The 144,179-nt window shown below is 34.5% G+C and overlaps 2 protein-coding genes across 6 annotated transcripts in view; one reads left to right on the forward strand and one right to left on the reverse strand.

Moving 5' to 3' along the window:
* The first annotated feature begins 136,646 nt into the window (after positions 1–136,646).
* LOC139844042 (uncharacterized) lies at positions 136,647–143,009 on the forward strand. Of its 5 annotated transcripts, none has more exons than XM_071834245.1 (8): positions 136,647–136,837; positions 138,944–139,384; positions 140,516–140,681; positions 140,761–141,055; positions 141,394–141,478; positions 141,608–141,698; positions 141,870–141,949; positions 142,366–143,009. In XM_071834245.1, the coding sequence occupies exons 1-8, from the start codon at positions 136,742–136,744 to the stop codon at positions 142,744–142,746; spliced, it is 1,635 nt and encodes a 544-aa protein (XP_071690346.1). In that variant the 5' UTR covers positions 136,647–136,741; the 3' UTR covers positions 142,747–143,009. The 5 variants fall into 5 exon arrangements, with proteins under 5 accessions (XP_071690346.1, XP_071690347.1, XP_071690348.1 ...); XM_071834246.1 differs by lacking the exon at positions 136,647–136,837 and adding an exon at positions 137,799–137,843; XM_071834247.1 differs by lacking the exon at positions 136,647–136,837 and adding an exon at positions 138,215–138,247.
* An 886-nt stretch (positions 143,010–143,895) lies between these two features.
* The window catches only part of LOC139841911 (uncharacterized), a 401-nt gene continuing 117 nt past the window's right edge, over positions 143,896–144,179 (reverse strand). Inside the window, exons 1-2 of the mRNA XM_071832098.1 lie at positions 144,000–144,179; positions 143,896–143,916 (exon numbers count right to left, since the gene is read on the reverse strand). The exon at positions 144,000–144,179 is cut by the window's right edge and continues 117 nt beyond it. Of these exons, the coding sequence (XP_071688199.1) occupies positions 143,896–143,916; positions 144,000–144,179 (201 nt within the window). The remainder of the gene's footprint in view (positions 143,917–143,999) is intronic.

The raw sequence follows: 144,179 nt of genomic DNA on the forward strand, positions 1-144,179 counted from the left end.
ATTTTAATTTGTTTTAATATATATATATATATACATTATTACTTAGGTACATATATAATAACTTTTATTAACTATTTATTATTTATACATTTTATATGTAATATAATATTATAATTTACATAGAACTCATATATAATTATATATAACTTCATTTTAAATTACACTTAATTATTTTGTATCTTATTTTATATATTTAATTATATTTTATTATTTTCAAATATCATATATGCTATTATTTATATTCACATGTATACCTACATATATACATATCTATTTACCGACACATGTTCGTGAATCGTCGGAAATAGTAAAAGGTAAAATGATTTCATAAAATAGGTCAAAATTTTTGGAGACTCTATATTACAGACTTTGCTTATCTTGTCGAATTCATATAAAGATTAAGTTTAAATTTGGTCAGAAATTTCTGGGTCGTCACACCTAGACTTAGACTTTTTGTGTGTGCTTATTTGTTACGGGACTTGTAGGATTACGGGTCGGTTTGGGTGTAGTTAGTGCCTTAGAGAATAGGTGAACTAGCTATGTATTGATTATGTTGTTACTAATCGTGTTGTTTTGTGTTGAACATCTAGCGAGATGGTTGTTGTATCCATGAGCTCGGCATGACGTGTGAGCGTAATAATGCTCGCGACCATTATTATGGTTGCAAGCCAAGTCAAGTAAGTGATGTACCACAAGTATTGAACTAGATGGGATGTGCGAACGGTGGCGTATTTATTTTATTGTGAATATTTTTCGCGATGGTGTATATAATTTATTCGTGTTGCGTTCCTAACCGAATTCATTTCTTAGAATGAATACGAGGAACGGACATGATAATGGTGATCAAGGCGAGGACTCCGAGTTCACAGCTAAGGTAGAGGCCATCTTCGAATGTCAAAAAGCGGAGTTTCTAGAGGACGTTAAAAAGATGTTCTTAGATACGATTGACGAGCAAGTAGTCAATCTAGTTAAGGAACAAGTTAAATTTGTTCTTCGCGAGGATAATGCGGGAAGGCGAGACTTCTACTACAAAAACTTCAAGGATGCTCAACCTCCCACTTTTGAGGGTGAACGAGACCCACTCAAGAGTGCTCGATGGATCTCTGATATGGAGGGGGCCTATCGTACTAGCGAGTGCCCTCTCGATAAGAAGACAAGGTATGGTAGTAGTAGTATGCTAAGGGGTGACGCCAAGTTGTGGTGGGATACGAAAATTCAACTCTATGGTGAGGAACAATGTATGGAGTTCACATGGGACTAGTTCAAAGTAGAATTTTTCAAGGAATACCGAACTTCAGAGGATCTTTCTAAGCTTAAGGACGAGTTGCGTGCTTTGAGGCAAGGGTCAATGGATTTAAACACCCTCAAATCCGTTTTCTTATCGAAGACCCAATTTTGCCCGGAGTATGTCGGGAATGACCACATGTTGAAGGAAGACTTTTATCGAACCTTGAATGATCATTACCAAGAGAAGATTATTAGGAACTCGGTGAAAACTTTTGATGAGTTGTTTGGCATGGCGAAGGGTTTTGAGACGCTTGTCTTGAGAAAGAGTGGTTCCGATGATAGTAAGCGAAAGTCTGAAACTATGATGTTTTCGAACAAGAAAAGTAAAAGTGCTACCGAAGGTGTCGGAAGCGTGAAGGTGAGTGGCGTGGGTGGTTCTAAATTCGCGTGTTATAATTGTGGGCAAACGGGACATAAGTCTCGTGATTGTCCGTCGGGTAAGGTCACATGTTTTAAGTGCCGGAAGGATGGTCACCGAAGTTCGGAGTGTCCCGAGTTGAGTTGATGATGAGGTGCGAGATCCTCGCGACGTGGGATTAAGGTACTATTCGATTTCGGTACCTATTTTATTTTGTTATATGTGTGATGTTGGGTAATCAGAGGGTTTACCATGGGATGTAATGACTAGCTAGGTAGAGTTAGTCCGTTGAGGTTTGATTAGCCATGTCGGGTTAATCAATTGTTGTTAGGTGTTGACCGAGGCGGGTTGACATAGTGTATTTGACTTAACCAAGTCGGGTTAATCAATTAGATGTTAGGGGTTTGATCAAGGTGGGTTGACCTAGTGTATTGACTAACCAAGTTGGGTTAATCAATTGTGGTTAGGTGTAGACCGAGGCGGGTTGACATAGTGTGTTTGACTTAACCGAGTCAGGTTAATCAAAAAGATGTTAAGTGTTGACCGAGGTGGGTTAACTGGGTGAATTTGACTAACCGGGTCAGGTTAATCAATTAGATGTTAAGTGTTGACCGAGTCGGGTTGACCAAGGGTGTTTGACTTAATCGAGTCGGGTTAATCAACTGTTGTTAGGGGTTTGACCAAGTAGGGTTGACCTAGTGAATTTGACTTAACCGAGTCAGGTTAATCAATTGTCGTTAGAGGTTGACCGAGGTAGGTTGACCGGGTGAACTTTACTAACCAGGTTGGGTTAATCATTTTGGTATTGGAGGCTTAGCCAAGTCGGGTGTAACCGTGATATGATTAGAGGGTTACTTGTATTGCTCTCCTTTATGTGCTAGCGTAGAAAAGATATGCTGATCGAGAAGGCGTTTTACGTTGACCATGTATGTGTGATGTCGTGCGAGGTGTATATAAAATAGCTTTATATTTTACAAGGAAATACTATTAAATACGATACAATTTTACACAAGATATTTATTTATTTATAGAATGGATATACTTAAACCTTGCTACAACACTTATAGGCAGTGTACCTAATCGTACAGTAGTGTAGTTTTTAGTAAGTCCGGTTCGGTCCACAGGGAATCTTTTAAACAAAGCTTAACGCTATATTAGTTTTATTTTATACAAATACAAATATATATATAAGTAATATTACTATTATAAAGGGGGGTTTTTACCGTTTAATGACCGATTTGTCAATTTTAATTCTTTAGTCGCAGTTAAAACCAAATGTAAAATATTAAATAAAAGACTTAATTTAAAGCGTAAAGTAAATAACGATAATGAAATTGCGAATAATAAAAGTGCGATAAAATAAACTTGCGATAATTAAAAAGTACGATAATTAAAAGTGCAATTAAATACAATAACAATAAATAAAAATGCGATAATTAGAAGTGCAATTAAATATAAAATAAAGGAAATTAAATATGAAATAAAAGAATTATGCTTATTTAAACTTCCGTAATCATGATGTTTGACGTGTTGATTTTAGTTTTATGCCCATGGGTGAATTGTTCTTTATCCTGGATTATTTAATATGTCCATACGGATTTGTCCATAATAGTCCATCAGTCATAAATATAAAGAGCGAAAGCCTTCGTCAAATTATTCTTATTCCCGAAGTCAAATATTCCAACTAATTGGGGATTCGAATTGTAACAAGGTTTTAATACTTTGTTTAATGAATACACCAGGTTATCGACTGCGTGTAAACCAAGGTTTTACTACTTTGTTAACAATTACACCAATTACCCTTGAATGTAATTCACCCCTGTTTCAACAAGTCTATTAACTATTAATCCAGTTCCGTGTCCGGTAAAATGAATAACTATAGGTATTTATAGATATCCCGCCCACCGTACCCAGTCAAGCGTATGTGGTTATATATAAATACGTCGAATTATAAGTTTGTATATTAAATTAACAAGGTATTGTTTAGTTAATATAAAACCCATTAATAGCCCATAGTCTAATTTCCACAAGTGTCGTTCTTTTATCCAAACCCCAATTATGGTACAAAGCCCAATTACCCAATTTTAGTAATTAGCCCAACATCGTGATTACTTTGTTTTAAATAAGCATAATAATAACTTAGCTACGAGACATTAAATTAAAAAGGTTGAACATAACTTACAATGATTAAAAATAGCGTAGCGTTACACGGACAGAATTTCGACTTACACCCTTACAACATTCGCTAACATACCCTTATTATTAGGATTTAAAATTAAAATTAAAATTAAAATATAAATTATATAAATATTTACGTATAGATAGATGGATGGATATATATGTTTTTTTTAAAATGATCAGAATTCGTTTGCTTTTATAGGGAGTTTCAGTTTTTTGGGGCTCCGCTACTTGCGGCCCTTTCCTTCTTCAAACTCCGCGAGTCGCGGAGATCGTTTTTACAGCTCACCCACATTTGGCTCTTTGTTTGCCGACGATTTATTTTATAAATATAATATATATATAATTAATATAATTAATTATATATTATATTATATTTATATACATAATTAACTTGTAATTTTTAGTCCGTTGCGTCGAGCGTTGAGAGTTGACTCTGGTCCCGGTTCTGGATTTTCGAACGTCCTTGCGTACTATTTTATATCTTGTACTTTGCGTTTTGAATCTTGTACTCTTGTAATTTCGAGACGTTTCTTATCAATAATTGGAACCTCTTTGATTGTATTTTGTATTTTTGAGCTTTTTGGTCGTTTGCGTCTTCAATTCGTCGAATCTGTCTTTTGTCTTCACCTTTTAATATTTAAACGAATATCACTTGTAAATAGAACAATTGCAACTAAAAGCTTGTCTTTCTTGGGGAATAATGCTATGAAATATATGTTCGTTTTTAGCATTATCAAATATTCCCACACTTGAGCGTTGCTTGTCCTCAAGCAATATAGTCTTGAAATACAAGAATCACTTCTTTATTCTTCACACTTTGTACATCAGTGATTTCTTTACGGCGGTATAAACAATGGTAGTAACGATATAGTTTACAGTCCCACATGACTATAAAATTTAGATCCATTAAGGAAATTGGATCTTCATGAAAACATTTGATCTTTTGAAAATTAAATCTAGTTTTTACCCTAGATAAGTTTTCCGGAATAACCCTTCACCGGTGTTTGCAAATTATTTTTGTGGGTTTGGTGGGTTTCAGATTTGAAAATTTTAGCTCAAAACTTGCGGTTTTGTGTCACCCACTTGCTAACCTTGTATTAGGAAAGCAACACGTCCAGTTTACTTGTCCCGTATATTACCTTTCAGTAAACTACCGTCCGGTTGTAAAGGAAAGCGTTGAACAAGCAACTGTTAAGGCAATGTCCCCTGACATGCTTTTAATTATGGTCTATAACATGTCGGACGCAATTACTATCCTTTGTAGGAGCAATAGTAAAGCTCACCCTTTTAATTTGTCGGTCTGGCACAAGGTCCTGTCTTCAACCATGCTATGCAACCACCGTTCTTACGGTTGACACCCGATTTGGTTCAGATGACCTAATGAATTCCAGATTAATTCCTAGGATTTTACGTTCAATGGTAATGAACGCATTGAAAATGGGTTTTCAGAAAACAAATCGGTTTGTAATTTTGATCAAAATATTTTCTCGTTCAAGCTCGAGTTTAGATATCATTGAATTCCATGAGTTTATAATTCTCAATCTTTAAGGTCAATCTCTAGGATTGAGTAATATCAGTCTTAAAAGCTGATTTTTAATCTTTAAGGAGATTATCCTTTCTGGGGATCTGATTCATTAGTCTTATCCAGCTAATTTGCACGGTGCCCCCCCATTTTACGAGATAAATCCTTCTCATGGTTAGGATAAATCTGACCACTTGGCGACCCTGTTTAATGCTGAGGTCCGTGGATTTCCTGCTGATTTTAGTGATGACTTTTCTAGGTTTTTCGTCAACCTACAGCTGGTCTGGACGACAACTTCATGACCTAAATTAAGAAGCGCGTTTCTTTTTCGGAAGACTTTACTTCCTTTTAATGATGGAATTGATTCATCGTGTAGATCCATCTCTTCTTTTCTTTCATCGGGTAAAATAGTTTAGTTTAGTCCAAAGCAAAAGTATCTTCAGTTATTTGTTACAGAAATATGTGACATATGTTTAAGATAACTTGGTAATTTTTCCCACACTTGGCTTTTATTTTCCTTTTTATTGTCCTCTATTCCATTTTAAATGAATTTTAACATTTTGGTTTGTTTCTCAATTTATGTCCTTTCTGAGGTAACAATAATTTCGGTGTTAACACCTAGTTTTATCGTTCATAAATATGTATAAACATGATTTTGAGTTCATTTAATTGAAAATTTTTGAAAATTTTTACTAGAATTAGGTAGTCAGTATATAAGACTAGGGTTGTTCTTTATCATCAGAGAGCACTAGATTCTAATACAACTACTACGTTACTAGTATTTTTAATGGTAACCAAGTGTTTAAGATAAAAATTTTAAAAATCCGAAAGAATTTAACCCCTTCCCACACTTAAGATCTTGCAATGCCCTCATTTGCAAGAAATCAGTAACAATTTAAATTATTGAGGGTGATTAGCGTAAAAATGATTAAATTTTACCAAAGTTTCCAAACATATTGGCGTTTGGTTGCTGAATGATAAATGGTGCATATCATTTGTTCATTTCGTCTGTTGTTACATCACATTTATTTGTCATCTTGTCGTCAAAATTAGTAGCTTTTGCTGAACTTAATGTCAGTCTTTGAAAATGCGCTGTTTTACCCTGTTTTGTACAATTTACAATATACATACATACAAATATAAACATGCATGGGAATTTGAAATGGGACTTAATATCCCACTTTCAAATCCTAAATGTGAAATATTAGTACACAATAATAATAAAAATGATAAAGATTACATAAGTATATTCAATAACATAAGTTTAAACATGAATAAGTAAAAAGATAAAAACATAAAAATCATATAAATAACCAAATGGAACTAAATCAGTCTGGATATGGGTCCCAGTTCATCTTGTCAGGTGGGTTCCATTGTTGGTTATAGGTGTTCTGATAGGCTTGGTTATAGTCATACCGGTTAAAGGGTGGTCGGATATCGGGGCTATGTGGCAAAAAATGAGCAGGTCGAGTAGGTACATAGTTATTTGGTACCTGATATGATAGCTGGCTCATGATTTGGTGCTGATGAACTAACCAGCTATCGTGTTGGCGTCGCCTATAATCCTCGTATACTCGCTCGGAGTTCCACTGCTCATACATACTATGTCTGGCAGCGTTTGTCATTGCTTCCTCATCTATACGAACGTGGACGTCAAGAATAGCATCTCAAAAGACATCCCTAATGTCTTCCGCCTCCTCCATTTCCTCGTCTGAGCCTCTCTCTACCTGAGGATGAGATCCCTCATAGGGTACTGCCTGGTTACGTCTACTTTTTAATACCTTAGCACCCACATAAACTTTCAATCCTAAGGGCTCAACCTGTTCTCTACAAAGCTGTAATGGACCTCCTTGGTTCCTATCAACACCTAAATACTCTCCAATGAGAGTAACAAAAATACCTCCTCCTATTATACTCCCGTCCTGCATTTCCTCTACCATTTTAGATAAATAAAAAGCAACACAGTAAGGGATATTGACAAAGCTTCTAGGATCCCGAATACACTTTAGGTAGAATAAATCATGTAAGGTAATTTTTTCTTTATTATGACCTCTCTGTGTAATCGAGTTAGCCAAAAATCTATGAATAATACGAAGCTCGGCTCTGTCAATATGTGTATAGGAGTGTCCTCCTGCTCGTGTAAAAACATCAAAATGTGACATACGCCTCCAAATGGCGTCAGCGTCAAAGTTACTATCTACCCTTTCACCATAATGAATCAAATTTGTACAATCGGGTAATAGCAACTCACCAGGAGTATATATCTGTAAGGCCCTGGCCATGTCCAGCATGGACATTCTGTACATCCTACCGCCAAGGATAAACCTAAGAAATCTTCTATCATCTATCCTAACTATATTTGTATCAAGTGATACAATACTCATCAACTCAACACACCATTCCTTATATACAGGTCTACGAATGGTGAAAAGTCGTTCCCAATCTGTAAAAGAAGAACTGCCATACCTTTGAACTAAAAGCTGTCTAACACGGTCAGCTAGATGGACCGTTTCCAAAGAGGCCCAATCGATTACCCTTGGCACCTCTACATTTTTTGTTACCAATTTGAATTTGTTCCTTTGATATGTCTCGTAATCTCTCCATCTCCTATCAAATCTCAGATTAGGATGCAGAGTGTGCTCAGGAATCGTTGGGAATTCTACTGGCGGCCTCATTGGGAATACTATGAATTCATCAACAAACTGTACCGGATCATAATAAGGTATGTGCTGATCAGGCTGTTGTTGTGGTTCTTGTTATGGTTCTTGTTCGTGTTGCATTTCTGGTTCTGGTTCTGGTGCTGGTGCTGGTCATCTAGATGATGATGCTCCTGAACCTCCAGTATCGGCTTTCTGCAAAACACATTAAACACAAAATTTGTGCATCCAAATATGCATTAGTGTTAGAAAAATAACAACTTAAAACAATCACTATAACATGTTAAATCAAAATTAAACTTATACACATTTTCACAATTTTTCACAATTCTATACTTTTCAAATAAGCACATATGAAAATGTATACAAAGTTCATAAGCTTTTAACTCAAATAACATGTCAAAATATTCATTACTAATAATTAAACAAGTCTCAAATGGCAAATATATCAAATTAATCAAGTTCATGAATTTTGGACTTAAAAAGTCCACTTTAATCTCCAAAAATCATGTTTAGGATCAATGTTTGGATCATTTAACTATCTAAACATGTTACACTACTCAATTTAGCAATAATTCATGACAAAAATCGGCCATAACCTGTTTATATCAAAAAGCCCCAAATTGCTCAAGAACACAAACCCTAGATTTCTAAAAATTTTGAAGTTTTTGGCTTCAAATCATGTTAAATAGCATCAATCTAGGTTATACATGCATAAAATACTAACAATTTAACACTAATTACACTAGAAATTAACAAAATTGCATTAGGTAAAAAATTGGTAATTATCACAAAAACTAGGAATTTATAGAGTTTAGGGGTGTAATTTTTACCATTTTGCTGAAGAATGAGAATCTAGGCATGATTAGAGCAAGAAAAATGACGAATTACGGTGAAAAATGACGAATTTTAGAGAGGATTTTTGGGTTGGTTCGTGTTTGTGTGTGTGTTTTGTGGATGAAGAACAGAACAGGCTGCTGTATGTATCAGGCCTGCATTTGGTCCCCATGCGATCGCATGGGTTCCAAGTGCAAACCCCATGCGATCGCATGGGGTGCCGGCTACAGTACTTTCAGTTTTTTTTTTTTTTTTTAAACAACCTTATACTTTATAAAACATATAATTAATTAAATTCTAAAAATTTTGTTTTCCTTTAGGAGCGAGGGCGTTTCGGATCGTTGTCCTAGTCTGTCCCTCGACAAAATTTTAAAATTTCTCAAATCAAAGCGCGGTTTTTTAAAAGTAAAGATTTTTGGGTTTTTTAATGTTTTTGGCATACTTTAATTCAATAAGATTAAAAATAATGATAATAAAAGTTCTCGTCCCTCCCTCGGGTAAAGCAATTTCGGTTCAATGACCTAGTCTTCAACTTACGACGAATTTTAAAAATCATATTTTTAACTTAATGAGATAAAGTAAATTTTTGTTTTTAAATTCACACCAAACTTAAAATAAAAATACATAAAATTCAAAATTAATATTAAAAATTCACACCAAACTTAAAATTTGAAATGCATAAAATTAAAAATTCTTATTTTAAAAATTAAAAATTCACACCAAACTTAATTTAAAAAATTCATATTATAAAATCACACCAAACTTATATTATATTTTTCAAATATTTACAATTTTAAATATATTGTTTTTACAAAGTTTACAATATTAATTTAAGATTTATATATTAATTTTAAAAACATGGTAAAAATAAAATTAAAAATCTATTTGGCTTTTATCCCACTTTAATCAATCAAATATTATCAAAAATATGCGCCCCTCTTTTCGGTAAAGTAATTTCGGTTCCAAGACCTAATTTAACTCATGACGAATTTTTGAAATATTTTGGGTTGATTGATTAAAGATATTTATACCTTAAGAATAAACGTTAAATTTCGCAGTGATGTAATAAATTTTTGTATGATATCAATAATTTCGGTCGCCAAACCTAATTTTATTCAATACCAATTTAATACTTTATAGCGAACAAATTAGCGTTTATTATCAAAAGGTTAAAAATAAATAAAAACTGTACAGACTTACCTGTGAGATAGTATTCTTAGTTATATGATCTATCCCATTCATAAGATAGTCGGTTTAATTGGTTTTCCATAGCTACATAGGCGTAACCTCGAGCATTCAGGGTTTTTTCTTCTAAACATATGAACGGTCCGTCTCTGCATAAAGTAACAAATTCGGTGTTTGAATAGGTTTGATTATTTGAATATTTACCTCCATGTGACCATTTTCCGCATTTGTGACATCTTTCTAGGTGTCGTGCTCTTCTTTTCGCTGCGGATTTTGATTTTCCTTTACCAAATTGTAACTTATTATCTTCGCATCTGGATTCTTTTCTTACTCCGTCCAATCTTTCTCTGATTACTGATACTATTTCACTCGGAAGTGTGTCATTATTACGTTTAGTGATCAAAGCGTGTAGCATTAGACCATGGTTTAGTTCACAGGCATTCTTCATTTCGTAAAAACCTAAAAAAAATAAAAATTCAGAATGGGGAGAGAAGACTAGTTCTTTAGGGTCTGCTAGGGAAAGACCATTCGGGTTCCATTTTCGAGAACTACACGAAAACAGACAATCTAACTCTAACAGAAATACATATTATCCTTTAAAGACTTGATTCTCCCCACACTTAGTTAGCTGTGGTATCGAAATTGTGATTAACTTCATTGTCGAATTCCATTGGACTATCTATGTAGTGTTTAACTCTGTGACCATTAACTTTAAATTCAATCCCATTTGAATTTATTAATTCTATCGTTCCGTATGGGAAAACTCTTTTGACTATGAATGGTCCAGACCATCTTGATTTCAATTTTCCAGGAAATAGCTTGAATCGTGAATTGAAAAGAAGAACTCTGTCTCCTTCTTTAAATTCTTTTAAACTTCTGATTCTTTTATCATGCCATTTCTTCGTTCTTTCTTTATAGATTAACAAATTATCGTATGCTTCATGTCTCAATTCTTCTAATTCGTTTAGTTGACTTAATCGTAGACGTCCAGCTTCATGTATATCAAGATTACATGTCTTCAAAGCCCAAAATGCTTTATGTTCAATTTCTACTGGAAGATGACATGCTTTTCCATAAACAAGTCTAAAAGGTGTGGTTCCAATTGGAGTTTTGTAGGCTGTTCTAAAAGCCCAGAGTGCATCCTCCAATTTAATAGACCATTCCTTCGGATTTGATCCTATGGTTTTCTCTAGAATACGTATTAAAGCTCGGTTGGTATTTTCAACTTGTCCACTTGTTTGTGGATGATATGCGGTGGAGATTTTATGAGTTACTCCATATCTTTTAAGAACTTTCTCAAGTTGATTATTACAAAAATGAGTACCCCGATCACTTATTAAAGCTTTCGGTGTTCCAAACCTTGCAAAAAGACGTTTTAAAAAGTTGACTACAACTCGTGCATCGTTAGTTGGGAGAGCTTGTGCTTCCGCCCATTTAGATACATAATCAATGGCAACGAGAATATAGAGATTATTATGAGATTTTGGAAATGGACCCATAAAGTCAATACCCCAAATATCAAATACTTCACATACTTGGATAACATTTTGTGGCATTTCATCACGTTGACTTATTTTCCCATCCCTTTGACAAGCATCACAGGATTTGCAAAGAAGGTGTGCGTCTTTGTAAATTGTAGGCTAATAGAATCCAGCTTCATAAACTTTTCTTGCTGTTAGTTGAGGCCCATAATGCCCTCCTGTTGGTCCTGTGTGACAATGGTTTAAAATTTTACTAGCTTCATCTCCAAATACACATTGGCGTATTATTCCATCGGGACAACTTTTAAACAGATGTGGATCTTTCCAGAAATAGTATTTTATATCACTGAAGAATTTCTTTCGTTTTTAGTACGATAATCCTTTTTCAAGGAATCCACATACTAAATAGTTTGCATAGTCTGCAAACCGTGGAATTTCATTATAATCTATCTTCAATAGATATTCATCAGGAAAGTTGTCTTGTATGGCCGATTCATTTAGAACTTCTAATTCGGGATTTTCAAGACGAGAAAGATGATCAGCGGCGAGATTTTCTGCTCCTCTTTTATCTCGAATTTCAATATCGAACTCTTGTAAGAGTAAGATCCAACGGATTAATCTTGGTTTGGCATCTTGTTTCGAAAATAGGTATCTAAGAGCAGAATGGTCGGTATAGACCACCGTTTTTGCTAGAACGAGATATGAACGAAATTTGTTAAAAGCAAAGACAATAGCAAGGAGTTCTTTTTCAGTAGTTGTGTAATTTGTTTGTGCTCCTTGTAACGTCTTACTAGCATAATATATAGGTTGAAATCGTTTTTCAATCCTTTGTCCTAAAACGGCTCCCATTGCAAAATCACTTGCATCGCACATTAGTTCAAATGGTAGATTCCAATTTGGTGTTATCATGATCGGCGCATTAGTGAGTTTCTCTTTAAGAATATTAAAAGATTTGATACATTCATCTGAAAAGATGAATGGAGCATCCTTTTCTAGGAGTTTATTCATAGGAGTGGCAATTTTAGAAAAATCTTTTATGAAACGTCGGTAAAAACCGGCATGCCCTAGAAAACTCCTAACTCCTCTAACATTGGTGGGATGTGGAAGTTTAGCAATTACATCTACTTTAGCTCTATCCACTTCAATTCCTTCCTTCGAAATTTTATGACCAAGAACGATGCCTTCTTTAACCATGATATGGCATTTCTCCCAATTAAGAACTAGATTTGATTGTTCGCATCTAATAAGCATTCGTTCAAGATTAGCTAGACATGTTTCAAATGTATCACCGAAGACTGAAAAGTCATCCATGAAAACTTCCATGCATTCTTCTATCATGTCGTGAAAAATTGCCATCATGCACCTTTGAAAGGTTGCAGGGGCGTTGTAAAGTCCAAATGGCATGTGTTTGTAAGCAAAAGTACCAAAAGGGCACGTGAATGTGGTTTTCTCTTGATCTTCGGGTGCTATTGGAATTTGAAAATATCCGGAAAATCCATCTAGAAAACAATAGTAACTATTTCCGGCTAGCCTTTCCAACATTTGATCAATGAAAGGTAAGGGAAAGTGATCTTTTCTGGTGGCGTCATTTAATTTTCTATAATCAATACATACACGCCATTCTGTTACAGTCCTAGTAGGAATAAGCTCATTTTTTTTATTTGTAATGACAGTCATGCCACCCTTCTTAGGTACGCATTGAACTGGGCTTACCCATGGACTATCAGAAATTGGATAAATTAGACCTGCATCTAGTAGTTTAATAATTTCTTTTTTAACTACATCTTGCATATTAGGATTTAGTCTTCGTTGGTGTTGCACATACGTTTTATGACCTTCTTCCATAAGGATTTTATGTGTGCAATACGAAGGACTTATTCCTTTAATATCATGAATCTTCCATGCAATGGCTGGTTTATGAGCTTTCAACACATAAATGAGTTGTGATTTCTCATTTTCAGTAAGAGAAGACGATATTATTACAGGTAATTCAGATTCACCATGTAAATAAGCGTATTCCAAATGGTTTGGAAGTGGCTTTAACTCTAATTTCGGAGGTTCTTCTATCGATGATTTATATCGATAACTGTCTTCTTCTTTTAGCATTTGAATTTCTTCTGTTGTTGGTTCATATCCATTAGCTATAAGTGTAGCTAACATTTCAGCTTCATCAATTTGTTCAGTTCCTTCTCCTAAAGAACATTCTCCTGTTCCTTGTAATTCTGGAAATTCTTCTAACAATTCTGCATGTGCATCTATAGTTTGAATATAATAACATGTATCATCTGCAGATTGTGGTTGTTGCATTGCTCTATCAACTGAAAAGGTAACACTCTCGTCCTCTATACTTAGGGTCAGTTTCTTACCAAACACGTCTATCGTTACTTTAGCCGTGTTTAAGAATGGTCTTCCTAATATGAAAGGAACTTGAGAATCTTCTTCCATGTCCAGAACAACAAAATCTACTGGAAATACTAAAGTACCAACTTTAACTAGCATGTTCTCCATTATCCCTCTAGGATATTTTATTGATCTATCTGCTAGTTGTATGCTTATTCTTGTTGGTTTCAATTCTCCAAGGTCTAGTTTAGCGTATAGTGAATACGGCATTAAATTTATACTAGCACCTAAGTCTGCTAATGCTTCTATTGAACTAAGACTACCCAGAAAACATGGAATTGTGAAACTTCCTGGATCAGATAATTTTTCTGGTATCTTATTCAACAGCACTGCTGAACAATTAGCGTTCATAGTAACAGCCGAGAGTTCTTCCATTTTCTTTCTATTCGTGATCAGATCTTTCAAGAATTTAGCATATCTAGGCATTTCTGAAATCACATCAATAAAAGGAAGATTTACATTTATCTGTTTAAACATATCCAAGAATTTGGATTGCCCGGCTTCAAGTTTCTCTTTCTTCATTTTACTCGGGTAAGGAAGTGGTGGTTGGTATGGTTTAACATAAGGTTTAGCCTTAACTGTGTTATCTTCATTAACCTTTTCAACTACCGGTTCTTTTTCCTTATCTTGATTAGGTTGTGGTTCTTGTGGAGTAGGAATAGCTTCATCAGAAGTTACAGGTATTTCAGGTGGTTTAAGTGTTGTACCACTTCTTGTGGTAATGGCTTTAGCTGTTTCATTCCGGGGGTTAGCATTTGTATCACTAGGTAGACTTCCCGGTTTTCTTTCACCTATTAACCTTGCTAGGTTACTTACTTCTTGTTCCAGATTTTGAATAGAAGCTTGTTGATTTCTAAATGCTTGAGCATTTTGTTCATTGGTTTGTTTTTGAGATGTGAAAAACTGCGTTTGAGTTTCAACTAGCTTCGTCATCATATCTTCTAAATTCGGCTTTTTATCATCGGGTTGTGGTGGTTTGTTTTGAAAATTAGGTCTTTACTGATTGTAAGTATTGTTGGATACTTGTTGATTGCTAGGACCTTGTTGGTTGTTGTATGGAATATTTCGGTTATAATTCTGATTTTGATTGTAAATCGGTCTTGGCGGTTGATAATTATTCTGATAATTATTTCCAGGCCTTTGGTTTATGTACGAAATATTCTCTCTTTGTTCCATTGTTAGTTCAATACTGAGATAATCTTTTGTCAAATGTGGTCCTCCACACTGCTCACAACTAATTCGTATTGAGTGAATATCCTTAGTCATCTTTTCCATTCGTCTCTCCACAGCATCTATCTTTGCGGAAATGGAATCTAAGTCATGGCTAGAATCGACTCTAGCTGCTTTAGATGATCTAACGATATCTTTTTCTTGGTGCCACTCATGTGAGTAGGAAGCAGTGTTATCAATAATTTTATAAGCATCAGTTTCGGTTTTCTTTATAATGGAACCACCAGCTGCTATATCTATGTCTTTTCTTGTAGTGATGTCGCATCCTTGGTAGAATATTTGTACTATTTGACAGGTGTCTAAACCATGTTGTGGACATCCTCTTAATAACTTTCCAAATCTTGTCCACGCCTCATATAGAGTTTCATTTGGCTTCTGTGTGAACGTAACAATTTCTCCTTGAAGTCTTACGGCTTTAGATGCCGGAAAGAATTGTTTAAGAAATTTTTCAACTAAAACGTCCCATGTATCAATTGCCCCTTCAGGTAACGATTCCAACCAATCTTTGGCTTCTCCCTTTAAAGTCCAGGGAAATAACATGAGATATATCTGTTCATCATCCACTTCTCTTATTTTAAATAGAATGCAGATCCTATTAAAGGTACGAAGATGTTCATTTGGATCTTCCTTCGGCGCACCACTAAATTGGCATTGATTAGTCACCATGTGTAGAATTTGTCCTTTGATTTCATAATCTGGCGCATTAATTTCTGGATGAGTAATTGCGTGACCTTGGCCAGTGCGTTTAGCTCTCTTTCGGTCTTCCATACTTAAAGGTTCCAGATTCTCCATAATTGAATTTGTTGAATCGGAATCACTAGAGGATTCTGATTTAATGGTTCGTTCCTCAACAATCCCTGTTTGAATGATTAGTGGTTCCAGAGGAAAATTTAATGGTTCAGGATCTATGAATCATCCCTGAATATTCTCCGAATTCTCAATTGTGAGGTCGGGTTCAAAAAATGGATTATCGGAAATTTGAACTGGAGTACTTGGTCGACTGGATGACGATTCTAAAGAAAAATCAACGGCGGTAATATTTGCTAAATGTCTTGATCTAGTTACAGGTGGTGAACGTCTTGCTCGGTGCATTCACTGAATATCCTATTAGTTTTTTAAAAGGAAAGAAAAATTATATAAGTTATCCAATCAATAGACTTTTCTGATTTTGCCAACGTTTCGAATAGCCAAAAGATGCAGCAGAGGGGCAGGATTCGTTTGGTCTCAATATAATTGAGGACTGTTTGGCTCCAATAACCCGGTCCACGTACAAATCCAACTATTACTACGAACCAGAAAATTTTGATGTCTATCAATTTAACCACCTAAAATAAATTTTGGTAATTTTAAGAAATTTAGATAAGAAGTAGAATAAAAATCTACGTCCTAAAACTAGAATAGCGAGAAATAAGAAAGAAAAAGAGCGTGTCGGAAAAAGATCGAAAAATAAAAATAAGAAAGAAAAAGAGTGACTTATAGAACTTAAAAACACTAGACTAACCCAACCTTATTACTATCACTAACTTAAAATTATAATCGCAAATTGAGATTACTAATTGGAATGATAATTGATACATAGGTAAAAGGTGTCTAAAAATATTAAAGCTTACAAGTAAAACTATATCCCAAATGGAAATAACTTAAAAAGGTACTAAAACTTAAAAAGGCGTCGCAAAATTCTAAAGCACCTAAATCTTAGTCTAAAGAAAAAGCACTTAAGGGATTTTACGGCAAAGCCTAAAAATCTAGAAGTAAAAAATAACTATGGCAAAAACTATATCTTAAAACTAAATACGAGCGAAAAATACAAATATTACGCTAAAACAATTAAAAAAGGACAAAATATAAAAATATACAAAAAGTTGTAAAAATTACAAAAAATATTATTTTTATATTATTTATTTTATTAAACTATTAATTTTATATTTTAATTAAACTAATTTAACTTTAAAATACAATTTAATTTAAAAACTTAAACTAATTATAATAATAATTAAGTAATTAGGGTTTAATAATAATAATAATAATTATCCGTAATAAATGCTGATTAGGGTTTCTGTCGGTGTCAGGGTGGCTCCGCGAGTCGCGGTATTCAAAGCTGCAAACTCCGCGAGTCGCGGGGTTCCAATTTTCAGATGACAGGTTGAATAAAATTCGACGCGTTTTTTTTTTATATTCTGTTTTATATTTTCTGTTTAAATAAAATTATTTATATAATAAAAACTTATATTTAAAAACTAAAATAAAAATTGAAATAAAAATCATAAAACTAGATTTATATATATATATATATATATATATATATATATATATATATATATATATATATATATATATATATATATATATATATATATATATATATATATTCTGGTTTTTTTGATTTTATATTTTAAATAAACACAAAATATTTAAATAAAACTTATATTTTTATAAAATAAAAATAAAGAAACTTTATAAAACTTAAATATTTAATAAATTCTTAAAAATATTTATATTTTTGTTTTTCTTTTCTATGTTTCCAATATTTAAAACTTATTTTTACAAAAACGTATTTTTATAAAAGTAAACTAAAAATAAAAATATTTTATTTATTTATTTTATATTTAGCGTTGCGCTTTCGGCGTTTAAGATTCCCCGGCAGCGGCGCCAAAAATATACTTGATGTCGTGCGAGGTGTATATAAAATAGCTTTATATTTTACAAGGAAATACTATTAAATACGATACAATTTTACAAAAGATACTTATTTATTTATAGAATGGATATACTAAAACCTTGCTACAACACTTATAGGCAGTGTACCTAATCGTACAGTAGTGTAGTTTTTAGTAAGTCCGGTTCGGTCCACAGGGAATCTTTTAAACAAAGCTTAACGCTATATTAGTTTTATTTTATAAAAATACAAATATATATATAAGTAATATTACTATTATAAAGGGGGGTTTTTACCGTTTAATGACCGGTTTGTCGATTTTAATTCTTTAGTCGCAGTTAAAACCAAATGTAAAATATTAAATAAAAGACTTAATTTAAAGCGTAAAGTAAATAACGATAATGAAATTGCGAATAATAAAAGTGCGATAAAATAAACTTGCGATAATTAAAAAGTACGATAATTAAAAGTGCAATTAAATACAATAACAATAAATAAAAATGCGATAATTAGAAGTGCAATTAAATATAAAATAAAGGAAATTAAATATGAAATAAAAGAATTATGCTTATTTAAACTTCCGTAATCATGATGTTTGACGTGTTGATTTTAGTTTTATGCTCATGGGTTAATTGTTCTTTGTCCTGGATTATTTAATATGTCCATACGGATTTGTCTATAATAGTCCATCAGTCATAAATATAAAGAGCGAAAGCCTTCGTCAAATTATTCTTATTCTCGAAGTCAAATATTCCAACTAATTGGGGATTCGAATTGTAACAAGGTTTTAATACTTTGTTTAATGAATACATCAGGTTATCGACTGCGTGTAAACTAAGGTTTTACTACTTTGTTAACAATTACACCAATTACCCTTGAATGTAATTCACCCCTGTTTCAACAAGTCTATTAACTATTAATCCAGTTCCGTGTCCGGTAAAATGAATAACTATTGGTATTTATAGATATCCCGCCCACCGTACCCAATCAAGCGTATATGGTTATATATAAATACGTCGAATTATAAGTTTGTATATTAAATTAACAAGGTATTGTTTAGTTAATATAAAACCCATTAATAGCCCATAGTCTAATTTCCACAAGTGTCATTCTTTTATCCAAACCCCAATTATGGTACAAAGCCCAATTACTCAATTTTAGTAATTAGCCCAACATCATGATTACTTCGTTTTAAATAAGCATAAGAATAACTTAGCTACGAGACATTAAATTAAAAAGGTTGAACATAACTTACAATGATTAAAAATAGCGTAGCGTTACACGGACAGAATTTCGACTTACACCCTTACAACATTCGCTAACATACCCTTATTATTAGGATTTAAAATTAAAATTAAAATTAAAATATAAATTATATATATATTTACGTATAGATAGATGGATGGATATATATGTTTTTTTAAAATGATCAGAATTCGTTTGCTTTTATAGGGAGTTTCAGTTTTTTGGGGCTCCGCGACTTGCGACCCTTTCCTTCTTCAAACTCCGCGAGTCGCGGAGATCGTTTTTACAGCTCACCCACATTTGGCTCTTTGTTTGCCGACGATTTATTTTATAAATATAATATATATATATAATTAATATAATTAATTATATATTATATTATATTTATATACATAATTAACTTGTAATTTTTAGTCCGTTGCGTCGAGCGTTGAGAGTTGACTCTGGTCCCGGTTCCGGATTTTTGAACGTCCTTGCGTACTATTTTATATCTTGTACTTTGCGTTTTGAATCTTGTACTCTTGTAATTTCGAGACGTTTCTTATCAATAATTGGAACCTCTTTGATTGTATTTTGTATTTTTGAGCTTTTTGGTCGTTTGCGTCTTCAATTCGTCGAATCTGTCTTTTGTCTTCACCTTTTAATATTTAAACGAATATCACTTGTAAATAGAACAATTGCAACTAAAAGCTTGTCTTTCTTGGGGAATAATGCTATGAAATATATGTTCGTTTTTAGCATTATCAATGTGCACGAGTAGAGTCACGGTTGTTGACTATCTTTGATTGTATGTAAGTAACCGTGTTAACGGTTGAGACGGTACGAGTTAGGATGTAAGTCTTGGTGTTCCAAGCATCTCCTTGAGTTAAAAGGTAAATAGGCTAGTTGTGTGGCCTAGGTGGATAGTGACTCGCGAGTGTCACTAAAAAGTTGTGGGCGTTGAGCCGTAATGTTCGTTGGAATTGTGTGACTTCGAGTAGTCAAGTGACATATGACACCGAGGATGGACCCCAAAAGGGTCGAGCTATTGAGACTCGGTGGTAGTATTGGGAGTTGCATAACACTGCGTCAGGTGCCTCCGTATACCTGCTAGTGGAATGCTTCACTCCGGTGGTGTGATTACTTTGTACTTGGGTACCGGTGAGAAACCCAAAGGTACGATAATGGTCTATTGTGATGATTTGCGGGCATTAACGTTTGACCAATTCGAAAAGGTCGAGATTCGAGTACCTTGTGGTAAGTCCGCGAAAGATTTTTGGAGTATGACCAACGTTAGTACCGGTCATGTGTGTTGTAGAATGTCGATATTTCGTGAGATATTATCATCCTGACGGTAATAGTGTGGGGTTAAAGCCCTAAGTGGGGGAGTAAGTACCCGGAGGGTGCGATAGTGCCTCGGTTTGGTAGGCGTATTTGAGTGCTTTGTCGGAAGTCGTCCCGTTTTGTGAGCAAACTGGGGATGCAGAGTGTCGTTTACGACTGTCTCATGTAGAGACATGTTAGTGTAGAGTGCGTTCGAGAATGAACTCTCTAGAGTTTTGGCGGTTGGCATTAGAACTCTAAGTCGTGAGTTGGAGTGCGCCAAGGAAAACCCTGAAGGATAGTTGTACAATGGGAACGTTGCATGGTGGTAAAGGGTGATCAATAGGATGTAAGGGTGGCATCAAGGGGGTGTAGAGTTGAGTAAAAACTCGAAAACAATCGTGGAAGGCATACTTTTTGGCTGTATTGGGGATAAGATCACGAGGACGTGATCCGATTTAAGTCAGGGAGAGTTGTAACACCCTGTCTTCATTTCCAGTTAATTGGGACGCCGTCCAGCAAAGAAGGATTGGACGTCGTCCAATATTTGGGATGCCGTCCAGATGTACTGACGGGTCATCTGTTTTACTTAGTTTTAAAAAGGGGCATTTTGGTTAAATCACATGGGTGTCGGTTTGGAGCCCTCAAAACTGATCTAGATCCATTTGTGGATCACATTTCACCCACACAAACACTCTCATCCATTTCTAGAGAGAGAGAAGGAGTTTAGAGAGAGAGAACTTGATTTGGAGAAGAAGGAGTTGGATTCTCACCAAAGCTCGGGTTTTAAATTTGTTCATCTCGCTCCTAGCTACGTTTTGGTTGTTGTGGTAAGTTCTAACTCCGAATTTCATTGTTTGATTTGATATTCAAAGTTAGGGTTTGAACTTAACTTGTTGATAAACCCATTTAGACTCATGAAGTGAGTTTACTAATGCTAGTAATCGGATTTTATAGTGTCATTGGTGGATTTTGGGTTGGTTGATGTTTTGGTCAAGTTCAAGACTTGCAAAATGAGTTAATCACTAGGTTTAGTGATTTTGGATGTGTTGAAACACACTTGGGTGTATTTTGGTTGATTAATTTTGAAATGGGTCAAAATTAGGGTTTGGTGTCAAATTGGGCACAATAAGTGTTTAACACTTGAGATTTGAGTAAAACATGGTGTTAGAACATAATCGCTACTTAATTGTGATTATGAGTGTTTTGGGCGAGTTTTGACTTGGTAAGAGGGAAGTATGTGCAAACGGGTCGAATTTGCACTTATGGTGTTTTGGTCATAAGCTAGAGTGTTTAGCTTATTTGTTGTGAATTATCTAGGTGATTCACGTTGGACGATTAGGAGCTCAAGCCGGAGTTGCCTTTCTTGCAATCGAGGTGAGTGGAATATTTATACATGTATGTATGTGGTTTATTTACTCATACGAGATGTGGGCCTTAGGTGCCACATCGTGAGTGTTGGGCTTTATGTCACAAGATGGTGACTTATTGAGGTTATGGGTGAAGAGAACTACGGTCGATAGTGTCTCATTAGTTGACTCACAAGTCGGTGACACCTCATGGTGGTTCACGAGGCGGTTGAAATGTCCCGTTCTTATTGATTAAAAACGTTCCATATTAATTGATTTCGTTGCGAGGTTTTGACTTCTATATGAGACGTTTTTCAAAGACTGCATTCATTTTTAAAACAAACCATAACCTTTATTTCATAAATAAAGGTTTAAAAAGCTTTACGTAGATTATCAAATAATGATAATCTAAAATATCCTGTTTACACACGACCATTACATAATGGTTTACAATACAAATATGTTACATCGAAATCAGTTTCTTGAATGCAGTTTTTACACAATATCATACAAACATGGACTCCAAATCTTGTCCTTATTTTAGTATGCAACAGCAGAAGCTCTTAGTATTCACCTGAGAATAAACATGCTTTAAACGTCAACAAAAATTTTGGTGAGTTATAGGTTTAACCTATATATATCAAATCGTAACAATAGACCACAATATTTCATATTTCAATACACATCCCATACATAGAGATAAAAATCATTCATATGGTGAACACCTGGTAACCGACATTAACGAGATGCATATATAAGAATATCCCCATCATTCCAGGACACCCTTCGGATATGATATAAATTTCGAAGTACTAAAGCATCCGGTACTTTGGATGGGGTTTGTTGGGCCCAATAGATCTATCTTTAGGATTCGCGTCAATTAGGGTGTCTGTTCCCTAATTCTTAGATTACCAGACTTAATAAAAAGGGGCATATTCGATTTCGATAATTTAACCATAGAATGTAGTTTCACGTACTTGTGTCTATTTTGTAAATTATTTATAAAACCTGCATGTATTCTCATCCCAAAAATATTAGATTTTAAAAGTAGGACTATAACTCACTTTCACAGATTTTTACTTCGTCGGGAAGTAAGACTTGGCCACTGTTGATTCACGAACCTATAACAATATATACATATATATCAAAGTATGTTCAAAATATATTTACAACACTTTTAATATATTTTGATGTTTTAAGTTTATTAAGTCAGCTGTCCTGGTTAGTAACCTACAACTAGTTGTCCACAGTTAGATGTACAGAAATAAATCGATAAATATTATCTTGAATCAATCCACGACCCAGTGTATACGTATCTCAGTATTGATCACAACTCAAACTATATATATTTTGGAATCAACCTCAACCCTGTATAGCTAACTCCAACATTCACATATAGAGTGTCTATGGTTGTTCCGAAATATATATAGATGTGTCGACATGATAGGTCGAAACATTGTATACGTGTCTATGGTATCTCAAGATTACATAATATACAATACAAGTTGATTAAGTTATGGTTGGAATAGATTTGTTACCAATTTTCACGTAGCTAAAATGAGAAAAAATTATCCAATCATGTTTTACCCATAACTTCTTCATTTTAAATCCGTTTTGAGTGAATCAAATTGCTATGGTATCATATTGAACTCTATTTTATGAACCTAAACAGAAAAAGTATAGGTTTATAGTCGGAAAAATAAGTTACAAGTCGTTTTTGTAAAGGTTGTCATTTCAGTCGAAAGAATGACGTCTAGATGACCATTTTAGAAAACATACTTCCACTTTGAGTTTAACCATAATTTTTGGATATAGTTTCATGTTCATAATAAAAATAATTTTCCCAGAATAACAACTTTTAAATCAAAGTTTATCATAGTTTTTAATTAACTAACCCAAAACAGCCCGCGGTGTTACTACGACGGCGTAAATCCGATTTTACGGTGTTTTTCGTGTTTCCAGGTTTTAAATCATTAAGTTAGCATATCATATAGATATAGAACATGTGTTTAGTTGATTTTAAAAGTCAAGTTAGAAGGATTAACTTTTATTTGCGAACAAGTTTAGAATTAACTAAACTATGTTCTAGTGATTACAAGTTTAAACCTTCGAATAAGATAGCTTTATATGTATGAATCGAATGATGTTATGAACATCATTACTACCTCAAGTTCCTTGTATAAACCTACTAGAAATGAGAAAAATAGATCTAGCTTCAAAGGATCCTTGGATGGCTTGAAAGTTCTTGAAGCAGAATCATGACACGAAAACAATTTCAAGTAAGATTTCCACTCGAAATAAGATTGTTATAGTTATAGAAATTGAATTAAAGTTTGAATATGATTATTACCTTGTATTAGAAAGATAACCTACTGTAAGTAACAAAGGTTTCTTGATCTTGGATGATTACTTGGAATGGATTTACAAAACTTGGAAGTAAACTTGCAATCTTGGAAGTATTCTTGATTTTATGAAACTAGAACTTTTGGAATTTATGAAGAACACTTAGAACTTGAAGATAGAACTTGAGAGAGATCAATTAGATGAAGAAAATTGAAGAATGAAAGTGTTTGTAGGTGTTTTTGGTCGTTGGTGTATGGATTAGATATAAAGGATATGTAATTTTGTTTTCATGTAAATAAGTCATGAATGATTACTCATATTTTTGTAATTTTATGAGATATTTCATGCTAGTTGCCAAATGATGGTTCCCACATGTGTTAGGTGACTCACATGGGCTGCTAAGATCTGATCATTGGAGTGTATATACCAATAGTACATACATCTAAAAGCTGTGTATTGTACGAGTACGAATACGGGTGCATACGAGTAGAATTGTTGATGAAACTAAACGAGGATGTAATTGTAAGCATTTTTGTTAAGTAGAAGTATTTTGATAATTGTTTTGAAGTCTTTCAAAAGTGTATGAATACATATTAAAACACTACATGTATATACATTTTAACTGAGTCGTTAAGTCATCGTTAGTCGTTACATGTAAATGTTGTTTTGAAACCTTTAGGTTAACGATCTTGTTGAATGTTGTTAACCCATTGTTTATTATAACAAATGATATGTTAAATTGTTATATTATGATGATATTATGATATATAATATATCTTAGTATGATATATATACAGTTAAATGTCGTTACAACGATAATCATTACATATATGTCTCGTTTCGAAATCATTAAGTTAGTAGTCTTATTTTTACATAGGTATTTCATTGTTAATACTCTTAATAATATATTTACTTATCATTTAACATAATTAACCAAGTGTATCAATATCTTAATATGATTCATATGTACCTAGTAAGACGTTGTTATAACGATAATCGTTATATATATCGTTTTCGAGTTTCTTAAATTAATAGTCTCGTTTTTATGTATATAACTCATTGTTAAAATACCTAATGAGATACATACTTATAATAAAATCATGTTAACTATATATATAACCATATATATGTCATCGTATAGTTTTTACAAGTTTTAACGTTCGTGAATCACCGGTCAAATTGGGTGGTCAATTGTCTATATGAAACCTATTTCAATTAATCAAGTCTTAACAAGTTTGATTGCTTAACATGTTGGAAACACTTAATCATGTAAATAAAAATTTCATTTAATATATATATAAACATGGAAAAGTTCGGGTCACTACAGTACCTACCCGTTAAATAAATTTCGTCCCGAAATTTTAAGCAGTTGGAGGTGTTGACATATCTTCTGGAAATAAATGCGGGTATTTCTTCTTCATCTGATCTTCTCATTCCCAGGTGAACTCGGGTCCTCTACGAGCATTCCATCAAACCTTAACAATTGGTATCTTGTTTTGCTTAAGTCTTTTAACCTCACGATCCATTATTTCAACGGGTTCTTCGATAAGTTGAAGTTTTTCGTTGATTTGGATTTCATCTAATGGAATAGTGAGATCTTCTTTAGCAAAACATTTCTTCAAATTTGAGACGTGGAAAGTGTTATGTACAGCCGTGAGTTGTTGAGGTAACTCAAGTCGGTAAGCTACTGGTCCGACACGATCAATAATCTTGAATGGTCCAATATACCTTGGATTTAATTTCCCTCGTTTACCAAATCGAACAACGCCTTTCCAAGGTGCAACTTTAAGCATGACCATATCTCCAATTTCAAATTCTATATCTTTTCTTTTAATGTCAGCGTAGCTCTTTTGTCGACTTTGGGCGATTTTCAACCGTTGTTGAATTTGGATGATCTTCTCGGTAGTTTCTTGTATTATCTCCGGACCCGTAATCTGTCTATCCCCCACTTCACTCCAACAAATTGGAGACCTGCACTTTCTACCATAAAGTGCTTCAAACGGCGCCATCTCAATGCTTGAATGGTAGCTGTTGTTGTAGGAAAATTCTGCTAACGGTAGATGTCGATCCCAACTGTTTCCGAAATCAATAACACAAGCTCGTAGCATGTCTTCAAGCGTTTGTATTGTCCTTTTGCTCTGCCCATCAGTTTGTGGATGATAGGCAGTACTCATGTCTAGACGAGTTCCCAATGCTTGCTGTAATGTCTGCCAGAATCTTGAAATAAATCTGCCATCCCTATCAGAGATAATAGAGATTGGTATTCCATGTCTGGAGATGACTTCCTTCAAATACAGTCGTGCTAACTTCTCCATCTTGTCATCTTCTCTTATTGGCAGGAAGTGTGCTGACTTGGTGAGACGATCAACTATTACCCAAATAGTATCATAACCACTTGCAGTCCTTGGCAATTTAGTAATGAAATCCATGGTAATGTTTTCCCATTTCCATTCCGGGATTTCAGGTTTTTGTAGTAGACCTGATGGTTTTTGATGTTCAGCTTTGACCTTAGAACACGTCAAACATTCTCCTACATATTTAGCAATATCGGCTTTCATACCTGGCCACCAAAAATGTTTCTTAAGATCCTTGTACATCTTCCCCGTTCCAGGATGTATTGAGTATCTGGTTTTATGAGCTTCTCTAAGTACCATTTCTCTCATATCTCCAAATTTTGGTACCCAAATTCTTTCAGCCCTATACCGGGTTCCGTCTTCCCGAATATTAAGATGCTTCTCCGATCCTTTGGGTATTTCATCCTTTAAATTTCCCTCTTTTAAAACTCCTTGTTGCGCCTCCTTTATTTGAGTAGTAAGGTTAGTGTGAATCATTATATTCATAGATTTTACTCGAATGGGTTCTCTGTCCTTTCTGCTCAAGGCGTCGGCTACCACATTTGCCTTCCCTGGGTGGTAACGAATCTCAAAGTCGTAATCATTCAACAATTCAATCCACCTAGGCTGCCTCATATTCAGTTGTTTCTGCTTAAATATGTGTTGAAGACTTTTGTGGTCGGTATATATAATACTTTTGACCCCATATAAGTAGTGCCTCCAAGTCTTTAATGCAAAAACAACCGTGCCTAATTCCAAATCATGCGTCGTATAATTTTGCTCGTGAATCTTCAATTGTCTAGACGCATAAGCAATCACCTTCGTCCGTTGCATTAATACACAACCGAGACCTTGCTTTGATGCGTCACAATAAATCACAAAATCAACATTCCCTTCAGGCAATGACAATATAGGTGCCGTAGTTAGCTTTTTCTTCAATAATTGAAACGCCTTCTCTTGTTCATCCTTCCATTCAAATTTCTTCCCTTTATGCGTTAATGCAGTCAAGGGTTTTGCTATTTTGGAGAAATCTTGGATGAATCTTCTGTAGTAACCAGCCAATCCTAAAAATTGACGTATATGCTTCGGAGTTTTTGGGGTTTCCCACTTTTCAACGGTTTCGATCTTTGCCGGGTCCACCTGGATACCTTCTTTGTTCACTATGTGACCGAGGAATTGAACTTCTTCCAACCAAAATGCACACTTTGAAAACTTAACGTACAGTTTTTCTTTCCTCAATACTTCTAGCACTTTTCTCAAATGTTCTTCGTGCTCTTGATCATTCTTTGAGTAAATAAGTATGTCATCGATGAAAACAATGACAAACTTGTCAAGATATGGCCCACACACTCGGTTCATAAGGTCCATGAACACAGCTGGTGCGTTAGTCAATCCAAACGGCATAACCATAAACTCGTAATGACCATAACGCGTCCTAAAAGCAGTTTTTGGAATATCATCCTCCTTTACTCGCATTTGATGATATCCAGAACGTAAATCGATCTTCGAATAAACCGACGAGCCTTGTAGTTGATCAAATAAGTCGTCAATTCTCGGCAGTGGATAACGGTTTTTGATAGTAAGTTTGTTCAACTCTCTGTAGTCAATACACAACCTAAATGTACCATCCTTCTTCTTGACAAACAAAACAGGAGCTCCCCATGGTGATGTGCTTGGTTGAATGAAACCACGTTCTAATAGTTCTTGCAGTTGGCTTTGCAGTTCTTTCATCTCGCTGGGTGCGAGTCTATAAGGAGCACGAGCTATTGGTGCAGCTCCTGGTACAAGATCTATTTGAAATTCAACAGATCGATGTGGAGGTAGTCCCGGTAATTCTTTCGGAAATACATCGGGAAATTCTTTTGCGACGGGAACATCATTGATGCTCTTTTCTTCAGTTTGTACTTTATCGACGGGTGCTAGAACAGCATAGCAACCTTTTCTTATTAGTTTTTGTGCCCTCAAATTACTAATAAGATGTAGCTTCATGTTGCCCTTTTCTCCGTACACCATTAAGGGTTCTCCTTATTCTCGTACAATGCGAATTACAATTTTATAACATACTATCTCTGCTTTCACCTTCTTCAGCCAGTCCATGCCAACTATTACATCAAAACTCCCTAACTCTACTGGTATCAAATCAATCTTAAATATTTCGCTACCCAGTTTAATTTCTCGATTCCGGCATATATTATCTGCTGAAATTAATTTACCGTTTGCTAATTCGAGTAAAAATTTACTATCCAATGGCGTCAATGGACAACTTAATTTAGCACAAAAATCTCTACTCATATAGCTTCTATCCGCACCCGAATCAAATAACACGTAAGCAGATTTATTGTCAATAAGAAACGTACCCGTAACAAGCTCCGGGTCTTCCTGTGCCTCTGTCGCATTAATATTGAAAACTCTTCCGCGGCCTTGTCCACTCGTGTTCTCCTGGTTCGGGCAATTTCTAATAATGTGGCCCGATTTTCCACATTTATAACAAACTACATTGGCATAACTTGCTCCGACACTACTTGCACCGCCATTACTCGTTCCGACACCATTTGTTCCTTTCGTTCTGTTAACCCCTAGTCCGTAGACCTCACACTTCGCCGCGCTATGACCATTTTTTTTACACTTGTTGCAAAATTTGGTGCCGAACCCCGAGTGATACTTTTCACACCATTTCTTTTACACTTGTTGCAAAATTTGGTGCAGAATCCCGAGTGATACTTATATTTTTGTTTTTATTTTTATATTTTCGAATATTTAAAACATATTTTTATAAAAACAAATTTTAATAAAAGTAAACTAAAAATCTTTTTTTTTCAAAATATTTAGCGTTGCGCTTTCGGCGTTTAAGAGTTCCCCGGCAGCGGCGCCAAAAATACTTGATGTGTTTTTAGGTATATATAAAATAGCTTTATATTTCAGCAGGAAATACTATTAAATACGATACAATTTTACACAAGATATTTATTTATTTAGAGAATGGATATACTTAAACCTTGCTAAAACACTTATAGGCAGTGTACCTAATCGTACAGTAGTGTAGTTTTTAGTAAGTCCGGTTCGTTCCACAGGGAAAATCTTTAAACAAAGCTTAACGCTATATTAGTTTACTTTTATAAAAATACAAATATATATATAAGTAATATTATTATTATAAAGGGGGGTTTTTACCGTTTAATGACCGGTTTGTCGATTTTAAAACTTTAGTCGCAGTTAAAACCAAATGTAAAATAATAAATAAATACAAGACTTAATTTAAAGCGTAAAGTAAATAACGATAATGAAATTGCGAATAATAAAAGTGCGATAAAATAAACTTGCGATAATTAAAAGTACGATAATTAAAAGTGCAATTAAATATAATAACAATAAATAAAAATGCTATAATTAGAAGTGCAGTTAAATATAAAATAAAGGAAATAAAATATGAAATAAAAGAATTATGCTTATTTAAACTTCCGTAATCATGATGTTTGACGTGTTGATTTTAGTTTTATGCCCATGGGTTAATTGTCCTTTGTCCTGGATTATTTAATATGTCCATACGGATTTGTTCATAATAGTCCATCAATCATAAATATAAAGAGCGAAAGCCTTCATCAAATTATTCTTATTCTCGAAGTCAAATATTCCAACTAATTGGGGATTCGAATTGTAACAAGGTTTTAATACTTTGTTTAATGAATACACCAGGTTATCGACTGCGTGTAAACCAAGGTTTTACTACTTTGTTAACAATTACACCAATTACCCTTGAATGTAATTCACCCCTGTTTCAACAAGTCTATTAACTATTAATCCAGTTCCGTATCCGGTAAAATGAATAATTATTGGTATTTATAGATATCCCGCCCACCGTACCCAGTCAAGCGTATGTGGTTATATATAAATACGTCGAATTATAAGTTTGTATATTAAATTAACAAGGTATTGTTTAGTTAATATAAAACCCATTAATAGCCCATAGTCTAATTTCCACAAGTGTCGTTCTTTTATCCAAACCCCAATTATGGTACAAAGCCCAATTACCCAATTTTAGTAATTAGTCCAACATCATGATTACTTCGGTATAAATAAGCATAATAATAACTTAGCTACGAGACATTAAATTAAAAAGGTTGAACATAACTTACAATGATTAAAAATAGCGTAGCGTTACACGAACAGAATTTCGACTTACACCCTTACAACATTCGCTAACATACCCTTATTATTAGGATTAAAATTAAAATTAAAATTAAAATATAAATATTACGTATATAGATAGAGAGATGGATATATATTATGTGTTTTTTTGCAATCAAACTGCGTTTGCTTTTATAGGGAATTGAGTCCAGGTGAACTCCGCGACTCGCGGCATTTTTTGCTCTTCAAACTCCGTGACTCGTGGAGTTTGAAATTCCAGCTCACTCCAAATTGGATCTTAGTCTGCCGACGGTTTATTATATAATATAATATATATATAATTTATATAATTAATTATATATTATATTATATTTATATGCATAGTTAACTTGTAATTTTTAGTCCGTTGCGTCGAGCGTTGATAGTTGATTCTGGTCCCGGTTCTGGATTTTCGAACGTCCTTGCGTACAATTTAATATCTTGTACTTTGCGTTTTGAATCTTGTACTCTTGTAATTTCGAGACGTTTCTTATCAATAATTGGAACCTCTTTGATTGTCTTTTGTACTTTTGCGCTTTTTGGTCGTTTGCGTCTTCAATTCGTCGAATCTGTCTTTTGTCTTCACCTTTTATTATTTAAACGAATATCACTTGTAAATAGAACAATTGCAACTAAAAGCTTGTCTTTTTTGAGGAATAATGCTATGAAATATATGTTCGTTTTTAGCATTATCAAATATTCCCACACTTGAGCGTTGCTTGTCCTCAAGAAATATCGTCTTGAAATACTAGAATCACTTCTTTATTCTTCACACTTTGTACATCAGTGATTTCTATACGGCGGTATAAACAATGGTAGTAACGATGTGGTTTACAGTCCCACATGACTATAAAATTTAGATCCATTAAGGAAATTGGATCTTTATGAAAACATTTGATCTTTTGAAAATTAAATCTAGTTTTTACCCTAGATAAGTTTTCCGGAATAACCCTTCACCGGTTTTTGCAAAATATTTTTGTGGGTTTGGTGGGTTTCTGATTTGAAAATTTTAGCTCAAAACTTATGGTTTTGTGTCACCCACTTGCTAACCTTGTATTTGGAAAGCAACACGTTCAATTTACTTGTCCCGTATATTACCTTTCGGTAAACTACCGTCCGGTTGTAAAGGAAAGTGTTGAACAAGCAACTGTTAAGGCAATGTCCCCTGACATGCTTTTAATTATGGTCTATAACGTTTCAGACGCAATTACTATCCTTGGTAGGAGCAATAGTAAAGCTCACCATTATAATTTATAGGTTTGGCACAAGGTCCTGTCTTTGACCACTATGCAACCACCGTTCTTACGGTTGACACCCGATTTGGTTCAGGTGACCTAATGAATTCCAGGTGAATTCCTAGGATTTTACGTTCAATGGTAATGAACGCATTGAAAATGGGTTTTTAGAAAACAAATCGGTTTGTAATTTTGATCAAAATATTTTCTCGTTCAAGCTCGAGTTTAGATATCATTGAATTCTATGAGTTTGTAATTCTCAATCTTTAAGGTCAATCTCAAGGATTGAGTAATATCAGGCTTAAAAGCTGATTTTTGATCTTTTAAGGAGATTATCCTTTCTGGGGATCTGATTCATTAGTCTTATCCAGCTAATTTGCATGGTGCCCCCCATTGTACGAGATAAATCCTTCTCATGGTTAGGATAAATCTGACCACTTGGCGACCCTGTTTAATGCTGAGGTCCGTGGATTTCCTGCTGATTTTAGTGATGACTTTTCTAGGTTTTTCGTCAACCTACAACTGGTCTGGACGACAACTTCCTGACCTAAATCAAGAAGCGCGTTTCTTTTTCGTAAGACTTTACTTCCTTTTAATGATGGAATTGATTCATCGTGTAGATCCATCTTTCTTACAGTAAATCAGGTAAAAAAATTTTAGTTTAGTCCAAAGCAAAAGTATTTTCAGTTATTTGTACAAAAATATGTGACATATGTTTTGAATAACTTGGAGAATTTTCCCACACTTGGCTTTTATTTTCCTTTTTATTGTCCTCTATTCCATTTTAAATGAATTTTAACATTTTGGTTTGTTTCTCAATTTATGTCCTTTTCAAGGTAACAATAATTTCGGTGTTAACACCTAGTTTTATCGTTCATAAATATGTATAAACATGATTTTGAGTTCATTTAGTTGAAAATTTTGAAAAATTTTACTAGAATAGGGTAGTCAGTATATAAGACTAGGGCTGTTCTTTATTATCAGAGAGCACTAGATTCTAATACAACTACTACTTTACTAGTATTTTTAATGGTAACCAAGTGTATAAAGTAAAAATTTTAAAATCCGAAAGAATTTAACCCCTTCCCACACTTAAGATCTTGCAATGCCCTCATTTGCAAGAAATCAGTAACAATTTAAATTATTGAGGGTGATTTGTGTGAAAATGATTAAATTTTACCAAAGTTTCCAAACATATTTGTGTTTGCTTGCTGAATGATAAATGGTGCATATCATTTGTTCATTCCGTCTTGTTGTTATTTCACATATATTTTGCATCTTGTCGTCAAAATTAGTTGCTTTTGCTGAACTTAATGCCAGTCTTTGAAAATGCGTTGTTTTACCCTGTTGTGTACATAAGATAAACTGCAAACATATATACATATTTTTGAAGTTTGGTATATTACCCCACATTCAAAAATTATTAAAATCTAAGAATAAAAGTTAGAAATTATAAAAACTATTACAATATTAACATAAGTATTAAATGTATCAACATTACAAATAACAAAATAAAAAAAACTAAGTAGACTAGGGATGATACTGATACCAATAGGGGTTCCATGCATAACCATAGGTGCTATAAAATGCTTCGGCTGGGTTATACGTAGGATACGGTGGTTGAATCTCTATAGACCAGGGAGGGAATATGGGCTTTGGAGTAGGAATATAGTTTCTACCTATATGTCGGCAATAAGCTATGATTTGGTTTTGATGAACTTGCCAATCTTCAAATGCTCTCTGTCTAGCATTTTCGTACTCCTGTGAAGCTATAAACCTTTGCATTTCTTGCATTTCATTTCCCCCTCCTACATTACCTTGCTGTTGGTTTCTCTCAACCTGTGGATGTCTACCATGGTATTGTAATGCGGCGTTATTTCGCCTCTTTAAAACTTTCGCACCATGGTATACATTTAAACCTATTGTATCGCGGGGTTCTGGTTCTTCGACTAATAATCCCCCCCGACTTATATCCACACCGAGATATTCAGCAATCAAAGTAATAAATATACCACCTCCTATTATGCTATGCGGTCTCATCCCCCTAACCGTAGCTGATAAATAATAACCCACACAATAAGGTATACTTACAGCGCTTTGTGGGTCTCGAATACACATATGGTAAAACAAATCCTGTTCATTTACCTTTTCCTTGTTCTTACCTCTTTGTGTAATCAAATTAGCTAAAAACCTATGAATTACTCTTAATTCAGCTCTATCTATATCCAAATAAGAGTAATTTCCCCCTTTGAATCGGTGATGGCTTGTCATTTGACTCCATACACCATGTGTATCAAAATTTTCATCTATCTTTCTACCATTTAGTATCAACCCTCTACAATCGGCAGATGCTAACTCCTCAGGCGTATATATACGTAAAGCCTGAGCCATGTCTAGTAAAGACATGTGGCGCATCGAACCTCCTAACAAAAATCTAATAAATGATCGATCGGTTAAACTAGCTACCCGATCATTTAATTCTATACTACACAACAATTCTTCACACCATACTTTATATACAGGTCTACGCATGGTGAATAAACGTACCCAGTCGTTAAAAGTAGAATTACCATACCTCTGTGCAAGTAATTCCCTAATTGGCCCGGCCAATTCTACAGCTTCTAATGGTCCCCATTCTATGACCCTAGGTACCTCAACAACTTTAGAATGAAGAGTATGCAAACCCTTTGGTATTTTGGATAATCTATCCAAAGTCTGTCAAATCTCAGGTTCGGGTGCAAATCTTCCAAGTGCATATCAGAAAATGTCATGACTGGATGAGGTATATCTTGCTTGTAGTAGTTATCCACCTCCTGTTGTTCCGCATTCTCAGCAGGAGCATTCCGAGCTTGGGATGAAGATTCACCCCTTTCAGTCGTTTTTCTTGAGTAATTCCTTGATAGTATCCTTCTCAACATGATTTTAGTAAAAGATTTGATGATTTTGGGAGGTTTTTTTCGGGTTTATTTTCGCAGAATTTGTGGGTGGTAGTGTGGACTGATCTGTTCTGGCCCTTTTATTTTTTTCTGTATTTTTTGAACTCCGCGAGTCGCGGTGTTTTTCCCTTTCAAACTCCGCGAGTCGCGGAGTTTGTATATATATATATTTTTTTTTATAATCCTTAACTTGTAAAACAAATATAAAATAAATTTAAAATTTTGTTTTCCTTTGTTTTAGGACGAGGTCGTTTCGGATCGATGTCCTAGTCCGTCCTACGACAAAATTTTAAAATTTGTCTTTTTCAAGCGATTGTTTTAAAAGCTTAGATTTTTTTAGTTTTTTTTTTTTAATGTTTTTGGCATACTTTAATTCAATAAGATTAAAAATAATGATAATAAAAGTTCTCGTCCCTCCCTTGGGTAAAGCAATTTCGGTTCAAAGACCTAGTCTTCAACTTACGACGAATTTTTAAAAATCATATTTTTAACTTAATGAGATAAAGTAAATTTTTGTTTTTAAATTCACACAACTTAAATATAAAATTCAAAATTAATATTAAAAATTCACACCAAACTTAAAATTTGAAATGCATAAAATTAAAAATTCATATTTTAAAAATTAAAAATTCACACCAAACTTAATTTAAAAATTCATATTATAAATTCACACCAAACTTATATTAAAAATTCATATTATAAATTCACACCAAACTTATATTAATTTTTCAAATATTTACAATTTTAAATATATTGATTTTACAAAGTTTACAATATTAATTTAAGATTCATATATTAATTTTAAAAACATGGTAAAAATAAAATTAAAAATCTTTTTGGCTTTTTATCCCACTTTAATTAATCAAATATTATCAAAAATATGCGCCCCTCTTTTCGGTAAAGTAATTTCGGTTCCATGACCTAATTTAACTCATGACGAATTTTTGAAATATTTTGGGTTGATTGATTAAAGATATTTATACCTTAAGAATAAACGTTAAATTTCGCAGTGATGTAATAAATTTTTGAATGATATCAATAATTTCGGTCGCTAAACCTAATTTTATTCAATACCAATTTAATACTTTATAGCGAACAAATTAGCGTTTATTATCAAAAGGTTAAAAATAAAAAATAAAAATAAAAACTGTACAAACATACCTGTGAAATAGATTTCTTAGTTATATGATCTATCCCATTCATAAGATAGTCGGTTTAATTGGTTTTCCATAGCTACATAGGCGTAACCTCGAGCATTCAGTGTTTTTTCTTCTAAACATATGAACGGTCTGTCTCTGCATAAAGTAACAAATTCGGTGTTTGAATAGGTTTGATTATTTGAACATTTACCTCCATGTGACCATTTTCCGCATTTGTGACATCTTTCTAGGTGTTGTGCTCTTCTTTTCGCTGCGGATTTTGATTTTCCTTTACCAAATTGTAACTTATTATCTTCGCATCTGGATTCTTTTCTAACTCCGTCCAATCTTTCTCTGATTACTGATACTATTTCACTTGGAAGTGTGTCATTATTACGTTTAGTGATCAAAGCGTGTAGCATTAGACCATGATTTAGTTCACAGGCAGTCTTCATTTCCAAAAAAAATAAAAATTCAGAATGGGGGGAGAAGACTAGTTCTTTAGGGTCTGCTAGGGAAAGACCGTTCGGGTTCCATTTTCGAGAACTACACGAAAACAGACAATCTAACTCTAACAGAAATACATAAACCCCCTATACTTAGTTGAAATTGTGATTAACATTATTTTCAATTGAATCTTCAACAACTTGTATATCTTTGACTTTTTCTTCAATCCATTTGTTGATTTCCTCCGTAACTTTCACAAATTCAACTAACATTGCCTTTTCTTTTGACGATAAATTGGATATTAATCAGTTATATAACTTAAAGTTTCCTTTAATCTTAGCATCGTGAATCCGTTTATAAAGTTTCTTCGTTGAACTGTTAAAAATGGGTTCATCTAATTTCGTATCATCAACGGCATTCTTTGTGATTGGATCATCATTAAGTGTTTCTTCATCTTCCCCACACTTATGCGTTTTTATTGGTCTAACAGTTTTGGTTTGGGGAGATCTAAACTTTCGGTTCACAAAGGTGATCGATGTATCACCATCCCTAAGTGTCATTCTACCTTCTCTTACATCAATGAATGCCTCGGTGGTTGCTAAAAATGGGCGACCTAGAATTAGAGGAATATCAAGGTTTTCCTCCATATTAATCACTATGAAGTTTGCAACAAAGGTCAAACTTCCCACGTTAACAAGTAAATTATTTGCTATTCCAACCGGGTGTTTAATGGTTTGGTCAAATGATTGAACACCTATTTTGGTTGGTTTTAATTTACCCATGCCTAATCTTTTGTATAAGGAAAGAGGCATAATATTTGCACTTGCTCCTAAATCTGCGAGTCCATTATATACAGCATCATCATTAAGTAAGCAAGAAATGATAAATTCACCCGGGTCTCCTGCTTTAGTAAGTCGAGTTGGTTTGTAAACTTTTTTCGGGTGTTCTTTCCTTGGTTCTTTCATTTCTATTTGAATTTCTTGTTCACATTTTTCTTCGTTTCTTGGAATGGGAGGTTTGTATAGGAATTCTTCTTCATCACTCAAATTTGAATCCTCCCTATATTCCAATTTTGATTTTTCATATGTTGTTGATAACATATTTATGTTTTCATTTTGAAGGTTTTCTTGGGTGGTGAAATTATGATTAACTTCATTGTCAACTTCCATCGGACCATGTATGTAATGTTTAATCTGTGACCATTAACTTTAAATTCAATCCCATTTGAATTTATTAATTCTATCGTTCCGTATGGGAAAACTCTTTTGACTATGAATGGTCCAGACCATCTTGATTTCAATTTTCCAGGAAATAGCTTGAATCGTGAATTGAAAAGAAGAACTCTGTCTCCTTCTTTAAATTCTTTTGAACTTCTGATTCTTTTATCATGCCATTTCTTCGTTCTTTCTTTATAGATTAATGAATTTTCGTATGCTTCATGTCTTAATTCTTCTAATTCGTTTAGTTGACTTAATCGTAGACGTCCGGCTTCATGTAAATCAAGATTACATGTCTTCAAAGCCCAAAATGCTTTGTGTTCAATTTCTACTGGAAGATGACATGCTTTTCCATAAACAAGTCTAAAAGGTGTGGTTCCAATTGGAGTTTTGTAGGCTGTTCTAAAAGCCCAGAGTGCATCCTCCAATTTAATGGACCATTCCTTCGGATTTGATCCTACGGTTTTCTCTAGAATACGTTTTAAAGCTCGGTTGGTATTTTCAACTTGTCCACTTGTTTGTGGATGATATGCGGTGGAGATTTTATGAGTTACTCCATATCTTTTAAGAACTTTCTCAAGTTGATTATTACAGAAATGAGTACCTCGATCACTTATTAAAGCTTTCGGTGTTCCAAACCTTGCAAAAAGACGTTTTAAAAAGTTGACTACAACTCGTGCATCGTTAGTTGGGAGAGCTTGTGCTTCCACCCATTTAGATACATAATCAATGGCTATGAGTATATATAGATTATTATGAGATTTTAGAAATGGACCCATAAAGTCAATACCCCAAATGTCAAATACTTCACATACTTGGATGACATTTTGTGGCATTTCATCACGTTGACTTATTTTTCCGGCCCTTTGACAAGCATCACAGAATTTGCAAAGAAGGTGTGCGTCTTTGTAAATTGTAGGCCAATAGAATCCAGCATCATAAACTTTTCTTGCTGTTAGTTGAGGCCCATAATGCCCTCCTGTTGGTCCTGTGTGACAATGGTTTAAAATTTTACTAGCTTCATCTTCAAATACACATCGGCGTATTATTCCATCGGGACAACTTTTAAATAGATGTGAATCTTCCCAGAAATAGTGTTTTATATCACTGAAGAATTTTTTTCGTTTTTGGTACGATAATCCTTTTTCAAGGAATCCACAAACTAAGTAGTTTGCATAGTCTGAAAACCATGGAATTTCTTTATAATCTATCTTCAATAGATATTCATCAGGAAAGTTGTCTTGTATGGCCGATTCATTTAGAACTTCTAATTCGGGATTTTCAAGACGAGAAAGATGATCAGCGACGAGATTTTCTGCTCCTCTTTTATCTCGGATTTCAATATCGAACTCTTGTAAGAGTAAGATCCAACGGATTAATCTTGGTTTAGCATCTTGTTTTGAAAATAGGTATCTAAGAGCAGAGTGGTCGGTATAGACCACCGTTTTTGCTAAAACGAGATATGATCGAAATTTGTCAAAAGCAAAGACAATAGCAAGGAGTTCTTTTTCAGTAGTTGTATAGTTTGTTTGTGCTCCTTGTAACGTCTTACTAGCATAATATATAGGTTGAAATCATTTTTCAATCCTTTATCCTAAAACGGCTCCCATTGCAAAATCACTTGCATCGCACATTAGTTCAAATGGTAGATTCCAATTTGATGTTATCATGATCGGTACATTAGTGAGTTTCTCTTTAAGAATATTAAAAGATTTGATACACTCATCTGAAAAGATGAATGGAGTATCCTTTTCTAGGAGTTTATTCATAGGAGTGGCAATTTTAGAAAAATCTTTTATGAAACGTCGGTAAAAACCGGCATGCCCTAGAAAACTCCTAACTCCTCTAACATTGGTGGGATGTGGAAGTTTAGCAATTACATCTACTTTAGCTCTATCCACTTCAATTCCTTCTTTTGAAATTTTATGACCAAGAAAGATGCCTTCTTTAACCATAAAATGGCATTTCTCCCAATTAAGAACTAGATTTGATTGTTCGCATCTAATAAGCATTCGTTCCAGATTAACTAGACATGATTCAAATGTATCACCGAAGACTGAAAAGTCATCCATGAAAACTTCCATGCATTCTTCTATCATGTCGTGAAAAATCGCCATCATACACCTTTGAAAGGTTGCAGGGGCGTTACAAAGTTCAAATGGCATGCGTTTGTAAGCAAAAGTACCATAAGGGTACGTGAATGTGGTTTTCTCTTGATCTTCGGGTGCTATTGGAATTTGAAAATATCCGGAAAATCCATCTAGAAAACAATAGTAACTATTTCCGGCTAATCTTTCCAACATTTGATCAATGAAAGGTAAGGGAAAGTGATCTTTTCTGGTGGCGTCATTTAATTTTCTATAATCAATACATACACGCCATCCTGTTACAGTCCTAGTAGGAATAAGCTCATTTTTCTCATTTGTAATGACAGTCATGCCACCCTTCTTAGGCACGCATTGAACTGGGCTTACCCATGGACTATCAGAGATTGGATAAATTAGACCTGCATCTAGTAGTTTAATAATCTCTTTCTTAACTACATCTTGCATATTAGGATTTAGTCTTCGTTGGCGTTGCACATACGTTTTATGACCTTCTTCCATAAGGATTTTATGTGTGCAATACGAAGGACTTATTCCTTTAATATCATGAATCTTCCATGCAATGGCTGGTTTATGAGCTTTCAACACAGAAATGAGTTGTGATTTCTCATTTTCAGTAAGAGAAGACGATATTATTACAGGTAATTCAGATTCACCATGTAAATAAGCGTATTCCAAATGGTTTGGAAGTGGCTTTAACTCTAATTTCGGAGGTTCTTCTATCGATGATTTGTATCGATATCTGTCTTCCTCTTTTAGCATTTGAATTTCTTCAGTTGTTGGTTCATATCCATTAGCTATAAGTGTAGCTAACATTTCAACTTCATCAATTGGTTCATTACCTTCTCCTAAAGAACATTCTCCTGTTCCTTGTAATTCTGGAAATTCTTCTAATAATTCTGCATGTGCATCTATAGTTTGAATATAATAACATGTATCATCTGCAGATTGTGGTTGTTGCATTGCTCTATCAACTGAAAAGGTAACACTCTCGTCCTCTATACTTAGGGTCAATTTCTTACCGAACACGTCTATCATTGCTTTAGCCGTATTTAAGAATGGTCTTCCTAATATGAGAGGAACTTGAGAATCTTCTTCCAGTCCAGAACAACAAAATCTACTGGAAATACTAAAGTACCAACTTTAACTAGCATGTTCTCCATTATCCCTCTAGGATATTTTATTGATCTATCGGCTAGTTGTATGCTTATTCTGGTTGGTTTCAATTCTCCAAGGTCTAGTTTAGTGCATAGTGAATACGGCATTAGATTTATACTAGCACCTAAGTCTGCCAATGCTTCTATTGAACTAAGACTACCCAGAAAACATGGAATTGTGAAACTTCCTGGATCAGATAATTTTTCTGGTATCTTATTCAACAGCACTGCTGAACAATTAGCATTCATGGTGACAGCCGAGAGTTCTTCCATTTTCTTTCTATTTGAGATTAGATCTTTCAAGAATTTAGCATATCTAGGCATTTCTGAAATCACATCAATGAAAGGAAGATTTACATTTATCTGTTTAAACATATCCAAGAATTTGGATTGCCCGGCTTCAAGTTTCTCTTTCTTCATTTTACTCGGGTAAGGAAGTGGTGGTTGGTATGGTTTAACATAAGGTTTAGCCTTAACTGTGTTATCTTCATTAACCTTTTCAACTACCGGTTCTTTTTCCTTATCTTGATTAGGTTGTGGTTCTTGTAGAGTAGGAATAGCTTCATCAGACGTTACAGGTATTTCAGATGGTTTAAGTGTTGTACCACTTCTTGTGGTAATGGCTTTAGCTGTTTCATTCTGGGGGTTAGCATTTGTATCACTAGGTAGACTTCCCGGTTTTCTTTCACCTATTAACCTTGCTAGGTTACTTACTTCTTGTTCCAGATTTTGAATAGAAGCTTGTTGATTTCTAAATGCTTGAGCATTTTGTTCATTAGTTTGTTTCTGAGATGTGAAAAACTGCGTTTGAGTTTCAACTAGCTTCGTCATCATATCTTCTAAATTCGGCTTTTTATCATCGGTTTGTTGTGGTGGTTTGTTTTGAAAATTAGGTCTTTGATGATTGTAATTATTATTGGATACTTGTTGATTGCTAGGACCGTGTTGGTTGTTGTATGGAATATTTCGGTTATAGTTCTGGTTTTGATTGTAAATCGGTCTTGGCGGTTGATAATTATTCTGATAATTATTTCCAGGCCTTTGGTTTATGTATGAAATATTCTCTCTTTGTTCCATTGTTAATTCAATACTGAGACAATCTTTTGTCAAATGTGGTCCTCCACACTGCTCACAACTAATTCGTATTGAGTGAATATCCTTAGTCATCTTTTTCATTCGTCTCTCGACAGCATCTATTTTTGCGGAAATGGAATCTAAGTCATGGCTAGAATCGGCTCTAGCTGCTTTAGATGATCTAACGATATCTTTTTCTTGGTGCCACTCATGTGAGTGGGAAGCAGTGTTATCAATAATTTTGTAAGCATCAGTTTCGGTTTTCTTCATAATAGAACCACCAGCTGCTATATCTATGTCTTTTCTTGTAGTGATGTCGCATCCTTGGTAGAATATTTGTACTATTTGACAGGTGTCTAAACCATGTTGCGGATATCCTCTTAACAACTTTCCAAATCTAGTCCACGCCTCATATAGAGTTTCATTCGGATTTTGTGTAAACGTAAAAATTTCTCCTTGAAGTCTTACGGCTTTAGATGCAGGAAAGAATTGTTTAAGAAATTTTTCAACTAAAACGTCCCATGTATCAATCGCCCCTTCAGGTAACGATTCCAACCAATCTTTGGCTTCTCCCTTTAAAGTCCAGGGAAATAACATGAGATATATCTGTTCATCCTCCACTTCTCGGATTTTAAATAGTGTGCAGATCCTATTAAAGGTACGTAGATGTTCATTTGGATCTTCCTTCGGCGCACCACTAAATTGGCATTGATTAGTCACCATGTGTAGAATTTGTCCTTTGATTTCATAATCTGGCGCATTAATGTCTGGATGAGTAATTGCGTGACCTTGGCCAGTGCGTTTAGCTCTCATTCGGTCTTCCATACTTAATGGTTCTGTTACTTCCATAATTGAATTTGTTGAATCGGAATCACTAGAGGATTCTGATTTAATGGTTCGTTCCTCAACAATCTCTGTTTGAATGATTGGTGGTTCCGGAGGAAAGTTTAGTGGTTCAGGATCTACGAATCGTCCCTGAATATTCTCCGGATTCTCAATTGTGAGGTCGGGTTCAAAAAATGGATTATCGAAAATTTGAACTGGAGTACTTGGTCGACTGGATGACGATTCTAAAGAAAAATCAACGGCGGTAATATTTGCTAAATGTCTTGATCTAGTTACAGGTGGTGAACGTACAAAAGGTGGTGAACGTCTTGCTCAGTGCATTCACTGAATATCCTATTAGTTTTTAAAAGGAAAGAAAAATTATAATAAGTTATCCAATCAATAGACTTTTCTGATTTTGCCCACGTTTCGAATAGCCAAAAGATGCAGCAGAGGGGCAGGATTCGTTTGGTCTCAATATAATTGAGGACTGTTTGGCTCCAATAACCCGGTCCACGTACAAATCCAACTATTACTACGAACCAGAAAATTTTGATGTCTATCAATTTAACCACTTAAAATAAATTTTCGTAATTTTAAGAAATTTAGATGAGAAGTAGAATAAAAATCTATGTCCTAAAAACTAAAATAGCGAGAAATAAGAAAGAAAAAGAGCGTGTCGAAAAAGGTCGAAAAAGAAAAATGGTTGAAAAATAAAAGGTGACGGAAAAATAAAAGAAACTTATAAAAATTAAAAACACTTGACTAACCTAACCTTATTACTACAACTAACTTAAAATTATAATCGCAAATTGAGATTACTAATTGGAATGATAATTGATACATAGGTAAAAGTCGTCTAAAAATATTAAAGCTTACAGGAAAAACTAAATCCCAAATGGAAATAACTTAAAAAGAAACTAAAACTTAAAAAGGCGTCGCAAAATTCTAAAGTACCTAAATCTTAGTCTAAAGAAAAAGCACTTAAGGAATTCTACGGCAAAGCCTAAAAATCTAGAAGTAAAAATAACTATGGTAAAAACTGAGTTTAAAACTAAAAACTAGCGAAAAATACAAATATTACGCTAAAACAATTAAAAAAAGACAAAATATACAAATATACAAAAAGTTGTAAAAATTACAATTTTTATAAAAATATTATTTTTATATTATTTATTTTATAAAACTATTAATTTTATATTTTAATTAAACTAATTTAACTAAAATATATAAATTAAATAAAAAGAAACTTAAAATAAAACTAATTATAATAATAATAAGTAATTAGGGTTAATAATAATAATAATTAATAATTACTCCGTAATTAATGCTGATTAGGGTTCCTGTGTGGCGTGTCAGATTGTCTCCGCGAGTTGCGGTATTAGAAGCTGTAAACTCCGCGAGTCGCGGGGTTCCAAAATTCAAATGACAGGTTGTTTAAAATTCGACGTGTTTTTTTTTATGTTTTAAATAAAAACAAAATACTTAAATAAAACTTATATAAAAATAAAGAAACTTTATAAAACTTAAATATTTAACAAAATCTTAAAAATACTTATATTTTTGTTTTTCTTTTTATATTTTCGAATATTTAAAACGTATTTTTATAAAAACGAATTTTAATAAAAGTAAACTAAAAATCTTTTTTTTTCTAAATATTTAGCGTTGCGCTTTCGGCGTTTAAGAGTTCCCCGGCAGCGGCGCCAAAAATACTTGATGTGTTTTTAGGTGTATATAAAATAGCTTTATATTTCAGCAGGAAATACTATTAAATACGATACAATTTTACACAAGATATTTATTTATTTAGAGAATAGATATACTTAAACCTTGCTACAACACTTATAGGCAGTGTACCTAATCGTACAGTAGTGTAGTTTTTAGTAAGTCCGGTTTGTTCCACAGGGAAAATCTTTAAACAAAGCTTAACGCTATATTAGTTTACTTTTATAAAAATACAAATATATATATATATATATATAAGTAATATTATTATTATAAAGGGGGGTTTTTACCGTTTAATGACCGGTTTGTCGACTTTAAAACTTTAGTCGCAGTTAAAACCAAATGTAAAATAATAAATAAATACAAGACTTAATTTAAAGCGTAAAGTAAATAACGATAATGAAATTGCGAATAATAAAAGTGCGATAAAATAAACTTGCGATAATTAAAAAGTACGATAATTAAAAGTGCAATTAAATTTAATAACAATAAATAAAAGTGCTATAATTAGAAGTGCAGTTAAATATAAAATAAAGGAAATAAAATATGAAATAAAAGAATTATGCTTATTTAAACTTCCGTAATCATGATATTTGACGTGTTGATTTTAGTTTTATGCCCATGGGTTAATTGTCCTTTGTCTTGGATTATTTAATATGTCTATACGGATTTGTCCATAATAGTCCATCAGTCATAAATATAAAGAGCGAAAGCCTTCGTCAAATTATTCTTATTCCCGAAGTCAAATATTCCAACTAATTGGGGATTCGAATTGTAACAAGGTTTTAATACTTTGTTTAATGAATACACCAGGTTATCGACTGCGTGTAAACCAAGGTTTTACTACTTTGTTAACAATTACACCAATTACCCTTGAATGTAATTCACCCCTGTTTCAACAAGTCTATTAACTATTAATCTAGTTCCTATCCGGTAAAATGAATAATTATTGGTATTTATAGATATCCCGCCCACCGTACCCAGTCAAGCGTATGTGGTTATATATAAATACGTCGAATTATAAGTTTGTATATTAAATTAACAAGGTATTGTTTAGTTAATATAAAACCCATTAATAGCCCATAGTCTAATTTCCACAAGTGTCGTTCTTTTATCCAAACCCCAATTATGGTACAAAGCCCAATTACCCAATTTTAGTAATTAGCCCAACATCATGATTACTTCGGTATAAATAAGCATAATAATAACTTAGCTACGAGACATTAAATTAAAAAGGTTGAACATAACTTACAATGATTAAAAATAGCGTAGCGTTACACGGACAGAATTTCGACTTACACCCTTACAACATTCGCTAACATACCCTTATTATTAGGATTAAAATTAAAATTAAAATTAAAATATAAATATTACGTATATATATAGAGAGATGGATATATATTATGTGTTTTTTTTGCGATCAAACTGCGTTTGCTTTTATAGGGAATTGAGTCCAGGTGAACTCCGCGACTCGCGGCATTTTTGCTCTTCAAACTCCGCGACTCGCGGAGTTTGAAATTCCAGCTCACTCCAAATTGGATCTTAGTCTGCCGACGGTTTATTATATAATATAATATATATATATAATTTATATAATTAATTATATATTATATTATATTTATATGCATAGTTAACTTGTAATTTTTAGTCCGTTGCGTCGAGCGTTGAGAGTTGATTCTGGTCCCGGTTCTGGATTTTTGAACGTCCTTGCGTACAATTTAATATTTTGTACTTTGCGTTTTGAATCTTGTACTCTTGTAATTTCGAGACGTTTCTTATCAATAATTGGAACCTCTTTGATTGTCTTTTGTACTTTTGAGCTTTTTGGTCGTTTGTGTCTTCAATTCGTCGAATCTGTCTTTTGTCTTCACCTTTTATTATTTAAACGAATATCACTTGTAAATAGAATAATTGCAACTAAAAGCTTGTCTTTTTTGAGGAATAATGCTATGAAATATATGTTCGTTTTTAGCATTATCATCTTTCGTACGTGGTAATATCAAATCCTTGGGTTCGTAACCCTCTAAGTTCTGTCTTGAGCTTATTGACCTCGGTTCTGGGACGGTACTTCTCGTTCATCAAGTGCTTGAATGCTGACCACGGTAGTGCGTACGCATCATCTTGTCCCACTTGCTCTAGATAGGTATTCCACCATGTTAATGCAGAACCTGTGAAGGTATGCATAGCGTACTTCACTTTGTCCTCTTCAGTACACTTACTTATGGCAAACACCGATTCGACCTTCTCGGTCCACCGTTTCAATCCGATCGGTCCTTCGGTTCCATCAAATTCCAAAGTTTTGCAGGCAGTGAATTCTTTGTAGGTGCATCCTACTCGATTTCCTGTACTGCTAGATCCAAGGTTATTGTTGGTATGTAGCGCAGCCTGTACTGCGGCTATGTTTGAAGCTAGAAAAGTACGGAATTCCTCTTCATTCATATTCACGGTGTGTCGAGTAGTCGGTGCCATTTCCTTCAAAATAGTCAAATGGAACAAGTTAATCATACAGAATATTAAGAGTAGTTAATAGTATTTCGTAGCATAATATGAACTCATTTATAAAAGCTTTTTCTTCATATTAGCATTTTATAAGTTTAAATTCGGGTAGTACCTACCCGTTAAGTTCATACTTAGTAGCTAATATACAATTCAACTACTACAATTCTATATGAAAAACTGATTATAATAATATTTCGCGTTCAAACTTTTATACAATATTTTACAAACTTACAATACCGCTTATTTTACATAAAGCATGAAATATAGCACACAATAACTTTGATACAAGATAGTTGTGAAGATAATTCTAGCTAGTACACAAGTCGTTCAGCAAAGGCAATAAAGACACGTAATTCATACATCCAGAAACAAGTCATGCATTCTGGTTTTACTGGGACTACTTCCCATCCTTGGTCTTGTGGAACATAACCGTTATGGCCGTTGATAAGACAGCGTGTTGTAACGTCGTCAAAGGGACGAGGATTGCGTAATGACCAACAGTCTCGTAATAACCTAAAAACCTCATTTCTTACCCCAATTACCGACTCCGTCACTTGTGGGAACGTTTTGTTTTATAGTTGTAGCCCGATGTTCTTTTTCTCACTTTGGTGAGAAGCGAACATTACTAACCCGTAAGTATAGCATGCTTCTTTATGTTGCATGTTAGCCGCTTTTTCTAAATCATGAAGTCCTATATTCGGATACATTGAGTCAAAATAATTTCTTAACCCGTTGCGTAAAATAGCATTTGGGTTCCCCGCAATATATGCGTCAAAGTAAATACATTGTAACTTATGGGTTTCCCAATGTGATATCCCCCATCTTTCAAACGAAAGTCTCTTATAAACCAAGACATTCTTGGAATGTTCTTCGAATGTCTTACAAACTGATTTCACCGTAAATAGTTGTGCCGAAGAATTCTGACCGACTCTAGACAAGATTTCATCAATCATGTCTCCGGGTAGGTCTCTTAAAATATTGGGTTGTCTATCCATTTTGTGTTTTTATACTGTAAAATAGACAAGAGTTAGATTCATAAAAAAAATACTTATTAATACAAGTAATTTTTACATATATCATAAAGCATAAGCACACTATATTACATATATTACACCACACAAATACAACTATCTTATTCCGACTCGCTCGTTTCTTCTTCTTCGGTTTTGGTTCGTTTTGCCAAGTTTTTAGGGATATATGATGTTCCCCTAATACGAGCTGTCGTTTTCCACAACGGTTTAGAAAAACCTGGTGGTTTAGAGGTTCCCGGGTCATTGTTACAACTTAAGGGCTTCGGGGGTTGACGATACATATAAAGTTCATCGGGGTTGGAATTAGATTTCTCTATTTTTATGCCCTTTCCCTTATTATTTTCTTTTGCCTTTTTAAATTCAGTTGGGGTAATTTCTATAACATCATCGGAATCCGATTCATCGGATAATTGGTAATCCTCCCAATATTTTGCTTCCTTGGCGGAAACACCATTGACCATAATTAACCTTGGTCGGTTGGTTAAGGATTTTCTTTTACTTAACCATTTTATTATTTCCCCCACCGGTTCTATTTCCTCCTCCGGTTCCTCCTCTTCCGGTTCTGATTCTTCTTCCGGTTCTGATTCTTCTTCCGGTTCTTCTTCGGGAACTTGTGAATCAGTCCAATACATATTCGACACTTCGTTATTATTAGGTGAGTCAATGGGATTTGTGCTAGAGGTAGACATCTATCACACAATATCAAACATGTTAAGAGATTAATATATCACATAATATATACATGTTAATAATATATAGTTTCCAACAAAAATGTTAAGCAATCATTTTTAAAGAAAACACGGTCGAAGTCCAGATTCACTAATGCATCCTAACAAACTCGATAAGACACACTAATGCAAATTTTCTGGTTCTCTAAGACCAACGCTCGGATACCAACTGAAATGTCCCGTTCTTATTGATTAAAAACGTTCCATATTAATTGATTTCGTTGCGAGGTTTTGACCTCTATATGAGATGTTTTTCAAAGACTGCATTCATTTTTAAAACAAACCATAACCTTTATTTCATAAATAAAGGTTTAAAAAGCTTTACGTAGATTATAAAATAATAATAATCTAAAATATCCTGTTTACACACGACCATTACATAATGGTTTACAATACAAATATGTTACATCGAAATCAGTTTCTTGAATGCAGTTTTTACACAATATCATACAAACATGGACTCCAAATCTTGTCCTTATTTTAGTATGCAACAGCGGAAGCTCTTAGTATTCACCTGAGAATAAACATGCTTTAAACGTCAACAAAAATGTTGGTGAGTTATAGGTTTAACCTATATATATCAAATCGTAACAATAGACCACAAGATTTCATATTTCAATACACATCCCATACATAGAGATAAAAATCATTCATATGGTGAACACCTGGTAACCGACATTAACGAGATGCATATATAAGAATATCCCCATCATTCCAGGACACCCTTCGGATATGATATAAATTTCAAAGTACTAAAGCATCCGGTACTTTGGATGGGGTTTGTTAGGCCCAATAGATCTATCTTTAGGATTCGCGTCAATTAGGGTGTCTGTTCCCTAATTCTTAGATTACCAGACTTAATAAAAAGGGGCATATTCGATTTCGATAATTCAACCATATAATGTAGTTTCACGTACTTGTGTCTATTTTGTAAATTATTTATAAAACCTGCATGTATTCTCATCCCAAAAATATTAGATTTTAAAAGTGGGACTATAACTCACTTTCACAGATTTTTACTTCGTCGGAAAGTAAGACTTGGCCACTGGTTGATTCACGAACCTATAACAATATATACATATATATCCAAGTATGTTCAAAATATATTTACAACACTTTTAATATATTTTGATGTTTTAAGTTTATTAAGTCAATTGTCCTCGTTAGTAACCTACAACTAGTTGTCCACAGTTAGATGTACAGAAATAAATCGATAAATATTATCTTGAATCAATCCACGACCCAGTGTATACGTATCTCAGTATTGATCACAACTCAAACTATATATATTTTGGAATCAACCTCAACCCTGTATAGCTAACTCCAACATTCACATATAGAGTGTCTATGGTTATTCTGAAATATATATAGATGTGTCGACATGATAGGTCGAAACATTGTATACGTGTCTATGGTATCTCAAGATTACATAATATACAATACAAGTTGATTAAGTTATGGTTGGAATAGATTTGTTACCAATTTTCACGTAGCTAAAATGAGAAAAATTATCCAATCTTGTTTTACCCATAACTTCTTCATTTTAAATCCGTTTTGAGTGAATAAAATTGCTATGGTTTCATATTGAACTCTATTTTATGAATCTAAACAGAAAATTTATAGGTTTATAGTCGGAAAAATAAGTTACAAGTCATTTTTGTAAAGGTTGTCATTTCAGTCGAAAGAACGACGTCTAGATGACCATTTTAGAAAACATACTTCCACTTTGAGTTTAACCATAATTTTTGGATATAGTTTCATGTTCATAATAAAAATCATTTTCCCAGAATAACAACTTTTAAATCAAAGTTTAACATTGTTTTTAATTAACTAACCCAAAACAGCCCGCGGTGTTACTACGACGGCGTAAATCCGATTTTACGGTGTTTTTCGTGTTTCCAGGTTTTAAATCATTAAGTTAGCATATCATATAGATATAGAACATGTGTTTAGTTTATTTTAAAAGTCAAGTTAGAAGGATTAACTTTTATTTGCGAACAAGTTTAGAATTAACTAAACTATGTTCTAGTGATTACAAGTTTAAACCTTCGAATAAGATAGCTTTATATGTATGAATCGAATGATGTTATGAACATCATTACTACCTCAAGTTCCTTGGATAAACCTACTGGAAATGAGAAAAATAGATCTAGCTTCAAAGGATCCTTGGATGGCTTGAAAGTTCTTGAAGCAGAATCATGACACGAAAACAATTTCAAGTAAGATTTTCACTCGAAATAAGATTGTTATAGTTATAGAAATTGAATTAAAGTTTGAATATGATTATTACCTTGTATTAGAAAGATAACCTACTGTAAGTAACAAAGGTTTCTTGATCTTGGATGATTACTTGGAATGGATTTAGAAAACTTGGAAGTAAACTTGCAATCTTGGAAGTATTTTTGATTTTATGAAACTAGAACTTTTGGAATTTATGAAGAACACTTAGAACTTGAAGATAGAACTTGAGAGAGATCAATTAGATGAAGAAAATTGAAGAATGAAAGTGTTTGTAGGTGTTTTTGGTCGTTGGTGTATGGATTAGATATAAAGGATATGTAATTTTGTTTTCATGTAAATAAGTCATGAATGATTACTCATATTTTTGTAATTTTATGAGATATTTCATGCTAGTTGCCAAATGATGGTTCATACATGTGTTAGGTGACTCACATGGGCTGCTAAGAGCTGATCATTGGAGTGTATATACCAATAGTACATACATCTAAAAGCTGTGTATTTTACGAGTACGAATACGGGTGCATACGAGTAGAATTGTTGATGAAACTGAACGAGGATGTAATTGTAAGCATTTTTGTTAAGTAGAAGTATTTTGATAAGTGTCTTGAAGTCTTTTAAAAGTGTATGAATACATATTAAAACACTACATGTATATACATTTTAACTGAGTCGTTAAGTCATCGTTAGTCGTTACATGTAAATGTTGTTTCGAAACCTTTAGGTTAACGATCTTGTTGAATGTTGTTAACCCATTGTTTATTATAACAAATGAGATGTTAAATTGTTATATTATCATGATATTATGATATATAATATATCTTAGTATGATATATATACAGTTAAATGTCGTTACAACGATAATCGTTACATATATGTCTCGTTTCGAAATCATTAAGTTAGTAGTCTTATTTTTACATATGTATTTCATTGTTAATACACTTAATAATATATTTACTTATCATTTAACATAATTAACCAAGTGTATCAATATCTTAATATGATTCATATGTACCTAGTAAGACGTTGTTATAACGATAATCGTTATATATATCGTTTTCGAGTTTCTTAAATTAATAGTCTCATTTTTATGTATATAACTCATTGTTAAAATACCTAATGAGATACATACTTATAATAAAATCATGTTAACTATATATATAACCATATATATGTCATCGTATAGTTTTTACAAGTTTTAACGTTCGTGAATCACCGGTCAAATTGGGTGGTCAATTGTCTATATGAAACCTATTTCAATTAATCAAGTCTTAACAAGTTTGATTGCTTAACATGTTGGAAACACTTAATCATGTAAATAACAATTTCATTTAATATATATATAAACATGGAAAAGTTCGGGTCACTACAGCGGTGACCCCCTTTAGTATTTTGTTAGGTAACTCACAAGTCGGTGATACCTCATGATGGTTCACGAGGCGGTGACCCCCTTTAGTATTTTTTTAGGTGACTCACAAGTCGGTGACACCTCATGGTGGTTCATGAGGTGGTGACCCCCTTTAGTATTTTGTTAGGTGACTCACAAGTCGGTGACACCTCATGGTGGTTCATGAGGCGGTGACCCTTAGTAGTTGGTTGGTGATTCACAAGTCGGTGGTACCTTAAGTCGGGGAAGTGATTCACGAGTCGGTGACACTTCATGGTGTTCACAACTTGGTGACACTTATTGTTGGTGCTTCACAAGTCGGTGATGTCACATGGCATTCACAAGTCGGTGACCCATAGTTATTGGTGGGTAGTTCACTAGTCGGTGACACCCTTTGGTGTTTCACAAGTCGGTGACATCATACGAGTGAGACTCCACGTTATTGGTCGTCTACGAGTCGGTAGTGCCTTAGCGGGGAATGGTTTGTTATGTTTATGCATTGTATGGATCTAGTATATTATTTGTGTTGAGGTTTATACTAACGCTGTTGAATGTTGTATGCGGGGATGCTAGATTGCTTATACGTTTTCATACGTGTTGTGTTTGGGTATGTGCGTAGGTAAACTGCATATGTATATGTATAAGTATTGCATTCACTAAGCATTTAGCTTACCCTCTCATTGTTTACATTTTTAGGTGCGAAGGCGGATTTGGCAAGGGTATGCTCGGGATTAGATGATTTCCCTTTTGATGTTTGCTTGGATTATATTTTGGATTCGGCCTAGGATCTGGGTAGTTTATTCCCAAACATCATGCTCGTAGTTGTTTGGACTTAAACTCTTTCGGGGTCGAAAATTGTATTTTGTACGAAATTCGTAAAACAGATCGTTGTGGGCCCGGTGTTGTAAAACTCGTTTTTATTATGGAAATCTCTTTGTTTTAATTATTATAACATGTTTTCGGGAGACGTGTTTTCCGTTCGTGTGTAATGGGCATTAGGGACAGCAGCTGGAAGACCATTTGGACGCCGTCCAGATTGCTTGGACGCCGTCCTGGCCTTCACAACTGGACGTCGTCCAGATAACTGGACGTCGTCCAGATGAACTGAGATTTACTGTACAGTAAAAAAAAATATTGTTATGTTTTCGGTTGGATAACAGGTTGGGTCTTTACAGTTAAGTATTTTTGTATGGTTTTTCTAAACTTACATATTTTGGTAGGTTTCCTTTATAGGAAATCATTTTTAAATAAAGAATGCAAGGTTATTTATTAAATTCATTTAGAGTTATGATTAAGCTGTGGGACCAAGATAACGATGGTCGTCAAATGTACTTTAACGGTTCATTAAAGTTGGTATCAGAGCCTTGGTTGTAGGGAATTAGGCTGCATTGATATCGTTACCCGAGTCAATAGGGTGCATTAGTGAGTCTAGTCTACAGCCCGACCTATTGCATATTATTATATGTGATTATTTGTACTCCATGGTATGAATATAGTTATCATACGTACATCTCTGTTATGCTCTAAATCCAGGAGGAACTCCCATTCCGATTTAAATGTATTCTCCGACTCATGCGAGTTGATCTTTATAAGAACACCTCGGTTTGAGAAACCGAGGGATGTCATTCTTGACTTCTGAAATTTTCAACATTTCTATGTCAGCTATTATGTTTATGGATATAATGTTTGAGTTATATTACGCGAGATGTCATTCTTGACTTCTAAATGCTCGGCATTTCAATGTCAGCTATTATGTTTAGGTATATAACATTCTTGTTATATTACGTGCCTTGGTGCCGTTGCCTTTGTGCTTTGGGTTGCGAACAGGAAATGTCATTCTTGACATTTAAAGATTCTTGATACTTCAAAGACATTTTATGTCATCGTTACTCTTATTCATTACTTTTGATGTTTTTGTCTCTTTGTGCTATCCTTATCACACTGTTTAAGAAATCGTTCTAGAGAAAATTGTGTTGAAATTCGAGGTTGACCACGTGTCCTGACCTTATGTAGTGCTATTGGAATGAAACTATGAATTAGTGAAATATAATGGCGTCAGGCCAACGTGATTATATTACGTTAATTCATATAGAAATTCCAATATTGTGACATGAGGAATAGAAAGCGAGTCAAAGAAAATTTTTACACCACTCATTCAGAAATTCCAATGTTATTACATGAGTAAGGAAAATACTCATTTTCTTAATTGTTGAGATACGGTAAGCTCGTTTTAACCAAAATACCTATCTCATGCTTTATCCTTCATACCTCACTTGTTAGCGACAACTTCGCACGTGAACAGTTTTGGCCCAAGGACTTGTATCCTAATAATAGTCAAAACAATATTTAACTCATTACTTTTCATGACCTCGTAACATTTGTGGGTCAAATGTCGCACGACGATTCAAGCCCTCCACTCAATCTTCTACGATCTTACTTCAACTCGTAACCTCTGAAATACGAATACTCAGTTTATCATCAGAATTTTTACACATTGGTTTAAATTGTGCGGTCCCGATGAGATTTATGGATGAATGGAAGTAATAAGGTTTTCTGTCACGTATGCAATTTATAGAATCACATATATATACGTATAAAATCAAATAAATAAATAAATTTACCTTAACGTATTTTGGTTAGTGCGTACTAAATTATACCTTCAAATTTTTTTATTTTTTATTTTTAAAACCACTCCTTTATTGAGTTGTTTAATTAAGTCAAATTTTTTTATGTAAAATGGTACACGTTGTACATACCTCTAAGTTTACTAAGAACTTCATTCTGTTTATGTTGACACATCATACGTTTAAAGGTTTTTCAAAACATCTTTGGTTGATTATATTAAAGATTTTCGTATTAATCTACAAAGGGTATGGATCACACTTCTTCTCATCCTCCGTATAGGGAAGAAACTTACCATTAAGATCCTTGTTAAAAACTCTTACGCCACTTTGGATGACGGTTTTATAAAATTGTTGGGAAGTCTTTGCGCTCATAAAATTTTCTCTCTTATGGTTGGACATGACCGAAACGCGGACCGATAGATCAGTTTTCTGAGGTACGTTCAGTGGTCACCCTATTCTCAGAAAAGGCACTGGGTGGGTTTTTACCCCAACTGTTGTTATAGTTGGTATCACAAATAGATATTACACTAGACCATCTGAGAAGTTCTACTCTTGATATTCACGGCTAACCGCAACACCCTCGTAAACATCAATCCTATGATTCAATACTTTGAGGTGCACAGAATCATTTTTGGAGATTCATCTCACCTGGAGTCGCCTATTCTTTATAGTCCACGATTCACGTTTCTTTTCATCCGCATATAAATTGAAGAATAAGGATGAATCCTAGATTGCCTCACTCATTGTGCAAGGAAGTTCACTCTCGTTGAACAATCACACCTTTCGTACGTTTTTCCTTTCGAAAATGTAATGAAGATATACTTTGAAATCTATGATCCTCGTCATCCCCTTTAAAGGAATTGCCTTAACCATCTATACCACTGATATGACTACTCTATATATTTCTTCCTTTGATTGGTTGCAACTATATCTCATTCGTCCTAGTTCGTCCCCTTGGGGAGCTCCTGTTTTTGTTTGTTGAGAAGAAATATGATTTGTTCCGATTGTGTATTGATTATCGCAAGTTGAACAAGCTTATTATTAAGAATCGTTATCCTCTTCCTATAATTGATGATCTGTTTGATCAGATCCAAGGTTGTTCCGTTTATTCTAAGATCGACCTTCGTTTTGGTTATCACCAATAGCGCGTTAAAGAAACTGATATTCCGAAAACCACTTTCCGAACCCGTTATGGTCACTACAAATTTCTAGTTATGCTGTTCGGATTGACTAACACACCTGCAGTGTTCATGAACTTCATGAACCGTGTGTGTAGGCCTTATCTGGACAAGTTCGTTATTGTTTTCATCGATGATACTCTTATCTATTCCAAGAGTGATCAAGAGCACGAAGAGCATTTGAAGTTAGTGCTCGATTCGTTAAGAAAAGAAGAGCTATATGCTAAGTTTTCAAAGTGTGCATTTTTGCTTAATGGAGTTCAATTCCTTGGACACGTTGTTAGTAAACAGGGAATTCAAGTTGATCCTGCCAAGATTAAGGCCATTGAGAAGTGGGAAATTCCGAAAACTCCTACTCAGGTTCGTCAATTTCTAGGTTTGGCAGGCTATTATAGAAGATTCATTCAAGATTTTTCACGAGTAGCAAAACCTCTAACTGCTTTAACGCATAAGGGGAAGAAGTACGAGTGGAAGAGTGAACAAGAGTCTGCTTTTCAAACTCTGAAGAAGAAGTTAACTTTTGCTCTGTTATTAGAACTACCTGAGGGTAATGACAATTTTGTTGTCTACTGTGATGCTTTGCGTCAGGGCTTTGGTTGCGTTTTGATGCAACGAACGAAAGTCATTGCTTACGCGTCACGTCAGTTGAAGATGCATGAAAAGAATTATACAACCCATGATTTAGAATTGGGAGCTATTCTGTTTACGCTCAAGAGTTGGAGACATTATCTATATGGGGTCAAAAGTACAGTGTACACTGATCACAAAAGTCTTCAACATATCCTTGATCAAAAACAGTTAAATATGAGACATCGAACATGAATTGAGTTATTGAACGATTATGATTCTGAACTACTTTATCATCTGGGAAGGGCCAATGTTGTGGCTGATGCTTTGAGTCGAAAAGAGAGTTGAACCTCGTAGGTTTCGAGCCTTGAATATGACCATTCGAACAAACCTCGCAAGGCAGATTCTTGCGGCACAACAAGAAACCCTGAAGGAGGAGAATGTTATGAGTGAATATATGAACGGCTTGAGTAAACAATTGGAGGTACGGGCAGATGGTACTCGGTATTTTGTGGGGCGTCTTTGGTGTAGTGACCCGAACTTTTCCATGTTTATATATATTAAATGAAATTGTTATTTACATGATTAAGTGTTTCCAACATGTTAAGCAATCAAACTTGTTAAGACTTGATTAATTGAAATAGGTTTTATATAGACAATTGAACACCCAAGGTGACCGGTGATTCACGAACGTTAAAACTTGTAAAAACTATATGATGTCATATATATGGATACCGTTTGCCCTTTAGCAGTGGAACTAATTCCACAAGAAATCGTGTAGGATGCTCCTACAAAGAATTCACTGCCTGCAAACCTTTGGAATTTGATGGAACTGAAGGACCAATTGGATTGAAATGGTGGACCGAGAAAGTCAAATCGGTGTTTTCCATAAGTAAGTGTACTGAAGAGGATAAAGTTAAGTACGCTACGCATACCTTCACAGGTACTGCGTTAACGTGGTGGAACACCTATCTTGAACAGGTAGGACAAAATGCTGCTTACGCACTACCATGGTCGGCATTCAAGCAATTGATGAACGAGCAGTACCATCCTAGAAACGAAGTCAATAAGCTCAAGGTAGAGCTTAGAGAGTTACGAACACAAGGGTTCGACATTACCACATATGAACGACGATTCACAGAGTGGTGCCTATTATGTCCAGGAACGTTCGAAGATGAAGAAGAGAAGATCGACGCGTTTATAAAAGGGTTATCAGTAAGGATTCAAGAAGATGTGAGTTCACACGAGGCCGCTTCCATACAAAAGGCAAGTCAAATGGCTCATAAACTCATAAATCAGATTGAGGGAAGAATTAAAGAGCAGGCGGCCGAAGAAGCCAACACGAAACAACTCAAGAGAAAGTGGGAAGAAACCAGTGACAAGGGTCACCAATACAACAACAACAATTACAACCACAACCGCAACAACAATCGCAACAATAACCGCAATCCCAACAATAACTACAACAAACGTCCCAACAACAACAACAACTACAACAACCGTTTCAACAATAATAACAATCCCAACAACAACCTCAATAACAACGGCAACAAAAACCAAAAATGCCAAAGGTGTGAAGAGTACCACCAGAATGGGTTCTGCACGATATTTTACACCAAGTGTAAAAGAACTGGCCATGGTGCAAAAAAGTGTGAGGTCTACGGACCAAAGTTTAACAGAACTAAAGGAACAAATAGTGGCGAAACAAGTAATGCCGCCTTTTTTTATTATGGATGTGGAAAACAGGGCCACACTAGAAGTAATTTCCTAAATCAGGGGAATACTAATGAGCAGGGTCGTGGAAGAGTTTTCAATATTAATACAGCAGAAGCACAGGAAGACCCGGAGCTTGTTACGGGTACGTTTCTTATTGATAATAAATCTGCTTATATTTTATTTGACTCGGGTGCAGATAGAAGCTATATGAGTAGAGATTTTTGTGCTAAGTTAAGTTGCCCATTGATGCCTTTGGATAGTAAATTTTTACTCGAATTAGCAAACGGTAAATTAATTTCAGCAAATAATATATGTCGGGATAGAGAAATTAAACTGGGGGATGAAACGTTTAAAATTGATTTAATACCAGTTGAGTTAGGGAGTTTTGATGTAATAATTAATATGGACTGGTTGAAAAAGGTGAGAGCAGAGGTCGTTTGTTACAAAAATGTGATTCTCATTATGCGTGAAAAGGGAAAACCTTTAATGGTGTACGGAGAGAAGAACAATGCGAAATTAAATCTTATTAGTAGTTTGAAGGCGCAGAAACTAATAAGAAAAGGTTGTTACGTCATTCTAGCACACATCAAGGAAGTTAAACCTGAAGAAAAGAACATTAGTGATGTTCCTGTCGCAAAAGAATTTCCCGATGTATTTCCGAAAAAATTACCTGGATTACCCCCACATTTATCCGTTGAATTTCAAATAGACCTTGTACCAGGAGCTGCACCAATAGCTCGTGCTCCATACAGACTCGTACCCAGAGAACTGAAAGAATTACAAAGTCAGTTACAGAAACTTTTAGAGCGTGGTTTCATTCGACCAAGCACATCACCATGGGGAGCTCCTGTTTTGTTTGTCAAGAAGAAGGATGGTACATTTAGATTATGTATCAACTACCGAGAGTTGAACAAACTTACCATCAAGAACCGTTACCCACTACCGAGAATCGATGACTTATTTGATTAACTACAAGGCTCGTCAGTTTATTCGAAGATTGATTTACGTTCTGGGTATCATCAAATGCGGGTGAAGGAGGATGATATTCCAAAGACTGTTTTTAGGACGCGTTACGGTCATTATGAGTTTATGGTTATGCCATTTGGGTCGACTAACGCACCAGATGTGTTCATGGACCTCATGACCAGAGTGTGTGGACCATACCTTGACAAGTTTGTCATTGTTTTCATCGATGACATACTTATTTACTCAAAGAAAGACCAAGAGCATGAAGAACATTTGAGAAAAGTGCTAGAGTTATTAAGAAAAGAAAAACTGTACGCTAAGTTTTCAAAGTGTGCATTTTGGTTGGAAGAAGTTCAATTCCTCGGTTATATAGTGTACAAAGAAGGTATTCAAGTGGATCCAGCAAAGATTGAAACCGTTGAAAAGTGGGAAACCCCGAAAACTCCGAAACACATACGCCAATTTTTAGGGCTAGCTGGTTATTACAGGAGATTCATCCAAGATTTTTCCAAAATAGCAAAACCCTTGACTGCATTAACGCATAAAGGGAGGAAATTTGAATGGAAGGATGAACAAGAAAAAGCGTTTCAATTGTTGAAGAAAAAGTTAACTACGGCACCTATTTTGTCATTACCTGAAGGGAATGATGATTTTGTGATATATTGTGACGCCTCAAAGCAAGGTCTCGGTTGTGTATTAATGCAACGAACGAAAATAATTGCTTATGCGTCTAGACAATTGAAGATTCACGAGCAGAATTATACGCCGCATGATTTGGAATTAGGCGCGGTTGTTTTTGCATTAAAAACTTGGAGGCACTACTTATATGGGGTCAAAAGTATTATATATACTGACCACAAAAGTCTTCAACACATATTAAATCAGAAACAACTGAACATGATGTAGCGCAGATGGATTGAATTGTTGAATGATTACGACTTTGAGATTCGCTACCACCCAGGGAAGGAAAATGTGGTAGCCTACGCCTTGAGCAGAAAGAACAGAGAACCTATTCGAGTAAAAGCTATGAATATAATGATTCACGCTAACCTTACTACTCAAATAAAGGAGGCGCAACAAGGAGTTTTAAAAGAGGGAAACTTAAGGGATGAAATACCCAAAGGATCGGAGAAGCATCTTAATATTTGGGAAGACGGTACCCGGTATAGGGCTGAAAGAATTTGGGTACCAAAATTTGGAGATATGAGAGAAATGGTACTTAGAGAAGCTCATAAAACCAGATACTCAATACATCCTGGAACGCGAAAGATGTACAAGGATCTTAAGAAACATTTTTGGTGGCCAGGTATGAAAGCCGATGTTGCTAAATATGTAGGAGAATGTTTGACGTGTTCTAAGGTCAAAGCTGAGCATCAGAAACCATCAGGTCTACTTCAACAACCCGAAATCCCGAAATGGAAATAGGAAAACATTACCATGGATTTCATCACTAAATTGCCAAGGACTGCAAGTGGTTTTGATACTATTTGGGTAATAGTTAATCGTCTCAACAAATCAGCACACTTCCTGACAATAAGAGAAGATGACAAGATGGAGAAGTAAGCACGACTGTATTTGAAGGAAGTTGTCTCCAGACATGTAATACTAATCTCTATTATCTCTGATAGGGATGGCAGATTTATTTCAAGATTCTGGCAGACATTACAGCAAGCATTAGGAACTCGTCTAGACATGAGTACTGCCTATCATCCACAAACTGATGGGCAGAGCGAAAGGACGATACAAACACTTGAAGACATGCTACGAGCATGTGTTATTGATTTCAGAAACAGTTGGGATCGACACCTTCCGTTAGCAGAATTTTCCTACAATAACAGCTACCATTCAAGCATTGAGATGGCGTCGTTTGAAGCACTTTATGGTAGAAAGTGCAGGTCTCCGATTTGTTGGAGTGAAGTGGGGGATAGACATATTACGGGTCCGGAGGTAATACAAGAAACTACCGAGAAGATCATCCAAATTCAACAACGATTGAAAACCGCCCAAAGTCGACAAAAGAGCTACGCTGACATTAAAAGAAAAGATATAGAATTTGAAATTAGAGAGATGTTCATGCTTAAAGTTGCACCTTGGAAAGGCATTGTTCGATTTGGTAAACGAGGGAAATTAAATCCAATGTATATTGGACCATTCAAGATTATTGATCGTGTCGGACCAGTAGCTTACCGACTTGAGTTACCTCAACAACTCGCGGCTGTACATAACACTTTCCACGTCTCGAATTTGAAGAAATGTTTTGCTAAAGAAGATCTCATTATTCCGTTAGACGAAATTCAAATCAACGAAAAACTTCAATTCATCGAAGAACCCATCGAAATAATGGATCGTGAGGTTAAAAGACTTAAGCAAAACAAGATACCAATTGTTAAGGTTTGATGGAATGCTCGTAGAGGACCCGAGTTCACCTGGGAATTAGAAGATCAGATGAAGAAGAAGTACCCGCACTTATTTCCAGAAGATACGTCAACACCTCCAACTGCTTAAAATTTCGGGACGAAATTTATTTAACGGGTAGGTACTGTAGTGACCCGAACTTTTCCATGTTTATATATATTAAATTAAATTTTTATTTACATGATTACGTGTTTCCAACATGTTAAGCAATCAAACTTGTTAAGACTTGATTAATTGAAATAGGTTTTATATAGACAATTGAACACCCAAGTTAACTGGTGATTCACGAACGTTAAAACTTGTAAAAACTATATGATGTCATATATATGGATATATATATATAGTTACATGGTATTATTATAAGTAAACATATCATTAAGTTTATTAACAATGAACTACATATGTAAAAACAAGACTACTAACTTAATGATTTCGAAACGAGACATATATGTAACGATTATCGTTGTAACAACATTTAACTGTATATATATCATACTAAGATATATTAATATATCATAATATCATGATAATGTAATAATTTAACATCTCTTTAGATATAATAAATAATGGGTTAACAACATTAACAAGATCGTTAACCTAAAGGTTTCAAAACAACATTTACATGTAATGACTAACGATGATTTAACGACTCAGTTAAAATGTATATACATGTAGTATTTTAATATGTATTCATACACTTTTGAAAGACTTCAAGACACTTATCAAAATACTTCTACTTAACAAAAATTCTTACAATTACATCCTCGTTCAGTTTCATCAACAATTCTACTCGTATGCACCCGTATTCGTACTCGTACAATACACAGCTTTTAGATGTATGTACTATTGGTATATACACTCCAATGATCAGCTCTTAGCAGCCCATTTGAGTCACCTAACACATGTGGGAACCACCATTTGGCAACTATCATGAAATATCTCATAAAATTACAAAAACATTAGTAATCATTCATGACTTATTTACGTGTAAACAAAATTACACATCCTTTATATCTAATCCATATACCAATGACCAAAAACACCTACAAACACTTTCATTCTTCAATTTTCGTCATCTAATTGATCTCTCTCAAGTTCTATCTTCAAGTTCTAAGTGTTCTTCATAAATTCTATAAGTTCTAGTTTCATAAAATCAAGAATACTTCCAAGTTTGCTAGCTTACTTCCAATCTTGTAAAGTGATCATCCAACCTCAAGAAATCTTTCTTATTTACAGTAAGATATCTTTCTAATACAATATAATACTCATATTTAAACTTTGATTCAATTTCTATAACTATAACAATCTTATTTCGAGTGGAAATCTTACTTGAACTTGTTTTCGTGTCATGATTCTGCTTCAAGAACTTTCAAGCCATCCAAGGATCCTTTGAAGCTAGATATATTTTTTTCATTTCCAGTAGGTTTATCCACAAAATCTAAGGTAGTAATGATGTTCATAACATCATTCGATTCATATATATATAACTACCTTATTCGAAGGTTTAAACTTGAAATCACTAGAACATAGTTTAGTTAATTCTAAATTTGTTCGCAAATAAAAGTTAATCCTTCTAACTTGACTTTTAAAATCAACTAAACACATGTTCTATATCTATATGATATGCTAACTTAATGATTTAAAACCTGGAAACACGAAAAACACCGTAAAACCGGACATACGCCGTCGTAGTAACACCGCGGGTTGTTTTGGGTTTGATATTTAAAAACTATGATAAACTTTGATTTAAAAGTTGTTCTTCTGGGAAAATGATTTTTCTTATGAACATGAAACTATATAAAAAAATCATGGTTAAACTCAAAGTGGAAGTATGTTTTCCAAAATGGTCATCTAGACGTCGTTCTTTCTACTGAACTGACTACCTTTACAAAAATGACTTGTAACCTGTATTTATGACTATAAACATATGCTTTTTCTATTTAGATTCATAAACTTAAGTTCAATATGAAACCATAGCAATTTGATTCACTCAAAACGGATTTAAAACGAAGAAGTTATGGGTAAAACAAGATTGGATATTTTTTTATTGTTGTAGCTACGGGAAATATTGTAACAATTCTATACAAATCATATCCTAGCTAACTTATATTGTATTATACATGTATTTTAATATATTATGTAATCTTTGGATATCATAGAAACGTATGCAAATGTTTTGACATATCATATCGACCCATCTATATATATTATTTAGAACAACCATAGACACTCTATATGCAGTAATGTTGGAGTTAGCTATACAGGGTTGAGGTTGATTCCAAAAATATATATACTTTGAGTTATGATCTAGCCTGAGACGTGTATACACTGGGTCGTGGATTGATTCAAGATAATATATATCGATTTATTTCTGTACATCTAACTATGGACAACTAGTTGTAGGTTACTAACGAGGACAGCTGACTTAATAAACTTAAAACAGTAAAATGTATTAAAAATATTGTAAATATATTTTGAACATACTTTGATGTATATGTACATAAAAGTTATAGGTTCGTGAATCGACCAGTGACCAAGTCTTACTTCCCGACGAAGTAAAAATCTGTGAAAGTGAGTTATAGTCCCACTTTTAAAATCTAATATTTTGGGAGGAGAATACATGCAGTTTTATAAATGTTTTACGAAATAGACACAAGTAAATGAAACTACATTATATGGGTGAATGATCGAAGCCGAATATGCCCCTTTTTTGCCTGGTAACCTAAGAATTTGGGAACAGACCCCCAAATTGACATGAATCCTAAAGATAGATCTATCGGGCCCAACAAGCCCCATTCTGGAATTCGGAATGCTTTAGTACTTCGAAATTATCATATCCGATGGGTGTCCCGGAATGATGGGGATATTCTATATGCATCTTGTTAATGTCGGTTACAAGTGTTCACCATATGAATGAATTTTATCTCTATGTATGGGATGTATATTGAAATATGAAATCTTGTGGTCTATTATTATGATTTGATAATGAAATGTCCCGTTCTTATTGATTAAAAACGTTCCATATTAATTGATTTCGTTGCGAGGTTTTGACCTCTATATGAGATGTTTTTCAAAGACTGCATTCATTTTTAAAACAAACCATAACCTTTATTTCATAGATAAAGGTTTTAAAAAGCTTTACGTAGATTATCAAATAATGATAATCTAAAATATCCTGTTTACACACGACCATTACATAATGGTTTACAATACAAATATGTTACAACAAAATAAGTTTCTTGAATGCAGTTTTTACACAATATCATACAAGCATGGACTCCAAATCTCGTCCTTATTTAACTATGCGACAGCGGAAGCTCTTAATAATCACCTGAGAATAAACATGCTTAAAACGTCAACAAAAATGTTGGTGAGTTATAGGTTTAACCTATATATATCAAATCATAATAATAGACCACAAGATTTCATATTTCAATACACATCCCATACATAGAGATAAAAATCATTCATATGGTGAACACCTGGTAACCGACAATAACAAGATGCATATATAAGAATATCCCCATCATTCCGGGACACCCTTCGGATATGATATAAATTTCGAAGTACTAAAGCATCCGGTACTTTGGATGGGGTTTGTTAGGCCCGATAGATCTATCTTTAGGATTCGCGTCAATTAGGGTGTCTGTTCCCTAATTCTTAGATTACCAGACTTAATAAAAAGGGGCATATTCGATTTCGATAATTCAACCATAGAATGTAGTTTCACGTACTTGTGTCTATTTTGTAAATCATTTATAAAACATGCATGTATTCTCATCCCAAAAATATTAGATTTTAAAAGTGGGACTATAACTCACTTTCACAGATTTTTACTTCGTCGGGAAGTAAGACTTGGCCACTGTTGATTCACGAACCTATAACAATATATACATATATATTAAAGTATGTTCAAAATATATTTACAACACTTTTAATATATTTTGATGTTTTAAGTTTATTAAGTCAGCTGTCCTCGTTAGTAACCTATAACTAGTTGTCCACAGTTAGATGTACAGAAATAAATCGATAAATATTATCTTGAATCAATCCACGACCCAGTGTATACGTATCTCAGTATTGATCACAACTCAAACTATATATATTTTGGAATCAACCTCAACCCTGTATAGCTAACTCCAACATTCACATATAGAGTGTCTATGGTTGTTCCGAAATATATATAGATGTGTCGACATGATAGGTCGAAACATTGTATACGTGTCTATGGTATCTCAAGATTACATAATATACAATACAAGTTGATTAAGTTATGGTTGGAATAGATTTGTTACCAATTTTCACGTAGCTAAAATGAGAAAAATTATCCAATCTTGTTTTACCCATAACTTCTTCATTTTAAATCCGTTTTGAGTGAATCAAATTGCTATGATTTCATATTGAACTCTATTTTATGAATCTAAATAGAAAAAGTATAGGTTTATAGTCGGAAAAATAAGTTACAAGTCGTTTTTGTAAAGGTAGTCATTTCAGTCGAAAGAACGACGTCTAGATGACCATTTTAGAAAACATACTTCCACTTTGAGTTTAACCATAATTTTTGGATATAGTTTCATGTTCATAATAAAAATCATTTTCTCAGAATAACAACTTTTAAATCAAAGTTTATCATAGTTTTTAATTAACTAACCCAAAACAGCCCGCGGTGTTACTACGACGGCGTAAATCCGGTTTTACGTTGTTTTTCGTGTTTCCAGGTTTTAAATCATTAAGTTAGCATATAATATAGATATATAACATGTGTTTAGTTGATTTTAAAAGTCAAGTTAGAAGGATTAACTTTTGTTTGCGAACAAGTTTAGAATTAACTAAACTATGTTCTAGTGATTACAAGTTTAAACCTTCGAATAAGATAGCTTTATATGTATGAATCGAATGATGTTATGAACATCATTACTACCTTAATTTCCTTGGATAAACCTACTGGAAAAGAGAAAAATGGATCTAGCTTCAATGGATCCTTGGATGGCTCGAAGTTCTTGAAGCAGAATCATGACACGAAAACAAGTTCAAGTAAGATCATCACTTGAAATAAGATTGTTATAGTTATAGAAATTGAACCAAAGTTTGAATATGATTATTACCTTGTATTAGAATGATAACCTACTGTAAGAAACAAAGATTTCTTGAGGTTGGATGATCACCTTACAAGATTGGAAGTGAGCTAGCAAACTTGAAAGTATTCTTGATTTTATGAAACTAGAACTTTTGGAATTTATGAAGAACACTTAGAACTTGAAGATAGAACTTGAGAGAGATCAATTAGATGAAGAAAATTGAAGAATGAAAGTGTTTGTAGGTGTTTTTGGTCGTTGGTGTATGGATTAGATATAAAGGATATGTAATTTTGTTTTCATGTAAATAAGTCATGAATGATTACTCATATTTTTGTAATTTTATGAGATATTTCATGCTAGTTGCCAAATGATGGTTCCCACATGTGTTAGGTGACTCACATGGGCTGCTAAGAGCTGATAATTGGAGTGTATATACCAATAGTACATACATCTAAAAGCTGTGTATTGTACGAGTACGAATACGGGTGCATACGAGTAGAATTATTGATGAAACTGAACGAGGATGTAATTGTAAGCATTTTTGTTAAGTAGAAGTATTTTGATAAGTGTATTGAAGTCTTTCAAAAGTGTATAAATACATATTAAAACACTACATGTATATACATTTTAACTGAGTCGTTAAGTCATCGTTAGTCGTTACATGTAAGTGTTGTTTTGAAACCTTTAGGTTAACGATCTTGTTAAATGTTGTTAACCCAATGTTTATAATATCAAATGAGATTTTAAATTATTATATTATCATGATATTATCATGTATGAATATCTCTTAATATGATATATATACATTAAATGTCTTTACAACGATAATCGTTGCATATATGTCTCGTTTAAAAATCATTAAGTTAGTAGTCTTGTTTTTACATATGTAGTTCATTGTTAATATACTTTATGATATGTTTTCTTATCATAGTATCATGTTAACTATATATATATATATATCCATATATATGTCATCATATAGTTTTTACAAGTTTTAACGTTCGTGAATCACCGATCAACTTGGGTGGTCAATTGTCTATATGAAACATATTTCAATTAATCAAGTCTTAACAAGTTTGATTGCTTAACATGTTGGAAACATTTAATCATGTAAATATCAATCTCAATTAATATATATAAACATGGAAAAGTTCGGGTCACTACAGTACCTACCCGTTAAATAAATTTCGTCCCGAAATTTTAAGCTGTTGAAGGTGTTGACGAATCTTCTGGAAATAGATGCGGGTATTTCTTCTTCATCTGATCTTCACGCTCCCAGGTGAACTCGGGTCCTCTACGAGCATTCCATCGAACCTTAACAATTGGTATCTTGTTTTGCTTAAGTCTTTTAACCTCACGATCCATTATTTCGACGGGTTTTTCGATGAATTGAAGTTTTTCGTTGATTTGGATTTCATCTAACGGAATAGTGAGATCTTCTTTAGCAAAACATTTCTTTAAATTCGAGATGTGGAAAGTGTTATGTACAGCCGCGAGTTGTTGAGGTAACTCTAGTCGGTAAGCTACTGGTCCGACACGATCAATAATCTTGAATGGTCCAATATACCTTGGATTTAATTTCCCTCGTTTACCAAATTGAACAACGCCTTTCCAAGGTGCAACTTTAAGCATGACCATCTCTCCAATTTCAAATTCTATATCTTTTCTTTTAATGTCAGCGTAGCTCTTTTGTCGACTTTGGGCGGTTTTCAACCGTTGTTGAATTTGGATGATCTTCTCGGTAGTTTCTTGTATAATCTCCGGACCCGTAATCTGTCTATCCCCCACTTCACTCCAACAAATCGGAGACCTGCACTTTCTACCATAAAGTGCTTCAAACGGCGCCATCTCAATGCTTGAATGGTAGCTGTTGTTGTAGGAAAATTCTGCTAGCGGTAGATGTCGATCCCAACTGTTTCCGAAATCAATAACACATGCTCGTAGCATGTCTTCAAGCGTTTGTATCGTCCTTTCGCTCTGCCCATCAGTTTGTGGATGATAGGCAGTACTCATGTCTAGACGAGTTCCTAATGCTTGCTGTAATGTCTGCCAGAATCTTGAAATAAATCTGCCATCCCTATCAGAGATAATAGAGATTGGTATTCCATGTCTGGAGATGAATTCCTTCAAATACAGTCGTGCTAACTTCTCCATCTTGTCATCTTCTCTTATTGGCAAGAAGTGTGCTGATTTGGTGAGACGATCAACTATTACCCAAATAGTATCAAAACCACTTGCAGTCCTTGGCAATTTAGTGATGAAGTCCATGGTAATGTTTTCCCATTTCCATTCCGAGATTTCGGGTTGTTGAAGTAGACCTGATGGTTTCTGATGCTCAGCTTTGACCTTAGAACACGTCAAACATTCTCCTACGTATTTAGCAACATCGGCTTTCATACCCGGCCACCAAAAATGTTTCTTGAGATCCTTGTACATCTTCCCCGTTCCAGGATGTATTGAGTATTTGGTTTTATGAGCTTCTCTAAGTACCATTTCTCTCATATCTCCAAATTTTGGTACCCAAATCCTTTCAGCCCTATACCGGGTTCCGTCTTCCCGAATATTAAGATGCTTCTCCGATCCTTTGGGTATTTCATCCTTTAAATTTCCCTCTTTTAAAACTCCTTGTTGCGCCTCCTTTATTTGAGTAGTAAGGTTATTATGAATCATTATATTCATAGATTTTACTCGAATGGGTTCTCTGTCCTTCCTGCTCAAGGCATCGGCTACCACATTTGCCTTCCCCGGGTGGTAACGAATCTCAAAGTCGTAATCATTCAATAATTCAATCCACCTACGCTGCCTCATATTCAGTTGTTTCTGATTAAATATGTGTTGAAGACTTTTGTGGTCGGTATATATAATACTTTTGACCCCATATAAGTAGTGCCTCCAAGTCTTTAATGCAAAAACAACCGCGCCTAATTCCAAATCATGCGTCGTATAATTTTGTTCGTGAATCTTCAATTGTCTAGATGCATAAGCAATCACCTTCGTTCGTTGCATTAATACACAACCGAGACCTTGCTTTGATGCATCACAATAAATCACAAAATCATCATTCCCTTCAGGCAATGACAATATAGGTGCCGTAGTTAGCTTTTTCTTCAATAACTGAAACGCTTTCTCTTGTTCATCATTCCATTCAAATTTCTTCCCTTTATGCGTTAATGCAGTCAAGGGTTTTGCTATTCTGGAAAAGTCTTGGATGAACCTTCTGTAGTAACCAGCTAGTCCTAAAAACTGGCGTATGTGTTTCGGAGTTTTCGGGGTTTCCCACTTTTCAACAGTTTCTATCTTTGCCGGATCCACCTTAATACCTTCTTTGTTCACTATGTGACCGAGGAATTGAACTTCTTCCAACCAAAATGCACACTTTGAAAACTTAGCGTACAATTCTTCCTTCCTCAATACTTCTAACACCTTTCTCAAATGTTCACCGTGTTCTTGGTCATTCTTTGAGTAAATAAGTATGTCATCAATGAAAACAATGACAAACTTGTCAAGGTATGGTCCACACACTCGGTTCATAAGGTCCATGAACACAGCTGGTGCATTAGTTAAACCAAACGGCATGACCATAAACTCGTAATGACCGTAACGTGTTCTGAAAGCAGTCTTTGGAATATCATCTTCTTTCACCCGCATTTGATGATACCCGGAACGTAAGTCAATCTTTGAATAAACAGACGAGCCTTGTAGTTGATCAAATAAGTCATCGATTCTCGGTAGTGGGTAGCGATTCTTGATGGTAAGTTTGTTCAACTCTCGGTAGTCGATACACAACCTGAATGTACCATCTTTCTTCTTGACAAACAAAACAGGAGCTCCCCACGGTGATGTGCTTGGTCGAATGAAACCACGCCCTAAAAGTTCTTGTAATTGGCTTTGCAGTTCTTTCATCTCGCTGGGTGCGAGTCTGTAAGGAGCACGAGCTATTGGTGCAGCTCCTGGTACAAGATCTATTTGAAATTCAACGGATCGATGTGGGGGTAATCCCGGTAATTCTTTCGGAAATACATCGGGAAATTCTTTTGCAATGGGAACATCATTGATGCTCTTTTCTTCAGTTTGTACTTTCTCGACGTGTGCTAGAACAGCATAGCAACCTTTTCTTATTAGTTTTTGTGCCTTCAAATTACTAATAAGATGTAGCTTCGTGTTGCCCTTTTCTCCGTACACCATTAAGGGTTTTCCTTTTTCTCGTATAATGCGAATTGCATTTTTGTAACAAACGATCTCCGCTTTCACTTCTTTCAACCAGTCCATACCGATTATCACATCAAAACTCCCTAACTCTACTGGTATCAAATCAATCTTAAATGTTTCGCTAACCAGTTTAATTTCTCGATTCCGACATATATTATCTGCTGAAATTAATTTACCATTTGCTAATTCGAGTAAAAATTTACTATCCAAAGGCGTCAATGGACAACTTAATTTAGCACAAAAATCTCTACTCATATAGCTTCTATCCGCACCCGAATCAAATAAAACGTAAGCAGATTTATTGTCAATAAGAAACGTACCCGTAACAAGCTCCGGGTCTTCCTGTGCCTCTACCGCATTAATATTGAAAACTCTTCCACGGCCTTGTCCATTCGTGTTCTCCTGGTTCGGGCAATTTCTAATAATGTGGCCTGGTTTTCCACATTTATAACAAACTACATTGGCATAACTTGCTCCGACACTACTTGCTCCGCCATTACTCGTTCCGACACCATTTGTTCCTTTCGTTCTATTAACCCCTGGTCCGTAGACCTCACACTTCGCCGCGCTATGACCATTTCTTTTACACTTGTTGCAAAATTTGGTGCAGAACCCCGAGTGATTCTTTTCACACCTTTGGCATAGCTGCTTCTGATTGTTGTTGTTGTTGCGGTTATTATTGTTGTTGGGATGATTGTTGTAGTTGCTGTTGTTGTTGTTGTTGTTGTTGGGCCGTTTGTTGTAGTTGCGATTGTTGGGATAATTGTTGCGATTATTGTTGTAATTGTTGTTGTTGTTGTATTGGTGATTCTTATCACCGTTTTCCTCCCACTTTCTTTTGACTTGCTTCACATTGGCCTCTTCAGCAGTCTGTTCTTTAATTCTTTCTTCAATCTGGTTCACTAGTTTGTGAGCCATTCTACATGCCTGTTGTATGGAGGCGGGCTCGTGTGAACTTATATCTTCTTGGATTCTTTCCGGTAATCCTTTCACAAACGCGTCGATCTTCTCTTCCTCATCTTCGAATGCTCCCGGACACAATAGGCACAATTCTGTGAATCGTCTTTCGTACGTGGTAATATCAAATCCTTGGGTTCGTAACCCTCTAAGTTCTGTCTTGAGCTTATTGACCTCGGTTCTGGGACGGTACTTCTCGTTCATCAAGTTCTTGAATGCTGACCACGGTAGTGCGTACGCATCATCTTGTCCCACTTGCTCTAGATAGGTATTCCACCATGTTAACGCAGAACCTGTGAAGGTATGCGTAGCGTACTTCACTTTGTCCTCTTCGGTACACTTACTTATGGCAAACACCGATTCAACCTTCTCGGTCCACCGTTTCAATCCGATCGGTCCTTCGGTTCCATCAAATTCCAAAGGTTTGCAGGCAGTGAATTCTTTGTAAGTGCATCCTACACGATTTCCTGTACTGCTAGATCCAAGGTTATTGTTGGTATGTAGCGCAGCCTGTACTGCGGCTATGTTTGAAGCTAGAAAAGTACGGAATTCCTCTTCATTCATATTCACGGTGTGTCGAGTAGTCGGTGCCATTTCCTTCAAAATAGTTAAATGGAACAAGTTAATCATACAGAATATTAAGAGTAGTTAATAGTATTTCGTAGCATAATATGAACTCATTTATAAAAGCTTTTTCTTCATATTAGCATTTTATAAGTTTAAATTCGGGTAGTACCTACCCGTTAAGTTCATACTTAGTAGCTAATATACAATTCAACTACTACAATTCTATATGAAAAACTGATTGTAATAATATTTCGCGTTCAAACTTTTATACAATATTTTACAAACTTACAATACCGCTTATTTTACATAAAGCATGAAATATAGCACACAATAACTTTGATACAAGATAGTTGTGAAGACAATTCTAGCTAGTACACAAGTCGTTCGGCAAAGGCAATAAAGACACGTAATTCATACGTCCAGAAACAAGTCATGCATTCTGGTTTTACTAGGACTACTTCCCATCATTGGTCTTGTGCAACATAACCGTTATGGTCGTTGATAAGACAGCGTGTTGTAACGTCATCAAAGGGACGAGGGTTACGTAATGTCCAACAGTCCCGTAATAATCTAAAAACCTCATTTCTTACCCCAATTACCGACTCCGTCACTTGTGGAAACGTTTTGTTTAATAGTTGTAGCCCGATGTTCTTGTTCTCACTTTGGTGAGAAGCGAACATTACTAATCCGTAAGCATAACATGCTTCTTTATGTTGCATGCTAGCCTTTTTTTCTAAATCACGAAGTCCAATATTCGGATATATTGAGTCAAAATAATTTCTTAACCCGTTGCGTAAAATAGCATTTGGGTTCCCCGCAATATATGCGTCAAAGTAAACACATCGTAACTTATGGGTTTCCCAATGTGATATCCCCCATCTTTCAAACGAAAGTCTCTTATAAACCAAGACATTCTTGGAACGTTCTTCAAATGTCTTACAAACTGATCTCGCCTTAAATAGTTGTGCCGAAGAATTCTGGCCGACTCTAGACAAGATTTCATCAATCATGTCTCCGGGTAGGTCTCTTAAAATATTGGGTTGTCTATCCATTTTGTGTTTTTAAACTGTAAAATAGACAAGAGTTAGATTCATAAAAAAATACTTATTAATACAAGCAATTTTTACATATATCATAAAGCATAAGAACACTATATTACATATATTACACCACACGAATATAACTATCTTATTCCGACTCGCTCGTTTCTTCTTCTTCGGTTTTGGTTCGTTTTGCCAAGTTTCTAGGGATATATGATGTTCCCCTAATACGAGCCGTCGTTGTCCACATTGGTTTAGAAAAACCTGGTGGTTTAGAGGTTCCCGGGTCATTGTTACAACTTAAGAACTTCGGGGGTTGACGATACATATAAAGTTCATCGGGGTTGGAATTAGATTTCTCTATTTTTATGCCCTTTCCCTTATTATTTTCTTTTGCCTTTTTAAATTCAGTTGGGGTAATTTCTATAACATCATTGGAATTCTCGTCGGAATCCGATTCATCGGAGAATTGGTAATCCTCCCAATATTTTGCTTCCTTGGCGGAAACACCATTGACCATAATTAACCTTGGTCGGTTGGTTGAGGATTCTCTTTTACTTAACCGTTTTATTATTTCCCCCACCGGTTCCGATTCTTCTTCCGGTTCCGATTCTTCGTCCGGTTCCGATTCTTCTTCCGGTTCCGACTCTTCTTCCGATTCCTCTTCGGGAACTTGTGAATCAGTCCATGAATCATTCCAATTTACATTTGACTCTTCATTATTATTAGGTGAGTCAATGGGACTTGTTCTAGAGGTAGACATCTATCACATAATATCAAACACGTTAAGAGATTAATATATCACATAATATTCATATGTTAAAAATATATAGTTTCCAACAAAAATGTTAAGCAATCATTTTTAAAGAAAACACGGTCGAAGTCCAGAATCACTAATGCATCCTAACAAACTCGATAAGACACACTAATGCAAAATTCTGGTTCTCTAAGACCAACGCTCGGATACCAACTGAAATGTCCCGTTCTTATTGATTAAAAACGTTCCATATTAATTGATTTCGTTGCGAGGTTTTGACCTCTATATGAGATGTTTTTCAAAGACTGCATTCATTTTTAAAACAAACCATAACCTTTATTTCATAGATAAAGGTTTTAAAAAGCTTTACGTAGATTATCAAATAATGATAATCTAAAATATCCTGTTTACACACGACCATTACATAATGGTTTACAATACAAATATGTTACAACAAAATAAGTTTCTTGAATGCAGTTTTTACACAATATCATACAAGCATGGACTCCAAATCTCGTCCTTATTTAACTATGCGACAGCGGAAGCTCTTAATAATCACCTGAGAATAAACATGCTTAAAACGTCAACAAAAATGTTGGTGAGTTATAGGTTTAACCTATATATATCAAATCATAATAATAGACCACAAGATTTCATATTTCAATACACATCCCATACATAGAGATAAAAATCATTCATATGGTGAACACCTGGTAACCGACAATAACAAGATGCATATATAAGAATATCCCCATCATTCCGGGACACCCTTCGGATATGATATAAATTTCGAAGTACTAAAGCATCCGGTACTTTGGATGGGGTTTGTTAGGCCCGATAGATCTATCTTTAGGATTCGCGTCAATTAGGGTGTCTGTTCCCTAATTCTTAGATTACCAGACTTAATAAAAAGGGGCATATTCGATTTCGATAATTCAACCATAGAATGTAGTTTCACGTACTTGTGTCTATTTTGTAAATCATTTATAAAACATGCATGTATTCTCATCCCAAAAATATTAGATTTTAAAAGTGGGACTATAACTCACTTTCACAGATTTTTACTTCGTCGGGAAGTAAGACTTGGCCACTGTTGATTCACGAACCTATAACAATATATACATATATATTAAAGTATGTTCAAAATATATTTACAACACTTTTAATATATTTTGATGTTTTAAGTTTATTAAGTCAGCTGTCCTCGTTAGTAACCTATAACTAATTGTTCACAGTTAGATGTACAGAAATAAATCGATAAATATTATCTTGAATCAATCCACGACCCAGTGTATACGTATCTCAGTATTAATCACAACTCAAACTATATATATTTTGGAATCAACCTCAACCCTGTATAGCTAACTCCAACATTCACATATAGAGTGTCTATGGTTGTTCCGAAATATATATAGATGTGTCGACATGATAGGTCGAAACATTGTATACGTGTCTATGGTATCTCAAGATTACATAATATACAATACAAGTTGATTAAGTTATGGTTGGAATAGATTTATTACCAATTTTCACGTAGCTAAAATGAGAAAAATTATCCAATCTTGTTTTACCCATAACTTCTTCATTTTAAATCCGTTTTGAGTGAATCAAATTGCTATGATTTCATATTGAACTCTATTTTATGAATCTAAATAGAAAAAGTATAGGTTTATAGTCGGAAAAATAAGTTACAAGTCGTTTTTGTAAAGGTAGTCATTTCAGTCGAAAGAACGACGTCTAGATGACCATTTTAGAAAACATACTTCCACTTTGAGTTTAACCATAATTTTTGGATATAGTTTCATGTTCATAATAAAAATCATTTTCTCAGAATAACAACTTTTAAATCAAAGTTTATCATAGTTTTTAATTAACTAACCCAAAACAGCCCGCGGTGTTACTACGACGGCGTAAATCCGGTTTTACGTTGTTTTTCGTGTTTCCAGGTTTTAAATCATTAAGTTAGCATATAATATAGATATATAACATGTGTTTAGTTGATTTTAAAAGTCAAGTTAGAAGGATTAACTTTTGTTTGCGAACAAGTTTAGAATTAACTAAACTATGTTCTAGTGATTACAAGTTTAAACCTTCGAATAAGATAGCTTTATATGTATGAATCGAATGATGTTATGAACATCATTACTACCTTAATTTCCTTGGATAAACCTACTGGAAAAGAGAAAAATGGATCTAGCTTCAATGGATCCTTGGATGGCTCGAAGTTCTTGAAGCAGAATCATGACACGAAAACAAGTTCAAGTAAGATCATCACTTGAAATAAGATTGTTATAGTTATAGAAATTGAACCAAAGTTTGAATATGATTATTACCTTGTATTAGAATGATAACCTACTGTAAGAAACAAAGATTTCTTGAGGTTGGATGATCACCTTACAAGATTGGAAGTGAGCTAGCAAACTTGAAAGTATTCTTGATTTTATGAAACTAGAACTTTTGGAATTTATGAAGAACACTTAGAACTTGAAGATAGAACTTGAGAGAGATCAATTAGATGAAGAAAATTGAAGAATGAAAGTGTTTGTAGGTGTTTTTGGTCGTTGGTGTATGGATTAGATATAAAGGATATGTAATTTTGTTTTCATGTAAATAAGTCATGAATGATTACTCATATTTTTGTAATTTTATGAGATATTTCATGCTAGTTGCCAAATGATGGTTCCCACATGTGTTAGGTGACTCACATGGGCTGCTAAGAGCTGATCATTGGAGTGTATATACCAATAGTACATACATCTAAAAGCTGTGTATTGTACGAGTACGAATACGGGTGCATACGAGTAGAATTATTGATGAAACTGAACGAGGATGTAATTGTAAGCATTTTTGTTAAGTAGAAGTATTTTGATAAGTGTATTGAAGTCTTTCAAAAGTGTATAAATACATATTAAAACACTACATGTATATACATTTTAACTGAGTCGTTAAGTCATCGTTAGTCGTTACATGTAAGTGTTGTTTTGAAACCTTTAGGTTAACGATCTTGTTAAATGTTGTTAACCCAATGTTTATAATATCAAATGAGATTTTAAATTATTATATTATCATGATATTATCATGTATGAATATCTCTTAATATGATATATATACATTAAATGTCTTTACAACGATAATCGTTGCATATATGTCTCGTTTAAAAATCATTAAGTTAGTAGTCTTGTTTTTACATATGTAGTTCATTGTTAATATACTTTATGATATGTTTTCTTATCATAGTATCATGTTAACTATATATATATATCCATATATATGTCATCATATAGTTTTTACAAGTTTTAACGTTCGTGAATCACCGATCAACTTGGGTGGTCAATTGTCTATATGAAACATATTTCAATTAATCAAGTCTTAACAAGTTTGATTGCTTAACATGTTGGAAACATTTAATCATGTAAATATCAATCTCAATTAATATATATAAACATGGAAAAGTTCGGGTCACTACAGATAATATATAGGTTAAACCTATAAATCACCAACATTTTTTGTTGACGTTTTAAGCATGTTTATTCTCAGGTGATTATTAAGAGCTTCTGCTGTTGCATACTAAAATAAGGACAAGATTTGGAGTCCATGCTTGTATGATATTATGTAAAAACTGCATTCAAGAAACTTATTTTTGATGTAATATATTCTTATTGTAAACCATTATGTAATGGTCGTGTGTAAACGGTATATTTTAGATTATCATTATTTAATAATCTACGTAATGCTTTTTAAACCTTTATTGATAAAATAAAGGTTATGATTGTTTTAAAAATGAATACAGTCTTTGAAAAACGTCTCATATAGAGGTCAAAACCTCACAACGAAATCAATTAATATGGAACGTTTATAATCAATATGAACGGGACATTTCATTTGGGTTCTGAAATTTGGTGATTTGCGATAACTTGTTTTGGTTGAATCTCACAAATCTAGATACACTATTCACCCTGGTTCAGGGAAGATGTATCATGATCTTAAGGAGTTATACTGGTGGCCTAACTTGAAGGCTGATGTGGCTAATTATGTGGCCAAGTGTTTCATCTGTGCTAAGGTTAAATCCGAACATCAGAAACCATTCGGACTTCTGGTACAACCTGAGATTCCCGAGTGGAAGTGGGAAGGTATTACAATGGACTTTATCACAAAGTTACCGAGAGTTGTGGGTGGTTACAATACCATTTGGGTGATTGTTGATCGACTCACAAAGTCAGCTCACGTTTTGCCGATTAAGGAAACAGATTCAATGGAAAAACTTACTCATCTGTGAATCATCACATTCCATTAGAAATTCAGCATGACTTATTATAATATAATCACGTTGGCCAAGTGTCATTATATTATACTAACTCATGCTTCAATTCCCAAAACTTCTCCAGAAACCATTCATAATTTAAACTCGAATTTTAGAGACATTTAGAAACTAAAATAGTTCCCTTTATGATGTAATATAGATAAATAATTTCGAACAAGAATATTTATGAATATATCTTCAGAAATATCGAAGATATTTATGACGATATTTTGGAGTTTCTAAGATCGAAGGTTGATGAATAAAATTCTTCCGCCAGGATTTAGAATAAATAAGGAGCAATATATTTGTTAAAGAGTTCATTAGATAGAAAATCATCTGGATTCATTAAGTACCGGTTTAGTCCTAGTGATTTGTCCAAAACCTCTTTCATAGTTTCGCATAATCCGCTTTCCAGTATCAATTTTTCTATTGAGGGTTTCCGACACTCCATTCTTTATTATCAAGCTTTTGGTCTGTAAGACCATCTATAGATTTTGCTGCTTCATCAACATTCAAAGTTATCTTAACTGAATCATTGGTTATCAATTCGAGATGTTTCAAGAATTTTGAAGGATTTGAACGGAGATGGTAATCGTCAAGATATAAAGGATGGTTTATGATAGAATCAAGTGGCAACTTGAGGAAATATTTAACTGTAGTGATGTAACTTATTAATGACATTTTTAATCAAAATGTGTTATAATTAATATTTCCTACTCTTTTAATACTCTTTAATTGTCCAAGGTTAATAGTCCAATGTTAGTAGTCCAATAATCCAATATTCCGATATGTAATCTTAGAATTTAAAATATTTAAGATCCGAAGATGATGGAGAAATTTTACGTAGTTAATTAATTGGTTACTAATCAATTTTATTTTATTCATTATTTTCTTCATTATGCCACTTGTCAAATCTTGACTTGGATTTTGATTGACAGAAACTCATATATGAAATTGAATTGGAATGAAAATGGTTATTCTTTGGTGAACGAATACGTATATCTGTGGTTGTATGTAGGATTGTAGATGACTATTGAATTGGATTTGAAGAATGTACAGTGTAACACATTAATGTGAAATCTAAATATTCCTCAGGTATTACCTACCCGTTAAAATATTTTTACCATTAACAATTTGTACAAAAGAATTTTTAGTTACAATCTTTATGAAAATATACTTACATATATATTTTCTTCAGATGTAATCGTGGATTTAATGAGTTAATATGATATTAAACTCATCTGATTTATGGTTAGAACTAGAATACATAATCTCTAAAATATTAGAAATTACATAATCGCCAGGTAGAACGAAGATAAATGACGTAGAACGATAGGTAAAATGGTGATTAGGTTCGAGGTTTAGGTTGTGATGTTGAGGCATGTGATGTTGAAACTTGGGTTGTTGGTGGTACTGTTGGTGTTGGTGCTGTTGCTGAAGCTGGTAAGTTTTGCACCATATTCTCCAAATTGATTACTCGAGCGCGAAGCTCGTTGACTTCTTCCATTACTCCGGGATGATTGGCGGTTGAAACGAGCGAATGAATAAGGTTTAGAATTGAAGATACTATGTAATCATTGCAAACTATTCTGGAAATGAGAGTGAAAATGGTGTCTCGGACTGGTTTGCTGGTAAGTGCTTCAGGTTCTTGGTCAAGAGAGGAATGTGGTGGATGAAAGGGATCGCCTTCTTCTCTTCTCTGTTGATTAAGTCGACTACGAACCCATCCCCAATTCATCCAGAATTGACGATGGCTGATTAGTTGATCCATTTTGGTCACACTGCTTTCGGAGCTCGAGTGAAAATCCATATCGGAATCCGAGGGACTTAAACTAGTGGCGAGTTCCATTTCGTACGATTGAATAAAGGATTTTTCGATATGAAATGATTCCCGGCTATTGGATGGTATTCTAATTACATAGAATATCAAAAGATTTCGTAGATTACAGAGGAATTTACGGAATATGTCAGGCAAAGTTTACAATAACAGATACGCTAAGATATAAATTAGCAGATACGCTAAGATATGAATTTTGTCTATACACTATCGATGCACTAAATACAGTAAGTCGTGTCTAGACTAAGAATGATAAGCAGGTAATTTTCGACATGAAATGATAAGCAAAACTTTTGACATGCAGCTAAGGTCGAAGTCCAGACTTACTAATGCATCCTAAAAACTATCAGTTAGACACACTAATGCAAGACCTGGTTCGCTAAGACCACCGATTTGATACCAACTGAAATGCCCCGTTCATATCGATTATAAACGATTCACGATAGTTGATTTCATTATGAGGTATTTGACCTCTAAATGATATATTTTACAAACATTGCATTCGTTTTTAAAAGACAAACTTTCATCACATCGAAAGTTGACGGCATGCATACCATTTCATGATATATCTAACTATAATTGACTTAATAATATTTTTTATGAAGTCAATGACTCGAATGCAACGTCTTTTGAAATATGCCATGAATTACTCCAAGTAATATCCCTAGAATGAGCAAATGCACATCGGAAGATTTCTTTCATACCTGAGAATAAACATGCTTTAAAGTGTCAACCAAAAGGTTGGTGACTTCATAAGTTTATCGTAAACAATAAAATTCATCATTTTGATAGACCACAAGATTTCAAAAACAGTACACCTATCTCGTGTACGAAACCATTTTTCATAATGCTTAGCAGAGTAGGTTCGTATCCTTTTCTCCCCCGTAGGTTGCCTCGCGATTTTTAAATAACCGTACACATATCTCGTGAACAAAAATAACATACACATAACCTGTGTATAAAATCATTCTCTCGATACATAACATTCATTTAAATTTTATTGCTCAACATGGTAACCGACCTTAACATATAATGTGCATCAATAATATCCCTAAAACAGAACATCTCGTCTATATAAATATATAAACCTCGAAGTACTAAACACCACGCCCACTAGCCTTTTCGTCTAGTGAATATTTTGGGTGGGGGTGTTAAACCCAGTAGCTACCTTTAGGATTCGCGTGAATTAGGGCCATACCCGATTCTAATTCTTAGGTTACCAAGCAATAATAATCAGGGGAAAATATATTCATCAATTGGTGGCAATTATCATGTCCACATAATTTAATAATAATCCACAGAACTTCTGTCTGTATAATAATTCATTCGAGGAATGTTTTGCTTGTGTCTATCTAGTCAAACATTTATAAAAGCATTTCATGTATTCGCAGTTCAAAATATATTTCAAAAGCATTTAATAAAGCAGTTGTAAAATAGCGCATGTATTCGCAGTCCCAAAATATAAAGAGTTAAAGGGAATCAAATGAACTCACGATACGATATTTTGTAGTAAAAATATGCATACGACGGAACTGAACAATGCAGGGTTGGCCTCGGATTCACGAACCTATATCATTTATATATATTAACACACATAATTGTAATCAAACAAGTTTATATATATAACTTTATTAGTTATATCATTTTTATATTAATAACCTATATGTTTCATATACTTATTTTATATATAAAAATATTAATTTTGTTATGTTATATGTATTTTATATATATATATATATATATATATATATATATATATATATATATATATATATATATATATATATACACACACATACATACATATATATATATATATATCGTTTGTTTGTTAAAATTATAACAATACTAAAATAATATTAGTAATGATAATAATAATAATAATGATAATAGAGTTAAAAATAATACTTTTAATATTAATGATAAAAATGATAATTTTAATAAAAATGATACTTTTAATAAAAATGTTAATTTTAATGATAATGAATACTATTAATAATAATACTAATACTTATGGTAATAATAATAATAATAATAATAATAATAATAATAATAATAATAATAATAATAATAATAATAATAATAATAATAATAAAAATAAAAATAAAAATAATAATAATGATAATAATGATAATAATGATAATAATGATAATAATAATAATAATAATAATAATAATAATAATAATAATAATAATAATAATAATAATAATAATAATAATAATAATAATAATAATAATAATAATAATAATAATAATAATAATAGTTATAATACTAATAATAATAATCATGATAATAATGGTAATAGTAATACTACCTCAAAGAAGTATCCCTAAAAAATGCCCAAGTCTGGGTTTGAACTCGCGACGTCCCGCTAACCCGATAACACCTTAACCATTCTTCTATTTCATTTTATCTGATTTAATACCCCGAATAAATTTTATAACCCAAATCTATCTGTTATCCATTTTTCTTCTTTACATCTCATCATCCTCATTATTATCTAACATCATAACTACATCATTATGATCATAACCGCCTTTCATCAATATCATATATATATATATATATATATATATATATATATATATATATATATATATATATATATATATATATATCATTTTCAATTCATCCTTATCAAAATCATATTATGTATTTCACCCTAACTATATTATTAACAACTCGTTTTATCATTAACTTCGTTGTCATCGTTCAAGTATCATCATCACTCAATCTTAATCCTAATCTAATCATCATCTCATAATACATACCCTAACCATCAATCATCATCGTTTGACAACACCCACCATCATTCATAACCGAATCATCTTCATGTACATCATCAATCTTTCATACTCGTCATCATCTTCTCGTTCACAATCGTTACTTCGTGAATCACTCTCATCATCTTAATTTATCATCTAACATCAAATTATCATCATCATCATGAATTATTATTATTATAGTTTCACTTTTATTATTTTCTTAATCATAATCACATTATCATTCGCTAATCCATGTATCAATTCACAAAAACACAAACCTTCGGACCTTAATTGGGCTAGTGTAATTCGGATGGCCCATCAGGTTATGACAGTCCAAAATGTTAGCTAAACCTCGGCCCAACTAATGCATCCGATCCAAAAGATAAAAAGGGATTTGGGTTTCATAATCTTAATCGGCCCTAAGAGTAAAAAAAAAAAAAAAAAAAAAAACGTTTTCACCACCATAGCCACCATATCACTATTCCCTGATTACCTCATATAATAAAAGAAACCGTCCCACTGGCAAAGAACAATAATTGTCGGCAATTAACAAATGAGTGGGTTTGGTATTTGTCTGCCATAACTTCACACATTGACCCACTTGCTTATATGAATGCTATATAAATTATTGCACCATATCTAAGTTGGTGATTCAATAAAACTCTAAACATTTATATCATTAATCATTCGATAATTTGTTCAATCAGAAGAAAGTGAAACAGCAGGAAAAACAAGTGGTTTAATGGGTGTTGATCGACTAAAGAATTCGGTGAAGGTGGTGTATGATTTTGGTGATTACAAGAAGGTGGTGATTGATGAAAAGGTGCAGGTGTTTGTGATTTGTTCTTGTTAATGAAAACCGAAAATAATGATACGCTGTTGGTGGTTTAACTCGATGGGAAAAACAGAGGACTTGTAGAAAAAATAATATTTTACAAGTGTTGGCATGTGAGATGGCCGAAACGGGCGGTTTTTATTTGCGCGGTGTCGTTAGGCCGCGGCTCGCCAGGATCAGCCACTCATGGGAGAGGGTACTGTTTTAAATTTATATTTAGCGGGGCCTAAATCTTACTACTCCTTATAAGTAAGGGAAGTATATGACCTAGAGTCGTATTTTTGAGATATCAGTAACATCGAACCTATATTGTAGCCTAAGATAGTTAGGGAGTAGTGAATATTTATTTTGGGATTTTCTAATTTAAGATAGATAAAGTAAATGCGATAAAATTTGTAATCCAGATAAGGTTAAAGTAAGTGCATACTATGACTTCATCAGTTATTCTGCCGAGATTATGGAATGCTGGCTCATGAATAGGAAGAGGCCTTGTATTCATTACACTGGTCCTAAATGCCCCTGTCATAAGACATGCCACTGGGTACTGCGTTAGGCTTGAAGATTCTGAATAGACAGCAACGTCCCTTACCCCCGACGCCTGTGCAGTCTGACTACAGGCATACATGTTCAGACGGCTCATCCAATTGAGCGACTCGGTTGGGTAACGTATTAACATTCCAAAATGGTCTAAACTTTCTTAAGCATAATAGAATACATGGTTTACCATATCCGAGAGACGTGATGTGTTTCAATGCTTTCGTTAATGATTGGTAAAAGATAGTTAGGCCCTTAAAAAGAGCTCAACCATAAAGAACACCATGGCCAAGTCAAGTCTGACTTCCATGAACACGTTCAGTTATCCTAACGGTCCAATCCTTTATGTGTCTAAACAAATAGTTCCTTAATTAACTAAGAATCCCTCAAGCGGGGTGCAATGCTTGAGACCGCATTATGGTGCAGTGTACTGGTCAACACTAACCGTGTTCCATGGCCTTACTTAGCAGAGGTACAACTTACAACAACCGCTGTGCTTCAGCGTGCACGTATGAAGTTTATATGCTTGGTGACTACACCAGCATGGTCTAGGACCGACAATGTACTAGGGGTCTAGTCAGATGTTTCACTACGAAAGAGTCCTCAGTCAGAATCCAAAGCTCGATAGACTTACTACAACCGGTGTGCCTCGGTCGATCTTACGTTGTATCCGAGAGACTTCTCTTACCAAGGGGTGACACAGATAGTGTACTCTGAATCGGGGTTCGCTACTTCCCAATAACAGAGCCTATAACTACGTTCTATTAGTTGAAAAAGCGATTAAGTTTAAAGCATAATCAGAAAGCATTTCAACAGCATACACAAACCATAATATTATTTCGACATTATAACTACTTACATCATAGCATACACTAAAGATAACTACTCGCTAATCATGGCAATAATATCATAAAACATTATATAAGATAAAGGATAGAAGTACCAGTAGATTAAACGAGTTCCGAATACAAAAGTGACAACTTCAAGACTCCAGACCGCTCCTAATACAATCTTCAGTGTTCGCCTCCGGGTATTTAATTTCCCGCTCGGAGGTGAGAAGGCCTTGAAAGTATGACTAATATTGTACAAGAGAGAGAACGAAGTGAATTGAAGTGTGTGTTGGAATGAATGACAAAGACCCTTTAAATAGACTTGAAATTTGCCAGCATACGGCTGGCAGGGCGTATGGCCGGGCGTATGGCAGCCCATTTTTGGCAGGTCGTATGCAAGGTAGGCCGTATGGTGGCTCGTGTGGTGGCACGTATATGGCAGACCGTTTCCATACTGGCAGGCCGTATGGCTTGCTGGTCAGCCTTGATTCCCTGAATCGTAACTTGATTTCTTGCCTTTCACCGTTTTCACTCTAGAATCTTCGTTTTAGCTCCGATTCTCTTGATTCTTTTTGCACCGCCTTCGTAATTACTTGTTCTTCAATTCTAACCGACAAAGTGGGTATTTTTCCAACAAAGTTCGAATCTTTCTTGTTTTTGGGCCTTAATACCGGGGTGAAAATGTGACTTTTTAGCCGATATCAAATATCCCACACTTAGACTTTGCTTGTCCTCAAGCAAACTCTCATTTTAAAGAATCTTTTTGGCATTTATTTTCTAAAAGCCTAAGCGGTTTGCTTTTATTATAAGAGCAAAAAGATAAGGTGAGTCATCTATGTTAGGATTGAAATTATCTCTGCAAGCATGCGAGGAGGTTACATGACATATGCTAGCTTTCACGCGTCACTCAAATCACTCAAGTGTTTAGGGTTCCCTACAGATCTAAGAAATGAATACACTCATAGCCAGTCATGCTGCACCCATCGTCATAGGCTTGATAAAGACTCAAATCCTTACTGTTAACACGAGAACGGTAGTAATCTCAGCTTTATGGGTTATTTGTCAATGATGGAGAAGGAATTTTGGAGTGGTAGTGAAGTTGTTTTTGAAGGGTGAGATAAAAGGGTAATGTAGTCATTATACAGACTTTTATTCAGATAGATGGGAGTGCTGAAATATTTTGAGAAGCACTTTTGAACTTTTTTTTCATTTGATAATCATTTTTGGTCGAGTTCTCTTCGGCATTTTTCTTATTTAGTTCTGCTCCTTCATCATTTTTTTTTTGGAGACATCATCTCGAGAAACTTTTTGCCGGTAAACTTTTTCAAGACCTTTGCCATGATACTTGAGAGGTTTATAACATTGGGTTTTCGGAAGTAATCTCATTTTTTGGGTTTTCTGAGAAATAGTAAAGGTGATATGGATGTGGTGGTGGAGTAGAAGTAGTAGAGGTGTGAAAGGCTTATGTTTGATAAATGGGTAGCTATTTTGATTACAACCGAACCACACTTTGCTGCTTGGAGATGTAGATCTAAAGCAAGTTCTGATTCTGAGCACAGTCATCGGCACTCTCAACGGAAAATAGTGAAGCATTAAAGATGAATGCTGGTCTTATTTGGGGTGCCTCACCATAATCAATTTAGGTCGATAATGCCTAAGTCATGCAATGCTCTATTAGAGATTTCAATCTAACAAGATTTCCACCTTTACTTAAGCCTTATTTTTATTGACAAACGTTTTAGGTTTTCAAAAATACTTTTTCGAAAAGGGTTTCTTTTGCCAAAAATTTTAAATTTGGCTTAAGGACTTGGAATCTTCGTAATGGTTTATTATGATATAGCATAAAAAGATACCAACATCCCACACTTAGACGAACATTGTCCTCAATGTTCCTAGTGTATCCCACACTTAGGAGTTTTAGTTGAAGATTTGGGAGTGTTTGTCTAGTGTTTTAATTGGGTGTTATCCCACACTTAGTGATAATCTAGGATGCGGTATAGTTAGAATCTTGAGCTAGTAGCGAAAAGAAAGAAATACCCCTAGCAGATGCGGCTGGCTTTCTTGCTTCTTTATCGGCTCATTTGTCATCCTTTATTCTTCTACTCTACTTTATTGCACGGGTTGCCTCCCGAGAAGTGCTTTTGTTTAAGGTCGTTGGCTCGACCGTAGTGATTCTTCAAAAAGTAAACATTCCTTGTTGATGGTTGTAATCTTGGTCTTCTTGAGGGAATGTGAGTCTTGGTGGATAAGTTCTGAGAAAGTGTCGGACCATTAGTGGTAACAAGTCCGGTACTTCTCTTGAAGATCTTCTGAACAAAAAGTAGTGCGTAGTTTCGGCTCTTGATAAGTCTTGAAGTCCGATGAGAATATGATCCACAGCTCTGCTGGTTGACCCATGAATGTTAATCATGGTTGCAGTGCTGGTGTTGATGATTTCTCTGACTGGATGCTCATTTTGGAGGTCTTCAAACAATGTAAGAAACTGTATCTTTAGAATTTTGAAGTCTTCGGAACGGTGATCTCCACAGTAAGATTCTGTAGCTTTGCACAGATTAGTTAAGAGACAAAGCTGGAAAGAAGTGAGCAGCAATCCTGATCCGAGTATTAATTTCACCGTCTTTGAGTATATCTCTCGACATCCAGCTTTAAATATAAAACTAGGATCTGTGGATTAGTGGAAGATACGTGATAGCTGCTTTGTAATATAGGTGGCAATGTTGACTCGATCTAGTTCAAGATGAGAGAATGGATTGTTTCGTCTTGCATCCTCCATAACAGCGTCTTGTAACTCTTTGATAATCAGATCAGCGTGGCGATCAATTGTTACGTAAATCACTAGTCTGTCTGGTGTGCTTTCGAAGTTATCTCTATCCAGAAGAGCGAAAAGACTGTGAATATCCTCGATCATTTGCAAATTAGAGTGATAAGTCGGGTGGCCGGTGGAAAGATCCATATGCTTCCGGATGAGAGTCAGTAGTGCTCGTTCGTTTCATGAGAACGGAAGTGCAGATTCGACTAAGGCGTTATAAACCTTAGAGTAAATGATCTCCTGATCTCGACAGAATCTTGTCTCGAGAATAGTGCGAACTACTGAATTATGCTCTCGTTGCCTTTCTTCGTGATAGATATGATCGTGAAGAGAATTGATAAAGTCTTGAATGCGTTCTTCTAGGATTTCAACATCATTGTCTTCTCTTCGGAGATAGAGGTGGTGCTCTTCTCTGATGGCCATGATTCGTTCTGTTAAGCGTAGCGAAAAATCAATGGTTAACTTTCAGATGGCTTCGAGAATACCTTCAAAATCATCGGTATCATTAATGAAGGTAATCATGTCTGCATGTGTGGATATAACCGGAATTTGATCTGAAGAAGAGTCCGGATCCCCTTGATATACTTTGGTTGGAGAGTGTGAGTTAGTCAGAATGTCTTCGTGATGCTCTTCCTCATCATCATCGGTATCCGGTTCTTCTGAGGATGCGTCTGATGAACGGGTTCCTTCAGTATTCTGATTCTCCACTTTGATACTTACAGGATCAATTTCTATATCCTTAACCTCAGCCTTGTCATTCTTCTTCTTGAAGCGAATGATTAAACTGTGATCTGCCGTTTCAAGCCTCATTATTTCTTCATGACGCTCAGTGCTTGGAACGGGTGTTGTCGCAGTTTCTTTTACGTCTTCCATTTCCTCTTCCTCTTCAGATTCCTCCTTTTTCCTCTATTTCTTCGCTGGGATCCTCTTCTTCCATTTCTGGGTCGTTTACAGACTGTGATTCGACACCCATATCGATATCGTCGGTTGGTGGTAATGAATCATCATCGGAAATGATCCGTCTAGTGGAAATAGCAAACATCTCTGCCTGTCCAGAAAGATCGGTTGGTCGGTCAATTTTGAAGGTAACGCTCTCCTCATGTGATCGTAAGATCATGGTTTGATTGTACACATCAATGACATTCCTAGCCGTATTCATGAAAGGTCTTCCTAACACTATTGGGGTGTGTAGGTCTTCCTTAATATCCATTACTACGAAATCCGTAGGATACAAGAATTTGTCGACTTTCACCAAGACGTTCTCAACTATGCCCTTAGGATATCGAATTGTATGATCGGCAAGTTGGATTGTCATTTTGGTTGGTGACAAATCTCCTAACTCTAATCTCTTGTAGAGAGAGTAGGGGATTAGGTTGATACTTGCTCCTAAATCTGCTAGCACATGAATGGTTCCAGATTGGTAGATTGAACACGGGAAAATGAATCGACCCGTATCTCCTAGCTTATGTGGTAGAGAGTTTCTGAGTAATGCAGAGCATTCTTCACTCAGTGGAATTTTGTTAGAGTCTGGTATCCTCTCCTTTGTAGATAGAAGCCTTTGGATGTATCTCTTCTGGTTAGGAACTTTGGACACAGTGTCCAAGAATCTTCCATCTAGTTTGAAGGAATCAAGCTTGGATGGTTCTTCTTGTAGCCTTCCAGGATAAGGTATGCGAACTGGAGTTTCAGGGGTCAGCTTCTGAGTATATGTTGATTTGTTCTTGAGCCTAGTTGACCTTCTCTGTGGTTCTTCCTCTGAGATTATGGAATCCATTTGCTTTGCTTCTTCTATGTGGGGATTCTGGATAGTATTACTTGGCAATCTTCCCTGCGGTCGGGTTTCAAGGCGTTGTGATAACTGTCCGAGCTGCGTTTCCAAACTTTTGAGCAGAGCCAATTGATTTCTCATTAGTATCTCTGTCTGATCTTGTCTAGTTACAGTTCTCTGATTTAGCTGTTGTTGTCCTTGGATGAACTGAGTTAACTGATCATCAGCTCCGAGAGTGGGGTTAGCTGCTTTTGTAATCTGGGTGGTAGGGGAATTTTCCTCAACTGGGGACTAGTGAGTGGAAGTGGTTGATCGAAGGTCAATTGAGATTGTTGGGCTGGATAAGGTGGATAGCGATAGCGGAAAGGTTGATTGCTTCGCTGAAATTGATTAACCCTTGGTGGTTGATTGAATTCGGGATTTGGTGGACGAGCTGGGTATTGAACGTAACAGACTGAACCGTCAGGGTTTTCGTACTCAACTTGATAGTCTTCAGTAGGTTGCGGGTTGGTACAATTAACACAAGCCTGAGCTTGGTTAACCTGCTGCGGTTGCGTCTTCAATTCTCCGAGTTGCTTGGCAAGAGATTCCATCTTATCTGTAAGGGATTTGATGGCCTCCGTTTGATTGTTAAGTGCAGAGAGTGGGGCAGATGATGAAGTTGTTTCACCACTGTTCCAGTCATGAGGATGCATCGTCATGTTCTCGAGCAATTCTCATGCTTCATCTGCGGTTTAGTTCATCAGATTCCCTTGAGCTGCTGCATCGATCGTCGTCCTATGATTTACCGTAAGACCATTGTAGAAGGTACAGATTTGGGCTGACCGTTCTAACTGGTGATTAGGGCACTTCTTCAGCAGGGTTTTGAAATGCTCCCATGCAGTGTAAAGAGATTCATCATAACTTTGTTTGAAGTTAATGATGTCATTCTTCAGTTTGGTTTGTTTAGAAAGAGGGAAATATTTGGTTAGGAATTTAGTCGCCATCTCTGTCCATGACGTGATGGAATCTTTTTCCAGTCCTTCAAACCAAGTTTGAGCATGATGAGTGAGAGAATAAGGGAACAAGTATAGCCGGACTATATCTTGTCCTATCCCTGGCTGTTTGTAGGAGTTCGAAAGAGATATGAATTTATCAAGGTGAGAATTAGGATCGTCATTCGGTAATCCATGAAATTGACAGCTATTCTGAATGAGCTGGATGATGTGATGTTTTAACTCGAACGAGTGTCCTTGAATCTCTGGAAATCTGATTGGTCCTCCTCGACCTTCAATCGAGGGTTTCGTGTTTTCTGCTAAAGTAACGCGTAACGCCATTTGGTTTCTGATTCGTGCTTCCTTGCGTGCTTTAGAGATTATTGCGTCTGGATTAGGTACGAATAACAACGGCCCTGGTCTAGATCGGGTTTGGGTCATACACTAGGTATGCCTTTTTGTTTTTAATTTTCGCAAATAAGCTAAATTATAATAAGCTAAACTAAACTAATCTAATTATAAGGTAATCTAATTTAATCTAAGGCAATCTAAGGTAATCTAAGGTGGTCTAAGGTATACTAGAGTAATCTTAAGTAATCTAATCTAATTAACTAACTATCCTATGGTGGAATATGTTTTTGGTTCTGGCTACTGATTCCCTGGTATTTCGGTAACAAAGTTCTGCACAAACTATTCAACAAACTAAGTGGCCAGGCCGACTACGGAGAGGCAGGATCCTTTTGGTCCCAATATAATTGGCGACTGTTCGGAAAATCCAATAACCAAGTCCGTGTATAATTGTCTTTCTTAGACACCACTAAATGCTTGTGAATAAGTTTGATTGAAAACAGTATTGCCTGATACCAGTTCCCCGGCAGCGGCGCCAAAAACTAGTAGGTCTCTTGATATGACTGAAACGGACGGTTTTTATTTGCGTGGTGTCGTTAGGCCGCGGCTCGCCAGGATCAGCCACTCGTGGGAGAGGGTACTGTTTTAAATTTATATTTAGCGGGGCCTAAATCTTACTACTCCTTATAAGTAAGGGAAGTATGACCTAGAGTCGAATTTTTGAGATATCACTAACATCGAACCTATATTGTAGCCTAAGATAGTTAGTGTAGTGACCCGAACTTTTCCATGTTTATATATATTAATTGAGATTGATATTTACATGATTAAATGTTTCCAACATGTTAAGCAATCAAACTTGTTAAGACTTGATTAATTGAAATAGGTTTCATATAGACAATTGACCACCCAAGTTGACCGGTGATTCACGAACGTTAAAACTTGTAAAAACTATATGATGACATATATATGGTTATATATATAGTTAACATTATATTATGATAATTAAACATATCATTAAGTATATTAACAATGAACTACATATGTAAAAACAAGACTACTAACTTAATAATTTTGAAACGAGACATATATGTAACGATTATCGTTGTAACGACATTTAATGTATATATATCATATTAAGAGATATTCGTACATCATAATATCATGATAATATAATAATTTAAAATCTCTTTTGATATTATAAACATTGGGTTAACAACATTTAACAAGATCGTTAACCTAAAGGTTTCAAAACAACATTTACATGTAACGACTAATGATGACTTAACGACTCAGTTAAAATGTATATACATGTAGTGTTTTAATATGTATTTATAAACTTTTGAAAGACTTCAATACACTTATCAAAATACTTCTACTTAACAAAAATGCTTACAATTACATCCTCGTTCAGTTTCATCAACAATTCTACTCGTATGCACCCGTATTCGTACTCGTACAATACACAGCTTTTAGATGTATGTACTATTGGTATATACACTCCAATGATCAGCTCTTAGCAGCCCATGTGAGTCACCTAACACATGTGGGAACCATCATTTGGCAACTAGCATAAAATATCTCATAAAATTACAAAAATATGAGTAATCATTCATGACTTATTTACATGAAAACAAAATTACATATCCTTTATATCTAATCCATACACCAACGACCAAAAACACCTACAAACACTTTAATTCTTCAATTTTCTTCATCTAATTGATCTCTCTCATGTTCTATCTTCAAGTTCTAAGTGTTCTTCATAAATTCCAAAAGTTCTAGTTTCATAAAATCAAGAATACTTTCAAGTTTGCTAGCTCACTTCCAATCTTGTAAGGTGATCATCCAACCTCAAGAAATCTTTGTTTCTTACAGTAGGTTATCATTCTAATACAAGGTAATAATCATATTCAAACTTTGGTTCAATTTCTATAACTATAACAATCTTATTTCAAGTGATGATCTTACTTGAACTTGTTTTCGTGTCATGATTCTGCTTCAAGAACTTCGAGCCATCCAAGGATCCATTGAAGCTAGATCCATTTTTCTCTTTTCCAGTAGGTTTATCAAAGGAAATTAAGGTAGTAATGATATTCATAACATCATTCTATTCATACATATAAAGCTATCTTATTCGAAGGTTTAAACTTGTAATCACTAGAACATAGTTTAGTTAATTCTAAACTTGTTCGCAAACAAAAGTTAATCCTTCTAACTTGACTTTTAAAATCAACTAAACACATGTTCTATATCTATATGATATGCTAACTTAATGATTTAAAACCTGGAAACACGAAAAACACCGTAAAACCGGATTTACGCCGTCGTAGTAACACCGCGGGCTGTTTTGGGTTAGTTAATTAAAAACTATGATAAACTTTGATTTAAAAGTTGTTATTCTGAGAAAATGATTTTTATTATGAACATGAAACTATATCCAAAAATTATGGTTAAACTCAAAGTGGAAGTATGTTTTCTAAAATGTTCATCTAGACGTCGTTCTTTCGACTGAAATGACTACCTTTACAAAAATGACTTGTAACTTATTTTTCTGACTATAAACCTATACTTTTTCTGTTTAGATTCATAAAATATAGTTCAATATGAAACCATAGCAATTTAATTCACTCAAAACGGATTTAAAATGAAGAAGTTATGGGTAAAACAAGATTGGATAATTTTTCTCATTTTAGCTACGTGAAAATTGGTAACAAATCTATTCCAACCATAACTTAATCAACTTGTATTGTATATTATGTAATCTTGAGATACCATAGACACGTATACAACGTTTCGACCTATCATGTCGACACATCTATATATATTTCGGAACAACCATAGACACTCTATATGTGAATGTTGGAGTTAGCTATACAGGGTTGAGGTTGATTCCAAAATATATATAGTTTGAGTTGTGATCAATACTGAGATACGTATACACTGGGTCGTGGATTGATTCAAGATAATATTTATCGATTTATTTCTGTACATCTAACTGTGGACAACTAGTTGTAGGTTACTAACAAGGACAGCTGACTTAATAAACTTAAAACATCAAAATATATTAAAAGTGTTGTAAATATATTTTAAACATACTTTGATATATATGTATATATTGTTATAGGTTAGTGAATCAACCAGTGGCTAAGTCTTACTTCCCGACGAAGTAAAAATCTGTGAAAGTGAGTTATAGTCCCACTTTTAAAATCTAATATTTTTGGGATGAGAATACATGCAGGTTTTATAAATGATTTACAAAATAGACACAAGTACGTGAAACTACATTCTATGGTTGAATTATCGAAATCGAATATGCCCCTTTTTATTAAGTCTGGTAATCTAAGAATTAGGGAACAGACACCCTAATTGACGCGAATCCTAAAGATAGATCTATTGGGTCTAACAAACCCCATCCAAAGTACCGGATGCTTTAGTACTTCAAAATTTATATCATATCCGAAGGGTGTCCCGGAATGATGGGGATATTCTTATATATGCATCTTGTTAATGTCGGTTACCAGGTGTTCACCATATGAATGATTTTTTTCTCTATGTATGGGATGTGTATTGAAATATGAAATCTTGTGGTCTATTATTATGATTTGATATATATAGGTTAAACCTATAACTCACCAACATTTTTGTTGACGTTTTAAGCATGTTTATTCTCAGGTGATTATTAAGAGCTTCCGCTATCGCATACTTAAATAAGGACGAGATTTGAAGTCCATGCTTGTATGATATTGTGTAAAAACTGCATTCAAGAAACTTATTTTGTTGTAACATATTTGTATTGTAAACCATTATGTAATGGTCGTGTGTAAACAGGATATTTTAGATTATCATTATTTGATAATCTACGTAAAGCTTTTTAAAACCTTTATCTATGAAATAAAGGTTATGGTTTATTTTAAAAATGAATGCAGTCTTTGAAAAACGTCTCATATAGAGGTCAAAAACTTGCAACGAAATCAATTAATATGGAACGTTTTTAATCAATAAGAACGGGACATTTCAGTTGGTATCAGAGCGTTGGTCTTAGAGAACCAGAAAATTTGCATTAGTGTGTCTTATCGAGTTTGTTAGGATGCATTAGTGAGTCTGGACTTCGACCGTGTTTTCTTTAAAAATGATTACTTAACATTTTTGTTGGAAACTATATATTTTTAACATGTGAATATTATGTGATATATTAATCTCTTAACGCGTTTGATATTATGTGATAGATGTCTAGCTCTAGAACAAGTCCCATTGACTCACCTAATAATAATGAAGAGTCAAATGTAAATTGGAATGATTCGTGGACTGATTCACAAGTTCCCGAAGAGGAACCGGAAGAAGAGTCGGAACCGGAAGAAGAATCGAAACCGGAAGAAGAATGGGAACCGGATGAAGAAATAGAACCGGTGGGGGAAATAATAAAACGGTTAAGTAAAAGAAAATCCTCAACCAACCGACCAAGGTTAATTATGGTCAATGGTGTTTCCGCCAAGGAAGCAAAATATTGGGAGGATTACCAATTCTCCGATGAATCGGATTCCGACGAGAATTCCGATGATGTTATAGAAATTACCCCAACTGAATTTAAAAAGGCAAAAGAAAATAATAAGGGAAAGGGCATAAAAATAGAGAAATCTAATTCCAACCCCGATGAACTTTATATGTATCGTCAACCCCCGAAGTCCTTAAGTTGTAATAATGACCCGGGAACCTCTAAACCACCAGGTTTTTCTAAACCAATGTGGATAACGACGGCTCGTATTAGGGGAACATCATATATCCCTAGAAACTTGGCAAAACGAACCAAAACCGAAGAAGAAGAAACGAGCGAGTCGGAATAAGATAGTTGTATTCGTGTGGTGTAATATATGTAATATAGTGTGCTTATGCTTTATGATATATGTAAAAATTGCTTGTATTAATAAGTATTTTTTTTTATGAATCTAACTCTTGTCTATTTTACAGTATAAAAACACAAAATGGATAGACAACCCAATATTTTAAGAGACCTACCCGGAGACATGATTGATGAAATCTTGTCTAGAGTCGGTCAGAATTCTTCGGCACAACTATTTAAGGCGAGATCAGTTTGTAAGACATTCGAAGAACGTTCCAAGAATGCCTTGGTTTATAAAAGGCTTTCGTTCGGAAGATGGGGGATATCACATTGGGAAATCCATAAGTTACGATGTGTTTACTTTGACGCATATATTGCGGAGAACCCAAATGCTATTTTACGCAATGGGTTAAGAAATTATTTTGACTCAATATATCCGAATATTGGACTTCGTGATTTAGAAAAAGTGGCTAACATGCAACATAAAGAAGCATGTTATGCTTACGGATTAGTAATGTTCGCTTTCACCAAAGTGAGAACAAGAACATCGGGCTACAACTATTAAACAAAACGTTCCCATAAGTGACGGAGTCGGTAATTGGGGTAAGAAATGAGGTTTTTAGATTGTTACGGGACTGTTGGACATTACGTAACCCTCGTCCCTTTGACGACGTTACAACACGCTGTCTTATCAACGGCCATAACGGTTATGTTCCACAAGACCAAGGATGGGAAGTAGTCCTAGTAAAACCAGAATGCATGACTTGTTTCTGGACGTATGAATTACGTGTCTTTATTGCCTTTGCTGAACGACTTGTGTACTAGCTAGAATTATCTTCACAACCATCTTGTATCAAATTTATTGTGTGCTATATTTCATGCTATATGTAAAATAAGCGGTATTGTAAGTTTGTAAAATATTGTGTAAAAGTTTGAACGCGAAATATTATTATAATCAGTTTTTCATATAGAATTGTAGTAGTTGAATTGTATATTAGCTACTAAGTATGAACTTAACGGGTAGGTACTACCCGAATTTAAACTTATAAAACGCTAATATGAAGAAAAAGCTTTTATAAATGAGTTCATATTATGCTACGAAATACTATTAACTACTCTTAATATTCTGTATGATTAACTTGTTCCATTTAACTATTTTGAAGGAAATGGCACCGACTACTCGACACACCGTGAATATGAATGAAGAGGAATTCCGTACTTTTCTAGCTTCAAACATAGCCGCAGTACAGGCTGCGCTACATACCAACAATAACCTTGGATCTAGCAGTACAGGAAATCGTGTAGGATGCACCTACAAAGAATTCACTGCCTGTAAACTTTTGGAATTTGATGGAACCGAAGGACCGATCGGATTGAAACGGTGGACCGAGAAGGTCGAATCGGTGTTTGCCATAAGTAAGTGTACTGAAGAGGACAAAGTAAAGTACGCTACGCATACCTTCACAGGTTCTGCGTTAACATGGTGGAATACCTATCTAGAGCAAGTGGGACAAGACGATGCGTACGCACTACCGTGGTCAGCATTCAAGCACTTGATGAACGAGAAGTACCGTCCCAGAACCGAGGTCAATAAGCTCAAGACAGAACTTAGAGGGTTACGAACCCAAGGATTTGATATTACCACGTACGAAAGACGATTCACAGAATTGTGCCTATTGTGTCCAGGAGCATTCGAAGATGAGGAAGAGAAGATCGACGCGTTTGTGAAAGGATTACCGGAAAGAATCCAAGAAGATATAAGTTCACACGAGCCCGCCTCCATACAACAGGCATGTAGAATGGCTCACAAACTCGTGAACCAGATTGAAGAAAGAATTAAAGAACAGACTGCTGAAGAGGCCAATGTGAAGCAAGTCAAAAGAAAGTGGGAGGAAAACGGTGATAAGAATCACCAATACAACAACAACAGCAATTACAACAATAATCGCAACAATTATCCCAAAAATCGCAACATCAATCGCAACTACAACAAACGGCCCAACAACAACAACAACAACAACAACAACAACAGCAACTACAACAATCATCCCAATAACAATAATAACCGCAACAACAACAACAATCAGAAGCAGCTATGCCAAAGGTGTGAAAAGAATCACTCGGGGTTCTGCACCAAATTTTGCAACAAGTGTAAAAGAAATGGTCATAGCGCGGCGAAGTGTGAGGTCTACGGACCAGGGGTTAATAGAACGAAAGGAACAAATGGTGTCGGAACGAGTAATGGCGGAGCAAGTAGTGTCGGAGCAAGTTATGCCAATGTAGTTTGTTATAAATGTGGAAAACCGGGCCACATTATTAGAAATTGCCAGAACCAGGAGAACACGAATGGACAAGGCCGTGGAAGAGTTTTCAATATTAATGCGGCAGAGGCACAGGAAGACCCGGAGCTTGTTACGGGTACGTTTCTTATTGACAATAAATCTGCTTACGTTTTATTTGATTCGGGTGCGGATAGAAGCTATATGAGTAGAGATTTTTGTGCTAAATTAAGTTGTCCATTGACGCCTTTGGATAGTAAATTTTTACTCGAATTAGCAAACGGTAAATTAATTTCAGCAGATAATATATGTCGGAATCGAGAAATTAAACTGGTTAGCGAAACATTTAAGATTGATTTGATACCAGTAGAGTTAGGGAGTTTTGATGTGATAATCGGTATGGACTGGTTGAAAGAAGTGAAAGCAGAGATCGTTTGTTATAAAAATGCAATTCGCATTATACGAGAAAAAGGAAAACCCTTAATGGTGTACGGAGAAAAGGGCAACACGAAGCTACATCTTATTAGTAATTTGAAGGCACAAAAACTAATAAGAAAAGGTTGCTATGCTGTTCTAGCACACGTCGAGAAAGTACAAAATGAAGAAAAGAGCATCAATGATGTTCCCGTCGCAAAAGAATTTCCCGATGTATTTCCGAAAGAATTACCGGGATTACCCCCACATCGATCCGTTGAATTTCAAATAGATCTTGTACCAGGAGCTGCACCAATAGCTCGTGCTCCTTACAGACTCGCACCCAGCGAGATGAAAGAACTGCAAAGCCAATTACAAGAACTTTTAGAGCGTGGTTTCATTCGACCAAGCACATCACCGTGGGGAGCTCCTGTTTTGTTTGTCAAGAAGAAAGATGGTACATTCAGGTTGTGTATCGACTACCGAGAGTTGAACAAACTTACCATCAAGAACCGCTACCCACTACCGAGAATCGACGACTTATTTGATCAACTACAAGGCTCGTCTGTTTATTCAAAGATTGACTTACGTTCCGGGTATCATTAAATGCGGGTGAAAGAAGATGATATTCCAAAGACTGCTTTCAGAACACGTTACGGTCATTACGAGTTTATGGTCATGCCGTTTGGTTTAACTAATGCACCAGCTGTGTTCATGGACCTTATGAACCGAGTGTGTGGACCATACCTTGACAAGTTTGTCATTGTTTTCATTGATGACATACTTATTTACTCAAAGAATGACCAAGAACACGGTGAACATTTGAGAAAGGTGTTAGAAGTATTGAGGAAGGAACAATTGTACGCTAAGTTTTCAAAGTGTGCATTTTGGTTGGAAGAAGTTCAATTCCTCGGTCACATAGTGAACAAAGAAGGTATTAAGGTGGATCCGGCAAAGATAGAAACTGTTGAAAAGTGGGAAACCCCGAAAACTCCGAAACACATACGCCAGTTTTTAGGACTAGCTGGTTACTACAGAAGGTTCATCCAAGACTTTTCCAGAATAGCAAAACCCTTGACTGCATTAACGCATAAAGGGAAGAAATTTGAATGGAATGATGAACAAGAGAAAGCGTTTCAGTTATTGAAGAAAAAGCTAACTACGGCACCTATATTGTCATTGCCTGAAGGGAATGATGATTTTGTGATTTATTGTGACGCATCAAAGCAAGGTCTCGGTTGTGTATTAATGCAACGAACGAAGGTGATTGCTTATGCGTCTAGACAATTGAAGATTCACGAACAAAATTATACGACGCATGATTTGGAATTAGGCGCAGTTGTTTTTGCATTAAAGACTTGGAGGCACTACTTATATGGGGTCAAAAGTATTATATATACCGACCACAAAAGTCTTCAACACATATTTAATCAGAAACAACTGAATATGAGGCAGCGTAGGTGGATTGAATTATTGAATGATTACGACTTTGAGATTCGTTACCACCTGGGGAAGGCAAATGTGGTAGCCGATGCCTTGAGCAGGAAGGACAGAGAACCCATTCGAGTAAAATCTATGAATATAATGATTCATAATAACCTTACTACTCAAATAAAGGAGGCGCAACAAGGAGTTTTAAAAGAGGGAAATTTAAAGGATGAAATACCCAAAGGATCGGAGAAGCATCTTAATATTCGGGAAGACGGAACCCGGTATAGGGCTGAAAGGATTTGGGTACCAAAATTTGGAGATATGAGAGAAATGGTACTTAGAGAAGCTCATAAAACCAGATACTCAATACATCCTGGAACGGGGAAGATGTACAAGGATCTCAAGAAACATTTTTGGTGGCCGGGTATGAAAGCCAATGTTGCTAAATACGTGGGAGAATGTTTGACGTGTTCTAAGGTCAAAGCTGAGCATCAGAAACCATCAGGTCTACTTCAACAACCCGAAATCCCAGAATGGAAATGGGAAAACATTACCATGGATTTCATCACTAAATTGCCAAGGACTGCAAGTGGTTTTGATACTATTTGGGTAATAGTTGATCGTCTCACCAAATCAGCACACTTCCTGCCAATAAGAGAAGATGACAAGATGGAGAAGTTAGCACGACTGTATTTGAAGGAAGTCGTCTCCAGACATGGAATACCAATCTCTATTATCTCTGATAGGGATGGCAGATTTATTTCAAGATTCTGGCAGACATTACAGCAAGCATTAGGAACTCGTCTAGACATGAGTACTGCCTATCATCCACAAACTGATGGGCAGAGTGAAAGGACGATACAAACGCTTGAAGACATGCTACGAGCATGTGTTATTGATTTCGGAAACAGTTGGGATCGATATCTACCATTAGCAGAATTTTCCTACAACAACAGCTACCATTCAAGCATTGAGATGGCGCCGTTTGAAGCACTTTATGGTAGAAAGTGCAGGTCTCCGATTTGTTGGAGTGAAGTAGGGGATAGATAGATTACGGGTCCGGAGAATATACAAGAAACTACCGAGAAGATCATCCAAATTCAACAACGGTTGAAAACCGCCCAAAGTCGACAAAAGAGCTACGCTGACATTAAAAGAAAAGATATAGAATTTGAAATTGGAGAGATGGTCATGCTTAAAGTTGCACCTTGGAAAGGCGTTGTTCGATTTGGTAAACGAGGGAAATTAAATCCAAGGTATATTGGACCATTCAAGATTATTGATCGTGTCGGACCAGTAGCTTACCGACTTGAGTTACCTCAACAACTCGCGGCTGTACATAACACTTTCCACGTCTCAAATTTGAAGAAATGTTTTGCTAAAGAAGATCTCACTATTCCGTTAGATGAAATCCAAATCAACGAAAAACTCCAATTCATCGAAGAACCCGTCGAAATAATGGATCGTGAGGTTAAAAGACTTAAGAAAAACAAGATACCAATTGTTAAGGTTCGATGGAATGCTCGTAGAGGACCCGAGTTCACCTGGGAGCGTGAAGATCAGATGAAGAATAAATACCCGCATCTATTTCCAGAAGATTCGTCAACACCTTCAACAGATTAAAATTTCGGGACGAAATTTATTTAACGGGTAGGTACTGTAGTGACCCGAACTTTTCCATGTTTATATATATTAATTGAGATTGATATTTACATGATTAAATGTTTCCAACATGTTAAGCAATCAAACTTGTTAAGACTTGATTAATTGAAATAGGTTTCATATAGACAATTGACCACCCAAGTTGACCGGTGATTCACGAACGTTAAAACTTGTAAAAACTATATGATGACATATATATGGTTATATATATAGTTAACATTATATTATGATAATTAAACATATCATTAAGTATATTAACAATGAACTACATATGTAAAAACAAGACTACTAACTTAATAATTTTGAAACGAGACATATATGTAACGATTATCGTTGTAACGACATTTAATGTATATATATCATATTAAGAGATATTCGTACATCATAATATCATGATAATATAATAATTTAAAATCTCTTTTGATATTATAAACATTGGGTTAACAACATTTAACAAGATCGTTAACCTAAAGGTTTCAAAACAACATTTACATGTAACGACTAACGATGACTTAACGACTCAGTTAAAATGTATATACATGTAGTGTTTTAATATGTATTTATAAACTTTTGAAAGACTTCAATACACTTATCAAAATACTTCTACTTAACAAAAATGCTTACAATTACATCCTCGTTCAGTTTCATCAACAATTCTACTCGTATGCACCCGTAATCGTACTCGTACAATACACAGCTTTTAGATGTATGTACTATTGGTATATACACTCCAATTATCAGCTCTTAGCAGCCCATTTGAGTCACCTAACACATGTGGGAACCATCATTTGGCAACTAGCATGAAATATCTCATAAAATTACAAAAATATGAGTAATCATTCATGACTTATTTACATGAAAACAAAATTACATATCCTTTATATCTAATCCATACACCAACGACCAAAAACACCTACAAACACTTTCATTCTTCAATTTTCTTCATCTAATTGATCTCTCTCAAGTTCTATCTTCAAGTTCTAAGTGTTCTTCATAAATTCCAAAAGTTCTAGTTTCATAAAATCAAGAATACTTTCAAGTTTGCTAGCTCACTTCCAATCTTGTAAGGTGATCATCCAACCTCAAGAAATCTTTGTTTCTTACAGTAGGTTATCATTCTAATACAAGGTAATAATCATATTCAAACTTTGGTTCAATTTCTATAACTATAACAATCTTATTTCAAGTGATGATCTTACTTGAACTTGTTTTCGTGTCATGATTCTGCTTCAAGAACTTCGAGCCATCCAAGGATCCATTGAAGCTAGATCCATTTTTCTCTTTTCCAGTAGGTTTATCCAAGGAAATTAAGGTAGTAATGATATTCATAACATCATTCGATTCATACATATAAAGCTATCTTATTCGAAGGTTTAAACTTGTAATCACTAGAACATAGTTTAGTTAATTCTAAACTTGTTCGCAAACAAAAGTTAATCCTTCTAACTTGACTTTTAAAATCAACTAAACACATGTTCTATATCTATATGATATGCTAACTTAATGATTTAAAACCTGGAAACACGAAAAACACCGTAAAACCGGATTTACGCCGTCGTAGTAACACCGCGGGCTGTTTTGGGTTAGTTAATTAAAAACTATGATAAACTTTGATTTAAAAGTTGTTATTCTGAGAAAATGATTTTTATTATGAACATGAAACTATATCCAAAAATTATGGTTAAACTCAAAGTGGAAGTATGTTTTCTAAAATGGTCATCTAGACGTCGTTCTTTCGACTGAAATGACTACCTTTACAAAAACGACTTGTAACTTATTTTTCCGACTATAAACCTATACTTTTTCTGTTTAGATTCATAAAATATAGTTCAATATGAAACCATAGCAATTTAATTCACTCAAAACGGATTTAAAATGAAGAAGTTATGGGTAAAACAAGATTGGATAATTTTTCTCATTTTAGCTACGTGAAAATTGGTAACAAATCTATTCCAACCATAACTTAATCAACTTGTATTGTATATTATGTAATCTTGAGATACCATAGACACGTATACAACGTTTCGACCTATCATGTCGACACATCTATATATATTTCGGAACAACCATAGACACTCTATATGTGAATGTTGGAGTTAGCTATACAGGGTTGAGGTTGATTCCAAAATATATATAGTTTGAGTTGTGATCAATACTGAGATACGTATACACTGGGTCGTGGATTGATTCAAGATAATATTTATCGATTTATTTCTGTACATCTAACTGTGGACAACTAGTTGTAGGTTACTAACAAGGACAGCTGACTTAATAAACTTAAAACATCAAAATATATTAAAAGTGTTGTAAATATATTTTAAACATACTTTGATATATATGTATATATTGTTATAGGTTCGTGAATCAACCAGTGGCCAAGTCTTACTTCCCGACGAAGTAAAAATCTGTGAAAGTGAGTTATAGTCCCACTTTTAAAATCTAATATTTTTGGGATGAGAATACATGCAGGTTTTATAAATGATTTACAAAATAGACACAAGTACGTGAAACTACATTCTATGGTTGAATTATCGAAATCGAATATGCCCCTTTTTATTAAGTCTGGTAATCTAAGAATTAGGGAACAGACACCCTAATTGACGCGAATCCTAAAGATAGATCTATTGGGTCTAACAAACCCCATCCAAAGTACCGGATGCTTTAGTACTTCGAAATTTATATCATATCCGAAGGGTGTCCCGGAATGATGGGGATATTCTTATATATGCATCTTGTTAATGTCGGTTACCAGGTGTTTACCATATGAATGATTTTTATCTCTATGTATGGGATGTGTATTGAAATATGAAATCTTGTGGTCTATTATTATGATTTGATATATATAGGTTAAACCTATAACTCACCAACATTTTTGTTGACGTTTTAAGCATGTTTATTCTCAGGTGATTATTAAGAGCTTCCGCTATCGCATACTTAAATAAGGACGAGATTTGAAGTCCATGCTTGTATGATATTGTGTAAAAACTGCATTCAAGAAACTTATTTTGTTGTAACATATTTGTATTGTAAACCATTATGTAATGGTCGTGTGTAAACAGGATATTTTAGATTATCATTATTTGATAATCTACGTAAAGCTTTTTAAAACCTTTATCTATGAAATAAAGGTTATGGTTTATTTTAAAAATGAATGCAGTCTTTGAAAAACGTCTCATATAGAGGTCAAAAACTCGCAACGAAATCAATTAATATGGAACGTTTTTAATCAATAAGAACGGGACATTTCAGTTAGGGAGTAGTGAATATTTATTTTGGGATTTTCTAATTTAAGATAGATAAAGTAAATGCGATAAAATTTGTAATCCAAATAAGGTTAAAGTAAGTGCATACTATGACTTCATCAGTTATTCTATCGAGATTATGGAATGCTGGCTCATGAATAGGCAGAGGCCTTGTATTCATTACACTGGTCTTAAACGCCCCTGTCATAAGACATGTCATTGGGTACTGCGTTAGGCTTGAAGATTCTGAATAGACAGCAACGTCCCTTACCCCCGACGCCCGTGCAGTCTGAATACAGGCATACACGTTCAGACGGCTCATCCAATTGAGCGACTCGGTTGGGTGACGTACTAACGTTCCAAAATGGTCTAAACTTTCTTAAGCATAATAGAATACATGGTTTACCATATCCGAGAGACGTGATGTGTTTCAATGCTTTCGTTAATGATTGGTAAAAGATAGTTAGGCCCTTAAAAAGAGTTCAACCATAACGAACACCATGGCCAAGTCAAGTCTGACTTCCATGAACACGTTCGGTTATCCTAACGGTCCAATCCTTTATGTGTCTAAACAAATAGTTCCTTAATTAACTAAGAATCCCTCAAGCGAGGTGCAATGCTTGAGACCGCTTTATGGTGCAGTGTACTGGTCAACACTAACCGTGTTCCATGGCCTTACTTAGCAGAGGTACAGCTTACAACAACCGTTGTGCTTCAGTGTGAACGTACGAAGTTTATATGCTTGGTGACTACACCAGCATGGTCTAGGACCGACAATGTACTAGGGGTCTAGTCAGATGTTTCACTACGAAAGAGTCCTCAGTCGGAATCCAAAGCTCGATAGACTTACTACAACCGGTGTGCCTCGGTCGATCTTACGTTATATCCGAGAGACTTCTCTTACCAAGGGGTGACACGGATAGTGTACTCTGAATCGGGGTTCGCGACTTCCCAATAACAGAGCCTATAACTACGTTCTATTAGTTGGAAAAGCGATTGAGTTTAAAGCATAATCGGAAAGCATTTCAACAGCATACACAAACCATAATATTATTTCGGCATTATAACTACTTACATCATAGCATACACTAAAGATAACTACTCGCTAATCATGGCAATAATATCATAAAACATTATATAAGATAAAGGATAGAAGTACCAGTAGATTAAATGAGTTCTGAATACAAAATTGATAACTTCAAGACTCCAGACCGCTCCTAATACAATCTTCAGCATTCGCCTCCGGGTGCTTAATTTCCCTCTCGGAGGTGAGAAGGCCTTCAAAATTATGACTAATATTGTACAAGAGAGAAAAAGAAGTGAATTGAAGTGTGTATTGGAATGAATGACAAAGACCCTTTAAATAGACTTGGAATTTGCCAGCATACGCCTGACAGGGCGTATGGCAGGGCGTATGGCAGCCCGTTTTTGGCAGGCCGTATGCAAGGCAGGCCGTATGGTGGCTCGTGTGGTGGCACGTATATGGAAGGCCGTTTCCATACTGGCAGGCCGTATGGCAGGCCGTATGGCAGGCCGTATGGCTTGCTGGTCAGCCTTGATTCCCTGAATCGTAACTTGATTTCTTGTCTTTCACCGTTTTCGCTCTAGAATCTTTGTTTTAGCTCCAATTCTCTTTATTCTTTTTGCGCCGCCTTCATAATTACTTATTCTTCAATTCTAACCGATGAAGTGGGTATTTTGCTGACAAAGTTCGAATCTTTCTTGTTTTTGGGCCTTAATATCGGGGTGAAAACGTGACTTTTTAGCCGATATCAGCATGATAAAGGTGGCGGTTTTGTGATTCAAATCAAGACAGAAAACGAAAAAGGAGGACACAATATCAAGTTGATGATGGTGGTCGTTTAATAGCAACAAAAACACAGTAGGAATAGTAAAAACTAAAAGGGGAGGCGAGTTATGTCTACGTGCAGATGTATTACTGGGTTTCAAAGATTCATTTGATATGGATCGAACTTGTGACCCGAACCCGGTAATGTTTCTATCTAGTTTATATGTTCTTGTACCACTACGTACATATAGTGATAATGAAGAAACATACCTTGATGATTAGTTTAATGAAAATCAAAGATGGTGATTATTGTAAAGGTGATGAAGTTTAATAGGATTCTCGAATAGAAATTGTTGAATAATATGAATGTTGGTTCCTGTCTTCTCTCTTCCCATTAAATTTTGCAGTCAGTGACATATATAGAGGAATTGAAGATTTGAGGTAACAGTTATAATTGATCCCAAATAATTTGTGAAGTGGACGTGGAACAGAACGCAGATAGGGTTCTTCAAACAAGAGGAAGAAAACAAGAAAAAAATAAGTCAGATAGTTATGGCTAATAGAATCGTACGATTTCTATTAACAACTTGATTTGATCAGGTTGTTTGTATTGAGAAGTTCATCTGGACGGGTAACAAGTTGGAGACAGGAAGGATGAGTAAAACAAAATTGATGTTGATGCCTAACAGAATTTGATTCCTCATCTGTTTAATATCTAGCAATCTTTGTATCTATCTGTTTGATTTTTCTCAATGAATTGCAGAAGGAATAAAGATTGACCCTGAAGTGAAACAAATTAAACTGGTGATCCTCTATAACTCTATGTATACGTATATATTATTTACAGAGTGATATAGAAGCAATTTACTATATACTCTTTACAGTTCACCAAATTGCTTGTCAATAGGTTATATCAATCAGACAGATAATATTTGATTCAGGAAACAGAAGAATCATATAAAAATTGATTTTGATTTGTACTAAGTTTGTTTGTTAGTGTGATAAATTGGAATCAATCTATACTGATTGCAGACAGAAAACAAAGATTATATACAGTTTGATGTAGATATGAAACAGATTTTGATTCTGTAATTGAAGCTGATCTTGTAATCTATTTTTAATTAATCTAAATACAATAATACTGATTCATATAATGTATCTGTATATATCAGTATATATATATATATATATATATATATATATATATATATATATATATATATATATATATATATATATATATATATATATATATATATTTGTTTCTTTTATATATCTGTATATACAAATATCTGTATTTATATTTCATTACTATATATAATTTGTATTAACAAATAATTAGGTATAGTAATAATAATAATATTAACAATATCCAAGTAATACTAATAATAATAAGAATAATGATTAAAAGTAATAAAAATAATAATAATAATAATAATAATAATAATAATTTTGAAATAAAAAATGATAATTTTTAGTAATAATAATGATATAACAAATTACATGTGTTAACTTTCATATATTTTATATTGAAAATAATAAATTAGCTAATACTGATTTTTTAGTAATAATGAAAGTAATAATAATATTAGTATAACAATTATATTTTAACTTGTAACTACATTTAATATATTAATATTACAATCTATTAATTATGTAATTATATCATTCACTATATGATAACATTATTTAAATATTTGATACTTATACATTTTATATATATTACATTTATATATATATATATATATATATATATATATATATATATATATATATATATATATATATATATATATATATATATATACATATTTATTTACAAGTACCAGTTCGTAAATCGTCGGGAAAGGTCGAAGATCAATTAAATACAAGAAAATAGTTTAGAATTTTTGAGACTCAACTTTACAGACTTTGCTTATCGTGTTGAAATCATATAAAGATTAAGTTTAAATTTGGTCAAAAATTCCCGGGTCGTCACAATATATAGTGTTTATATATTTTATTTGTCACGTATTCGTTGTCTCTCCAAATATTTAATCGTGTAACGCTGTTTTCGTGTTGGGTTTTGTTCGAGCGTTTGGGCCACAAGCTAATTTACATTTTATCAAATTGGGCTAGTGGGGCTCACCCTCATGCCTTGGATCGGCCGAACCCCATGTAGGGGGGTAATTTGGTGCATTTTTGTAACTAGTATCCTAAATCACCATTTCAAATTCATTTCACCCTAAATCACTTTCTAATTTTTTTTCTCTCTTCCTCTCTTCTCCCATTTGGAGCCATTGCCACCACCATCCAATATCATCATCATCTTCATCAAATTGTTGATCATTTCAAAGGGCTTTTAGTGTAATCGAATTCACCGCATCGTTCTCTACGCGCTCATACCTTTCTTTTCTCGATTAGGGTATAAACCCTAACCCTAACTTTTTTATTTCTATTCATTTTTACTGTTTTTGATGTTATTATGATTGTATAGTACTTGTGTATTATTGTATTGATGATTGTATGCGTAGAAATGCTCGTTTGTATATGTTTTCGGTTTGATTATATTGGGACATCGGACTTTTTTATGAAATCAGTACATCTAACTGTTGTTTTTGATAAATTAAAGTGTTTATATTAGTTCCTATCATCAAGACAATAATTTTGGACTTTAGATTCATGTTATTTCGAGTCCCAGATCAAAAGTTATGCTTGATTTAATGTTTTCATGAGATTAAAATATAAAAACGAATGTAATCAGTCGGGGTCCAACTTAGTGACCATTTTTGAAGGCTCTAGGGTGTACTAGTGGGTTAGGATTGATGATTGGATGAACATTCATGTTTGGGTCATCGAAATCCGAGCCACGGATCACCCGGAATGGCCAAAACAAGATTTTGAATGGATTAATGTTCCAAGTTGATTCATGGCTGTAGGTCACGACTTGGGGACTGAATTTAGGGTGTTCTTGAGTACACTAAAGTGTCGGGTGGTTTGGTTAGACGAGGATATATATATATATATATATATATATATATATATATATATATATATATATATATATATATATATATATATATATATATATATATATATATATATATATATATATAGATTCGTCGAAAACCTACGCCCGGGGCTCAAGTTATGACCCGACGAACGTTTAATTAAACTTATGGTTATAAAATTTGAACTTATGATATAAATAATGATTTTAATTATTATTAAATTACTTATGACATAAAAGTAATTATTTTTAATTAAGACTTATGATATATATATTAATTATATCATTTATTAATTACATTATGATTACTTATACATTTAATTAAACTTATGGTTAATAATACTTTTATTATTAATGAAAAATACTTATGATAAGTATTAAACTTATGTTATGGGATTATTATATCAAAACTTATAATACAGATTAATTGATCATTTATTTATTATAAGGCTTAGTTATTATTTAATTATAATTTAATTATTAAATACTTATGATTTAATAATTATAATTAAAAACTTATGATATGATTAATAATTCATTATTAATTAATAATACTTATGATATGATTAAAAATTTATTATTAATTAATAATACTTATATTATGATTAATATTTAATTAATTAATTAATTACTTATATTATATTAATTATATCATTTAAACTTATGTCAATTTTAATAATTCAATTTAATTTAATTAAACTTATGATATGACATGATTATACATATATGACTTTAAATAACATTATAACTTATATTATTAATATAATTTACACTTTAATTTCAATGTTGACTAAGTTTGACCAATGTTGACTTTTGAGTTGACTTTCGGTTGACTTTGACTTTCAGTTGACTTTTGTTGACTTTCAAATTAAGGAAAATCTCCTAAGTCAAAAACTTTCTAAAAATAGAAACTTTCTTAAAATAGAAACTTTTCAAAAATAGAAACTTTTCAATAATAGAAACTTTCCAAATATGGAAACCTGCTAAAAATAAAAACTTTCTAAAAATAGAAAGTACAGGTTATATGCTGTCCTGATCATACCGAGTTTTGTTCTATGCTTATTTGCAACAAGTACTATAGCTATCATACTAAAACTTGGCCTAAGTTAGTTATTTATATCGACCTGCTTTGTTTATAGGTCGGCGTTGTGATCATTCTTGATCACTTTATCATTTGCGGTTCACATTTCTGTGTTGTTACTTCGATTTCGTTAAGGTGAGTTATAGTCCCATTTTTCTATTTTAAATCTTTTAGGATGAGAATACATGCAATTTATTTTACATATTGGAGTCAAGTGGAATTGGTTTAAATTATTCATTGTGAGTCGAACGAAAATATTCCCTAATCTAGTAATTTTAATCACTGGTTTCTACTGGTGAACGCGAATCCTATGGATAGATCTATCGGGCCTGACAGCCCCATTTCATGCTAGTTGCGCTAGCAGTTTCAGACGGAATGTATTAGTACTTCGTATTTTGGAAGATACACCTGTTCAGTGTATATTTTTATATTGGTTTTGTTAAGGGTATGGAGTTGTTAAGTTATTACCAGGTGGCTCACGGGTTAATAGAATAATATTTTTATACGTTTTCGAGCGTATAATTTTGTGGTCCAAAATGCGTCTTTATGTTATCAAACCTAAATTCTTATGGTTTAAATTAAATATTGTTTGCAATATTAAACCTATAATTCACTCAACATTTTTGTTGACAGTTTACTCGCATGTTTTATTCTCAGGTTCATGATTGATTGCTTTCGCTGTGCTTAGAGAGTCTGCATATTTATGATGGCAGTTTTTGTTAAACATTAACTTGCATTCTATTTTGATACATTAAATTGTGGGTGTTCGTTGACTTTGTATTGGTCAACTTTTGGTTAAGTATTTTTGTATGGTTTTTCTAAACTTACATATTTTGGTAGGTTTTCTTTATAGGAAATCATTTTTAAATAAAGAATGCAAGGTTATTTATTAAATTCATTTAGAGTTATGATCAAGTTGTGGGACCAAGATAACGATGGTCGTCAAGTGTACTTTGACTGGTCGTTAAACAACTGTTCTTGCAGGAAAAACGGGAGGTGGAGGTTCAACATTTTCCCCTACAGTACTTGCAGGAAGAGTATTTTCTAAATCTGCAATCTTTTCCAGAGCTTCCTGTAACTCATTTTGCAACCTCTGGATGTAGTCTTCTTGATCTTCATCTGAAATTTCACCCTCTGTTGGAAGTCTGAAGATACCAGGGGTCGGGGGAGCATGAACATTCTGTTATCCGACAGTCATCTTTAACCTGTACTGTACATCACCTTACCAAAGCTTAGTGGATAACTAGTTAGTACCTAAGACTAACATACAACCTCCACATTCACTTAACTCTACCCCGCAGATATGTTTGACACAACATAAGCAAGGTTTGGGAACATGACATCCATGTGTACACATTGCCAAACCTACGCTCTGATACCAACTTGTAACACCGTATTTTTTTTAATTCACAGCGGAAACATAAACATATATTATATTTACAAAAATAATTAAGTAATAACCCAAGGCATAGTTATTACAGTAACCAGGTGTTACGTTATTACAAAAACCATAACTTAATAGTATATCAAAATATAGACATCAAAGTGAGGCCCGTCAAACATATCCAACAACCAACTTCTCCCAAAGCTCTAACATTCAAAGTATAACCTGTAAGGGAGGAACTGTGGGGGATTAGCATAAAGCTAAGTGAATGTAAATATCCTAACAGTTGTAGGTATCTAGCATCAAGCTAAGCACAATTGTATACAGTAACAAGATAAACCAAAATGATAACACTAGGTTCGGCAGCTTGTACGAGCCATTAACTACTAGCTGATCGGGCTAGAGTTTACCGAAAGTTCTCGTTACTGTCTCCCTCGTATAGTAATCCGAACGCAGGGGATACATCTTTCAAACTATACTACATAAATAGTAACTTTTGAACCCAACCTGGCAGCAATGTTGACCTTATGCTCAGCTTTATACCCAAAGCTGATTACCGACTAGACTTCATAGCCGATAATACCCAAGTGCACATAATCATCCCGGAAGCATAAACATCATATGCTAACTAGTTAGGTATAACATGGTAGGACAACAGTAGCATAACCTGCTACTACATACATATAACAGTTAAGATAGTCCCACTCACTTGATAAACAACAAGAACTCAGAAGTCTTATATTACTAAGTCTTTCCGTTCCTTTATTACCTGAGAATTTCATATCTCAATTTAGAACATATATAATCAATAATATCATCAATTCATATTCTAAACAACATCATATAGCCTAATATATCCATATATGACAAGTTTACATGGTTCCCCATTCAGTTGCAACTATCACACGCGTGTAAAACGAGGCATACACGTTATCCCATCATTTTGACCCAAATTAAAGTTTGATTTAGTGTTTTAAAACCTTACCATTAGAATGTAGACCTTATTGCATTTCCAATGGTAGTTTATTCATCAAAAACGGAGTTACGGCTTGAAAGATACGGCCAAAACAAGTTTTGCAAAATGCTGACAGACTGCAACCGCACGGAAGCACCTGTAACCGTACGGATGCATCTGTATCCGTACGGTTGCAGCTAAAATGGCTCGGATACACCCCGTATCCATACGGATGCATCCTGTATCCGTACCGATTCTGTTCATCAGCAACAGGTCGCTATTTTCGTGATTTTGAGCCCCAAATCTCGTTTTTGCACAGTTTTGACCATAAAAATCACTTAGAAAACATACATAACTCATGTATAAATGTTTACTAACTTCAATTTGAGATAAACAACACTTCAAATCCAAGTTTTGATTTAAAACCCACTTTAACATAAAAGCTAATAAAAGCATTGATTTTAACTCGAATTAGAACATGAAATCGCTTGTTAAATACCTGATGAAGTTATTGAAATCACTAGACACGATTTCCAGTTAGAAAACGAGATCAAGAACACAATATTTGGGTTTAGGAATTTAAGGTTTGTGTGTGTATGCTTGGTGTATATAAGTTTTCGTAAATGGAAATAATGAAGGAGCAGGGGTTTTAACCCAACAAGGGTTTCTTCATTTTGAAGAATCATATTCCGTGTCTCACACGGGTATTTACCAGTTATCTGAAACACCACTTACTTCATTAGGCGGTCCTAACGAGGTCCAAATAAAATAAGGAAATATAGTATGTGACCCTTGTCACAAAGCGAATTCAATCATATAATCCCATAATTACACACACATAATTCTAAATTCACTAAAATTAATAAATTAATATTAACTAAGGGTAAAATGGTCAATTACCACTAAGCCCAAATTGAGGTTGTTACAGTTAGGTGTCCCGTATGTGATGACGATGTAGGATCCATTAATCACTCATTAATCCTTTATCGATATTCCTTGGATGTGTGGGAAAGGGTTTATAAGTGGTGGGATTTAGGTCCGGTATCAAATCTACGCATCAATGAAGCATTCCATGAAAAGAGTCCTCAAGCATTGTCTTCGGTTGGGTGTTATTTGTGGCAAGTCGTGGAGTGGACGTGTGCATATATAATTTGGCGAAATCGAAATCTCAAAGTCTTTACAAACAAGGGTTGGAATGGTCCTATTACTTTAATGGAAATTCAACTTAAGTCATTTGAATGGATATCTGAAATGCCCCATTCATATTAATTATAAACGTTTCATATTAATTGGTTTCTTTGCGAGGTTTTGACCTCTATATGAGAGGTTTTCAAAGCTTGCATTCATTTCAAAATAGCCATAACCTTTATTATTGAATAAAGGTCTAAAAGCATAAGTTTTGATTGTCGATCAAAGACAATCTCCTCAAAATACATATATTTTACACACACCATTACATACTTGACAACAATATATTACAAATACGATTCTCGAATGCAAGTTTGTTTATTAAGAAAAGCATGATGACTCCAAATCTTGACGTTGAGTAAGCATGCAACAGCGGAAGCTTTTTAATTTTCACCTGAGAATAAACATGCTTAAAACGTGAAAAAAATATTGGTGAGTCATAGGTTTAGTTTCTATATGATAATCATAACATGTAATAAGCCACAAGATTTCATTTAATTAAATGCGCAGGATCATTACAACTGCAAAAAACATTCATACGATGAGTCGTCTGGTAACCGACCTTAACATAGAGCGCTTAAGATATCTGGCATTATGTATTCCACTATTCAAATGTATGACAAGAACCCTTCGAAGTACTAAAGCATTTTCACTATTCGAAAATGGGGGTGGTTGGTGCCCGTAGATCTACCTTTAGGATTCGCGTTAATTAGTGTTTTTCACTCATTCTTAGGTTATCAAGCATAATAATAATAATAAGTACAGATATCCAGTATAACAAAACAATCGTAGAATGTAGTTTCATGAACTTGTGCTTATTTTGTAAAACATTTATAAATTTGCATGTTTTCTTATCCCAAAATAATTTAGATAGTAAAAATGGGACTATAACTCACTTGTGATGATTTTCGAATAGATGGTAATAAGACTTGGCCTTTGACAAATTCACGAACCTAATAATAATATTCTTGTGTCAAGATATATATATATATATATATAATTAATATTTCATACTTATGATACTTGTGATAATTTTAATTGTCCATTGTTAGTAGTCCAATGTTCGTAGTCCAATAGTTCGATAGTCTAACAGTATAAATATATATATAAATATAAATGCGTATATTGTGTTAGAATTTACTAACACTATAATATATTGTCTTAATATAATAAGACACATAATATGTATATTGTCTGAAGCAATCCGCGACCCATTGTATACATGTCTCAGGCTCGATCACAACTCAAAGTATATATATTATGTTGGAATCCACTTCGACCCACAACTAAGTCGAGATTACTGTCAATGGTGTCTTATAGTTTGTTCCAATAATATATATAGAAGAAGTCAAAATGATATGTCAAAACTTTGTATACGAATCCACGGTGATCAAGTCATATATATATATGGTGCCTTACGATCTTTATTAAGACTATAATATATTGTCATAGAACTTAATCACGACTATTATATATTGTATTTCCATAAGTTCGGGAACAAGACATGTATAAATACATGTAGGATACAAGGTAAGTTAGCTAGGATAAGGTTAGCATCCATTTTTATTAATCAAAACTGTAGCTAAAAACAAACAAAAATATCCAATTTTGTTTTACCCTAATTTCTTCGTTACAAATCCGTTTTGAGTGATTCGACTTGCCATAGTTTTGTATCGAACCGTTATTTATTAATCTAAACAGAAAAAGTATATGTTTATAGTCGAAAATACAGCTTAGGTGTCAAATACAAGAAGATAGTCATATCCGTCGGAAGAACGACATCTTGATGACTCTTTTGAAAAACATACTTCCAATTAGAGTTTAACCATGGATTTTGGATATATTTCATATCCATATAAAATAAGATTTTTCACCTAAGGAAATCTTTTAATTCAAAGTTTAAGATAGGTTTTTAAAATCAAACCCAAAACAGCCCCCGTTCGACTAAGACGGTGTATATTCGATTTTAAGGTGTTCTTCGTGTTTACAAGTTTTATATCCTTATGTTAGCTTGACATACTGTCATAATACATGTGTTGAAGTATTTTAAAAGTCAAGTAAGAAGGATTAAGTTTGTTTGCGAACAAGTTTTGAATTGACTAAACTATGTTCTAGTTGTTGTAAGTTATATACTCATAATAAGATAGCTATATGAATATGAATCAAAAGAGATTATGAATAAGGTTACTACCTCAAATCAAAATAGTGATGTTACTGGAAAAACAAGATAATAATCTTGAGGTTGAAGATCTTCTTGATGGCTTGGAATTCTTGAGTAGAATCATGGAATGAACAAAAGTTCGAATAAGAATTCTATCTTGAATTAAGATAGTTATGTTTATATAAATTGAACTAAAGCTTATATATGATTATTACCTTGATAAATAATGAAAAGTTTCTGAGATAGAAGTGATGTTCTTGATCTTGAAAGAGTTGTTGGATTGGTTTAAAAAGATTGAAAGTAATCTTCTTGATTTTGATGGTGTTCTTGAAGTGTTCTTGAAAGTATTTTCTTATGATGTTTAAGGCTTGATTCTTGGTGTAGTTTATGATCAATATGAATATGGTTTGCTGAGTTGTTTGAGTAGTAAATGTAGAGAGTGAAGTAGGTGAATTAGACTTGAAAGAAACTTGCAAATGAAAGTGTTGTGTAAGTGTGTGTAAAATGGCGTGAGGTTTGTAGTCAAACAAGGTGTTCTTGGTTTGTTTTTATAAGCAACTAGCTCATGGTAGATGTTAAACTGGGTGTTGTCATGGATGACATAATTAAAATGGAATCCCATGCTAATCCTATTTGTATATACTAGTAGTAAATACATTTAGAAGTTGTTTATGATACGGGTATGAATACCGAATGAATACGAGTAGAATTCTTGATGGAATCTAATGAGAATATGAATATAGATATCTTTGTTGAGTATAAGTATATTCATATATATATTTAAGTCTTTCAAAAGTGTATTAAAACATCTTAATACAATACATATACATTCAGTTTAACTTAGGGTTTATGACGTCGTTAAACGTTACATATATGTATATTGTTTCGAAGTCTTTAAGTTAGTAGTCTCATTTTATATATATAACCAATTGTTAATATACTTAATGAGATACTTAAATATCATTTTAACAATTCATAAATATATATATATATATATATATATCCATATATATATTCCATTATATAATTAATACAAATTATGACGTTCGTGAATCGTCAGACAAACTGGGTGGCCAAATGTTTGTATAAAATTCATTTCAAATAACCAAGTCTTAATGAGTTTGATTGCTTAACATGTTGGAAACATTAATTATGTAAATATTAATCTTCTATATATTAACGGAAAAATCCGGGTCGTTACATTACACACCCGTTAAATTAAATTTAGTCCCGAAATTTAGAATAGTACATGGTTAACGTGCGATATCGGAAAACAAATGTGGGTACTTCAGCTTCATTTGGTCTTCTCGTTCCCAAGTGAATTCAGGTCCTCTACGAGCATTCCACCGAATCTTAACGATTGGTATCTTACTTTGTTTGAGTCGTTTGACCTCACGATCCATAATTTTGACGGGTTCTTCGACGAAATTTAGTTTCTCGTCAATCTTAATTTCATCTAAAGGGATAATGAGATCTTCGATAGCTAGGCATTTCTTCAGGTTCGAAACATGAAAGGTGTTGTGAATCTTTTCTAATTGTGGAGGTAGTTCAAGTCGATAGGCCACCGGCCCAATGCGTTTTTCGATCTTGAATGGCCCAATGTATCTTGGGCTCAATTTCCCTCGCTTTCCAAAACGAATAAAACCTTTCCAAGGTGATACCTTAAGAATAACCATATCACCCTCCTCAAACTCTAAAGGTTTCCTTCTAACATCCGCGTAGCTCTTTTGCCGACTCCGGGCTGTTTTCAATCGTTGCTGAATCTGGATGACCTTGTCGGTAGTTTCCTGGATAATTTCCTGACCTGTAATCTGTTTTTCCCCCACATCACTCCAACAAATTAGAGACCTGCACTTCCTCCCATAAAGTGCCTCGAATGGTGCCGTCTCAATACTAGAATGATAGGTATTGTTGTAGGAAAACTCAGCTAACGGTAGATGTCGATCCCAACTGCTTCCAAAATCAATAACACATGCTCGTAGAATGTCTTCGAGTGTCTAAATCGTCCTTTCACTCTGCCCATCAGTTTGTGGATGATAGGCAGTACTTAAATATAGACGAGTTCCCAACGATTCGTGTAATGCCTGCTAGAATTTAGAAGTAAATCTGCTATCATGATCAGAGATAATAAAGATTAGTATACCATGTCTAGAAACAACTTATTTCAGATATAATCGTGCTAATTTCTCTATACCATCCTCTTCTTTTATTGGCAGAAAGTATGCTGACTTAGTAAGACGATCGACTATTACCCAAATCATATCATAACCACCTGCGGTTATCGGTAACTTAGCAATGAAATCCATGGTAATGTTTTCCCATTTCCATTCTGGGATTTCAGGTTGTTGGAGTAGACTCAATGGTTTCTGATGCTCAGCTTTGACTTTAGAACAAGTCAAACATGCTCCTACATATATGGCTATATCGGCCTTCATTCCTGGCCACCAAAATTTTCTCTTGAGGTCTTGGAACATTTTCCCCGCTCCGGGATGTATTGAATATCTGGTTTTATGTGTTTCATCTAGTACCACTTTCCTCAAATCCCCATTCCTTGGTACCCAAATTCTTTCAGCTAAATACCTGGTTCCGTCTTCCTGAATATTAAGCTGTTTTTCTAATCCTTTGGGTATTTCCCTTCCAAAAATTCCTTCCTTCAAAACCTCCTGTTGTGCCTCTTTTATTCGAGTAGTAAGATTAGTATGAATAATCATGTTCATAGCTTTTACTCGAATAGGTTCTCTTTCCTTTCGACTCAAGGCATCGGCTACCACATTTGCTTTCCCCGGGTGGTAACGGATTTCACAATCATAATCATTTAGCAGCTCAACCCACCTACGCTGCCTCATATTTAGTTGATTTTGATTTAAAATATGTTGGAGACTTTTGTGGTCAGTGTGTATGATGAACTTGACCCCATATAGATAATGTCTCCACATCTTTAATGCAAAAACAATGGCGCCCAATTCTAGATCGTGTGTGGTGTAGTTTTGTTCATGAATTTTGAGTTGTCGAGAAGCATATGCAATCACCTTCTTCCGTTGCATAAGAACACACCCAAAACCCATTCTTGATGCATCGCAGTATATAACAAAATCTTCCATTCCGTCAGGTAACGATAAAATAGGTGCCGTAGTCAACTTCTTTTTCAACAATTGGAAGGCACTCTCTTGATTGGAAGGCACTCTCTTGTTCGGAAGTCCATTCATACTTCTTCCCCTTATGTGTCAATGTGGCTAAAGGTTTGGCTACTCGGGAGAAATCTTGAATAAACCTCCTATAGTAACCGGCTAAACCCAAAAATTGACGTATTTGCGTTGGAGTTTTCGGGGTCTCCCAATTTTTGATGGCTTCAATCTTGGCGGGATCAACTTTGATTCCATTACTAATGACTACGTGGCCAAGAAATTGTACTTCATTTAACCAAAAAGCACATTTAGAGAACTTAGCATAAAGTTGTTCTTTTCTTAACAACTCTAACACAAGTCTCAAGTGTTGTTCGTGTTCTTGGTTATTCTTTGAATAGATAAGGATGTCATCAATAAAGACAATAACAAACTTATCTAAATATGGACTACATACTCGGTGCATGAGGTCCATGAAAACTGCGGGTGCATTGGTTAAATCGAATGGCATAACCATGAATTCGTAGTGGCCATAACGAGTTCTGAAGGCTGTTTTCGGTATATCGACTTCTTTAACCCTTAGTTGATGATAACGACCTTAGGTCGATTTTGGTGTATACGCTCGAACCTTGGAGTTGATCGAAAAGGTCATCGATTCGGGGTTAAGGGTATCGGTTTTTAATGGTGACTTTGTTCAGCTCACGGTAATCGATACACATGCGAAAAGACCCATCTTTCTTTTTAACGAACAAAATTGGAGCTCCCCATGGTGACGTACTCGGTCAGATGAAACCACGTTCTAATAATTCTTGTAGCTGACTTTGTAATTCTTTCATTTCGGTGGGCGCAAGTCTATATGGAGCACGAGCTATTGGTGCGGCTCCCGGTACAAGATCTATTTGGAATTCAACGGATCGGTGTGGAGGTAGTCCCGATAATTCGTTCGGAAACACCTCAAGAAATTCTCTTGCAACGGAAACGTCATCGATTTTCTTTTCTTCTTTTTCAACCTTCTCGACGTGTGCTAGTACGGCATAACAACCTTTTCTTATTAGTTTGCGCACCTTCAAACTACTGATAAGATTTAATTTAGCATTACCCTTTTCTCCGTACACCATTAAGGGTAACCCGTCTTCCTTCGGAATGCGAATCGCCTTCTCATGACAAACAACTTCGGCTTTCACCCTGGACATCCAGTCCATTCCAATAATTACGTCGAAGCTTCCCAAATACACTGGTATTAAATCAATTGCAAACGTTTCGCTAACTAAACTAATTTTTCGATTTCGGCAAATTTAATCAACCTTAATTAGTTTACCGTTTGCTACTTCAACTATACACTTTTTATCCAAAGGCGTTAACGGGCAATTTAATTTGGCACAAAATTCTCTACTCATATAACTTCTATCGGCACCCGAATCAAATAAAACATAAGCAGGTGTATTGTTGATAAGAAACGTACCCGTAACAAGCTCCGGGTCTTCCTGTGCTTTCTCCCCATTAATGTTGAAGGATCTCCCACGGCGTTGCCTATTTCCATTCCGGCACTGGTTTATGGTATGGCCCGATTTTCCACATCCATAGCAAACAACGCCGTTATTATTTGTCCCGGCATTATTTGCTCCTTTGTTTCTATTTGGTCCGTAGACTTCACACTTTGCCGTAATATGACCATTCTTGTTGCACCTGGTACATAACTCTCTACAAAACCACTCTGGATGAAACGTATCACACCTTGGGCATAAAGTTCTTTGCTTTTTGTTGTCGTTGTTGTTGTTGTTGTTAGAGTTATTGTTGTTGAGATGGTTGTTGTTGTTATTGTTAGGATTGGGGTTGTTGTTGTTGTAGTTTTGGTTGCGGTTGTTGTTGTTGTAATTGTTATTAGAATGGTTGTTGCGGTTGTTGTTGCAATTATTGTTGTTGTTGGGGTGGTTGCGATTGTTGTTGTAGTTGTTGTTTTGATTGTTGTTGTTGTTGTTGTACCGATTGTTATTGTTATACTGGTGACCCTGATCACTACTTTCCTCTCACTTTCTCTTTCCCTGTTTCATTATGGCCTCCTCGGCCGTCTCTTTCTTTATCCTTCCTGTAATTTGGCCTATCAATTTGTAGGATATACGACTCGCTTTCTGCATTGTTGCAGGGTCGTTAGCACCTATATGCTCTTGGATTCTTTCCAGCAACCCTTTTATGAACGCTTCAATTTTTGCCTCTTCATCCTCAAATACTCCAGGACACATTAAAACCAGTTCGTTGAAACTTCGCTCGTAGGTAATGACGTCTAACCCTTGGGTTGTCAGTGCTTTAAGCTCTTCCTTGAGCTTGTTGATTTCAGTTCTGGGACGGTACTCTTCCTTCATCATGTGCTTGAAGGCAAACCATGGAAGTGCGTTGGCGGTATTCTGTCCTACGTAATCCATGTAGGTATTCCACCATGTCAAAGCAGTACCCTTGAAAGTATGTGTGGCATACTTAACTTTATCCTCTTCTGCGCAGTTGCTGATTGCAAACACGGCTTCAACCTTCTCTTTCCACCGCTTTAGTCCAACGGGTCCTTCGGTTCCTTCAAACTCATTGGGTTTGCAGGCCATAAAAGCTTTGTAGGAACATCCTACCCGGTTGCCATTGTTTCCTCTACTACTGGAACCCGATTGGTTATTGTTGTTCATTGCATTCACCACTGCAGCCATATTTGCAGCGAAAGCTTGAAGTTCTTCTGTATTCAATTGTTGTTGTCTAGTAGCTGGAGGAGCCATTTCCTTCAAAAATAGCCGACTGAGTTAATCATATAGAATTTTAGAAGTAGCCAAAAAGTATTTTGTAGCTTAATATGAACTTATTATTATAAATGTCTTTTCTTCATATTAGCGTTTTATAACTATAATAATGTTCATACTTAGCAGCTAACACACAAATTAACTACTAAAATTCTAATATGAAAAACTATGGTAAGTTATTACGTTACTACGTAATAATAAGTTGTAATAATAATAATAAACCTTCCATGCTTATTCTTATTATTATACAATCATAAGAAAAATTACATTGCGGATTTTCTTACAAACTTAAACACACAATATAATACATATTATACAATGCATGGAATATAGGGTAGTCGTCGATAGTTTAAGAATGACGAGGTTTCTTAGATGTTGACGTTGTTTCTTTCTCAGTCAAACGTTTGGATCTTCGTTTGGATAGTTCTTTTTCCAATTCCTCCCAATTGGTTCTTTCGGCTAATTGCTTAGGAACAAAACCACCAGTCGTTATACGAGCAGTCATTTTGTAAACTGCTTTCTTAGATGGTTCATGTGGATGGTCACAAACATTTTGGGTCATAATAGGTTCATCGGGTTTGAGATTGGGTATAACAGCCAAAGATTTTCCCAAATCACGTTGTGGTTCGGTAATTTCCACAACTTCTTCAGGATCCTCTTCTTCGGGTTCCTCCTCTGGATCTTCTTCCGGATCCTCTTCCGGAACCTCTTCTGGCAATTGTGAATCTTTCCAATTTTTCCAACAATTTTCCTCTTTAATGGTAGTACCAAAAGTTAACTTTTCCGTTGGTTCATAAGTCGTATGCTTTGACTCAACGTCCGAATCACTTGATAAGTAAATGAAATCTGAATCACTAGAGATGCTTATATGATCGGATGAAGTCATCTATCACATAATAACAGGCACGTTAAGAGAATGATATATCTTATAATATTTATATGTTAATAATCTTATGTTTTCAACAATTATATTAAGCAATCATTTTTAAAACAATTACGGTCGAAGTCCAGACTCACTAATGCATCAAAAATCAGTTAGACACACTAATGAAAAATTTTCCGATTCTCTAAGACCAACGCTCTGATACCAACTGAAATGCCCCGTTCATATTAATTATAAACGTTTCATATTAATTTGTTTCTTTGCGAGATTTTGACCTCTATATGAGATGTTTTCAAAGCTTGCATTCATTTCAAAATAACCATAACCTTTATTATTGAATAAAGGTCTAAAAACATAAGTTTTGATTGTCGATCAAAGACAATCTCCTCAAAATACATATATTTTACACACACCATTACATACTTGCCAACAATATATTACAAATATAATTCTCGAATGCAAGTTTATTTATTAAGAAAAGCATGATGACTCCAAATCTTGACGTTGAGTAAACATGCAACAGCGGAAGCTTTTTAATTTTCACCTAAGAATAAACATGCTTAAAACATCAACAAAAATATTGGTGAGTCATAGGTTTAGTTTCTATATAATAATCATAACATTTAATAAGCCACAAGATTTCATTTAATTAAATGCGCAGGATCATTACAACTGCAAAAATCATTCATACGATGAGTCGCCTGGTAACCGACCTTAACATAGAGCACTTAAGATATCTGGCATCATACATTCCACTATTCAAATGTATGATAAGAACCCTTCGAAGTACTAAAGCATTTCCACTATTCGAAAATGGGGGTGGTTGGTGCCCGTAGATCTACCTTTAGGATTCGCGTCAATTAGTGTTTTTCACTAATTCTTAGGTTACCAAGCATAATAATAATAATAAGTACAGATATCCGGTATAACAAAACAATCGCAGAATGTAGTTTCATGAACTTGTGCTTATTTTGTAAAACATTTATAAATTTGCATGTATTCTCATCCCAAAATAATTTAGATAGTAAAAATGGGACTATAACTCACTTGTGATGATTTCCGAATAGATGGTAATAAGACTTGGCCTTTGACAAATTCACGAACCTAATAATAATATTCTTGTGTCAAGATATATATATATATATAATTAATATTCCATACTTATGATACTTGTGATAATTTTAATTGTCCATTGTTAGTAGTCCAATGTTCGTAGTCCAATAGTCCGATAGTCCAACAGTATAAATATATATATATAAATATAAATGCGTATATTGTGTTAGAATTTACTAACACTATAATATATTGTCTTAATATAATAAGACACATAATATGTATATTGTCTGAAGCAATCCGCGACCCATTGTATACATGTCTCAGGCTCGATCACAACTCAAAGTATATATCTTATGTTGGAATCCACTTCGACCCACAGCTAAGTCGAGATTACTGTCAATGGTGTCTTATAGTTCGTTCCAATAATATATATAGACGAAGTCAAAATGATATGTCAAAATTTTGTATACGAATTCACGGTGATCAAGTCATATATATATATATATATATATATATATATATATACATATATATATATATATATATATATATATATATATATATATATATATGTATATATATATATATATATATATATGGTGTCTTACGATCTTTATTAAGACTATATATATTGTCGTAGAACTTAATCACGACTATCATAAATTGTATTCCCATAAGTTCGGGAACAAGACATGTATAAATACATGTAGGATACAAGGTAAGTTAGCTAGGATAAGGTTAGCATCTATTTTTATTAATCAAAACCGTAGCTAAAAACAAACAAAAATATCCAATTTTGTTTTACCCATAATTTCTTCGTTAAAAATCCGTTTTAAGTGATTCAACTTGCCATAGTTTTGTATCGAACCGTTATTTATTAATCTAGCAGAAAAAGTATATATTTATAGTCAAAAATACAGCTTAGGTGTCAAATACAAGAAGATAGTCATATCCGTCGTAAGAACGACATCTTGATGACTCTTTTGAAAAACATACTTCCAATTAGAGTTTAACCATGGATTTTGGATATATTTCATATCCATATAAAATAAGATTTTTCACCAAAGAAAATCTTTTAATTCAAAGTTTAAGATAGGTTTTTAAAAACAAACCCAAAACAGCCCCCGTTCGACTAAGACGACGTATATTCGATTTTAAGGTGTTCTTCGTGTTTACAAGTTTTATATCCTTATGTTAGCTTGACATACTATCATAATACATGTGTTGAAGTATTTTAAAAGTCAAGTTAGAAGGATTAAGTTTGTTTGCGAACAAGTTTAGAATTGACTAAACTATGTTCTAGTTGTTGTAAGTTATATACTCATAATAAGATAGCTATATGAATATGAATCGAAAGAGATTATGAATAAGGTTACTACCTCAAATCAAAAGAGTGATGTTACTAGAAAAACAAGATAATAATCTTGAGGTTGAAGACCTTCTTGATGGCTTGGAATTCTTGAGTAGAATCATGGAATGAACAAAAGTTCGAATAAGAATTCTATCTTGAATTAAGATAGTTATGTTTATATAAATTGAACTAAAGCTTATATATGATTATTACCTTGATAAATAACGAATAGTTTCTGAGATAGAAGTGATGTTCTTGATCTTGAAAGAGTTGTTGGATTGGTTTAAAAAGATTGAAAGTAATCTTCTTGATTTTGATGGTGTTCTTGAAGTGTTCTTGAAAGTATTTTCTTATGATGTTTAAGGCTTGATTCTTGGTGTAGTTTATGATCAATATGAAGATGGTTTACTGAGTTGTTTGAGTAGTAAATGGAGAGAGTGAAGTAGGTGAATTAGACTTGAAAGAAACTTGCAAATGAAAGTGTTGTGTAAGTGTGTGTAAAATGGCGTGAGGTTTGTAGTCAAACAAGGTGTTCTTGGTTTGTTTTTATAAGCAACTAGCTCATGGTAGATGTTCAACTAGGTGTTGTCATGGATGACATTATTAAAATGGAATCCCATGCTAATCCTATTTGTATATACTAGTAGTAAATACGTTTAGAAGTTGTGTATGATACTGGTATGAATACCGAATGAATACGAGTAGAATTCTTGATGGAATCTAATGAGAATATGAGTATAGCTATCTTTGTTGAGTGTAAGTATATTCATATATGTATTTAAGTCTTTCAAAAGTGTATTAATACATCTTAATACAATACATATACATTCAGTTTAACTTGGGGTTTATGACGTCGTTAAACGTTACATATATGTATATTGTTTCGAAGTCTTTAAGTTAGTAGTCTCATTTTATATATATATAACCAATTGTTAATATACTTAATGAGATACTTAAATATCATTTTAACAATTCATAAATAAATATATATATATATATATATATATATATATATATATATATATATATATATATATATATATATATATATATCCATATATATATTCCATTATATAATTAATACAAATTATGACGTTCGTGAATTGTCAGACAGACTGGGTGGCCAAATGTTTGTATAAAATTCATTTCAAATAACCAAGTCTTAATGAGTTTGATTGCTTAACATGTTGGAAACATTAATTATGTAAATATTAATCTTCTATATATTAACGGAAAAATACGGGTCATTACAATATCCGCCTGATTCAAGAAAGTGAAGTTAGATTGGTTGTCGTGCCCCTTGACATATGCTCGATAACCAATATATGATGTTGCATGAAGAGAAGTTGGCGTCAGGTTTGCTCGTGTATGTATTCTTTATGTATGCAGGGTAGATTGTATATGTCTGTTCTTGTACCCCGTGTCATAGTTGCCCCCTCCGCAACTCTATGCTAGTCGTTGGTATCTCCTGTATCGGCCAAATGAGCCGATGTTGTGTTCTTGCTTTTGTACATTGGGTTAGGTCTCCCTTAGCCTGACCCTACTCGAGTTATTCTATTAATATAATTTTTTTTCGAAAAAAATATTATTTATCTTATGTCCTTGAGAAAAATATATGATAACGTATGTCCATTCACAAACATAAAAACTAATAACTTCTACAAAATTAAAACAAAACACTTTGTCATTAATCACTACTATGATCGAGCTCGCGCGTTGCTTCGAAAAATAATTTCTTCATATTTTTGTAGTTAAAATGCGCACATTGATAACTGACAAATACTTTTATGAAATGAAAGTAAAAAATATAAATATATATACTAATAAGGGTTATAACTAAGTTAAAACAATAATTTAATTAAATTGATTGCAAACTAGTTTTTGGTTATGATTTTTCTAAATAAAAAATATGTTTTTTTATTTCCTTTAATTTCTTATGTTTTTACCTTAAATTTATGCATAAATGATAGGTTCTAAAAAATTAAAGTAAAACACGTCAAAACCATTCAGGTTAAATATATATGAAACATGAATCAAAAAATGAAAGTTAGAAAAGGAATCTGGCTGAATCGGAGCATAATAAATCGAGGTGTATTCACGATAAATTTTAGTATATATTATAATGAATTTGTACCACAATAAAATAATAAATAGCTACAATACAATTGTAACCGGAGAACATTGTAAAAAAAAATAACATATTACATATATGTTTGATTATATTTGTACAGAAAATGATAATTGTTAAAAAGGATGACACGTAGTTTTTATATATATATGATCGATTACATTGTCCAATTTTTATTTTTTTTAGTTGTTTAAAATTAGTTGCTATAAGTCATCCTAAATATATTGTATATGACATATTATTTCTTTTTCGGATGTACTAAATTAGTTATCATAACTAGTTAGCATATAACTTGTAGTTGTCAGAAAATAAGAAAAAAATATAGTTACCATATTAATATAAATTAAAATTTTTTGAAGTTGAGATAACTTAATAAAAAAATAGTTACCAATTTGTAAACAATTTAAAATACATCAATTAAAAAAATAAGATGCTACGATGTCGTATCTTATGCATATTATACCACTTTTAACCACGTATATGACATAGAGGCATCGAGATCAATTTTTAGCCAAAAATTGCAAATCTGACTGTGACATGTCAAAGTCTCTACTTAACCTTTTTTAACCTAATATGTCAAATTCTTGTGTAAATTTTAGTAGGCCTTATCGCTTTTATAATTTTTTAATTAATATTACAAAATAATACATATATAATTTTTTTTGAATAAAACACATATTTAAATAATAAATTTAAATTTTAAACTAATAATTAAAATAAAACATACATATTACATATATATTATTTTATTATATATTATATATTAGTATTAAATTAAATAAATTTGAAAACGGGCTAGCTCAAACAAAAAGTAGATTGGGTTTCATGTCACAACCCAATAAGTTTGTGGCCCAACCCACTAAGATTATGACCTAATTAAGGGTTTTAACCCAAGAACTTCATGGAAGGCCCAAGAACATCATGGAAGCTCCCTAGAACTTTCCAATGAGTTCTTCCATGGAATGGTATGGAATGTTCATGGAAATATCTATCTCCATGTATATACTTGAAGTTTCTAGTACTTAGATCCTAACCATTGATTTAGATTAATCTTAGCCATCCATTTTGTGTTAGAAGTAGTATAAATAGGGGTGGTCTCATTTGGCACACCACACCTCAAATCTCAAACATTCTCTCTTGTAAAGCATTCTCAAGCAATATAAGTATTTTCTTCAATTCCACTTGTTCTATAATATTTTCTCTTTTGGTTACTTGAATCATTATAAGGTCCGAGTAAGGCTGACTTAGTAGAGACTAAGTGCCGCACGTGAGCTTATTGAGATAAGTCCGTGACATTTGGTATCAAGAGCAAGGTCGATTCAAGGAGATGGCAACCGAGATCGAGAAGAATGTGAGCGCAACAAGTGGTGTGATGGGTGATGAGACTCGTGGTCGGGTAGAGACTCGACAAGGAGCCAAGAAGAACCGAGGTATGTCCAAAGACTTTGTCGCAAACTTGGACAAGAGGATCATGGATGTAGAGACATCCATGGACGACGTGAAAGCAAAGGTCGAAGACGTCCACCAACGTTTGGATGGTTTGGACGGGGACTTTGACGAATTGAAAGATGATTGCAAGAGTGCAATCAACGTGCTAGACGTTGACATGCGACGTGAGATCCATGACTTAAGGGGTATGCTCATGGGTGAGATTACGAAGTTGCGAGGCGAAATGGAGGGGGAGGTCTCCACTATTCACCAACGCCTCGTGGATTTACAAACCAACATGAACTCTTGTTTGAGATTCATGGCTAGTGGGGGTAGCAACACTGGATGCAATGATCCGAAGGTGGACGTTCCCAAGCCGTCACCGTTCGTGGGGAAGCGGGAAGCCCGAGCGGTTGATGATTTTATATGGGAGATGGAACAATACTTGGAGGGAGTCAACATAGTGGATGATGCAATGAAGATCAAGACGGCAACCCGTTACCTGAAGGATACCGCAGCGTTATGGTGGCGTCGTCGATATGGAGATATCGAGAAAGGTACGGTTACTATTGATACTTGGGATGATTTCCTTACTGAACTTAAGAATCAATTCTACCCCAAGAATGCTCAAAAGGATGCGATGAGTCGTCTACGTAAATTACATCATTCCGGGACGATTCGGGAGTATATTAAAGAATTCACGAACCTTAGCCTGGAGGTCCCAGATATTCCCGATGATATTCTCCTCTTCTATTTTCTCGATGGTTTGCAACCTTGGGCTAAAACGGAGTTGGAGAGACGAGGAGTCCAAGACCTTGCCACCGCAATTGCTCAAGCGGAGGCACTAGTCGACCATGCTAATAGGAAAGATTCGTTCAAGTCAAAAGATAAGAAGGTGAGCCATGAGAAAGGTGGGGGAGATAAGCCCGCCCAATCAAGGAATGGTAATACACGTAAGCCACCAACCGGGAATAACAAGAGCATAAAAACTTCTTACAAGAATGATGGATGTTTCATATGTGATGGACCGCATAGAGCCCGAGATTGTCCGAAGAAAGCTAGCCTTCATGCTATGGAAGCTCAAAAGGCGGGTTGTCAGGATGAGGAGCGGTGCATAGGATCAATGCATATCCTCAACGCAATCAAGGCCAAGACGGAGATACCCAAGGTAGTGGCTAAAGGACTCCAATTCGTAGATATTAACATTTGTGGAGATCGGGTACGAGCTTTGGTGGATACGGGAGCAACTCATAACTTTATCTCCACCGATGAAGCCAAAAGGCTAGGACTTAAGGAAACAAAAGAGAGTGGCATGATGAAGACGGTGAACACGAGTGCCAGACCGATTAGTGGGGTGGCTAAAGACGTATATGTGAAGATTGGAGAATGGGAAGGAATGATTGATCTCTCAGTCGTGCCTATGGATGACTTCAAGTTAGTACTTAGGATGGAGTTCCTAGATAAGGTACGCGGTTTCCCTATGCCGTTTGCTAATTCACTGTGTATCTTGGATGGTGAGAAGACTTGTATGGTGTCAACCGAACGTGGAAGCAAGAGTGCATCCAAGTCACTTTCAGCCATGCAATTCAAGAAGGGGTACAACAAGAATGAGACATGCTATTTAGCGGTAGCAAAGCAAGAGACGGTCGAAGATAAGGGAAAACTAGAGGTACCCAAGGAAATTGAGAAGGTCCTCGATGAGTTCAAGGATGTCATGCCCAAGGAGTTACCAAAGAAGTTACCACCTAGGAGGGAGGTTGACCATGCGATCGAGTTGGAGCCGGGATCAAAACCACCTTCCAAAGCCCCATACCGAATGCCACCACCCGAGTTGGAGGAGTTGCGAAGACAACTCAAGGAGTTGCTGGATGCGGGATACATCCGACCATCAAAATCCCCGTATGGTGCTCCGGTGCTATTTCAAAGAAAGAAGGATGGGTCCTTGCGGATGTGTATAGATTACCGGGCACTCAACAAGGTAACTATCAAGAACAAATACCCAATCCCACTTATTGCTGATTTGTTCGATCAACTTGGGAAGGCGAGATACTTCTCCAAGTTAGACTTGAGATCGGGATATTATCAAGTCCGAATTGCCGAAGGAGATGAGGCTAAGACCACATGCGTGACGAGGTATGGCGCTTATGAATTCCTAGTCATGCCCTTTGGTTTAACCAATGCCCCTGCCACATTTTGTACTTTGATGAACAAATTATTCCACCCGTTCCTCGACAAGTTTGTCGTGGTGTACTTAGATGACATAGTCGTATATAGCGACACCATGGAAGATCATGTGAGGCACTTGAAACAAGTTTTCCAAGTACTAAGGAATAATGAGTTGTATGTGAAACTAGAGAAATGCTCATTTGGATTAAAAGAGGTGGAATTTCTTGGACATCGAATAAAAGATGGGAAGTTGCTGATGGACGGGGCTAAGATCAAGGCAATCCAAGAGTGGGAGGCACCAACCAAGGTTACTGATTTACGATCTTTCCTTGGTTTAGTAAACTACTATCGTCGTTTTATCAAGGGATACTCGGAGAAAGCGGCTCCATTGACAGAATTGTTAAAGAAGAACAAAGCTTGGTTGTGGAATGAGACATGTCAAGCAGCATTTGAAGAGTTGAAAGGAGCGGTCATGGAAGAACCGGTGTTGAGACTTCCGGATGTGACCATTCCGTTCGAGTTACACACAGACGCATCGGACTTTGCTATTGGAGGAGTTCTAATGCAAGAGGGTCACCCGATCGCATTCGAAAGCCGGAAACTTAACGAGGCGGAAAGGAAGTACACTGTGCAGGAGAAGGAGATGACGGCGGTGGTTCATTGTTTGAGGACATGGAGGCATTATCTTTTGGGATCAAGGTTCGTGATCAAGACGGATAATGTGGCAACGAGTTATTTTCAAACCCAAAAGAAGTTGAGTCCCAAACAAGCTCGTTGGCAAGACTTCCTAGCCGAATTTGACTATGTGTTGGAGTATAAGCCTGGGAAGGCCAATGTGGTAGCTGATGCCCTAAGTCGTAAGGCGGAGTTTGCAGCGATCACAAAACCACAATTCTTCCTTCAAGATCGTATAAAGGATGGATTAGAGCATGATCCTATAGCCAAAAACCTTGTTGGATTGGCTCGAGATGGGAAAACGCGAAGGTTTTGGCTCAAGGGTGATCTATTATTCACCAAAGGAGACCGGTTATATGTGCCTAAGTGGGGTGATCTTAGACGGACAATCTTGAAGGAGTGTCATGATTCAAAGTGGGCTGGTCATCCAGGTATCAAGAGGACACTGGCATTAGTAGAAGGCACTTATTATTGGCCAAGGATGGAAGACGACGTAGAGACGTACGTGCGAACATGCCTAATATGCCAACAAGATAAGATAGAGCAACGCCAACCAGGAGGACTATTACAGCCGCTACCTACACCGAAAGGACCATGGGAGAGTATTTCCATGGACTTCATTACTTGCTTACCTAAGTCGGAAGGGTGTGGGAGTATTATAGTCGTGGTAGACCGGTTTTCTAAGTATGGTACCTTCATAGCCGCATCATCCGAAGTTACCGCGGATGAAACCGCAAAACTATTTTTCAAGAATGTGGTGAAGTATTGGGGGATACCGCATGTGATAGTAAGTGATCGAGATCCGAGGTTCACAGGGCGTTTTTGGACGGAGTTGTTCAAGATCATGGGGACGGACTTGAATTTCTCCACGAGTTTTCATCCCCAAACAGACGGACAGACGGAAAGGGTGAATGCACTATTGGAGCTCTATCTTCGACACTATGTAAGTGCAAATCAACATGATTGGGCTAAGCTTCTTGATATTGCTCAGTTCTCTTATAACATGCAAAGGAGTGAGTCCACGGGGAAGAGTCCTTTTGAGTTGGTGACAGGACGCCAACCATTGACCCCGAATGCTTTGGCCGCTTCATATGATGGAAGCAGCCCATCCGCTTATAGAACGATGAAGGAGTGGCACGAACAAGCCGACTTGGCGCGAGCATCACTAGATAAGGCGGCCAAGAAAATGAAGAGATGGGCGGATGAGAAAAGACGACATGTTGAGTTCAAAGTTGGGGACCAGGTGATGGTGAAGCTTTTACCTCAACAATTCAAAACATTTAGGAAGGTGCACAAAGGATTGATCCGGAGATATGAAGGCCCATTCCCGATAATTGGACGTGTTGGGAACGTATCTTATCGAGTTCAACTACCGCCCAAGTTAAAGATTCATCCAGTCTTCCACGTAAGTTTTCTAAAGCCTTATCATGGGGACGAGGAAGACCCAGAACGAGGAGTTTCCAAACGAGCACCAATGGCAGTTGCGACTTCGTTCGATCGTGAAGTGGAAGATATCTTGTTGCATCGAACGGTACGGAGACGAGGTGTGCCGAGCTATAGAGAATACCTGGTTAAGTGGCGTAACTTGCCCGATAGTGAAGCAAGCTGGGAAGCCGAAGACTTATTGTGGCAGTTCACAGACAAAATCAAGAAGTATCACGAGGATCACACGACGAGGACGTCGCGAGCTTAGGTGGGGGAGAATGTCACAACCCAATAAGTTTGTGGCCCAACCCACTAAGATTATGACCTAATTAAGGGTTTTAACCCAAGAACTTCATGGAAGGCCCAAGAACATCATGGAAGCTCCCTAGAACTTTCCAATGAGTTCTTCCATGGAATGGTATGGAATGTTCATGGAAATATCTATCTCCATGTATATACTTGAAGTTTCTAGTACTTAGATCCTAACCATTGATTTAGATTAATCTTAGCCATCCATTTTGTGTTAGAAGTAGTATAAATAGGGGTGGTCTCATTTGGCACACCACACCTCAAATCTCAAACATTCTCTCTTGTAAAGCATTCTCAAGCAATATAAGTATTTTCTTCAATTCCACTTGTTCTATAATATTTTCTCTTTTGGTTACTTGAATCATTATAAGGTCCGAGTAAGGCTGACTTAGTAGAGACTAAGTGCCGCACGTGAGCTTATTGAGATAAGTCCGTGACATTCAGCTCTATAGAGATAAAATTTTGGGCTTCACCCTTTCATATTTATAAGGCTATTCCTAATCCTGACGGTAATATCAGAGATAAATTGTGCACTTTTTGATGAAAAAGTAAGTTTTTTACTGTGACTGTATTTGACCCTCATTAATCTAAAATGTCAAGTTTTTGTGTCATATATTTGGAGAGTGATATAATAAAATCAGATTGAAAATTGGGTATTAAAAATAAATAAATACCAAAAAAAAATAACAAGAAGTAAATTATTTGATTGGTCCTCCATGTCCTCACGCTCCCGTCAAAAATCCAACTGACCCTTGTTTACGTCAAAAAGTGACGCTGGGTTATTGGGTGCCAGATTCCGTCACCTGCTCCACTCATCTGACGAAATGAATTAGACGCTGGGTTGACTGTATTTGACCCCGTTAACCCAAATTTCAAGTTTTTGTGTCATATATTTGGAGAGTGGTGTGATAAATCTGATTAAAAATTGGGTATTAAAAATAAATAAATAACAAAAAACAAAATAAATACCAAAAAGTAAATTATTTGATTGGTCCTCCATGCCCTCACGCTCCCGTCAAAAATTTGAACTAACCCTTGTTTGCGTCAAAAAGTGACGTTGGGTTATTAGGCATCAGTTTCTGTCACCTGCTCCACGTCATCTGACGAAATGAATTTGACGTTGGGTTAGAACTCGTCTAAGTAGAACCTAATATAGGTCGAGCAATTCTTTTTCTTCATAGCAAGAAAGGAGTCACCGTTAGGGGAAAATTGAAATCTTACATTTTTTCGAGAAAAGCTTCAAACTAAAAAAATAATAATAAAAAACTAAACCATATCATAAACAGCCAATTGTACGCCTCCACCTGTCCCTCACGTTTAGCGTTTTTTCTGTCAAACATATGACTAACACCGATCAGCTCTGACGTTGCGTTAGTGACGTCAGAGGGTGTCAGAAACGCCAAATCGCTGTCAAATTCAGTTTTAACATTGCGTTAATTATGGTCTCAGTATATATAGTATATATAGAGTTAGTGTATGCCAATTGTAATCCAACGATTCAAATTAAATTAAATTACATATTCTTTTAACTATGAATATATTATTAATTATTATAATTATAATTAATAATCCCTTAATTCATTAATTTTTTAATTAATAATAAATATTAACTATCAATATTAATAATAATAAATAATAATAACAATAATAAGAAATAACTAGTGAAATGACCCGTGAAATTACGGGTTTGTTTAAACGAAACATTTTAATGATATGTTTTAGGTATTAAGTGAATGTAAATGCTAAAGTCATTTAGTTTAATGACCCGTGGAACCACAGATTCCGACTAAAAAACTTAGTCAGAATAAATGAACTACATTTATTCTCCCACCACCTTGTTCCAATTTTCATCACAATTATTATTTTTTTATCATAAAAGCTACATTACAACTTTTTATTAATACATGTATTTCGCATACATATGTAACGTAATTAATCCCGTAAAGATGACCCAGTTTTGAATAATAATAATATTAATATAATAATAATAAATTTTGCTCTAAAATTGAGTATTTATATTTATAATAATAATTATTAGTAATAACAAATGTCTCTTTAATTTTATTTTTTAAAAACTAAAATACAATTATTATATGAAGGCTGTACAATATGCTTCAAAGTTTGTACATGTGTTCATGGGGTGTTTTATCATAAAGTTGTATATAATCTTTCAAATATTGTACATATGGTCAGGGGGTGTTTTACCATAAGGTTGTACATATTGCTTCAAATATTGTACATATAGTCATGAGGATATTTTATCATAAAGTTATATATAATACTTCATATATTATACAATTAACATGTTAATAATTTTATTTAAAATAATTAATTATTTTAATGACATCATCAAGTTAGTTACTATAAATATATATAATATTTAGAATTAATGACATCATTTAAGTGATCTAGATTTTTTTTTTAACAAAAAAATTAGCCTAATAATTACATTATCATTTTAGTATTTTAATAGAAATAAATAGATATATAATATAATATATATACATACATATGGAAAACTGATGACAATATGTTGTTTCAGTTATACTCCGTACTTGCTTCATTTTCACAGCACTCCTCTCTCTTTCCCCCTCTATCTTTCTCATAAACAATTTAGCTTCCCCAAAAGGATCAAACAAAACCCATCTCTAATTTCTGCATGAATTCTCAAGAAAATAATATTATTAAATCTCTGGATGAAATGCATAATTCAAGTTCTTCTCAACCTGAAGAAATTACAGTTCCTATTCAGTTGGTTGGTTTTCATTTCATTCATTTTTTTCCTACCTTTTTTTTTTTTTATTTGAATTTTGATCTTCGATTATCTTTTTATTTGGATGACAACTGTAAGTGGTTCATTCTTGATTTTAATTACTAAAGTTTTGATATTTCTATGTTTGTGTGTGTTTGTTTTATAATGGTAACTTGTTAGAGCTTTTTTCTGATCATATTTATCAATATTTTTAGTCTTATAAATAAAATTCTACCCAATCAATTGATATCTAATTACAATTAATGACTTACAAAATATTGATATTGATAAATATAATTTAATCATGTTTTATTCCTCATTAAATTTGTAGGTGTTTTACTAATAATATAAATATATATAGTGAAAGATAAAATAAAAATAAAAAATAGTACAACATTGCAATTTAAAAAAAAAAAAAAACTAATTCAAATTTATAAGGTAGTTGGGAATTTAGAACAGAGAAATAATCATATGAACTTAAGTTTTGCAGTTTATCATCATTTGTTTTCCATGATACTTTCTCCTGTGGTTACAACTTACAAGTAAGCACCATAAGGGTATTTTAGACATTAGACTAGTTGTCTAACATAGTTTAACTGTTTAAGGTTCATAGTAATTTGCAGTGATTTGTACGGAGTATTTAATAATGATAGTAAGTTTAATGGTTACAAAGCCTACAACTAAAAGTCAAACATAGTCAAATTTGGCAAGTTTAAAACAAAGCTAATTTGGATAGAAAGGATTATGGATAACTCAATCAGGGAATTTAGATATGATAACTTTTAAACTAATATCAGCCGTTATCTTGATTTTTCTTGATATTTTAGCCTACATTGTAGAGTCTTCCTTAAAAGCACAATAGTTGTCAAAGCAGATTAACTTTAACATTAACTTTTCACACAAAAATTGGTCTTTTTGTTTTCTTTATTACTTTTGACATCAAGTGAGACACTTTTACCTACATTGTTGACTATAGTCCATGGTTATGAACTACAAGCAGTTTAAAGAGGTGAGTCAGCTTCTAAATTTGATTTTCACTAGCAGTGCTTTATAGCAATTTTTTTTTTTTTTTTTTTTTTTTTTTGAGATCTTGGAAACATACCACACGCAAGAGTTTGAGTGTCTACCGAGCCCGCTAGGCGCGGTCGGCAAAAGTGGTTCCTTTTGCCTAACACATGAACTTTTATTTTGTTTTTTCTCCACTTATTAAGCATATAATAACTTGAGGTACAAGATTTATATTTATACTATTCATGATATTTATTTGCAATTTGTTGCCTTTCTTGGTGAGCATCTGTTTACAGGGAAAAAGCAATCTTGTTCTTAAATTATATATTATCCTTCTTATCATAAGGCTTTAGATAGATAATAACTTTTAAGGGCTAGTCTCAATTAATGTTCTCTAATTTAGTGGTACGTTGTGGGACTTAAAATTTAAGAAAAAGGTGCTTTTGATTCTACACCATTCGGCTTTTATAAGCATCATATAGTCTTCCTGTTGCTTTTGTTAGTGCAGAATTATTTGGATGCAATTAATTTTTCAATAAAAATGCTCAAAAGTGTGCTTATTAATGATTTTTTGGTTGGCAATGATGTGGAAAAGCTTAGGTTTTATTCATTTATACCGTTTTGATCCATTTCACAGGTCACATAATCAATTCATATAGATATAAGTGGGACCCGTAAAATGGAAATGAATGGTTATAACGTTAGGGGCTTACGCTTTTAGCCCGAAAAAGAATTTGATAATTTTAAGAATTGTGAATGGCTAAAAGTTTATTCATTTGTAGCTCATATCGTTTGAAGATCTATAGACTCATTATTAATTAGGATTGCATTATTTTCCTAATCAACATTTTCAAAAGTGTACTTCTGTTTTTATTTTTTTCTTTCTCTTTTGGATTAAAAAGCTTGATTTCACTTATTTATACCATGTTCATCCATCTTGTTAGTACCTTCATCAAAGCATTTATGATCTTAATCGTGTAGTCAAATACTGATCTCGTCTACTATAGTTAGAGTTACATTGTTCAAAACAATCTATGGACCTGTTAAGGTTTGCTGATTATTCAACGTTTTAACAAACTTTTTTTATTTTTTTATTTACAGGTCGAAAACGAACTATTTGACAACAATATGACTGAGCAAAACCCTGTTTCTGCTACACCATCAATACACTCTTCTTTATCTCATGAATTTGTACAAATAAAAATGCCTCCAACACCCCCAACACCGCCTCGATTTCCCAAAAAAGTGAACTTCAACGTCGCATCATCACATGAAACTTGTTTATCACGAAGTAAATCGTCAAAGAAAAATCTTATACCAAAAGTAGGTTTTAAAAATAGGAACACTATTTCAGATGCAGCGGTAGTTACAGCAGCCTCGGGTTCTGTACCACAAGAGAAATCGTGTATTGCTAGATCATGGTCACTTACAAAAATGTTTACACCTCTTGTGAAAATGACACCGTCTTTTCCTTTTACGCCAACTGGACATTCGGGCCCACAGTCAGGGTTAACAAGAGCTGGCGGTTCGCTTAATTTGCAGGTAAGTTTATTTTCTTATGGTCCTTGATTGAGTTTCTTGTTTTTACAGTTTACTATACACAGTAGTACAATTTGAGTGGCACTTTTGTAAAAAAAAAAAATTCAAAGATTGGGTGTTAACCTCGGAAAACCATGAATTTTAAAAACATATAGGGTCTTATCACTATATTAAGTGGTGTCCTATGCAATTTTAGTACGGAGTAGTAATTTGTAAAAGAATATTCCAAAATAGTGGTGTCATCAAAATGGGTCCTCACTAGAATCCAAGGATATTAGCACCGGCGGGTAACGGGCATGGATCTTTTAAATCTGCGATCCGCCCACCATGATTTTTCTTTATTCGTCAGGGGCCCGTATACCTGTCAACAGGTAATTTTTCTCACCGTACCCCTTACCCGCGGATAGCCGTTATCCGCGGGCAAACCCACGGGTTATACAAAATACATTTTATAACAATATGTGCTCGCAGATAACCATGACCCGCGGATAAACCCGCTGGTAAATTCGCAAATAATAACGATTTATATCAAATCAAATATATGTGTATATTAATGTGTGATTAAATTTAATATAATTATGCGGGTTAATGGGTATATACCTGCAGGTTTCTCTAATGAGTATCACTGGTTCGCGGGTCGGACTTTACCCGCGACGGGTAAATTATACCCGCGACCCGCCCGCGACCCATCAAACGGTACAAAATTTTACCCGTCTCGTAATCACGGGTGAACTTTTTGGAATTTACCCGCCTATCACAGGCACAAATACCTGCGGGTCACGGGTTTTTTCCGCCCATTGCCATCTAGAATCGCCCCTGGTTGATCGCATTTACAAAAAAAAAAAATTAATCGATAAAGTGACATACAAGAGTAGTAAAAAGAATACACGTTGATACAAATGTTTTAGTCGATAACATCCGTGCAGATAACTGCACACAAATTATAGTTAGAACATGCCGTTAGAAGTAGACTTCTAAAAGTCACAGTTTTAGTCCTCTGTAATTCTTGACAGATTAATAGGTATGAGAATTTTAAGTTGAAATGTTGTCCATAATGTTATAAATTTACGAGCTAGTTGCTTAATATGTTCAGCGTAATAAGTGAGCTAATCTTTTTCATGTGGTTATTTGCAGACTAAAGTCCATGAGCATATACCTCGATCTCAATCTGTCCCGATTCTGAACGAAGACATGCATATCACGAGAACGGAATATTCTTTTTTCCGAGTGATCCCCGCAATTCCAAAAGTGAAAGAACTCGATTCAATGACTCCAACCCCTATTCCAACTGATGATGAAGGTAAATTTGCATCTATAGCGCGTTATAGTTAACATAACTTTGATAATATATGATTAAGTGTTTGACTATTCCTATGAAGCTAATGGTGATGATATAGCCGAAGAAGAGGCTGTTTGTAGAATATGTTTAATTGAATTAAATGAAGGTGGAGAAACACTGAAGATGGAATGCAGTTGCAAAGGGGAACTCGCTTTAGCACATAAAGAATGTGCTATAAAATGGTTTAGCATAAAAGGTAACAAAACATGTGATGTGTGCCATCAAGATGTCGAAAATCTACCCGTTACACTTTTAAGGGTCCAAAGTAGCGTTAGAAACCGAGTTGCTAGTGTGATTGCAGGCCATGATCATCACATTGAAGTTAATGGATACAGGCAAGTTTCAGTGTTAAGATGTGGCTAGATTTTAAAAAGTTCATACTCCCTCCGTCCCATATTTATTTTCCTTTATTCCTTTTCGGGTTGTCCGAATTAATTGTCCATGGTCATAAACAGATAAGAATAATAAGGTAAAATTCTTTTATGTCCCTACTTAATGCATGTAAAACAAGAGGTAAGTAAAAAGTAAGGGGTAAAACTGTAAAGCTGGCAAAAAGTACAATGTGATAATGACATTTATTAAACTGTGTGTTTTTTGTATGGTGACAATCAATTTGGGACGGACTTAATATCGAAAATAGAATCCAATATCGTTTTTGTTTTGGTTTTTGCAGTGATATCTACAGGGTGTGGCAAGAAATGCCGATTCTTGTTATTGTTAGCATGATTGCATACTTTTGCTTTCTTGAGCAGCTTCTGGTAAAGACTTTTTTATAAATTTTACATGGATTGTGTTTCGGAGTATGAAAATTAGTTCACAAACATGACATTTCTAATTATAAACATTGTGATTATGTTTTTGATTTAAGTGTAATTGTTTTTATGAAGGTTAAGAGGATGGGTACAGGTTCAATCGCTTTATCGTTACCATTTTCTTGCATATTAGGCCTTCTATCATCCATGACCTCTTCCGCAATGGGTAAGTTTTTTGCGTCACAAATTTAAATAAATTAATTCAATAATTAAAATAAAATGGTTTTACGATTTCCATAATTGAGGTTATTTGGCTTTTATACTTATGTAGTAAAAACGATCCACAACCAAAACTAACTGATCTTGTTTGAATATCCTGAATTTCTTCTATGTACAGTGAGTCGAAGATTTGCATGGTTATATGCATCTGTTCAGTTCGTGTTTGTGGTACTTTTCGCACATATATTTTACTCTCTGGTAAGAAGATTAGTTATATTCATGCTAGTCTTCAATAAAATGAATAATAAAGCAACTGTAACCTTTGTAATATATAAATCTACCAAACAAAAATTTTTCCTAACTGTAACAATACATATAAAAACCTCACATTGTATATTTGAACACTTCTTACTACATATTTACTTAAACTATATAGGATTTTGCTACCGAAAGCCCTTAGGGTTGTCGTTAACGTGCATAAACAGTTCAATAACCATTACTATAAAGTCAATATGTAAACGACATGTACAACCCTTTTATGCATGTTAATGACAGCCCTATTTCGTTAGCAAAATCCATAATTACATACAAGTTACTATCATTGTAAGCACAAGCACTAAATTCACATAAACTTCTATCATCGTGTGATAATAATTTTGATGTCGTATGTATAGGTTGGAGTTCATTCTGTTTTATCGATTATTCTTGCAACTTTTGCGGGTTGTGGGGTGGCAATATGTGGAAAGTGCATCGTTGTGGAGTTAGTGAGGTTAAGAAGATGGTATAATCGTCGCAGATCAAATCTACAACGCGATAATCCAACCGCTGAAATCGTACCACCGTCACCAACATTGTCGTCTGAAAGTACTCCACCGCCAACGCTACCATCACCGCCGCCACCACCACCATCTTATATAGCTTCTCCTGATGTCATTATCAATCTAGACCACCCGCAATACAGAGCCGTATCACCGCCACACACTCTGCTACCGCCAACACCACCACCCTTTTCCTCCCAGCGTCGGATTAACATTGATACTTACAAATCGATCTAAATAGCAATGGGTTAATTTGCCCTTTTTTTTATATATAAAGTGGAAATTTCATAATTTCTAAGAAATATTAGATGCTTATGATCCCTCAATTGTGGATCCATGATTATCAAAGCATGAGTTCAGATTTCATGAAAACTAAGTATGTTTGGGTCTGTACTGTTTGTGTGATATTTACTTTCTAAATGGAGATATATGGGGGAATTTTTGATTTGTAGATAAACTACTTGTATACATGTGTTTGTGGAATAATAAAATGATCTTACTTGTAATTATCTTATGGGGAAATATGGTATGCTTCTAGCTGCACAAAAAGTAGGTGCAGTCATACATAACTGTTGAACAATGAAAATCCAGTTATACTATACTATTGATTCGGTTTTTATAAATTACATAAAACCTTAATAAAATTCTAAATAATCATAACCAACTTAAGCACACAATCGAGCGTGGCCCAACTAACCTATATATAATTAGTGTGTATATATCTTATTCCCAATCACGGCGTAATAGAGAATGAGGTTACAGACGTGGCCAGAGAAAGATTTTACATAAACCACTCCGTATCTCCTCCACATCAACATCACTAACAACATCTATCTCTGCAGAGATGAAGTTCATTAGATTTAGCAAGATGGGCGGGTTGGATTACGGGTCAAAACGAGATTATAATTGACACAGTCAATGTTTGAGTGACGATCTAGTTGGGTTGACTTGCATACACTTATTGTCATTTTATATTGCGTTTGTATGTGTATAATACAGTAAATAATATATGTTGTCATGAGAAAAACAATATTATTACGAAGGAATCGGAAGTTTTAGCAGACTTTCAACTTGTTTGGGCCATCCCCTTTTTACATAATTTTATGAGTTGACCAATATAAGACTAAATACAATCCAGATTGACCATTACTAACTAAATGGGTCAAAATTGCCACCTCTTAAATGGTTAAAGTTATGAAATGCTGATGCATTCCGAATTCTAGGATCGTTAGCATTGTTCTGGTTATTGATTTCTAAGCTTCTATCTTACACCTTTTAGATTACCGAGGCTTATAACAGAACTTATAACAGGTTTTAAAATCAGTTCACGAATAATAGACTTGCACACTTTAATTAATTACTAATAAGTAATAACAATAGTACATCTCATAGCGAAAGAAGTGGACACTAACAGGAAAAAAAAAAAAAAAAAAAAAAAAAAGAAAAAAAAATCTACGAAAGTTATAAACTCGTTTTGAAGCACATCAAACCGAATGTAGGACTGTACTTTCGCGCCTCAAATTGCTTTTACGGTTTGTTACAACATAGTAAGCGCCCATAGTTAAAAGAACCACAAATACGAAACCAAATATCACACCCATAATGCCTCCAGCTCCAACTTTACTCTTACTCTTTTCAGTTTTAGATACGCTTTCTTCTGCTAAGTTTGA

Source organism: Rutidosis leptorrhynchoides, chromosome 4 (assembly GCF_046630445.1).
Source record: "Rutidosis leptorrhynchoides isolate AG116_Rl617_1_P2 chromosome 4, CSIRO_AGI_Rlap_v1, whole genome shotgun sequence".
Classification (NCBI taxonomy): domain Eukaryota; kingdom Viridiplantae; phylum Streptophyta; class Magnoliopsida; order Asterales; family Asteraceae; genus Rutidosis; species Rutidosis leptorrhynchoides.

Excerpts from the sequence above, each read along its gene's own strand:
- LOC139844042 (XM_071834245.1), top strand. The coding sequence starts at position 136,742 with ATGAATTCTCAAGAAAATAATATTATTAAATCTCTGGATGAAATGCAT. Across the intron at positions 136,838-138,943 it reads TTACAGTTCCTATTCAGTTG|GTCGAAAACGAACTATTTGA; the intron begins GTTGGTTTTCAT and ends TTTTATTTACAG. Across the intron at positions 141,056-141,393 it reads ATTGAAGTTAATGGATACAG|TGATATCTACAGGGTGTGGC; the intron begins GCAAGTTTCAGT and ends TGGTTTTTGCAG.